The sequence below is a fragment of the Heterodontus francisci genome, chromosome 34 (genome assembly GCF_036365525.1).
Source record: "Heterodontus francisci isolate sHetFra1 chromosome 34, sHetFra1.hap1, whole genome shotgun sequence".
In the NCBI taxonomy this organism is placed as follows: Eukaryota; Metazoa; Chordata; class Chondrichthyes; order Heterodontiformes; family Heterodontidae; genus Heterodontus; species Heterodontus francisci.
Window position 1 is genome coordinate 38,763,349 of NC_090404.1, and position 128,169 is coordinate 38,891,517.

General features: G+C 47.4%; 2 protein-coding genes, 1 long non-coding RNA gene, 1 other non-coding gene and 2 pseudogenes across 8 annotated transcripts in view; 2 read left to right on the forward strand and 4 right to left on the reverse strand.

The window, feature by feature from the left end:
* Positions 1-13,913: 13,913 nt before the first annotated feature.
* Positions 13,914-14,360, reverse strand: LOC137348837 (gastrula zinc finger protein XlCGF8.2DB-like). The gene has a single exon (XM_068014075.1). It carries the CDS (start codon positions 14,358-14,360, stop codon positions 13,914-13,916), a length of 447 nt encoding a protein of 148 aa, XP_067870176.1.
* Positions 14,361-18,825: 4,465 nt separating this feature from the next.
* On the forward strand, positions 18,826-18,908 carry trnas-uga (transfer RNA serine (anticodon UGA)). The gene has a single exon. It is a non-coding gene; the product is annotated as a tRNA-Ser (tRNA).
* A 6,057-nt stretch (positions 18,909-24,965) lies between these two features.
* On the reverse strand, positions 24,966-25,072 carry LOC137349450 (U2 spliceosomal RNA; annotated as a pseudogene).
* Positions 25,073-49,230: 24,158 nt separating this feature from the next.
* Positions 49,231-118,789, reverse strand: LOC137349390 (zinc finger protein 229-like). 5 transcript variants are annotated; one of them, XM_068014912.1, is made up of 3 exons: positions 118,731-118,789; positions 111,803-113,093; positions 49,231-51,052 (listed from the first exon to the last, which is right to left on the reverse strand). In XM_068014912.1, the coding sequence occupies exons 2-3, from the start codon at positions 112,990-112,992 to the stop codon at positions 49,873-49,875; spliced, it is 2,370 nt and encodes a 789-aa protein (XP_067871013.1). In that variant the 5' UTR covers positions 112,993-113,093; positions 118,731-118,789; the 3' UTR covers positions 49,231-49,872. The 5 variants fall into 5 exon arrangements, with proteins under 5 accessions (XP_067871013.1, XP_067871009.1, XP_067871010.1 ...); XM_068014908.1 differs by lacking the exons at positions 111,803-113,093; positions 118,731-118,789 and adding exons at positions 51,762-51,882; positions 59,336-59,423 and having other exon boundaries at positions 49,231-51,334; XM_068014909.1 differs by lacking the exons at positions 111,803-113,093; positions 118,731-118,789 and adding exons at positions 51,762-51,882; positions 59,301-59,423 and having other exon boundaries at positions 49,231-51,334.
* Positions 98,420-101,271, forward strand: LOC137348445 (zinc finger protein 229-like; annotated as a pseudogene).
* A 3,773-nt stretch (positions 118,790-122,562) lies between the features above and the next one.
* The window catches only part of LOC137349393 (uncharacterized), a 16,516-nt gene continuing 10,909 nt past the window's right edge, over positions 122,563-128,169 (reverse strand). The window contains exons 3-4 of the long non-coding RNA XR_010969373.1: positions 125,382-125,908; positions 122,563-123,453 (exon numbers count right to left, since the gene is read on the reverse strand). This is a non-coding gene — a long non-coding RNA (uncharacterized lncRNA). The remainder of the gene's footprint in view (positions 123,454-125,381; positions 125,909-128,169) is intronic.

Below are 128,169 nucleotides of genomic sequence, written 5' to 3' on the forward strand. Positions count from 1 at the left end.
CTTCCAAAACAAAGACCTCGATTCACAGGATAGTCCTGCAGAAAATAAAGGTCAAATAAATCAGCTTTTGTTTAAACACATTGTTGGAGATTTGTTGTCTTTCCCACCTGAGTGTTTAACATCACCTGGCTGGAGTTCAGAAAGGACAATCTGGGGGAGGATCGTACAGCAGGAACAGAACTTCAGCCTGAACACAGTCCTTCAGGATCACGGCACTTTGGTCTTTCTCATGTCTCTTCACTGACAGCAAAGTCCCCATGTGGGTTAATCCTGAGCCTGTAAGAAATGTGTCCCAGCCGCTCTCTTTCCATGTTCAGAACTCTTGGGCACGGAACAGAAGGCTCCTTTACAACTGTGTTTAGAGTCAGGAAGAACAACAGTGAATGCTGGAAATGTGCTGTCAAATCAGAGATTGGTGTAAAACTGTGACCTGTTCCTGACTGAAAGTGAAACGGCAGGTATAAGTTTCCAGTCTGAAAATTAATATCGTATTACTCTGTGGAGATTTAATGTGTTTGTGTGACAAGTCCTGAGTCTCCAATTTTAACACAGGTGTTAACTCATTTAAAATAAACCTTTTGAAATGAAATAAATCTCAGTCTGCATTAAAATAGCAGAAGCAGGAAGTCACTTCTGGGACAATTATACAACAGATATTTAATCTCCAGATAAAGAAGGATCTGCAGCGTGTTTCCAGGAATTACATGTTTTATTGATGTGTGAGTGTTAGACACCAGGATAACTAAAAATACACAGAACATCCACAGGAGTGCTATCACGTCAGTTACTCTGGGATCACTCCCACAGTGAAACTCCACCACTGACCCTGCTGAAGGTTGTAGGCTGAGGGAGTGGAGCCTCCAGGAGTGGGCTGTGGTGTGAGAAAGCTGGGTTTCAGTATCCTGACAGATACATGGTGAGGAACCAGAGGAATCCTTACTAAGGAACCATCTGGGGTTTTACCTGCCAATGTTGGTCTATGGGTAAATGATGCCTGACTCCCTCAACTGTCTTAAATTTAACGCAGTTTGGAACAAGTTGAATTCAGTTTCTAGAAGAATATGGACAAATATCACCTGCAGTGAGATCACGGCACAGTGGTACAGTAGTTAGCACTGCAACCTCACAGCTCCAGGGACCTGGGTTCGATTCTGACTGCAGCCCGTGACCATGTGGGTTTTCTCTGGGTGCTCCGGTTTCCTCCCACTGCCAGAAACGTGCAGGTGATCGGTAGGTTGTCTGTTGTAAATTGCCCCTCGTGTAGATAGGTGGTAGGGAATATGGGATTGCTGTAGGGTTAGTATAAATGGGTGGTTGTTGCTTGGCACAGACTCGCTGTTTCAGTGCTGTATCTCTAAATCATAATAAAATGAAATTGAGTGAGATGGAATCAGCCATTAGAGAAACTGAGAGATCTTTGGAAAAGAATATGATGCACAATGATGGTAATAGTGGCAAAAGCTTTTCCAGCTACATCAGGAGTGAGAAGATGGATACAGATTGTTTCGAGCCACTGAGAGACAGTTCAGGACAGATTGAAACAGATTACCAGGCTATGACAGAACTGTTAAATGACTATTTCACATCAGTCTGCACTCCTGTGGATGATGCTCAGATTCCAGCTGTGGGATGTGCTGCTGACAATTCTTTTGGGCCTCCTTATCTCGAGAGACAATGGATACGCGCCTGGAGGTGGTCAGTGGTTTGTGAAGCAGCGCCTGGAGTGGCTATAAAGGCCAATTCTGGAGTGACAGGCTCTTCCACAGGTGCTGCAGAGAAATTTGTTTGTTGGGGCTGTTGCACAGTTGGCTCTCCCCTTGCGCCTCTGTCTTTTTTCCTGCCAACTACTAAGTCTCTTCGACTCGCCACAATTTAGCCCTGTCTTTATGGCTGCCCGCCAGCTCTGGCGAATGCTGGCAACTGACTCCCACGACTTGTGATCAATGTCACACGATTTCATGTCGCGTTTGCAGACGTCTTTATAACGGAGACATGGACGGCCGGTGGGTCTGATACCAGTGGCGAGCTCACTGTACAATGTGTCTTTGGGGATCCTGCCATCTTCCATGCGGCTCACATGGCCAAGCCATCTCAAGCGCCGCTGACTCAGTAGTGTGTATAAGCTGGGGATGTTGGCCGCTTCAAGGACTTCTGTGTTGGAGATATAGTCCTGCCACCTGATGCCAAGTATTCTCCGAAGGCAGCGAAGATGGAATGAATTGAGACGTCGCTCTTGGCTGGCATACGTTGTCCAGGCCTCGCTGCCGTAGAGCAAGGTACTGAGGACACAGGCCTGATACACTCGGACTTTTGTGTTCCGTGTCAGTGCGCCATTTTCCCACACTCTCTTGGCCAGTCTGAACATAGCAGTGGAAGCCTTACCCATGCGCTTGTTGATTTCTGCATCTAGAGACAGGTTACTGGTGATAGTTGAGCCTAGGTAGGTGAACTCTTGAACCACTTCCAGAGCGTGGTCGCCAATATTGATGGATGGAGCATTTCTGACATCCTGCCCCATGATGTTCGTTTTCTTGAGGCTGATGGTTAGGCCAAATTCATTGCAGGCAGACGCAAACCTGTCGATGAGACTCTGCAGGCATTCTTCAGTGTGAGATGTTAAAGCAGCATCGTCAGCAAAGAGGAGTTCTCTGATGAGGACTTTCCGTACTTTGGACTTCGCTCTTAGACGGGCAAGGTTGAACAACCTGCCCCCTGATCTTGTGTGGAGGAAAATTCCTTCTTCAGAGGATTTGAACGCATGTGAAAGCAGCAGGGAGAAGAAAATCCCAAAAAGTGTGGGTGCGAGAACACAGCCCTGTTTCACACCACTCAGGATAGGAAAGGGCTCTGATGAGGAGCCACCATGTTGAATTGTGCCTTTCATATTGTCATGGAATGAGGTGATGATACTTAGTAGCTTTGGTGGACATCCGATCTTTTCTAGTAGTCTGAAGAGACCACGTCTGCTGACGAGGTCAAAGGCTTTGGTGAGATCAATGAAAGCAATGTAGAGGGGCATCTGTTGTTCACGGCATTTCTCCTGTATCTGACGAAGGGAGAACAGCATGTCAATAGTCGATCTCTCTGCACGAAAGCCACACTGTGCCTCAGGGTAGACGCGCTCGGCCAGCTTCTGGAGCCTGTTCAGAGCGACTCGAGCAAAGACTTTCCCCACTATGCTGAGCAGGGAGATTCCACGGTAGTTGTTGCAGTCACCGCGGTCACCTTTGTTTTTATAGAGGGTGATGATGTTGGCATCGCGCATGTCCTGGGGTACTGCTCCCTCGTCCCAGCACAGGCATAGCAGTTCATGTAGTGCTGAGAGTATAGCAGGCTTGGCACTCTTGATTATTTCAGGGGTAATGCTGTCCTTCCCAGGGGCTTTTCCGCTGGCTAGGGAATCAATGGCATCACTGAGTTCCGATTTGGTTGGCTGTATGTCCAGCTCATCCATGACTGGTAGAGGCTGGGCTGCATTGAGGGCAGTCTCAGTGACAGCATTCTCCCTGGAGTACAGTTCTAGGTAGTGCTCAACCCAGCGGTCCATCTGTTTGCGTTGGTCAGTGATTATGTCCCCCGATTTAGATTTGAGGGCAATACAATAACATCATAAATATTAAATTAGAAAGGGATTGTCATCCTGGATAAAATAGGAAATCTCAAACCTGATGGTGTTCCAGGTCCAGATGATATCTACCCAAGGGTGTTTAAAGAGATGGGACGGGTGATCTGTGAGCCCCTTGTCTGTATCTTCAACAGCTCAGTCGAGTCAGGGATTGTTCCCTGAGATTGGAAGGTTGCTCACGTAGTTCCCATTTTCCAAATCAGAGCCAGGGAACTACAGACCCATCAGTGTGAGCTCGATCACAGGGAAGATGTTTGCAGGGATCCTAAGAGATGCTGTTTCTGATCACTGGGGAAGAGAAGGAGTCATTAGAGATACTCAACACGGCTTCAGAAAAGATGATCATGTCTTCTAAACTTGTTTGTGTTTTGTTTAGAAGTTGCTGTGTTGGTGGGTGAGGGGAATCCGTTTACATTGTCTATCTCAGGGTGTAATCCAACAACATAGAGGTTGTGGGGCTGAAGGAGGTGAGCTGTGGTCTAACTAGTGTTTTGTTCCAACATAACCACTCTCCCATTTTCCATTAACTTCAATGTAATGAAAACTGGCAGTTTGAACCTGTCAGCATTTGAACGATATTTTCAAATGACTCGAGGGTTTCTTACAGTTGGGATCATTCTTTATTCTGTCCCCTCGAGGTGTTAGAGAACAGACATTCTCCTGCATATAGCAATCTCGTGTGCTGGGGCAATGGTGACATAGTGGTAATGTGATTGGATGCTGTCCTGTTGGTATGGGTACAAACCACACCATGGCAACTGGTGGAATTTAATTTCAATGAATTTTTAAAAATTCTGCACTTGAAAGCTAGTCTTAGTAATGATGTTATAAAACTATCAGTGATTGTTGTAAAAGTCCATCTGATTCACCAATATTCCTTATGGATTGAAATAATGCTGTCCTTATTTAATGTGGTGCATATGTGATTCCAGACCCACAGCAATATTGTAACAGAGTTCACTGTTTGGTGTAGTGTCTTGCAAAGTTTCAGCTTAATTACAAGTGATTATAAGTAATAATGCTTTCAAATATTGTTATAGTAACCATAATATGTGTAAGCTCAGTTAAACATGGTCTGAGGCTGAGAAGCAAAGCCTGATGCTGAACCAAGGTTATGTTAAAAGAAAACTGGCAGAGCAGCGAAAAAGAAACCTTGAGTTAAATGTGAAAAGAATGTCCTGATATGTTTGAAACTAACAGATAGTGAAAGACAGAATATTAATTAAGTTACAATAAAAACAGAAGATTTAAAGCTTCGAAGATCTGTTATCACTCGAGTAAAAGACATTGCTGTACCTCATGTAACAACTGTATGAATTTCTAGATAGGAAATAACAAAGGTGCAAGAAAATGGAACAAAGAGATACCAGAAAACTAAGCATAAATTTCATTTTAAAGATTTGAAAAATGATGATGGAACAGAATGAGTGAGATAGTCCAGGCGTGTGTCAGCTGCTACAGAGGCTCAAAGGCAAAAAAGGGTATAAAAGAATAGCTATTGAACATGAGAAGCAGAACTAGAAACCCAGAGGAAGAAAGAAGAGAATCTTCAGAGAACAGAACCCAGCAAGAGAAAGAGAGACCGGACCACAGTCACTCGGAGGGCTACCGCCGAGGTTCTGAGTATCAGCCTGTGATTATTGTCTTTGTTAAGTATTACTTCTTTGCACTGAATGTAAACTGCTGAATAAATCGACAACACTTATAACCAATATATACCTGTACCCATAGTGATTTGTTGTAGTCACGAACAAGTCACCCTTGTTGGATTAAATTGAACCCTGAATCCAGGAAAGCTACAACTGGCACCCCAGATATCAATGAAGGACGTCTTCCCACTTGGGTAACAAATAGACATTTATCAGGATGATCCTGTTATCAGGACGATGCAGAATTCTGTAAAATTAGGAGTCTGATTGAGGTTCACCTGGTCAAGCACAAATGTCACAAGGTGGGGAACCAGAAGCTATTGGGACTAGTAGTACACATGCCCAGTCTTATGAATGGAACCATGTCTAATCCTCTGTTTAGAACAGAAAACATAGGGGTTATGAGGGAAAGTGTCATTAATCGATTCCTGACATCACTTCAATGGTTGATCCAGTTGGAAGAACTAACTTGGATAGAGCGAAACCTACAGGGATACAGAACAAGCATGGATATCCTCATTTGCCCATATAATTTATATGATCATTAAAGAGACACATGTGTTTTTAATTGGAATGGGAAGGGGCTGAACTGTACTGTGGAAGTTACAGGTTCATCAGATGTGAGAACTAGAACGGCCTATGTACGAGAAGGGAAGTCTTGTTTTATCACCTGAGAAGACTATTACCATCACGGGGACTTAAATGTTCAAACCTGGGACCGACTGTATTACACCAGCCAAAACCACAGTGATGGGGGAAAACCCACCTCACCATTGAGATGCCTGACCAATAGGTCTTACTAGTAAAAGATGGCTTGAACATAAACCTAGAGGTTTATGTCACTAAACTTGGGTACCACATCCCTGAACTACCTATCACCTTAACAACATTAATAAGTCAAGTGAACACCTCCCAACACCGTTATTACACACTACAGCAAGGAAATAAAACTATAGCTAAAGATATTCCAGGGGTAGGGGATTCATCACATTGGTGGGAAACAGGGTTAAACATGGAAATTCCCCTCTGGATTAGAATAATTTCACATGTATTGATTATAACCCAGTTATTGGCACTAATATACTTACTGTTCCACACTTGCTACTTGAAGCACCTGGTGTGCCAGACAAGATCACAATTAAACATGATCACTGCACAAAATGTCTTGGAAATGAGTAAATATGTAAGTTCAAAGTACACAAGAATTGCCCTTGAGGTGGGGATATTGTAAGATAATTCACTGCTTGGTGTATTGTTTCAAACCCACTAAGATCACCCAGATAGGGAATGATATCATGTTCCCTGTACCTACTCATAACATCACTGAAATCAGAGTCGACTTTGGAATGCATGAGGAAGTATTGAAGACAATGATTCAGTGGAGACACCCCATACCCCCTCTATCCTTCGATTTATTATCCATAATTAAAATATTGTAACATCCCAAAAGCACTGGTTTATGATGTGACAAGAACATGAACAAAGAGAGGAAGGAATTGGAAATCTGGGGGAAATAGACATAGGTGGGAAACAGTTGTGAATACAAGTCAACATCCCTGACTCAGAACTATTTCTCTTCTGTTCATGTTGATACAAATGATGGTCACAATTGGAATAATAGTCGTCCTCTGTTACTTGAAAAATCTTACCTCATGACAGCTGAAGCACACTGAATTGAGCTGGAACCCAGCTCTTGTGTCTAAAAGAAAGTAACAGTCAATGAAGAGTAGTGAGGGGTAAATATGTTGTCATATATTTCACCCTCACACTTGGGAGTTGTAAGTAGGTTGGGTAGCTAGACTTTAGCTTAACTTGACCATTTTCACACTGTATCCTCTGTAACAACTAACAAGGTTAAGTAAGCCATTGTAATACTAACACATGAGTAAAAAAGTTATTTTTGTGTCTTGTATCAGCAGCTACATTAATCAAATGAATGTATTAAGCAGTAACCCATCAAGAAACAATGATTACAAAGCAATGGACCTTGGTTGGTTTGTAATTAATGAATTAAGAATCATGCTGGAACGAATGGGCTTTAATTTAGATGAGATTAGATTAGAGATACAGCACTGAAACAGGCCCTTCGGCCCACCGAGTCTGTGCCGAACATCAACCACCCATTTATACTAATCCGACACCAATCCCATATTCCTACCAAACATCCCCACCTGTCCCTATATTTCCCTACCACCCACCTATACTAGTGACAATTTATAATGGCCAATTTACCTATCAACCTGCAAGTCCCTTGGCTTGTGGGAGGAAACCGGAGCACCCGGAGAAAACCCATGCAGACACATGGAGAACTTGCAAACTCCACACAGGTAGTACCCGGAATCGAACCCGGGTCCCTGGAGCTGTGAGGCTGCGGTGCTAACCACTGCACGCCAATGTGCCGCCCAATTTAAAAGTATTAACTTTAAAAACTAAGTCTTAAGCTTGTAAGAAATTCAGTAGCAGTAGGACTTCGTAAGTCACTGTGACACAAATTCAGCAGAACAAGTTTTGTGACCCTGATCACATTCATTAACTTTGCTAAAAAGAATCAATTTCTGTACAAATTCAAAAATAAAAACAAGAAATGCTGGAACCACTCAGCAGGTCTGGCAGCATCTGTGAAAATGGAAGCAGAGTTAACATTTCGGGTCAGTGACCCTTCTTCGGAACTGACAAATATTAGAAAAGTCACAGGTTATAAGCAAGTGAGGTGGGGGTGGGGCAAGAGATAACAAAGGAGGTCTAGATTGGACCAGGCCACATAGCTGACCAAAAGGTCACGGAGCAAAGGCAAACAATATGTTAATCGTGTGTTGAAAGACAAAGCATTAGGATAGATTAGGTGTTAATACACTGACTATAGAACAGCAGCAAGTGCAAACCTGAAAAAAAAACAGTGGGTAAGCAAACTGAACAAACTAAGATGAAATGAAATAAATGCAAAACAAAATTCTAAAAATAGTAAAAAAGAATATAAAAAAAAAGGAAGAAAAAATAACTAAAAATGAACGTAAAATGGGGGGCTGTCATGCTCTGAAATTATTGAACTCAATGTTCAGTCCGGTAGGCTGTAGTGTGCCTAATCGGTAGATGAGATGCTGTTTCTCGCGCTTACGTTGATGTTCACTGGAACACTGCAGCAATCCCAGGACAGAGATGTGAGCATGAGAGCAGGGGGGAGTGTTGAAATGGCAAGTAAACGGAAGCTCAGGGTCCTGCTTGCGGACTGAGCGGAGATGTTCCGCCAAGCGTTCACCCTGTCTGCCCTTGGTCTCCCCAATGTAGAGGAGACCACACTGTGAGCAGCAAATACAGTATACTACATTGAAAGAAGTACAAATAAATCGCCGCTTCACCTGGAAGGAGTGTTTGGGACCTGGGATAGTCAGGAGAGAGGAGGTAAATGGGCAGGTATTACACATCCTGCGATTGCAGGGGAAGGTGCCATGGGACGGGGACGAGGTGGTGGGGGTAATGGAGGAGTGGAGCAGGGTGTCGCAGAGGGAATGATCCCTTCAGAATGCTGACAGGGGAAGGGAGGGGAAGATGCGACTGGTAGTGGCATCACGCTGGAGGTGGCAGAAATGGCGGAGGATGATCCTTTGGAAATGGAGGCTGATGGGGTGAAAAGTGAGGACAAGGGGAACCCTGTCACAGTTCTGGGAGGGAGGGGAAGGGGTGAGGGTAGAGGTTCGGGGAATGGGCTGGACGCGGTTGAGGGCCCTGTCAACCACAGTGGGGGGAAATCCTTGGTTGAGGAAAAAGGAGGTCATATCAGAAGCACCGTCATGGAAGGTAGCATCATCAGAGCAGATGCGTCAGAGATGGAGAAACTGGGAGAATGGAATGGAGTCCTTACAGGAGGTATGGTGTGAAGAAGTGTAGTCGAGGTAGCTGTGGGAGTCGGTGAGCTTATAATGGATATTAGTAGACAACCTATCCCCTGAGATGGCGACAGAGAAGTGGAGGAAGGGAAGGGAAGTGTCAGAGATGGACCATGTAAAGGTGAGAGAAGGGTGGAAATTGGAAGCAAAGTTGATAAAGATTTCCAGTCCGGGGTGGGAGCAGGAAACGGCACCGATACAGTCATCAATGTACCAGAAAAAGAGTTGGGGGAGGGGGCCTGACTAGGAGTGGAACAAAGAATGCTCGACATATCCCACAAAAAGACAGGCATAACTAGGTCCCATGCGGGTACCCATAGCAACACCTTTTACTTGAAGGAAGTGCGTGGAGTTGAAGGAGAAGTTGTTCAATGTGAGAACAAGTTCAGCCAGGCGGAGGAGGGTGGTGGTGGATGGGGACTGGTTGGGCCTCTGTTCCAGGAAGAAGTGGAGAGCCCTCAAACCATCCTGGTGGGGGATGGAGGTGCAGAGCGATTGGACGTTCATCGTGAAGAGGAGGTGGTTGGGACCAGGAAACTGGAAATTGTCAAAATGAAGTAGGGCGTCAGAAGAGTCACGGATGTAGGTGGGAAGAGACTGGATCAGCGGAGAAAAGATAGAGTCTAGACAGGAAGAAATGAGTTCAGTGGGGCAGGAGCTGTACAAATTCATACTGTCCAAGGAGATAACAACCATAATGAATAGAACTCTTCATAGGTTTTTATCTCAATTACTGGCAAAATGCTTTATCAATTAAGCCTCAATTAGAGTTGGGTAGGAACTGACATTACAGGACCTGGACCAACCATCGGGCAAACTAGAAAGGTGGTCTGATGGCCAAACAGGGGATAAAAGAACAGCTATTGAACATGAGAAGCAACATGTAAAAAATCCAGAGGAAGAAAGAAGAAAACCTTCAGTCAACATAACACAGCAAGAGAAAGAAAGACTGTGCCACAGTCACTCGGAGGGCAAACGCCAAGGATCTGAGGTTCAGACTGTGACTATTGTTGTTGTTAAGTATTACTTCATTACACTAAATATAAATTACTTAATAAATCGTCTACACTTCATACCAACATATACCTGCACCCATAGAGGGTGGTTGTGGTCAGGGACAAGTCACCCTTGTTGGATTAAATGGAATCCTGAAAGTGGCAGGAAAGCTACACTTTTTTGACAAATCACCAAGATAGCAGACTACAAGTCATGGTCAAAACATCATTCATTAGTTACAAATCACAACTTAATTAAATCTGGGCACACAGACACTTTATTGACATGTATAAATACATATAAATGTAATCAGTTATCCAGCAGTTGAGCTGGAGAGGAATCGTATTTCACAAAACAAGTAACAAATACTTGTGAGAGTGGCAAAAGGTCAAAAGGTCTGAAAATTAGTGGCTGAACACGAAAAAATACTGATTTTTTTGACAATGAATCATGTAATTATAACACTGTTATTCAAGTAAACTAGTTGCGTAATGGTAATTTTGTACAATTTTGCATATGTAATGAATAAACTTGCAGTGTACTCAGAATACAATTTCATGAAACTTACCTGACAGCTGATAATTGGTTTTACAGAGCTCCATGTTCTCATCAGGTGGCAGGACCGTATCTCCAACACAGAAGTCCTCGAGGCGGCCAACATCCCCAGCTTATACACACTACTGAGTCAGCGGCGCTTGAGATGGCTTGGCCATGTGAGCCGTATGGAAGATGGCAGGATCCCCAAAGACACATTGTACAGCGAGTTCACCACTGGTATCAGACCCACCGGCCGTCCATGTCTCCATTTTAAAGACATCCGCAAACGCGACATGAAGTCCTGTGACATTGATCACAAGTCGTGGGAGTCAGTTGCCAGCGTTCGCCAGTGCTGGCGGGCAGCCATAAAGGCGGAGCTAATGTGTGGTGAGTCGAAGAGACTTAGTAGTTGGCAGGAAAAAAGACAGAAGCGCAAGGGGAGAGCCAACTGTGTAACAGCCCCGACAAACAAATTTTTCTGCAGCACCTGTGGAAGAGCCTGTCACTCTAGAATTGGCCTTAATAGTCCCTCCGGGCGCTGCTCCACACACCACTGACTACCTCCAGGCGCTTACCCATTGTCTCTCGAGATAAGGAGGCCAAAGAAGAAGAATGTTCTCAATGTCCTGCTTCTGCCTATTTATAGCTTTCTCACGTAAAAGGTGTTCTGTGAAAATGTGTCAGCTTTAATGGAAAGCAATATATATAAGCATACCAGATGGCACGTTCTGGTACCTTGGTAAGCGATGTGGACAAATCAGTAGGTATATAAATTAATAAAAAAGCAAACATTTATGAGACATTTACAATCCAGAAACATGAACATAAGCAGGGTAATTTTGTTATTTTGTACTGTGACATAATCACCTGAACGATGCAGAAAGTAAAACCAGGTAGGGAGGATTGTTTACCAGTTATACAGCCTGTCCAATTTACTGTCTATTAACTTAAATGGACAGGAATATCACATACATTCTGTTAGGAGCATGTGATACTCCTGATCCAATTTTCTTTACGACAATTATTTACCTCCCAGCACAAAAGAGGAAAATAACCTTATTAACTTTTGCAAATGCAATGCCTCTATAGATAGAATTGCTTGTTTTTAAATATCATCACTTATGGTAGATTTTATCATTTAAAATAATTAGTCATATTATAATGATTGTAAATTTAAATAATCTTGTTTGCAGTGCAGATCTCATTATAATCTTAATGAAAACTAATGAAAAATGTGGTTTTCCTCTTCAAAGGGTCCAAATATTATGCAACATAAAAATTTTCCCAGATCTTGCGAGTGACAGTGGAAAAGTAATGAGACTAGTGTTGTACCTCGAGGAAGCAAATCCTGCACTCCGGGTCCCAGTACTTTGTGGGACGTCCTGCCCCATGTGTCTAAAGATCTGCAGGTCGAGAATCAGCCTGTTCAGTGACCTGAAGACCCATGGAAGAAACTCGCAACCTTGAGTAGACGTCATCCTCGAATTGAGGGATAGCCGACGACAACCTCAACAGTAACAAGTTTGAGGTTCTGTTGCATCATCCCCAAATCAGGCTCAAAAGTTTGGTAAAGGCCCTGTGACAATGCAGCAGGTCTAATAGACAGCTGTATATCCCAACAGTGATCAATACTTCTGGCTCCTGTTCTCCAGCACCAATTGGTCTGGTGACAGCTGCATTTAACTGCAAGGTGAGCTGAAAATCATAACTATTGTGTTGGCTTGGAGAAAGGCAGCATTCTGTATATACTGAAGATTTACTACATTGGTCTCTGGGATGAGGGGGTTGTCCTATGATGACGGGCTGAGTAAATTGGGCCTATATTCTCTGGAGTTTAGAAGAATGAGAGACGAACTAATTGAGACACACTAGATTCTGAAAGAGCTTGATAAGGTAGAAGCTGAGAGATTGTTTCCACTGGTCAGGGAATCGAGAACGCGGGGGCACAATCTCAGGATAAGGGGCCAATCATTCAGGACTCAGATGAGGAGAAATTACTGCAGTCAAAGCATCGTGAATCTTTGGAATTCTCTACCCAAGACAGTTGTGGATGCTCCATTGTTGAATATATTTAAGGCTGGGATTGATAGATTTTTGGTCTCTCAGAGAATCAAGTGATATGGGCTGCGGGCAGGAAAGTGGAATTGAAACCCAAGATCAGCCATGATCATATTGAATAGTGGAGCAGGCTCAATGGGCCATATGGTCTACTTCTGCTCATATTTCTTGTGTTCTTGTATATACATGTTCATACATGTACAGAGTATTGTGCCATCAGCCTGAGAAACCCAGTGACCATTTATAGTGACTGCAGAGAGCTCACAGTTTCACTGTAACCAATACACAGCACTTGTGGTGCAGGACAGTCTTTTCCAGATAATCTTCAGCAATGCCAAAACACACATTGAAGAAAGATGGCCAGAGTTATACTCCTTGCCCTGCATCACTGTGGTGTAAAAGACAGCTTCACACTGACTCCAGGTTTACAGTGTGACTGGGGCAGTAGACAGTGAAAATGGAGGTGAACAATGAATGGAATTCAGCCAAACACCTGAAAAAACCGATAAGTGGAAATTCCAGATCACTTCAGTTGCTCCAAAGCACAGGACATATTCAGTTTATACAGTTCATGCTCACTGCAGGATATTCACATTCAGTAACCAGTTTGTGCAGAGTTTTCAGAAATTATTTCAGACACACACTGCTGTGTAAATGGAAGCAAGTTTCAAATTCCTATTGACAGACCAATGTTTTTGCTGCAGACCAGGGACTTGCCAGCTACTGATCCTGCACCATTAATTTTAAACCATGTCAAATGAGCTGTGTCAGGTCTCAGGTGGTCTCTGCTAAGATATCCCATGAAGGCAAAAACAAACATTGGGAATTGGTCTGTGTATAAACACGCCTTCTTTTTGGAAATTTACAGAAGACAGACACACTGAAGTTGTGAAGGAGTGTGCAGTTCCACCCACTTGCTTTCCTGTTTGAAATTCATTTCCACCAAGGTGGAAGACTATAAAAAATAAAGATGACTTAAAAAAGGTAAAACAGATCGCCGAGCAGCTTTGTGGTTGGCCGACTTTTAAAAAATCATAACTGACAGTTGCAATTTCTCTCAAAGCCGGTCTTGTGGTTAAGGTGGGAATGGGAGAAGCCAATGGTGGATTTCCGAAACCCCAATGTCGGAAATCTGCCATTTGGTGGAAATTTCTCATCCCTGAGTTACTTGTGAACTCGCTGGTGTGTCAGCACATGGGATGAAGCAGGAAGTTTCTTCCCCTGGTCAGAGCAAGTGAATGGCCTCTTCCTTGTGTGAACTTGCTGGTGTTTCAGCAGGTGGGGTGAAGTAGTGAATTCCTTCCCACACTCGAAGCAGGTGACTGGCCTCTCTCCAGTGTGAACTCGCTGGTGTGTCAGCAGGACGGATAAATGATTGAATCCCTTCTCACATTCTGTGCAGGTGAATGGCCTCTCCCCAGTGTGAGTGTGCTGGTGTGTCAGCAGGGCGGATAACTGAGTGAATCCCTTCCCATCTACTTTGCAGGTGAATGGCCTCTCCCCAGTGTGAATGTGCTGTTGTGTAGTGAGGTTGCCTAATCGCCTGAACCCAGTCCCGCAGTGAGAGCACCTGAACAGTCTCTTGTCAGTGTGAATACGTTGATGGGACATCACTTCAGCAGAACGTTTATAGCAATTCCCACAGAATGGACATTTAAAAGGTCTCTCCCCAGTGTGAACTCACTGATGTGTCAGCAGGTAGGATGATTTAGTGAATCCCTTCCCACATTCACAGCAGGTGAACGGCCTCTCCAGGGTGTGACTGCATGGATGAGTTTCCAGCTCAACTGGATAATTCAATCTCTTTCCACAGTCCCCATATTTACATTGTTTCTTCCCAATGTGACCGCAGTTGTGTTTCGACAGAGCAGATGATTGGTTGAAACCTCATCCACACACAGAATATGTGTACAGTTTCTCCACACTGTGATCGGTACTTTTTCCTTCCACGTTCAAAATCCGGTGATATTCGGGTTACGATAAGTTGGGCGACTCCTTCAGATCCTGATCTGACATTTGCTTTGCATTTCACAGCTGCAATTCCTCCCCTTCTAAAACCCTGTGAAATTGATTTAAAACTGAAAAAAAGAGTGTGTGAGAGAACCCACAAAAACACAAAGGCAGGTTGTGAAACGGAGCTGAATGAATCTGGTAATTTATGGTGCCATCACGAGGAAAAAGTGACCATGAAAGCTACTGGATTAATGTACAACCGCAACTGGTTCATTAATGTCCTTCAGTGAAGGGAACCTGCCACCCAGTCTGGACCTACACAAGACTCTGCCCTCTATGGGAGGAAAAAGAGAGAGAGAGAGGGAGAGGGGCAGGGAGAGGAGAGGGAGTTTATATATCGACAACTCGACCAGAACTTTGACAGAACCTCCAAAAACCTCAACTTCCATCATCTGGAAGGACCAGGGTAGCCCGTGTATATGAACACCATCATCTCTAAGTTCCCCTCCAAGCCACGCACCATCCTGACTTGTCTGACTGACATCCAGTACTCGATGAACAGAAATTTCATCCACTTAAATATTGGGAAGTCTGAAACCATTGTCTTCAGTCCCTGCTACAATCTCCACTCCCTAGCCACCAGCTCAATCCCTCTCCCTGGCAATTGTCTGAGGCTAAACCAGACAATTCATAACCTGGATGTCATATTTGACCCTGAGATGATCTTCCGACTGCATATCAACACCATCACTCAGACCACCTATTTCCACCTCAGTAACATCGCCAGACTTCACCACTGTCTCAGCTCATCTGCCTCTGAAACTTACATCCATGTAATTGTTACCTCTCCACTTGACTATCCTGGATGGCCTCCCACATTCCACCCTCTGTAAACTTGAGATCATCCAAAACTCTGCTGCCTGCGTCCTTACTCTAACCAAGTCCTGTTCACCCATCACCACTGAGCTCACTGGTCTACACAGACTCCCAGTTAAGCATCACCTCAATTTTAAAATCCTCATCCTTGCTTTCAAATCTCTCCATACCCTCACACCTCACTATCTCTATAATCTTCTCCAGCCCTACAACACTCTGAGAAATCAGAGCTCATCTAATTCCGGAATCTTGAGCATCCCTGATTTTCATTCCTCCATCGCTGGTCGCCGTGCCTTCAGCTGCCAAGGCATTAAGCTTTGGAAATCCCTCCCTAATCCTCTCCGCCTCGCAACATTGCCTTCCGTGCTTCAGACACTTCTTAAAACCCAGCTTTTTAATCCATCTTTTGGTCATCTGCCCTAATATCTCCTTATGTGGCTCAGTGTCAAATGTTGCTTTATAACACTCCTGTGAAATGCCTTGGAACATTTTATTACATTAAAGATGCCGTATAAATACAAGTTGATGTTAAGTTGGACATTTATCACCGTTCCTTCATCATCACTGGGTGAAAATCCTGTAACTCCTTCCCTAACACCATTGTGGGAGCACCTTCAACACAAGGACTGCAGTGGTTCAAGATGAAGGCCCACCATCAGCTTCTCAATGGGCAACTGCGAATTGGCAATATACGCTGGTCTGGCTAGTGACGCCCATATCACAGGAATGAAGTAATAACGTGTGTATATGTAAACTGGATTGAAAGCATCCACAGAAATACTTGTTACTGAAACAATACTCTTTTACATCGAGTGGTTGGTGTCTGTTTAGCAACCTCATCTCCCCTGGATTCTACCTCTCTTGACAGCCTCACTATGAAAATTGTTGCACCCGACTGGGCTCAAAAGTACTCGGAATTAAAGCCAGCGGTTGCTCCCCCATCCCCACTCCAGCTCAAACTGATGGAACAAAAAAGACCAACACAGGACATCAGGGACTGACTTCCACATCCAACACCCACCCTGATACAAACTGGCTCTTAATTCGTCCGTCTGTGTTTCTCGACTCAGTTCTGTGAGAAATGCCTGCAATAAAACAAAAGCAATATACTGCAGATGCTGGAAATCTGAAATAAAAGGAGAAAATACTGGAAATATTCAGCAGGTCGGGCTGCATCTGTGCAGAGAGAAACAGAGTTAACGCTTCAGGCACATCAAACCACCGCCGGTGCCTACAGCCCGGAACTCAGAATGGGAGGAGGAAAAATAAGGAGAGGCAATATATTCCAACACTCAGCAACCGACAGTCCACCTCCATCACCGGGATAGGGAGACAAAGTTTAGAAATGGTCAGCAACACGACTCCAGTAAAACATCCCAGGAGCAAAAGGGAGAGCAGTGTGTGTACCTGCCCTGATATCCCCCTCCCTCGGCCTGTCAGTCTAACCCCCCACTCCACTGCTCAGCCGAGCAGCTTGCAGCTTCCTGCACCTTGAACTAGCCGTGTCCAGGTGTGGCCCAGTCCAAGGGGAGTCTTTGTGGAAGCAGGGAGGGGGGACCTCCTACCCTGTGCTGTGTCCCTGTGTTGTGTCCCCCAGGCCCCTTTATAACCGAGATAAGTTTCCTTCAAAGTTTTGGGCTGTGATGTTAAAGTTTAGTAATCCTTAGTTCCTGCAAAAGAGCAGGAAATCTGGCGGCCATTACCGTCACCAAGAGAAGCCCGGCAGCTGCCCTGCCCCACCGCGCCGCCGGTCGTGTGCAAACGCGGGACCGGGAGCTTCTTATTGGGGGTATTGAGGCTGCAACAGCTGTCTCTGAAACCATCACTGGGACTGCGCCTGCTCAAACACTGTTCGGCATTGCGCATCCTCAAGCACTGTTCGGTACCGCGTTTGCGCGAAACGCTGTATTGCGCCTGCGTACTGCTCTCCTGCGTTCTCAGTAGGGAATATTCTTAACCGCGGAGAATCTTGGGTAGAAACCGCGCCATTGAACGGTCCAATTCGAGCGGCGGAGCAAACCGGAAGGGAGAAGCGAGGAATCGACGCGGCGATCGCGGGATGGAGGGAGGAGGGACCTGAATGCGGCGACTGATGCGGCGATTGCACTATTGTGGAGGTGATGTTGGGTTTAATTTGCTTTTTGTGTCCAGTTCAGCAGCGCCATCTTTATACAGCTGCCTGTGACGTCGCAGACAACAGCGTTTTGGACGATGATGGTGCATTTGCGCACCTGCAGCAAAGGAGTCCGAAAATTAAAATCGTTCCCAAAAGAAGCTTTTTAAAAACATTGATTCATCGGATGTGGGCGTCGCTGGGCAGGCCAGCATTTATTGCTCATCCCATATTGCCCTTGAGAAGGTGGTGGGGAGCTGCCTTCTTGAACCGCTGCAGTCCATGTGGGCTAGGTACACCAACAGTGCTGTTAGGAAGGGAGTTCCAGGATTTTGACCCAGAAGTAGAAGAATATTGAGGGAAATTTCTCCAGACTGAGGGTTGTTAAGATCTAGAATGTACCGTCTGAATGGATGTTGCAATCAGATTGCACAGCAACATTCTTGAAGAGGACAAATTTCCAGGGTGATGGAGAAAAGATGGATTATGGGATTAAACTGCCTGTTCTTTAGGGCCCCTGCTGAGGAATACGAGCGAACAACCCCACTGCCCTGTGGTTGTCTCAGGAGAGACTCAGGCCAGGAGAGTAAACCCTCACAGAAAATCATGAGAGGAACCCCTAATGCGGTCATGTGTCACCTTTGTCATGTTTCCAGCAGTTCCTGCAGCCAAACTGCTGCCAAACGTTGAGCTCTGCACTCCTTTGGATCCCTCTAGGAAGGCTGAGAGGGGTGTTTTGATGCTTGAGCAACTCACAACCTCCATACATTCTGTCCAGGAATGCGCCATGGGCAGGTCACTCCATAGTCACCTCACAGCGACCAAAACAACACGGAAGGCAGCAGTTATGGGGACGTCGCTTCTCTTTCAGAGAGCCAGCACAGGCTCGGTGGGTCAACAGGCTTCCTTCTGTGCTCTAAAATTCACTGACTCCATCATGTTCATTATCACATCAACTGGGAGATACAACACAACTCAAGGCTCACAGACAATGATGCCCAGAATATGTTTAGGGATGGGCAACAAATGCTGGCCTAGCCAGCGACACCCCATCTCATGAACGAACACACAAAAAAGGGCAGTTCTCTAATGCTTTGTATGGATAATTTAATTACAGAGCAGGCAGCATTTTAAGCTGTGATGGCCGAGTGGTTAAGGCATTGGATTTGAAATTTAATGGGGTTTTCCTTGTGAAGGTTCAAGACCTGTTCACAGCAAACTTTACATCTGTTCTCTTGAGTTACCTGCCTGGTGAGGTCACAGACTTGTTTCCCAATCAAATCTGCATCTGCTATAATCTATCAAATCAATTGATGCAAAGCTCATTTTTCCAATTTTAAACATTGAAATGTATTAATTACATATTGTAGTTTTGTTAGATGACAAATGTAAAATTGGGTGAGAAATAAATACTGAAAACAACCAGAAAAAAGTGTTTTCCTAAACATCCTTGCAAAATTTAGAGGAAAAATAGCACCTTCAGCGAATGAGTGGGAATACTGTTTGGTTTCAATAAGTTGAACCAGATTTCTTTGTGTAAAATGATAGTGGCAGAACTCAAATCTTCTTCAAATCATAGATGTTTCCGGCTGAAAGTGAAATAGGAAAAGCAGCTAACCTGAGGAGCATTGCAGAGCTTCCCAAGTCGTCCAGTGGTTTAGATTCAATCCTCTTAATACCATCCTCTGGTTTCCATTCTTGATTAGGTAAATCAGAACTTCTTGCTGCTGTGGCAACTTTCAATTACTTGTTGCATGAAAACAGCGGAGTTAAGAACGCTCTTAAAGCTCACGGTTGGTGATTGTTGACCAGAGCTGGAGAATCAGTGATGTAACTTGACAAGAACAATTACAGATACAGTTGGTGAGTGAAAAAAAGCAAGTTAAGGGCTGTGGAAAAGTTGCAACATGGAGTGATACACTGACTCAAGGGATGATAGTGCAAGGCAAAATGTTGCTGGTAACGGGATAGCTTTTTCTGCTTGCTATACAAACTGGCACAAATATCACTCCTGAGCAACCAAACACAACTGCTCTGTCAAAAAGCATGCTGGGCTGAATTTTTTTTTTTTCCAAAATATACTTTACTCATAAAAATCTGTAAAAATTACATTGCCAAACAGTTTCCAAACAGCACCAAAAAATACAAACATTGCAAGGGAGATCAGTTTCCTTCAATACTGTCATGAGTTTCTTCCCAACCCTTCCGTTTCACAATTGTCATGTCAATTACAGTTTTACATTGACAGCAATTGAGAATATTAACGATACAGTTCGAGGGGTTTCCCATGGATCCAGCCCCTCAGTCCAGCTTGGTGGGGGAACCTTACACTGTGCTCTTTCCCCATTGAGCCTTTGCTGCGGCTGCCCCAAGCTTTAGTGCGTCCCTCAGCACGTAGTCCTGGACCTTGGAATGTGCCAGTCTGCAACATTCGGTGGTGGACAACTCTTTGCGCTGGAAGACCAGCAAGTTTCGGGCAGACCAAAGGGCGTCTTTCACCGAATTGATAGTCCTCCAGCAGCAGTTGATGTTTGTCTCGGTGTGCGTCCCTGGGAACAGCCCGTAGAGCACAGACTCCTGTGTTACAGAGCTGCTTGGGATGAACCTTGACAAAACCCACTGCATCTCTTTCCACACCTGCTTTGCAAAGGCACATTCCAGGTGGAGGAGTGTGACCATCTCTTCCCCACCACAGCCAACGTGGGGGCACTGTGCGGAGGGGGCGAGACTTCGGGTGTGCATGAAGGATCTGACGGGGAGGGCCCTTCTCACCACCAGCCAAGCTACGTCTTGGTGCTTGTTTGAAAGTTCTGGTGATGAGGCATTCCGCCAAATGACTTTGACGGTCTGCTCGGGGAACCATCCAACAGGATCCACCGTTTCCTTTTCCCGTAGGGCCTTGAGGACATTCCGTGCAGACCACTGCCTGATGGACTGGTGGTCAAAGGTGTTTTCCCGCAGAAACTGCTCCACGAAGGATAGGTGGTACGGCACCGCCCAACTGCACGGAGCGTTCCGCGGCAATGTGACCAGGCCCATCCTTCGCAACACCGGGGACAGATAGAACCTCAGCACGTAGTGACACTTGGAATTTGCGTACTGGGGATCTACACACAGCTTGATGCAGCCGCACACGAAGGTGGTCATCAGGATGAGGGCCACGTTGGGTACATTTTTCCCGCCCTTGTCCAGAGATTTGAACATCGTGTCCCTCCGGACCCGGTCCATTTTAGATCCCCAGACGAAGCGGAAAATGGCTCGGGTGACTGCCACGGCGCAGGAGTGGGGTATGGGCCAGACCTGCGCCACGTAGAGCAACAACGTGAGCGCCTCGCACCTGATGACCAGGTTCTTACCCACAATGGAGAGAGAACGCTGCCCCCACATGCCCAACTTTTGTCGTACCTTGGCTACTCGCTCCTCCCATATTTTGGTGCACGCCCCGGCCCTTCCGAACCATATCCCCAGCACCTTCAGGTAATCTGACCTGACGGTGAAGGGGACAAAGGATCGGTCAGCCCAGTTGCCAAAGAACATGGCCTCGCTCTTGCCGTGGTTAACTTTGGCTCCCGAGGCCAGTTCGAACTGGTCGCAGATGCTCATCAGTCTGCGCACGGACAGCGGATCCGAGCAGAAAACGGCGACGTCATCCATGTACAGGGAGGTTTTGACCTGAGTGCCTCCGCTGCCTGGGATTGTCACCCCTCTTATGCTCGCATCCTTCCTAATAGACTCAGCAAAGGGTTCAATACAGCAAACAAACAAGACCGGGGACAGAGGACAGCCCTGTCTGACTCCAGATTTGATCGGGAAACTTTCAGATTCCCACCCGTTGATTGAGACTGCGCTACTGATGTTTGTGTAGAGCAGTTGGATCCAATTGCAGATTCCCTCCCCAAACCCCATTTTGGAAAGCACGTCCATCATGTAGGTGTGCGATATCCTGTCAAAAGCCTTCTCCTGGTCCAGGCTGATGAGGCAGGTGTCCACCCTCCTGTCCCGTACGTAGGCGATCGTATCCCTGAGTAGCGCGAGACTATCAGAGATCTTCCTGCCGGGTACAGTACAGGTCTGATCGGGGTGAATCACCAACTCCAGAGCAGACTTGACTCGACTGGCTATGACTTTGGACAGAATCTTGTAATCAACATTAAGTAGTGAGATGGGCCGCCAATTTCTGATTTCTGCCCTCTCCCCCTTCTGCTTTTAAATGAGGGTGATGATGCCTTTTCTCATGGATTCTGACATGCTGCCGGCCAGGAGCATACTCTCGTATACTTCCAGCAGGTCCAGGCCGACCCAGTCCCACAGGGCCGAGTACAACTCGACCGGTAAGCCGTCGCTCCCGGGAGTTTTACTCGTCTCGAAAGACTCGACGGCCTTTGTCAGCTCGTCCAGAGTTAGCGGCTTGTCCAGTCCCTCCCTCCTGCTGTCATCTAAGACCTCTGTGATAGATGACAGGAAGGACTGGGAGGCTCTGCTGTCTGTGGGCTTCGCGTCATACAGCCCAGCATAAAAGGATTTGCTGATCCTGAGTATGTCGGGCTGCGAAGACGTTACCGAGCCATCTTCTTCCTTCAGGCTGCTGATAACAGAGCTCTCTCTGTGTACCTTTTGGAAGAAGTAACGCGAGCACGTCTCATCCTGCTCGATGGAGCGGACTCTGGACCGGAAGATGTTCTTGGAGGCCTCCTTGGCAAAGAGCGAGGCCTGCTGGCTCTTCACCTCTTGGAGGTACTCCTTGACCTCGACCCCCATTGACTGCAACCGGAGTAGATTTTGCATAATTTTCTGGAGTCGGGACAGTTCCCTCTGTCTCTCTCTCGCCTTCTGAACACCTTTGTGGATGAAGAACCTCTTGATGTTCTCCTTAATCGCTTCCCACCAGTGAACTGGAGACTCAAAGAGGGGTTTCACGGTCCTCCAACCTTTGTAATCCCTTTTGAGTTCCTCAACGTTCTCTGGGGTCAGCAGTGTCGCATTGAGCTTCCACGTCCCTCTGCCAACCCGCTGGTCGTCCTGTAAGTGACAGTCGGCCAGGAAGAGGCAGTGGTCGGTGAAGAACACCGGCTTGACGTCGGTGGATCCGACCGTGACAGCACTGGACACAAACAGGAAGTCAATCCTGGAACGGGCAGACCCGTCCGATCTTGACCATGTGTATCTGCGCTGCGCTCCGTCTGCAGGTTTGCTGAAGATGTCGTGCAGTTTGGCATCTTTAACTATTTCTATTAGGAATCTGGACGTAGCGTCCAGTTTGCTGTCGTCACTGCCGGATCGTCCAGCCGCATCGATGATGCAGTTGAAGTCACCGCCTAGGATGACCGGCCTGGACGTCGCCAGCAGCAGTGGGAGCTGCTGGAAGACGGTCAGCCGCTCGCTGCGTTGTACCGGGGCGGACACGTTGATCAACCGGAGCGGAGCGTTGTTGTACATCACGTCTGCTACGAGGAGGCGGCCGCCCACCACCTCCTTAACTTCGGAGATGGTGAAGTTACCTCCCCGCAGCAGAATACCCAGGCCGGAGGAACGGCAGTCATTACCCCCCGACCAGATCGATGGCCCGTGGGACCACCATCGCGACCACTGCCTGTAGGTGCTGAGGTGTGGTATTCCACACTCCTGCAGAAACAGTAGGTCAGCTTTGACCTTGGCAAGGTAATCCAAGGTTGAAACACATCGCGTAGTAGATTTAATGCTACGCACATTAATGGAAGCAATTCTTACACCCATTTTTTACTAAAAATTAGTTGTTGCTTCCCATACCATTTGACCTCGTTAGTCCCAGTCCTTCGGGATGTTCCTGCATACCCATCGTATGCGCAAGCAGTTTCACGTTGGTTGGGCTCAGAAACTCCTCCTAATTTTTCATGCAGAGGTTGTGCCGCTCGGGTGACATCGGGGGGGTCTTGTAGGCAGAGAGCATTGGGTTGTCCTCAGCTGCTTCCATCTGTTCCTCCTCAAAAACGTCACAGCTCCCGGTCTCCCGGAGCTCAGGTGCGCCAGGCTTGTCTTTGCTCCCGGTGTCCCGGAGCTGAGATGCGTTGGCCACGTCGTTACGTGTGGGGCATTGGGGTTGGGGCACGCCGGGCCCATCACAGCTTCCAGTGCCCGGGGGCTGGGATGCCTTATCATCCATCTCGGAGTTCTGCTGCCTATTTTGAAGGGGCTGTCGTTCCAGCATTTCCCCGTCCACTGAAGAGGAATTGTTGCAGTCTGATTCAGAAGAGAGCCTTCTCTTGCCACTGGTTTGGGTGGTGGCTTTGGGATGTTTTTTCTTTGTGGTTTTCCTCTGGACCACTTGCCACTGACCTGTTTGTCTATCTGCTGCCTCCTCCTCCATTGATTCTGTCTGTGGAGGAGGGGTTTCCGGGCGCTGGGTAGGTGCTGGGTCGTTGGTTTCAGCTGCCTCCCCTTCCTTCTCAGGTTGAAGTTCCTCACTGCGGAGAAGGTTGCTGGTTTCCTTTCGAACAGCGGACGCCTTCATCGAACCTTCTCCCGGCCTTTCCTTGGACCTTGCCGCCTGAGCATAGCTGAGGCAACGTTTTGGGCAGGTCTTGTAGAGATGGCCTGCCGCACCGCACAAGTTGCAACACTTAGTCTGCTTACAGTCCTTGGTCTGATGGCCTTCCTCCTTGCAGTTCTTGCAAACAACCGTGCTGCAGTTGGCTGCCATGTGACCAGATTTGCCACAGATGTGGCAAACTCTGGGCTGCCCAGCGTAGACCAAGAAGCCTCGACTTCCCCCGATAGCGAAGCTGGAGGGAGGGTGGATGATGGCTCCACTGGGATCTACCTTCAAGGTCACCTTGACCTGCCGCTTGCTGGTCCAGATCCCAAAGGGGTCCTTGACATCAGTGCTGCTGCCGGCCACCTCGACGTACCTGGCGAGAAAGGTGAGTACATCCACCACCGGAACATGGGGGTTGTAGAGGTGAATCGTCACCACCCGGTCCCGTTGTGACGGAAGCGTGAAGAGCGGCTCCGCTGTGAGGATCGACAGTGGCGCCCGGTCCCCTTTCTCCTTGAACGCCTTCAGGAACTTGATGCATCCCGCCACATTCCGGAAAGTCACGTCGAAGTATCCACTGCTGGGGAAATCCTGCAGGCAGAAGACGTCCGTCGCTTGAAATCCGCAGCAATCGAAGAGAATTTTCTTGATGAAGAAGGTGCGATCGACTGGTGCATCTCCTTCCTTGTCCTTCACGACCACCCGAACGGTGTTGCGCACTCCCTGGCCCGAAGCTCGAAAATTGGTTGCAGCCATTTTACTCAAAGCTTCCCCAGGATCAAAAGGCAATGATCATGGTCTCTTCTCAATCAAATAAGCACTGATAAGAACAGATACTACTTGATCTTAGCCAAAAGGCCGAGAAGCTTAAAATGGTTTTGATCTTGGTAAACTCCAATTGCACAAGTTCTGCCATCTCACAACCCATTACAGCCAAATATACTTTCTTGCCTTGTGCCCTTTCCTTTTGATCTCATGACAATGAGGAAATTCAGTGAGAAGTTTTCTTGTCATTTCTATCACCAGATTTGGAACCTGTTGAATGACATTTTAAATGGTGCCAACCCTTTACTGCAGCTCAGCTCATCAAACATTCACTGTTATCATTGGCCTATTCGGTATCTTCTTGCACTACATCTGCTGAACAACATTACTTTCTTGTAGCTCCACTTTCATCACATTGAAAACCTGTCAGAAATATGCAGTTTCAAAGCTAAGCAACTTGTAAAAGATTGGAGGAGGGTGACAGTGTCTAATTACGAATGGGAACAACTCTTGTATATTCATGCGTTAAGTATCTGGAAGAAGCAGGAAGATGAGATCCTGGTGCTTATTTATCCTGTTATCTGTGAAACCCATCGTTTCTCAATGTCCTGCATCTTTCATTCCCACTCCCTGCTTTCCAGGTCAGGCTGGCTTTCACGAATTTGGTCTGTTTGCATCAAGCAGCTCATTCACCTGCAAGCTGGAGGAGCAGAGGGAGCTGGAGGAAAAGCAGTGATAGAAGCAGAAGGAGATGCCACATGAAACTAACAGGATTTGATGTGTGTCAGTTGTTTCTGCTGATATATGACAGCCCATGTGTTTCCTTGCACATTTCACAGGAGCCGCATTGATTCTGTTGTTGCGTTTTGGAAATTGAAACTTGTACATCCGCAGCTTGTGCTTCTGTTTCATGTTACTGTCCATTTAATGCTTATGCCTTCATCACTCAGTGCTGTCATTACCTGGATAAATCATTTCTGTTCAAACTAAACACTCCATTTTGTATGAGAAACATCTCTGTGGTGAAAGTAGACTGAAGTGAAGGAACAGGAATAGCAGCGCATGTCAGTTAACTTGCCGGGTAGCGCAGTCAATTCCCTGGTGGTCTTGCTGTGTTTATTGCTTTTATATAGCAATAAGGAACCAAACAATCTTCAGTTGAGTTGTCATAAACTGTGAGTTCTTTATTGGTATAGTAACACATTTACAGGAGAGCTTGTCTCACTCATGTGACCAGGTGTCACGTTCAACGCCAGTGAACTGATCACGTGTTGTTGTGACATCACCTCCTCTGATGGTGTATAGCATTTAAACTGTAAAAACCATATCACAACATCCCCTTTCCTAAAATGGAGACACATAAAAGACAACTATGTAAATAATGGAGTGAAATGACTTTTAAAAATATTTACACACACATTGACGATGATGTTCTTCAGTCTCTGAATCATACAGGCGGTCTGCTGACTCAAACTGATCTTGTGAAAATGTAGTTTCATGGAGAACTGGACTTCTCAGCCTTCTTGACTTGACTTTCATGTGTGGTGGGGCAGGCCACCTCGACAAAACCTGCCTCAGTTAGGCTCAGGCGGCAAGGCCCAAGGAAAGGCTTTCCATTAAAATTGACACATCTTCACAGAACACCTTTTACATGAACAAGCTATAAATAGGCAGAAGCAGGACATTGAGAACATGAAGCTCTGTAAAACCAATTATCAGCTGTCAGGGAAGTCTCATGAAATTGTATTCTGAGTACAGTGCAATTTTATTCATTGCATATGCAAAATTGTACAAAATTACCATTACACAACTAGTTTGCTTGAATTACATGTTTTTACATAATTACATAATTACATGATTCATTGTAAAAAAAAAAATCAGTCATTTTTAGTCTTCAGCCACTAATTTTCAGACCTTTTGATCTTTTGCCACTCTCACCCCGGTATTTGTCACTTATTTTTGTGAAATACTCTCCCTATTAGTGCTCAACTGCTGATTACATTTATATGTATTTATACATGTCTATAAAATGTCTGTGTGCCCAGATTTAACTAAGTTGTGATTTGTAACCAATAAATGATGTTTTGGCCATGACTTGTAGTCTGGTATCTTGGTGATTTGTCAAGAAAGTGTACTTTCCTGCTTCTTTCAGGATTCCATTTAATCCAACAAGGGTGACTTGTCCCTGACCACAACAAACTACTATGGGTGCTGGTATATGTTGGGTTTAAGTGTAGCAGATTTCTTAAGTAATTTATATTCAGTGTAAAGAAGTAATACTTAACAACGACAATAGTGGCTTTCTGTTCCTCAGATCCTCGGTGGTTGCCCTCTGAGTGACTGTGACGCAGTCTCTCTCTTGCTGTGTTCTGTTGACTGAAGATACTCTTCTTCCTTGCCCTGGACTTTCTGTGTTGCTTCTCATGTTCAATAGCTGTTCTTTTATACCCTTTTTGGCCATCAGACCACCTTTCTCGTTTGCCCGATGGTTGGTCCAGGTCCTGCGAAGTCAGTGACTACCCTACTCTAATTGAGGCTTAATCGATAAAACATGTTGACAATAATTGCGATAAAAACCTATGAAGAGTTCTATTCATTACGGTTGTTATCTCCTTGGATGGTATGAATTTGTACAGAAATTGGTTCTTTTTTAGCAAAGTGAATGAATGTTATTGGGTCACAAAACTTTTTCTGCTGACTGTGTTACAGTGAGTTACAAAGTCCTACTGATACTGAATTTCTTACAAGCTTCAGACTTAGTTTTTAAACTTAATACTTTTAAATTAAAGCCCATTCTTTCTAACATGATTCTTAATTCATTAATTATAACTCAGTCAAGGTCCATTGCTTTGTAATCATTGTTTCTTGATGGGTTGCTGCTTAATATATACATGTAGTTGCTGATACAAGACACAAAATTAACTTCTTTGTTCATATGTTAGTATTAAGATGATTTCCTTGATATTGTTAGTTATTACAGAGGATACAGTGTGAAAATAGTCAAGTTAAGCTAAAAATCTAGCTACCCAACCTACTTACAACTCCCCAGTTTGAGGGTGAAATATATGACAATATATTGACCCCTCACTACTTTTCATTGACTGTTACTTTCTTTTAGACATAAGAGATGGGTTCCAGCTCAATTCAGTGTTCTTCAGCTGTCTTGAGGTAAGATTTCTCAAGTAACAGAGGACGGCTATTATTACAATTGTGACCATCGTTTGTATCAAAGTGAACAGAATAGAAATAGTTCTGAGCCAGGGATGTTGACTTGTATTCACAACTGTTTCCCACCTATATCTATTTCCCAAATTTCCAATTCCTCTCTCTCAATGTTCATGTTCTTGTCACATCTTAAACCAGTGCATTTGGGATGTTGCAATATTCTAATTATGGATTATAAATCTAAGGATAGAGGGGGTATGGGGTATCTCCACTGAATTATTGTCTTTAATGCTTCCTCCTGCATTCCAAAGTCGACTCTGATTTCAGTGATGTTTTAAGTAGGTACAGGGAACATGATATCATTCCCTATCTGGGTGATCTTAGTGGGTTAGAAACAATACACCAAGCAGTGAATTATCTTACAATATCCCCACCTCGAGGGCAAGGCATTTATGCCGACCCCTCAAATTAAATTCTTGTATACTCTGAACTTACATATTTGTTCTGTGATCATGTTTAATTGTGATCTTGTTTGGCACACCAGGTGCTTCAAGTAGCAAGTGTGGAGCAGTAAGCATATAAGGACCAATAACTGGGTTATATTCCAGGGGCGGCACAATGGTGCAGTGGTTAGCACCGCAGCCTCAGCTCCAGTGACCAGGGTTCAATTCTGAGTACTGCCTGTGTGGAGTTTGCATGTTCTCCCTGTGTCTGCGTGGGTTTCCTCCGGGTGCTCTGGTTTCCTTCCACAGCCAAAAAGACTTGCAGGTTGATAGGTAAATTGGCCATTATAAATTGCCCCTAGTGTAGGTAGGGGAATATAGGGACAGGTGAGGATGTGGTAGGAATATGGGATTAGTGTAGGATTAGTATAAATGGGTGGTTAATGGTCAGCACAGACTTGGTGGGCTGAAGGGCCTGTTTCAGTGCTGTATATCTAAATCTAAAAATCTAAATCTAATCAATTCATGTGAAATTATTCTAATCCAGAGGGGAATTTCCATGTTTAACCCTGTTTCCCACCAATGTGATGAATCCCCTACCCCTGGAATATCCTTAGCTATAGTTTTATTTCCTTGCTGTACTGTGTAATAACGGCGTTGGGAGGTGTTCACTTGACTTATTAATGTTGTTGAGGTTATTGGTAGTTCAGGGATGTGGTACCCAAATTTCGTGACATAAACCCCTGGGTTTATGTTCAAGCCATCTTTTACTTGTGAGACCTGTTGGTCAGGCATCTCAATGGCGAGGAAGGTTTTCCCCCTAGGACTGTGGTTTTGATCGGTGTAATACAGTCGGTCCCAATTTGAACATTGAAGTTCCTGTGATGGTAATAGTCTTCTCAGGTGATAAAACAGGACTTCCCTTCTCGTACATAGGCCGTTCTAGTTCTCACATCTGATGAACCTGGAACTTCCACAGTGCAGTTCATCCCCTTCCCATTCCAATTAAAAGCACATGTGGCTCTTCAATGATCATATAAATCATATGGGCAAATGAGGATATCCATGCTTGTTCTGTATCCCTGTAGGTTTCATTCTATCCAAGTTAGTTCTTCTAACCTGATCAACTATTGGAGTGATGTCAGGAATCGATTAATGACACTTTCCCTCATAACCCCTATGTTTTCTGTTCTAAACAGAGGATTAGGCATGGTTCCATTCATAAGACTGGGCATGTGTACTACTAGTCCCAATAGCTTCTGGTTCCCCACCTTGTAACATTTGTGCTTGACCGGGCGAACCTCAATCAGACTCCTAATTTTACAGCATTCTGCATCGTCCTGATAACAGGATCATCCTGATAAATGTCTATTTGTTACCCAAGTGGGAAGATGTCCTTCATTGATAACTTCTCGGTTGTCTCTGAACCGTTCTACCAACCAATTCCCATATATGACACATACATCATTATGAGTTGCTTGGTCAGCGGCCTTTCTGTCCTCTCGGGTAATGTTATTAATCTTTCTCACATGATTTTCTGTCTCGTGTATAATGTCTCGTAAGTGCACGCCCATTGTCTGATCCTCTCCCAGCTCTTCATGTTCTATGCTATTTTCTTCACTGAGTATATTTATCAATTTCTCCTGTACCGTCCGTAACTGTATCTGTGAAACTGCCAAGTCCAGAGAGTTAATCATTGAGGTGACTGTATTAAACCAGTAAATCCAGCATTTATCAAGCCTCTCTTTCGCCTACTTCTTGTTTGATTCATTTCATTTCTAGTATTGTTCTCATGGAGGAATGCATTCTGTACATCCTCTACACTTGGGACAAGGTAGTCTTTTCCCAATCCCCGTCAAAAACCGCTGTATCATCCCTTGAGTTAACTGTATTGTTTTATTGGGACACCATTTGGGCAATACTAAATCAGTTAAGTTTAAAATGACAGGGACCACTTCTGGTATTACCTAGTGATATACTGCTTTGTGGGTGGGGATAACTACAAGTCCATTTCCAGGTCCTGCTTCTAATTGAGGACATTTCCTCTCTTGGCCCTGACCCAAAACATCTGAACTATCCTCCTTCTCATACAGTGTGAGCATTACACTGTTGAGCTACCCATTGGTCTTGTGCATGCAGTTATTGTATCCTTGAATCTTATCCTGACTCTAGCTATTCCACCTCCCCTACCCCCGCCCCCCCCCCCACCCCCCACCCCATCAATGTTAGGGTAGTTATATTCTCCCCATTGCTTCAAAGTTACTAAAAAGGTTTGTTGTCCAATTTCTGTTATTGGACCATACATTAGACCCAATACAAGAGCACTGCCCTTTGTGTCTCTTCCACCATCATGGCCAACACATTGGATGTATCCTTCACTCTCTGAAACCACTGGGCCTTGGTTTGATTCTTTTATCTGCTCCCAAGTCCCTTTATTCTTTCCCAGAAATTTCCACACGCTCGGGCCTCCTTTACCTTGCAGCAAAAACCCACTCCATATCCCTCTTTTATTTCTCACATGGAAACTCTTCCTGGGAGAAGACCACAAACTATTATGTGGTTACACTATCTCTTTTACTATTTCTTGTCCAAACCGGGAGATCCCCCTCATATGTTTTATATGAGTCATTGTCGTTCATTGATCTTTTGTGTTCACCAAGAATCTGAGGTTCTGATCCATAAATTGCAAATGCGATGCATTCAGCTTCTTTGTCCAAAGATCCCCTTCAGGCATCTTGGTGTACTGAACAGATCGTGTCTCGCTGTTTTAAAAAAATGTGAAGATGAAAACCCTGGTGTCTGCTGCCTTATACTCAACAAAAACTGGTTTCAGTTGTCAGTCAGAGTCCCATTTCTGGGGTGCCAATTGTGGCTTTCCTGCTACTTTCAGGATTCAATTTAAGCCAACAAGGGCGACTTGTTCGTGACTACAACAAATCACTATGGGTACAGATATATAATGGTTATCAGTGTTGTAGATTTATTCAGCAGTTTACAGTCAGTGCAGAGAAGTAACACTTAACAAAGACAATAATCACAGGCTGATACTCAGAACCTCGGCGGTAGCCCTCCAAGTAACTGTGGTCTGGTCTCTCTTTCTCTTGCTGGGTTCTGTTCTCTGAAGATTCTCTTCTTTCTTCCTCTGGGTTTCTCGTTCTGCTTCTCATATTCAATAGCTGTTCTTTTATACCCTTTTTTGCCTTTGAGCCTCTGTGGCAGCTGACCAGATCCTGGACTATCTCATTCATTCTGTTTAATCATCATTTTTAAAAAACTTTAAGATTACATTTATGCTTAATTTTCTGGTATCTCTTGGTTCCATTTTCTTGCACCTTTGTTATTCCTTATCTCGAAATTCATACAGTTGTTACATGAGGTCCAGCAATGTCTTTTAATCGAGTGATAACAGATCTTAGAAGCTTTAATCTTCTGTTTTTATTGTAATTTAATGAATATTCTGTCTTTCACTATCTGTTAGTTTCAAACATACCAGGACATTCTTTTCACATTTAACTCAAGGTTTCTTTCTTGCTGTCCTGCCAGTTTTTAACACAGCCGTGGCTCAGCATCAGGCTTTGCTTCTCAGCCTCAGACCATGTTTATCTCAGCTTGCACATAGTATAGTTACTTTAATGATATCTGGAAAGAATTATTACAAATAATCACTGCTTATTAAGCTTAAACTCTTCAAGACGCGACACCAAGCAGTGCTGTGAGTCTGGAGTCACATGTAGACCAGGTCAAGTAAGGACAGCATTATTTGATTCCTAAGGAACATTGGTGAAGCAGATGGGTTTTTATAATAATCAATGACAGTTTTATAACATCATAACTAAGAGTTGCTTTTGATTCCAGATTTTTCAGTTAATTGAAGTTTTAATTAATTCAAATTAAATTCCACCAGCTGCCATGGTTTAAACCCATGCCCCCAGACTGAAATCCCATTACATTACCACTATTCCACCATCACCATAACACTGCAGCTCCTTGTGTCCAGGAGAATGTCTGTTCTCTAACACCTCGAGGGGACAGAATAAAGAAAGATCCCAACTGCGAGAGATCCTCGTATCATTTGCAAATATCGTTCAAATGCTGACAGGTTCAAACTGCCAGTTTCCATCACATTGAAGTCAATGGAAAATGGGAGAGTGGTTATGTTGGAACAAAACACTAGTTAGACCACAGCTCACCTCCTTCAGCCCCACAACCCTCTATGTTGTTGGATTACACCCTGAGATAGACAATGTAAACAGATTCCCCTCACCCACCAACACAGCAACTTCTTCACAAAACACAAACACGTTTTTAAGACATGATCTTCTTTTCTGAAGCTGTGTTGAGTATCTGTAATGACTTCTCTTCCCCAGTGATCAGAAATAGCATCTCTTAGGATCCATACAAACATCTTCCCTGTGATCGAGCTCACACTGATGGGTCTGTAGTTCCCTGGCTCTGATTTGTCTCTGATTTGGAAAATGGGAACTATGTGAGCTACCTTCCAATCTCAGGGAACAATCCCTGACTCTACTAAGCTGTTGAAGATACAGACAAGGGGCTCACAGATCACCCATCCCATCTCTTTAAACACCCTTGGGTAGATATCATCTGGACTTGGAAAACCATCAGGTTGGAGATTTCCTATTTTATCCAGGATGACAATCCCTTTCTAATTTAATATTTATGATGTTATTGTTGACAGCACATCCCACAGCTGGAATCTGAGCATCATCCACAGGAGTGCAGACTGATGTGAAATAGTCATTTAACAGTTCTGTCATAGCCTGGTAATCTGTTTCAATCTGTCCTGAACTGTCTCTCAGTGGCTCAAAACCATCTGTATCCATCTTCTCACTCCTGATGTAGCTGGAAAAGCTTTTGCCACTATTACCATCATTGTGCACCATATTCTTTTCCAAAGATCTCTCAGCTTCTCTAATGGCTGTTTTTGTCTCCCTCAATTGTGGGTGAAATTTGTCCCTATTCTCCTGGAAACAGAATTCAACTTGTTCCAAACTGGGTTCAATGTCAGACAGTTCGGGGAGTCAGGCATCATTCACCCTAGACCTACTTTTGGGCCTCCTTATCTCGAGAGACAATGGATACGCGCCTGGAGGTGGTCAGTGGTTTGTGAAGCAGCGCCTGGAGTGGCTATAAAGGCCAATTCTGGAGTGACAGGCTCTTCCACAGGTGCTGCAGAGAAATTTGTTTGTTGGGGCTGTTGCACAGTTGGCTCTCCCCTTGCGCCTCTGTCTTTTTTCCTGCCAACTACTAAGTCTCTTCGACTCGCCACAATTTAGCCCTGTCTTTATGGCTGCCCGCCAGCTCTGGCGAATGCTGGCAACTGACTCCCACGACTTGTGATCAATGTCACACGATTTCATGTCACGTTTGCAGACGTCTTTATAACGGAGACATGGACGGCCGGACACCCTAGACCTACACTACAGGTAAAACCCCAGACAGATCCTTAGTAAGGATTCCTCTGGTACCTCACCTTATATTTGAAAGGATACTGAAACCCAGCTTTCTCACAGTCCACTCCTGGAGGCTCCACTCCCTCAGCCTACAACCTTCAGCAGAGGCAGTGGTGGAGTTTCACAGTGGGAGTGATCCCAGAGTAACTGACGTGATAGCACTCCTGTGGATGTTCTGTGGATTTTTAAAACATGGAATTCCTGGCAACACACTGCAGTTCCTTCTTTATCTGGAGATTAGATATCTGTTGCATAATTGTACCAGAAGTGAACTCCTCCTTCTGCTACTTTAATGCAGACTTGAATTTATTTCATTTCAAAAGTTTTGTTTGAAATGAAGTAACACCTGTTTTAAAATTGTAAACTCAGGACTGTCACACAAACATATTAAATCTCCACAGAGTAATACAATATTAATTTTCAGACTGGAAACTTAAACCTGCCGTTTCACTTTCAGTCAGGAACAAATCCCAGTTTTACACCAATCCCTGATTTGACAGCACGTTTCCAGCATTCACTGTTGTTCTTCCTGACTCTAAACACAGTTGTAAAGGAGCCTTCTGTTCCGTGCCCAGGAGCTCTGAACATGGAAGAGAGCGGCTGGGACACATTTCTTACAGGCCTCAGGATGAACCCACACGGGGACTTTGCTGTCAGTGAAGAGAGATGAGAAAGACCAAAGTGCCGTTTGTCCCTCTCAGTGTGATCCTGAAGGACTGTGTTCAGGCTGAAGTTCTGTTCCTTCTGTCCGATCCTCCCCCAGATTGTCCTTTCTGAGCTCCAGCCTGGTGATGTTAAACACTCAGGTGGGAAAGAGAAAAATCTACAACAATGTGTTTAAAACAAAGATGATTTATTTGACATTTATTTTCTTCAGGATTATCCTGTGAATCGAAGTCTTTGCTTTGGAAGATGGAAGTGAGACGAATTTCCAAGCACAATTCATTCAAATTGCAGGCCGAGTGGTTGCATTGTTGAGTTGGTAATCCAGGGTTTCTGGATAGATCGACTTTCTCAAAGACATTTGAAAATAGAAATAAAAGCAACATTCTGTACATGTTGGAAATCAAAACAGTAACTGCTGGAAATACTCAGCATCTGCTGAGAGAGAAACAGAGTTCTGATGAAAGGTCACAGACCTGAAACATTAACATTAACATCACAATTATACAGCAAGACCTGGTAGCTCAGGTGGGTAGAGCACTGCGGTAATAACACAATGATCATGGGTTTAATTCCCATACAGGCCAAGGCTTTAGCCCAGGGTGCTGTCAGTGCCTTGTTTGGATACACGATGCTGTTGTGTTGTCATTGCACTTATCATCCACAGGCCATGGGTTGTTGTCAGAGGCTGAGAGTTCAATCCCACCATGACAGCCCGTGCTGTATTCTGGACTTCATTATCTCAGGCAAATCTGGTCTTTTTTTCAACTCAGCTCACTGAAGGTGGCAGAAATTATCATTGATTACTGGATAAATCCTTAGCGTTCTCCAATGTTATTTAAAACTATAGAAAAATTATGGCACTGAAGGAGGTCATTCAGCCTGTTGTGTCCGTGCTTGCTGGAAAAACTACCTGCTCGATCTAATCCCCTCTTCCAGCACCTGGTCTGCAGCCTTGCTGGTTATATCAGTTCAGGTGCACTTCCCGGTACATTTTGAAAGAGTTTTTTGAGAGTTTTTGCCTCCACCACTGTTCCTGGCAGTGAATTCCAGACACCCACCACCCTCTGGGTGAAAACGGTTTTTCTCATATCCCCTTTAATCCTTCTACCAATCACCTTAAATCAGTGTCCCCTGGTAATTGACCTCTCCACTAGGGGAGACAGGTCCTTCCTGTTTATTCTATCTCGGCCCCTCATAATTTTGTACACCTCAATTAATTCACCCCTCAGACTCCTCTGTTCTGAGGAAAACAACCCTAGCCGATCCAATATTTCTGCTTTGCTGTAACTTTCAAACCCTGGCAACATTCTTGTAAATCTCCTCCGTACTCTCTCCCCAGCAATAATGTCCTTTCTGTAATGTGGTGACCAGACGTGTACGCAGTACTCCAACTGTGGCCTAAACAGTTCCAGCATACATCTCTGCTTTTGTCTTAGAGTCATACAGTTACACAGCACAGACACAGGCCCTCGGCCCATCGTGTCCGTGCCGACCATCAAGCACCTACCTGTCTACTTCAATACCAGGAGCATCCGGAATCAGGTGGGTGAGCTTACAGCATGGGTTGGTACCTGGGATCTCGATGTAGTGGCCATTTCGGAGACATGGGTAGAGCAGGGGCAGGAATGGATGTTGCAGGTTCCGGGATTTAGATGTTTCAGTAAGAACAGAGAAGATGGTAAAAGAGGGGGGGGGGGGTGCGGCATTGTTAATCAAGGAGAGTATTACAGCGACAGAAAGGACGTTTGAGGACTCGTCTACTGAGGTAGTATGGGCCGAGGTTAGAAACAGGAGAGGTGAGGTCACCCTGTTGGGAGTCTTTTATAGACCTCCAAATAGTTCCAGAGATGTAGAGGAAAGGATAGCGAAGATGATTCTCGACAGGGGCGAGAGTAACAGGGTAGTTGTTATGGGGGACTTTAACTTTCCAAATATCGAATGGAAATACTATAGTTCGAGTACTTTAGATGGGTCAGTTTTTGTCCAGTGTGTGCAGGAGGGTTTTCTGACACAGTATGTAGACAGGCCAACCAGGGGCGATGCCACATTGGATTTGGTACTGGGTAATGAACCCGGCCAGGTGTTAGATTTAGATGTAGGTGAGCACTTTGGTGATAGTGATCACAATTCGGTTAGGTTTACCTTAGCGATGGGCAGGGACAGGTATATACCACAGGGCAAGAATTATAGCTGGGTGAAAGGAAATTATGATGCGATTAGGCAAGATTTAGGATGCGTAGGAAACTGCAGGGGATGGGAACAATCGAAATGTGGAGCTTATTCAAAGAGCAGCTACTGCGTGTCCTTGATAAGTATGTACCTGTGAGGCAGGGAGGAAGTTGTCGAGCGAGGGAGCTGTGGTTTACTAAAGAAGTTGAAGCACTTGTCAAGAGGAAGAAGAAGGCTTATGTTAGGATGAGACGTGAAGGTTCAGTTAGGGCGCTTGAGAGTTACAAGCTAGCCAGGAAGGATCTAGAGGGAGGGCTAAGAAGAGCAAGGAGAGGACACGAGAAGTCATTGGCGGATAGGATCAGGGGAAACCCTAAGGCTTTCTATAAGTATATCAGGAATAAAAGAATGACTAGAGTTAGATTTGGGCCAATCAAGGATAGTAGTGGGAAGTTGTGTGTGGAATCAGAGGAGATAGGGGAAGTGTTAAATGAATATTTTGCGTCAGTATTTACAGTAGAGAAAGAAAATGTTGTCGAGGAGAATACTGAGATTCAGGCTACTAGGCTAGATGGGATTGAGGTTCACAAGGAGGAGGTGTTAGCAATTTTGGAAAGTGTGAAAATAGATAAGTCCCCTGGGTCAGATGGGATTTATCCTAGGATTCTCTGGGAAGCTAGGGAGGAGATTGCAGAGCCTTTGTCCTTGATCTTTATGTCGTCATTGTCGACAGGAATAGTGCCGGAAGACTGGAGGATAGCAAATGTTGTCCCCTTGTTCAAGAAGGGGAGTAGAGACAGCCCTGGTAATTATAGACCTGTGAGCCTTACTTCGGTTGTGGGTAAAATGTTGGAAAAGGTTATAAGAGATAGGATGTATAATCATCTTGAGAAGAATAAGTTCATTTGCGATAGTCAGCACGGTTTTGTGACGGGTAGGTCGTGCCTCACAAACCTTATTGAGTTTTTCGAGAAGGTGACCAAACAGGTGGATGAGGGTAAAGCAGTGGATGTGGTGTATATGGATTTCAGTAAGGCGTTTGATAAGGTTCCCCATGGTTGGCTATTGCAGAAAATACGGAAGTATGGGGTTGAAGGTGATTTAGAGCTTTGGATCAGAAACTGGCTCGCTGAAAGAAGACAGAGGGTGGTGGTTGATGGCAAATGTTCATCCTGGAGTTTAGTTACTCGTGGTGTACCGCAGGGATCTGTTTTTGGGCCACTGCTGTTTGTCATTTTTATAAATGACCTGGATGAGGGTGTAGAAGGGTGGGTTAGTAAATTTGCGGATGACACTCAGGTCGGTAGAGTTGTGGATAGTGCCGAAGGATGTTGTCGGGTACAGAGGGACATAGATACGCTGCAGAGCTGGGCTGAGAGATGGCAAATGGAGTTTAATGCGGAAAAGTGCGAGGTGATTCACTTTGGAAGGAGTAACAGGAATGCAGAGTACTGGGCTAATGGGAAGATTCTTGGTAGTGTAGATGAACAGAGAGATCTTGGTGTCCAGGTGCATAAATCCCTGAAGGTTGCTACCCAGGTTAATAGGGCTGTTAAGAAGGCATATGGTGTGTTAGCTTTTATTAGTAGGGGGATCGAGTTTAGGAGCCACGATGTCATGCTGCAGCTGTACAAAACTCTGGTGAGACCGCACCTGGAGTATTGCGTGCAGTTCTGGTCACCGCATTATAGGAAGGATGTGGAAGCTATGGAAAGGGTGCAGAGGAGATTTACTAGGATGTTGCCTGGTATGGAGGGAAGGTCTTACGAGGAAAGGCTGAGGGACTTGAGGTTGTTTTTGTTGGAGAGAAGGAGGAGGAGAGGTGACTTAATAGAGACATATAAGATAATCAGAGGGCTGGACAGGGTGGATAGTGAGAGTCTTTTTCCTCGGATGGTGATGGCAAACACGAGGGGACATAGCTTTAAGTTGAGGGGTGATAGATATAGGACAGATGTCAGAGGTAGTTTCTTTACTCAGAGAGTAGTAGGGGCGTGGAACGCCCTGCCTGCAACAGTAGTAGACTCACCAACTTTAAGGGCATTTAAGTGGTCATTGGATAGACATATGGATGAAAATTGAATAGTGTAGGTCAGATGGTTTCACAGGTCGGCGCAACATCGAGGGCCGAAGGGCCTGTACTGCGCTGTAATGTTCTAATTCTAATTCGAATACCTACCGATCCCATTTTCCAGCACTTGATCCATAGCCTTGTCTGCTGTGGCATTTCAAGTGCTCACCTAAATACGACTTAAAAATAGTGAGGGTTCCTGCCTCCACCAACTCTTCAGGCACTGAGTTCCAGATTGCAACCACCCTCTGGGAGAATTTTATTTTCCTCAAATCCCCTCTAAACCTCCTACTCATTTACCTTAAATCTATGCCCCCTAGTTATTGACACCTCCGCTAAGGGAAAAAGTTTCTTCCTATCTGCCTTATCTATGCCCCTCATAATTTTGTACACCTCAATCAGGTCCCCCCTCAGCCTTCTCTGCTCGAAGGAAAATGACCATAGCCTATCCAGTCTCTCTTCATACCTGAAATGCTCCAGCCCAGGCAACATCCTGGTGAATCTCCTCTGCACCCTCTCCAGTGTAATCACATCCTTCCTATAGTGTGGTGCCCAGAACTGTACACAGTACTCCAGCTGTGGCCTAACTAGCATTTTGTACAGCTCCATCATAACCTCCCTGCTCTTATATTCCATGCCTCAGCTAATGAATGCAACTATCCCAAATATCTTCCTAACCACCTGATCTCCCTGCGCTGCTTCCTTCAGTGATCTTTGGACAAGTACACCAAGGTCCCTATGTATTTCCTAGGGTCTGACCATCCATTATATATTCCCTTGCCTTGTTAGTCCTCCCAAAATGCAACACCTCACACTTCTCAGGATTAAATTCCATTTGCCACTGCTCTGCCCATTTTACCAGCCCATCTATGTGCTGTCGGGGAGGCGGTGGCATACTGGTATTGTCACTGGACTAGTAACCCAGAGACCCAGGTATTGCTCTGGGGACATGGGTTCGAATCCCACCAAAGCAGAAGGTGGAATTTGAATTCAATGAATAAATCTGGAATTTAAAGCTAGTCTAATGAAGGCCAATGAAGCCATTGTAAAAACCCATCTGATTCACTAATGTGCTTCAGGGAAGGAAATCTGCTGTCCTTACCTGGTCTGGCCTACATGTGACTCCAGATCCACAGCAATGTGGTTGACTCTTGCATGCCCTCGAAATGGCCTAGCAAGCCACTCAGTTCAAGGGCAATTAGGGATGGGCAATAAATGCTGGCCTGGCCAGTGACGCCCACATCCCATGAAGGAATATTTAAAAAAAATATCATCCTGCAATCTAAGGATTTCTTTCTCACTATTTACAAAACCACCCATTTTTGTGTCATCTGCAAACTTACTGATCATACCTCCTATATTCACGTCTAAACCATTAATGTACACTACAAACAGTAAGGGTCCCAGCACCGATCCCTGCGGTACACCACTGGTCACAGGCTTCCAATCACAAAAACAACCCTCGACCATCACCCTCTGCCTCCTGCCACTAAGCCAACTTTAGATCCAATTTGCCAAATTGCCCTGGATCCCATGGGCTCTTACCTTCTTGACCAATCTCCTATGCGGGACCTTATCAAAAGCCTTACTGAAGTCCATGGAGACTACATCAACTGATTTACCGTCATCTACACATCTAGCCACCTCCTCAAAAAATTCAATCAAGTTTGTTAAACGTGATCTCCCCCTGACAAAGCCATGCTGACTATCCTTGATTAATCCCTGCCTCTCCAAGTGGAGATTAATCCTGTCCCTCAGAATTTTTTCCAATAGTTTCTCTATCACTGATGTTAGACTCACCAGCCTGTAATTACCTGGTCTATCCCTGCTACTCTTCTTAAATAATGGTTCCACATTTGCTGTCCTCCAGTCCTCTGGCACCTCTCCTGTGGCCAGAGAGGATTTGAAAATTTGTGTCAGAGCCCCTGCTATCTCCTCCTTTGCCTCACAGAACAGTCTGGGATACAGCTCATCTGGGTCTGGGGATTTATTCACTTTTAAGCCCATTAAAACCGCTAATACCTCCTCCCTTTCAATACTAATTTGTTTAAGTATATCACAATCCCCCTCCCTGAGCTCTACACTGACATCATCCTTCTCCATAGTGAACACAGATGAAAAGTAATGATTTCAAACCTCACCTACGTCCTCCAGCTCCACACACAGATTGCCACTTTGGTCCCTAATGGGCCCTACTCGTTCCCTGGTTATCCTCTTGACCTTAATATACTTATAAAATGCCGTGGGATGTTCCTTTCACTTGTCCACCAGTGATTTTTCATGCCCCCTCTTCACTCTTCTGATTACTTTTCCAAGTACCCCCCCACCCTACACTTTCTATACTCCATGAGCACCTGCACTGTTTTCAGCCCTCTGAATCTGCCATAAGCCTCCTTTTTTCCCCAAGATCCAATCCTCTATATCCCTTGACATCAAGGGTTCCCTGGATTTGTTGGTCCTACCCTTCACCTTTCGGTAACATGTTGGCCCTGAACTCTCACTATTTCCTTTTTGGATGACTCCCACTGGTCTGATGTACTTTCTCACAAGTAGCTGCTCCCAGTCCACTTTGGCCAAATCCTGTTTTATCATATTGAAATCGGCGTTCCCCCAATTCAGTACCTTTATTTCTGGTCCTTCTTTGTCCTTTTGTTTGTTATAATTCCTGAATAATGCTTGTGTTTTAGGCAGTGAGATGCATTTTGATTTTGAAATCCAATGTGCAGCAGCCATTTTAATTCATTTTCGAGTCATAGAGTCATTTACAGCATAGGAGGAGGTCATTCGTTGAGTTTCTCATTGTGGATTTCTCTCTGTGTGTCTCTCTCTTTCTCCCTATCTTTCTCTCTGAATGAGAGAAGTGGGAGAGAGAGAAAGGAGAGAGCGAGGGAAACAGTGGGTTGTCATCCTTTCATCTACGAAAGATGATCGACATGAAGCAAACAAGCCATTTGGGGGGTGGAGGGGGGCGTATCTTCTCTTGGTTCACCTTTGCTGATGGCTGTAAAAGCCAATCGTTGAGACGCAGGCTCTGCCACAAGTGCTGCACATGAAGCTGCCAAGTGATGCTGTGAGTTGTTGTGTTTGACATTGGCGTCTGTTGCCAAGCTGCTGCAGCAACTGGTCATCGTGGTATTGCACACCAGTCCACAGGATGTGTTGCCATTTCCCTCATTCATCAGTTAGTGACTCCCAAGTGCGATAGTCGACATTTAGGGCCTTCAGGTCACGCTTGCAAGCAACCTTGAAGCGGAGCTTTGGGCGCCCACTGGTCGCCTGGCCCCTGCTACCTTGGTCCTTGGGTTTGCAACCATCCTCTATCTTGTGGACTTGTCTGATCCACCAAAGCCACCTCTGTTTGATTAATGCCAACACACTTGGGAGCTCTGCCTTTGAGAGGACTGCCACATTTGTGATTTTGTGCTGCCAGGATATACCCATAATGGGCCACAGACAGCAAAGATGGAAATTATTGAGCTACTTTCCCTGGTAGCTGTCATGTTTCATTGCCATACAGCAAGGTGTTGAGATCACAGGCCTTATAAACCATTAGCTTGGTCCTAATGGTCAGCATGATGTTGTCCCATGCATTGACATGTTACAGCTGCGAAAAAATCTCCTGGAGAGAGAAATGAAACATTGATGAGAACAAAGCAAAGACTTTTTAAAATAAAAGACACATCAATAGCCCAGAGCTCCTTTTCTCTGTCACTCACTAACATTGACAATCTCTGCATCATTTACCCATCCCTCACAATAAACCCAGAGACTGTAAAGTGGGAACAGATGTAAAATGTGAGAGGGACTATTAGGTGCTGAGATCTTGTCCATTGTCATGTTAATCCAGGTACCAGGGCTGTTTTGAACAGAGACATTCCTGGGAGCTGCTTTTTGATGATCTGTGAACTTATTCCTACAAGGTCATTGTTGAGAACATTTGCTGCATCTTTCAGCTAATCAACAGAGGAACAGTGACATGACCAGGCCCCAGTCTGTCCAGAAGCTGAGAAACTCTCTTTAAAACTGCCATTAAGGTGCTCATTCCTTATCATTGTCCCAGGATTTATCTTCACATCAGGCCTTTGGGAAGGGTGTGAGAAAGGGGTTGGGAGAGTGGTTTTCGACACAGGCTGGGAGCTGGGTAGTCACTAAACACTGGAGAGCCCCAGAGCCTGTCTCTCTCCCTCTGTGTTTAACCTGTCATTTCAATCTCTTTCTCTCCCTCTATTTCTCTCTGTGTCTCACCATCTGTTTATGCCTCATTGTAAAAACACAAACACTGCTGATTCCCCATCCCTCTTCTGTTCACTGTCCCCATACCCACTCAGCCCAGGATTGGTGTTTTGTACACTCAGTGTCACAGTGTGAAGAAGCTGATGATTCCTTCGGGAGATCTTTTAAACCTCACTGTCCCAGGATTTACTTTTTTGCAAATCAGATCTTCTGGAAGGTGAAATAAAAACAGAAAGTGCTGGAAATACTCATAAATAAATACATATAAATTGAAAGTCCATGTACCCCACATCAACAACATTACCCTCACCAAGCCTCTTTGTTAGGTCTTCAAAAACTCCAGCAAGTTAGTTGAACACGATTTTCCCTGAACAAATCCATGCTGGCTTTCCTTAATCAATCCACATGCTGAGTTAGGTGACAAATTGAGTATTGTGGAAGGGAGCAAAAAATTGCAAAGGGTCATTGATAGATTTAGCGAGTGGAGATGACAGAGACAGCAGGAGGTCAATGTGGGGAAGTGTGAGGTCATTAACATTAGAGTCATGTATGGAACAGAGGAGACCATTCAGCCCATCAAGTCCATGACAGTTCTCCACACAGTAATCCAGTCAGTCCTACTCCCCTGCTTGACCCCTGTAGTCCTGCAAGTTTATTTCCTTCAAGTGACCATCCAATTTCCTCTTGAAATCACTGATTGTCTCTGCTTCCACCACCCTCATGGGCAGCGAGTTCCAGATCATTACTACCCACTGTGTAAAAAAGTGCTTCCTTATATTCCCTCTGCATCTCTTGCCCAAAACTTTCAATCTGTGTCCACTAATCCTTGTACCATTAGTTAATGGGAACAGTTTTCCTTGTCTAACTTATCCATGCCTGTCATAATCTTTTACACTTTGATTAAATCTCCCCTCAATCTCCTTTGTGCTCAGGAGAACAACCCCAGCTTTTACAACCTCACCTTGTAACTAAAATCTCCCATCCCTGAAACCATTCTGGTAACTTAGATCTAAGGAAGATGAATCAGAATATTTTCGAAATGATTAAAAGTTAGGAACTGTGAAGGGACAGAGAGATTTCGGGTTTCATGCACAGAAATCACTAAAAACTACTGGACTGGGAGAAAAGGGAATTAAAATGTCTAATGGAATGTCCGCCTTTATCTGAAGGGTGAAAGTAATGCTGCAGTTATATGCAACTCTGGATACACATCATCTGAAGTGAGGTGTTTAATTCAGGGCAGCACATCTCAGGAAGGATATATCAGCTGTGCAGGAGGTACACTGCCCATTCACCAGAATGATATCAGGAGTAAAAAGGTCAAATTGTGAGGACAGGTCATATAGACTGGGCTTGTATTTCATTGACTATGAAGATTAAGGGGTGATGTAATCCATGTAATAAAGAAGATTAAAGGTTTTAAGGGGGTCGATAAAGAAAAATGATTTCCTCTGTTGGTGGAATGCAGAATAAGATGACACAACATTAAAATTAGAGCTGGGCCATTCAGGGGTGCTGTCAGGGATAGTGAAATCTGGAACACTGTCCCCCCAAAAAGCTGCTATGGATGGGGAGAAAAGGAAAATGTCAAAACTTGAGAGTTACCTATTGGGTAAGGTGACAGGGATATGTAATCAACACTGGTAAAGGTAGTTGCAATATGGATCAGTCATGATATAACTGAATAGAGGAACAGGCTCGAGGGGTTGAATGGCCTCCTCCAACTCATGTGTTCCTCTGTTTTACAGGATCACTGAGACTGATTCCCTGAGGCTCCTCTCACAATACCGGGAGCTTCTACTCCTGACCATTATGGAGCAAGGGTTTTCAGGGTGGTCTAGACAGGACAACAATCTCCCCTTCATAGACACATGATCCTGACTGTGAGGTGACAGTGCGTCTGGGAGAACGATGGGTGGACACAGTGTGTGTTGTTATTTTAATGATAATCTGAACCTCAAGAAACAAACTACCCTGAGGAGTGAAATAAGGTTCGTTGGCTCCTGTTATCTGGGCTGTTTGAGGTGGACAATGGCCTGACCCAGCACTGACAGGACAAGCCCACTAGGAGATGGCACAAGGCCAAATTAAGACTCAAATGCTTCACTTTCCTGAAATAATTAGTTGAGAAAGGGTTCATTAATAACCTTGTAGTAAAGAGAGAAAATGGGGAGCTGTTGTCCAATTAGCCTCACATTAGTTGTAGGCAAAATGCTAGAATGTATTATTCGGGGAAATGGTAACAGGGCAGTTACAAAATCATAATATAATTAAGTAGAGTCAACATGGACTTGTGAAGAAGAAATCATGTTTAACAAATCTGTTAGAGTTTCTTGAGGATGTAACTAGTCAGGTGAATAAGGGGGAAGCAGTAGTTTAATTGGATTTTCAAGAAGCAAGAAGCATTTGATAAGGTGCCACACCAGAGGTTATTACACACAATTCTTCCTTCAATCATAAGGTCAGAAGTGGGGATGTTTGCTGCTGATTGTACAATGTTCCGCACCATTCGCAACTCCTCAGATACTGAAGCAGTCCGTGTAGAAATGCAGCAAGACCTGGACAATCTCCAGGCTTGGGCTGATAAGTGGCAAGTAACATTCATGCCACACAAGTGCCAGGCAGTGACCATCTCCAACAAGAAAGAATCTAACCATCTCCCCTTGACATTCAATTGCAGTACCATCGCTGAATCCCCCATTATCAACATCCTTGGGGCTACCATTGACCAGAAACTGAACTGGGAGTAGCCATATAAATACCGTGGCTGCAAGAGCCGGTCAGAGGCTAGGAATCCTGCGGCGAGTAACTCATCTCCTGACTCCCCAAAGCCTGTCCACCATCTATAAGGCACAAGTCAGGAGTGTGATGGAATACTTGCCTGGATGGTGCAGCTCCAACAACACTCAAGAGGCTCGACACCATCCAGGACAAAGCAACCCACTTGATTGGCATCCTATCTACAAACATTCACTCCCTCCACAGTGGCAGCAGTGTGTCCCATCTACAAGATGCACTGCAGCAACACACCAAGGCCCCTTGGACAGCACCTTCCAAACCCACGACCTCTACCAACTAGAAGGACAAGGGCAGAAAATGCATGGGCACACCGCCACCTGCAAGTTCCCCTCCAAGTCACACACCATCCTGACTTGGAACTATATCACCATTCCTTCACTGTTGCTGGGTCAAAACCTTGGAATTCCCATTCCTAACAGCACTGTGGGTGTACCTACCTCACATGGACTGCAGCGGTTCAAGAAGGCAGCTCACCACCACCTTCTCAAGGGCAATTAGGGATGGGTAATAAATGCTGGCCTCGCCAGCGGCGCCCATACTCCATGAATGAATTTTAAAAAAAATTAGGACTCATGGGATTGCGGTAATATATGAGCATGGATTGAGGTTTGGTTAATGGACAGAAAGCAGAGAGTAGGAATAAATGGGCTATTTTCAGGTTGGCATGCTGTAACTAGCAGGGTGTCGCAAGGATCAGTACTTGGGCCTCAGCTATTTACAATCTATAGAAATGACTCAGATGAGGGGATTGCAATAATATATCCAGGTTTGCTGATGATACAAAGTTAGGTGGGAAAGCAAGAAATGAGAAAGACAGAAAGAGGCTTCAGAGGGATACAGACAGGTTGGGTGGGTGAGTGGGTAAGAACATGGCAGATGGAATACAATATGGTTAAGTGTGAAGTTATCCACTTTGATAAGAAAAATTTATTAAAAACTTTTTATTATGAATGTTGAGAAACTGAGAAATGTTTGCATTCAGAGGGACCTGGGTGTTGTTACGACCAAGGTGGCAGTAATGCACTGTTAATTCAGTCCCACTGCGTATTAGTAAAGTTTCCCACCTACTGGAAATTAGCCAAATTAAACATTTTATTTATCCCCTAGAATTAAGCACACAAAACCAGATTTCTTCGAACAACAACAAAATTAACTATTTATTAATAAACTAAATCTTAAACAATAATGGGATGAATCTGTATATATAAAAAGATTTTATAACTTCTTATTCTTCCTAAGCTTCCTGAACACGCACATACATTGAAAAACTGATTAACTGGGGAAAAAGGGTTTTTGGTGTTCAGCTGTTTCTTAGGAATAATAAAATCATTGGTGGTCATGGTCTGTTCGGTTATTTATGAATCGGTGAGGTGTCCCAGAGACAAATCGTCAGATGCCACTCAAAGTCTCTCCAGACAAGTTTGATGAGCAGTCTGTGATGGGTAGACTATCAAGGCAATTTGTCTGCAGCAGGCATCACACAGATCTTTCAGCAAAAGATGTAGCAACAGGTCTACTTAAATTTTAAAGTAGCAGTCCAGTAATGGAATCCTTTTTGAGATTTCAGGATCTCCCCCCGCAAAAGAACAGGACTAACAGGAATCACTCTTGAGGCAGAGATTTTTCAGAGACTGGAGGCAATAGGAATTTCCAACTTTAACAATGCAGGGCTTCCTCCACAGAGAGCAGCAACTCCTCTTTCTCTGGGTCTTTCCCACTCCTGGCAGAACTCAGACACAACTCAAATGTGGAATTTCGTTCTGCAAGAGATGCCTTCTTTTCAGGGAGAGGTCTTTTTCTAGTCTGCCAAAAAACACAAGTCCCAGCCAGTTTGTTCTGCCTCCTGCCTGCCCAGCACTGGTCTTTCACAAAGCAAAGTGAAACTGAACTCTTAACAATGTCATGTGACCTATCATTTTCACTGCTGTTGCTTGGAAATAAGTTGCCTCGGAGACTGTTCCCCATCCAGTTCAGCATTCAATTTTCTCAGTCTTGCAAAACACAGAACTCCAAGTTTTTTTCTTTTTTAAAAGCAAGGCACATGTAACGGTGTCCTTGTACGTGAATCACAGAAAGTTAACATGGACGTACAGCAAGCAATTCGGAAGGCAAATGGTATGTTAGCTTTTGTTACAAAGGGATTGGGGTATAAGGGTAAAGAAGTCTTACTACAATTATACAGGACATTGGTGAGGCCCCACCTGGAGTAGTGTGTGCAGTTTTGGTCTCCTTACCTAAGGAAGGACATAACACCATTGAGGGAATGCAATGAAGGTTCACTCGTCTGGTTCCTGGGATTGTTCTATTTATTCATGGACTGTGGGTGTTCCTGAAATGGCCAGCATTTATTGCCCATCCCTAATTGCCCCTGAGAAAGTGGTGGTGAGCTACCTCCTTGAATATAACTGAGTGTCTTGCTAGGCCATTTCATAGGGTAGTTAAGAGTCAACTATATTTCTGTGCATCTGGAGTCACATATAGGCCAGATCGGGTAAGGACGGCAAATTTCCTTCCCTGAAGGAAATTAGTGAACCAGGTGGGTTTTTAGGACAATCCGTAGTTTCATGGTCACCAATATTGATCCTAGTGTTTTAATTGCAGTGGTGGGATTTGAATTCATGTCTTGGCATCATTAGTCCAGGCCTCTGGATTACTAGTTCAGTAACAGAACCACTATTGTACAGCATCCCCACTCTGCTCCATCTCCTCCTATGAGGAGAGATTGAGTAAACTAGGTCTATATTCCCTGAGGATTAGAAGAATGAGACGTGATCTGACTGAAACATAAATTGTTAAGAGACTTGACCGGGTCGATGCTGAGAAAATGTTTCCCCTGTCTGGGCAATCTAGAACACCGGGTCACAGTCTCAGGATAAGGGATCAGACATTTAGGACTGAAATGAGGAGAAATTTCTTCACTGAAAGGGTTGTGAATCTTTGGAATTCTCTTCCCCAGGGAGCAGTGGATGCTCAGTCATTGAGTATATTTAAGACAGAGATTGACAGATTTTTGGGTATTACGGTAATTAAGGGAGATGGGGATAGTGCGGGAAGGTGGAGTTGAGAAGATCAGCCATGATCTGGGTGAATGGCAGAGCAGGCTCGAAGGGCCGAATGGCCTCCTCCAGCTTCTATTTCTTATGTTCATTAAACCTCAGTCTGGTTCCTCTCGAGCTGCTGAGTGAGTGAATTAAATCTTTCTTGACAAATCACCAAGATACCAGATGACAAGTCACACCCGAAACATCATTTATTGGTTACAAATCACAACTTAGTTAAATCTGGACACACAGACACTTTATAAACAGGTATAAACACATTTAAATGTAATCAGAGTTATCCAGCAGTTCAGCACTAATAGGGAGAGTATTTCACAAAACAAGTAACAAAGATTAACCAGACGATTCAGTGATTGACTGTAAATCAACACTAATGGATGCTGAGTATTAATTACAGCAGGGACCGGAGTCTGAGCTTATAAATTGGTGAGTTTACTTCACTATCACTATCTGACATGTTAACAGTTGTGAACAGCCTGTCTATCCAACAATTCCAGTCTACGAGTGCTTAGAAACACACACAGCTTAAACAGCCTCATTCTTGAGCTAAAGAACAGACTTTTTCGTGTCAATATAGAGTTACAGGATTGGCCTGTGATCTGTTTATTGTTCATCTTTTGTTCAGTACATTGACTGAGTGGATTTAAATTGAAAATGAGGTTTGAAGACACGATGGTCTATTCACACATGAACGAGAGATGCTGTGGGGCAGACGCTCAGTCCAAGAGGAGCAACTGACATCAGAAATAAACCCCAACTGTCAGAATGAACATGGTTCAGTCTGGATGTGATTAACAGCAGCAACAGCAGAATCCAACCCCTGTAGTTATCTGTGAACCCGCTGGTGTCTCAGCAGACAGGATGGCTGAGTGAATCCCTTCCTACACACGGAGCAGATGAATGACCTCTCCCCAGTGTGAATGAACTGGTGTGACACCAGGTGGGATGACTGAGTAAATCTCTTCCCACATACGGAGCAGGTGAATGGCCGCTCCCCAGTGTGAACTCGCTGGTGCCTCAGAAGAGCGGTTGAATCAGCAAATCCCTTCCCACACTCAGAGCAAGTGAATGGCCTTTCACCAGTGTGAACTCGCTTGTGGTTCACCAGCTTGGGTGAAGTCGTGAATCCCTTCCCACAATCAGAGCAGGTGAACGGCCTCTCCCCAGTGTGAACTCGCTGGTGTATCAGCAGGGTGGATGAATGAGTAAAACCCTCCCCACAATCAGAGCAGGTGAATGGCCTCTCCCCAGTGTGAATTCGTTGATGTGCCAGCAGGTTCCATGACAGAGAGAATCTCTTCCCACACTCAGAGCAGGTGAACGGCCTCTCCCCAGTGTGAACTCGCTGGTGCATCAGTAGGGCGGATGAACGAATGAATCCCTTCCCACACTCAGAGCAGGTGAACGGCCTCTCCCCAGTGTGAACTCGCTGGTGTTTTAGTAGGGCAGATGAATGAATGAATCCCTTCCCACAATCAGAGCAGGTGAACGGCCTCTCCCCAGTGTGAACTTGTTGGTGTCTCAGAAGGTTGGATGACCGAGTAAATCCCTTCCCACACTCTGAGCAGGTGAACGGCCTCTCCCCAGTGTGAACTCGCTGGTGTTTTAGTCGGGCGGATGAATGAATGAATCCCTTCCCACACTCAGAGCAGGTGAACGGCCTCTCCCCAGTGTGAACTTGCTGGTGTTGTAGTAGGGCGGATGAATGAATGAATCCCTTCCCACAATCAGAGCAGGTGAACGGCCTCTCCTCAGTGTGAACTCGCTGGTGTGTCAGTAAGGCGCATAAATGAACGTATCCCTTCCCACACTCGGAGCAGGTGAACGGCTTCTCCCCAGTGTGAAGTCGCTGGTGTGTCTGCAGGTTTGATAACTGAGTGAATCCCTTCCCACACTCAGTGCAGGTGAATGGCCTCTCCCCAGTGTGAACTCGCTGGTGTGTGAGTAGGGAGGATGACTGAGTGAATCCCTTCCCACACTCAGTGCAGATGAACGGCCTCTCCTCAGTTTGACTGTTTCGATGAGTTTCCAGCTCAGACGTAAAATTGAATTCTTTCTCACGGTCCCCACATTTCCACAGCTTCTCCCCAATGTGACTCCACTTGTGTGTCGACAGGCCAGCTGATCGGCTGAAGCCTCGTCCACACACAGAACACTTGTATGGTTTCTCCATACTTTTTGCTTCCATGATCAAAGGCCGATGATATTCAGATCCTGATGAATCGAGTGACTGTCACATCTTGAGGTGGTTTGATTTTCCTGTCCGCAAATCCTCCCTTTCTAATACCCTGTAACATGAAGTTACAACAGGAAAAAGGGAGTGAGAGAGAACCCACAAAAACACAAAGACAAGTTGTGAAATTGAGCTGAATGAATCTGGTAATTTGTGGGACCAGAACAGAGAGTGGGCGGGGCTTCATGGCCCCAGTGAGCAGGAGAGAAAATCATTGACTCATTAATTTTATTCTCACTCTGCACACAGGGGCTGGAGAACTGAACCCAGCCACAGTAGAGGGAGGGAGAAAACTGGCAGAGGAGGAAAGAAATGGTGCCGATGGTGTCATGGGTTTGGATTTCAGCACAGGGAGGAGGGAGAGTGTGTGGGACTTCGATTTACAGCTTTGGGGGAACAAGAGAGGAATAAAATGTTCCATAGGATCTCGAATTGTCTGTTCTGAATTTCTATCCTGTACTGACAGTGATGACTTTTATTACCTCCTTTTACAGGGGATTAGGAGAGGATTTCCACACATTGATTTGATGCTCACTCTGCACACAGGGGCTTTCACACCATCTCTCCTGAAGGTGCTGGGGTTACTGTTTACATCCCACTGAACTGTAAGAAAGAATATCTTATTAGATGATATTAAAGATAGTATTATATTATAATAATATAACGAGAGGCCGTTCACCTGCTCCATCTGTGGGAAGGAATTTAATCGATATCCAAAATGCTGAGACACCAGTGAGTTCACAAGTGACTGTAGCTGTTGCATTCTGTAATTATTGCTGCTGTTAATCACATCCAGGACTGAACCATATTCATTCTGACAGTGGGGTTTATATCTGCTGTGTTAATATTCTTTATAGCTGGGGTGGAGTTTAATATTCCAGCAATTGGTTTGCTTTACTTTGTAACTTTTACTCTTCAAATAAAGTAGCTCCCTTTGGGCTATTCTCAGGGTTTTGTGGGATGAAACCAAACAGTGATTTACTTGTACTTTTTACAATTTTGTATATTATATTCACTGCTCACAATGAGATCTGTTCTACATTGGGAAGAGCAAACACAGATCGGGTGATCACTTTGAGAACCATCTCCATTCAGTCTGCAAGCATGTTCCTGAGTTTCCAGTCACTTCCCATTTTAATTCTCCGTCCCACTCCCACTCTGACCTCTCTGTCCTCGGCCTCCTGCCCTGTTCCAATGAAGCTCAATGGGAGCTGGAGGACTTAACAACCTTCCGGACTCAACATTGAGTTCAGCAGTTGTTGTAACAACAGAGACTTGTCAGGATCTGGAACGCTGCACCTGAAAAAGGTGGTTGAACCTGATTCAGTCATTTTAAAAGGGAGTTGACAGGTATTTGAGAATGAGGAACTTACAGGCTTACAAACAACAAGTGGGTGTGTGGGACTAAGCACAACTGTTCTTTCAAAGGGCCAGCACAAGCACAAAGGGTTGAATGGCCTCCTCCTGTGCTGTAAGTTTCTATGATTCTAGGAGTTGGCCATTTAGCCCCTCGAGCCTGTTCCACCAGGAAATGAGATCATGGCTGATCTGTGATCTAACTCTATATACCTGACTTTGTCCCATATCCATTAATACCTTTGGTTAACAAAGATCTATCAATGTCAGATTTAACATGAAGATTGATCTCGCATCAACTGCTGTTTGTGGAAGAGAGTTTCAAACTTCCACCATCTTTTGTGTGTAGAAATGTTTCCTAACTTCACTCCTTAAAGGTCTGGCTCTAACTTTTACTCTACACCTCCTCGTTCGACACTCCAGAACATCCAGCCCATGGGCCAGAATCCAGCCTGTCAATGGTATCCATCGGACCTGCCAAAACATTCAGTGACTGACAATGGTTACAGCTCCTTTACCAAGATGGCGGATACGCCTCATTGCACATGTCCTCCTGTACCAAGATGGTGGGCAAGCTTCAGTACCCGATATTTTGGCTCCTGTACTAAGATGGCGGTGCCCGGGCGGAGCTGCTTCTCTGCCGGCACTTCCCGCCCAAACAGCCTTGGCAGCCGTGAGCTCAGGACCAAGGTCAAGCACTGGCTCTGCCTGCGTACAGACTCGGCCTGGGCCTCATGCTCTTCATCACCGTCTGATGAGGTGCAGGCCCAGCAGCAAGGTGCAGTGGTAACCGGGCCCTGGGAGCAGGCTGCCGTGGAGATCGGGCCCTGGGAGCGGAACAGAGAGACAGAGGCCGGCAGAGAGAGAGAGAGTGAGGGAGGGGGCGGGAGAGCGAGAAAGAGAGAGAGAGAGCACGGGGGAGTGAGAGAGAGAACAGGGGGGAGCGAGAGAGAGAGCGAGAGCAGGGGGGAGCGAGAGAGAGAGAAAGAGCAGGGGGGAGCGAGAGAGAGAGCAGGGGGGAGCGAGAGAGAGAGAGAGAGCAGGGGGGAGCGAGAGAGAGAGAGAGAGAGCAGGGGGGAGCGAGAGAGAGAGAGAGAGAGCAGGGGGGAGCGAGAGAGAGAGAGAGAGAGCAGGGGGGAGCGAGAGAGAGAGAGAGAGAGCAGGGGGGAGCGAGAGAGAGAGAGAGAGCAGGGGGGAGCGAGAGAGAGAGCAGGGGGGAGCGAGAGAGAGAGCAGGGGGGAGCGAGAGAGAGAGCAGGGGGGAGCGAGAGAGAGAGCAGGGGGGAGCGAGAAAGAGAGCAGGGGGGAGCGAGAAAGAGAGCAGGGGGGAGCGAGAATGAGAGCAGGGGGGAGCGAGAAAGAGAGCAGGGGGGAGCGAGAAAGAGAGCAGGGGGGAGCGAGAAAGAGAGCAGGGGGGAGCGAGAAAGAGAGCAGGGGGGAGCGAGAAAGAGAGAGCAGGGGGAGCGAGAAAGAGAGAGCAGGGGGGAGCGAGAGAGAGAGAGCAGGGGGGAGCGAGAGAGAGAGAGCAGGGGGGAGCGAGAGAGAGAGAGCAGGGGGGAGCGAGAGAAAGAGAGCAGGGGGGAGCGAGAGAAAGAGCAGGGTGGAGCGAGAGAGAGAGCAGGGGGGAGCGAGAGAGAGAGAGCAGGGGGGAGCGAGAGAGAGAGCAGGGGGGAGCGAGAGAGAGAGCAGGGGGGAGCGAGAGAGAGAGCAGGGGGGAGCGAGAGAGAGAGCAGGGGGGAGCGAGAGAGAGAGCAGGGGGGAGCGAGAGAGAGAGCAGGGGGGAGCGAGAGAGAGAGCAGGGGGGAGCGAGAGAGAGAGCAGGGGGGAGCGAGAGAGAGAGCAGGGGGGAGCGAGAGAGAGAGCAGGGGGGAGCGAGAGAGAGAGCAGGGGGGAGCGAGAGAGAGAGAGCAGGGGTGAGCGAGAGAGAGAGAGCAGGGGTGAGCGAGAGAGAGAGCAGGGGTGAGCGAGAGAGAGAGCAGGGGGGAGCGAGAGAGAGAGCAGGGGGGAGCGAGAGAGAAAGCAGGGGGGAGCGAGAGAGAAAGCAGGGGGGAGCGAGAGAGAAAGCAGGGGGGAGCGAGAGAGAGAGCAGGGGGGAGCGAGAGAGAGCAGGGGGGAGCGAGAGAGAGAGCAGGGGGGAGCGAGAGAGAGAGCAGGGGGGAGCGAGAGCGAGAGCAGGGGGGAGCGAGAGCGAGAGCAGGGGGGAGCGAGAGAGAGAGCAGGGGGGAGCGAGAGAGAGAGCAGGGGGGAGCGAGATAGAGAGCAGGGGGGAGCGAGAGAGAGAGCAGGGGGGAGCGAGAGAGAGAGCAGGGGGGAGCGAGAGAGAGAGCAGGGGGGAGCGAGAGAGAGAGCAGGGGGGAGCGAGAGAGAGAGCAGGGGGGAGCGAGAGAGAGAGCAGGGGGGAGCGAGAGAGAGAGCAGGGGGGAGCGAGAGAGAGAGCAGGGGGGAGCGAGAGAGAGAGCAGGGGGGAGCGAGAGAGAGAGCAGGGGGGAGCGAGAGAGAGAGCAGGGGGGAGCGAGAGAGAGAGCAGGGGGGAGCGAGAGAGAGAGCAGGGGGGAGCGAGAGAGAGAGCAGGGGGGAGCGAGAGAGAGAGCAGGGGGGAGCGAGAGAGAGAGCAGGGGGGAGCGAGAGAGAGAGCAGGGGGGAGCGAGAGAGAGAGCAGGGGGGAGCGAGAGAGAGAGCAGGGGGGAGCGAGAGAGAGAGCAGGGGGGAGCGAGAGAGAGAGCAGGGGGGAGCGAGAGAGAGAGCAGGGGGGAGCGAGAGAGAGAGCAGGGGGGAGCGAGAGAGAGAGCAGGGGGAGCGAGAGAGAGAGCAGGGGTGAGCGAGAGAGAGAGCAGGGGTGAGCGAGAGAGAGAGCAGGGGTGAGCGAGAGAGAGAGCAGGGGTGAGCGAGAGAGAGAGCAGGGGGTGAGCGAGAGAGAGAGCAGGGGTGAGCGAGAGAGAGAGCAGGGGTGAGCGAGAGAGAGAGAGCAGGGGTGAGCGAGAGAGAGAGAGCAAGGGGGAGCGAGAGAGAGAGAGCAGGGGGGAGCGAGAGAGAGAGAGCAGGGGGGAGCGAGAGAGAGAGAGCAGGGGGGAGCGAGAGAGAGAGAGCAGGGGGGAGCGAGAGAGAGAGAGCAGGGGGGAGCGAGAGAGAGAGAGCAGGGGGGAGCGAGAGAGAGAGAGCAGGGGGGAGCGAGAGAGAGAGAGCAGGGGGGAGCGAGAGAGAGAGAGCAGGGGGGAGCGAGAGAGAGAGAGCAGGGGGGAGCGAGAGAGAGAGAGCAGGGGGGAGCGAGAGAGAGAGAGCAGGGGGGAGCGAGAGAGAGAGAGCAGGGGGGAGCGAGAGAGAGAGAGCAGGGGGGAGCGAGAGAGAGAGAGCAGGGGGGAGCGAGAGAGAGAGAGCAGGGGGGAGCGAGAGAGAGAGAGCAGGGGGGAGCGAGAGAGAGAGAGCAGGGGGGAGCGAGAGAGAGAGAGCAGGGGGGAGCGAGAGAGAGAGAGCAGGGGGGAGCGAGAGAGAGAGAGCAGGGGGGAGCGAGAGAGAGAGAGCAGGGGGGAGCGAGAGAGAGAGAGCAGGGGGGAGCGAGAGAGAGAGAGCAGGGGGGAGCGAGAGAGAGAGAGCAGGGGGGAGCGAGAAAGAGAGCAGGGGGGAGCGAGAAAGAGAGCAGGGGGGAGCGAGAAAGAGAGCAGGGGGGAGCGAGAAAGAGAGCAGGGGGGAGCGAGAAAGAGAGCAGGGGGGAGCGAGAAAGAGAGCAGGGGGGAGCGAGAAAGAGAGCAGGGGGGAGCGAGAAAGAGAGCAGGGGGGAGCGAGAAAGAGAGCAGGGGGGAGCGAGAAAGAGAGCAGGGGGGAGCGAGAAAGAGAGCAGGGGGGAGCGAGAAAGAGAGCAGGGGGGAGCGAGAAAGAGAGCAGGGGGGAGCGAGAAAGAGAGCAGGGGGGAGCGAGAAAGAGAGCAGGGGGGAGCGAGAAAGAGAGCAGGGGGGAGCGAGAAAGAGAGCAGGGGGGAGCGAGAAAGAGAGCAGGGGGGAGCGAGAAAGAGAGCAGGGGGGAGCGAGAAAGAGAGCAGGGGGGAGCGAGAAAGAGAGCAGGGGGGAGCGAGAAAGAGAGCAGGGGGGAGCGAGAAAGAGAGCAGGGGGGAGCGAGAAAGAGAGCAGGGGGGAGCGAGAAAGAGAGAGCAGGGGGGAGCGAGAAAGAGAGAGCAGGGGGAGCGAGAAAGAGAGAGCAGGGGGGAGCGAGAAAGAGAGAGCAGGGGGGAGCGAGAGAGAGAGAGCAGGGGGGAGCGAGAGAGAGAGAGCAGGGGGGAGCGAGAGAGAGAGAGCAGGGGGGAGCGAGAGAAAGAGAGCAGGGGGGAGCGAGAGAAAGAGAGCAGGGGGGAGCGAGAGAAAGAGCAGGGTGGAGCGAGAGAGTGGGGGAGAGAGAGCGGGGGGAGGGGCGGGGGGGGGGAAGAGGAGAGAGAGAGAGACGCAGTGGTTGGCACCGCAGCCTCACAGCTCCAGGTCCCGGCTTCGATTCTGGGTACTGCCTGTGCGCAGTTTGCAAGTTCTCCCTGTGACCGCGTGGGTTTTCGCTGGGTGCTCCGGTTTCCTCCCACAGCCAAAAACTTGCAGGTTGATAAGTAAATTGGCCATTGGAAATTGCCCCGAGTGCAGGTAGGTGGTAGGGAATATGGGGTTACTGTAGGGTGAGTATAAATGGGTGGTTGTTGGTTGGCACAGACTCGGTGGGCCCAAGGGCCTGTTTCAGTGCTGTATCTCTAAATAAAATAAATAGAGAGAGCAGGAGACAGGGAGAGTGCGAGATCAACATCTCTCCTCACAAATGGAATCTATCTGGAATTCTCTGCATCGCTACATCAAGTGTGCAGGTAGACAATGTCTACGACTGCAAGCAAAAACCATGCCAGGTAACTCACTAAATCAGTGTTCAACATAGTGTTGGGAAAGTAAGTTAATACATTAGTTTCCTCCTTTAAAGCTTATTCACAAAAATGCACATTTTTGTTATTCTGATGAACAGTCAAATAAATTTCTAATACCTTTACCTTTCCGAAAGTTGCTCACCTCCGGCCCCCTATGTAGTACAAAATTTTGAAAGTAGCCCCTCATGCAAAATGGCTGGACACTCCTGATCTATACTATCAGTTCTAACATCCTGAAAATTTCCAGGTTGTCAGAAGGGATAGAGAGAGACAATATATGCTTAATGGCACAGATCTAAAGAATGTGCAGGACAGAGGGACCTGCTGGTTTATATGTATAGATCATTGAAGGTGGCAGGACATATTGAGAACAGTTAGCAAAGAATATGGGATCTTTGACTTGATAAATAGAGGTATTGAGTGCAAAAGCAGGGAAGTTAAGGGAAACTTTTTATAAAACTCTGGTTCAGCCACAACTAGAGTATTACATCCAGTTCTGATCACCACACTTTAGGAAGGATGAGAAGGTCCTTGAGAGGGTGCAGAGGAGATTTACCAGAATGGTTCCAGGGATGAGGGAATTTAGCTACAAGGTTAGGTTGGAGAAGGTGGGATTGTTCTCCTTGGAACGCGAGACTGGGAGTTTCTTATTGGGGGTGTTGAGGCCTACACCGGATATTTCTGAAGCCTCCCTGCACATCCGCCAGCTTCATTCCTCCCCTGCACTCGGCGATTTCTCACCCACTGAGGATCTGACACGACTGCTTCCGTCCAGCTCGAGCACCTTCACTGACTTTGATTCTGTGAGCAACTCGTGCAATAAAACAAAAGCAAAGTCCTGCAGATGCTGGAAATCTGAAATAAAAGGAGAAAATGCTGGAAATACTCAGCAGGTCTCTGTGAAGAGAGAAACATATTTAATGTTTCAGGCACATCAAACAGCCGGTGCCTGCAGCCTGGAACTCAGAGTGGGAGAGGGAGGAAGAATGAGGAGAGACAATATAGTCCAACACTCACAGCAACCTACAATCCACCGACATTACCGGGATAGGCAGACAGAGTTTAGAAACACTCAGCAACACGACTCCAGTAAAAGATCCCAGGAGGAAAAGGGGGATCAGTGTGTGTAGATTAGATTAGATTAGAGATACAGCACTGAAACAGGCCCCTCGGCCCACCGAGTCTGTGCCGAACATCAACCACCCATTTATACTAATCCTACACTAATCCCATATTCCTACCAAACATCCCCACCTGTCCCTATATTTCCCTACCACCTACACTAGCGACAATTTATAATGGCCAATTTACCTATCAACCTGCAAGTCTTTTGGCTTGTGGGAGGAAACCGGAGCTGGAGCTGTGAGGCTGCGGTGCTAACCACTGCGCCACTGTTCCTGCCCTGATATTCCCCCTCCCCAGGCCTGTCAGTCAAACCCCCCACTCCTCCCAGTCTACAGCTCAGCCTAGCAGCTTCCTGCACCTTGAGCCAGCCCTGCCCAGGTGTGGCCCAGTCCAAGGGGAGTCTTAGTGGAACCAGGGAGTGGAGGAGGGGGAACCTCCTGCCCTGTGCTGTGTCCCAAATGGTTCCTCCCTCCCCTCCCCCAGGCCCCTTTATAACTGAGCTCAGTTTCCTTTCAAGTTTTCTCCTTTGATGTTACACTTTATTAATCTTTAATTCCTCCAAAAGAGCTGGAAATCTGGCGGTCATTAACCCCGGGCCTGTCACCGGGAGAAGCCCCGCAGCTGCCGGGTGTTTCTGAAGCCTCCCCGCCACTCACCGTTACAACAGCGAAACTCTCCCGCCATTACTCACATTGTATCCACACTAAATACTGTGACTTGAAGCTCTCGCCAGTGACCTCTGACCTGACAGCTCACAATGTGCGGGTGATTGATGGAAGCGCGTCATCAACAGTGAGAGGAGCGGAGAGTCTCTGCGTGCCACAAGCCCCGCCCCTCACCTGCTCCGACTGATTGGAGGACCCAACGCCCGCTCGGTCCTCCAGACCCGCCCCCTTTGCACTTATTGGTCCGTCAATCACTCAGGTGGGCGGTATGAACTGAGCATGCGCGGCCGGCAGGCTCTGAGACAGAGAGCGCGGTTCCAGCAGGTGAGAGGAAGGCGGGTTCATAAAGCCCGGGGCTCGCAGGCTGCAAACAATCTAAACAGTGAGAATACACGGTGTTTGTTGGGTTGTGATGGCCGAGTGTTTAAAGTGTTGGATTTTGAAGTTTGCTGAGTTTGTCCTGAACCGTTTTAAATCCTGCTCGCAGTGAATTGCATTTTGCTTTCTTTACTTGTCTGTCTGGGGGAGATCACTGACTTGGAAACTGATCACAGTCACATCTGCTGTGTCCTTTTAAACCGCTTGACGCTCAGCTCCTCTTTCTAATTGGAAACATTAAACTTTGATGGTATGAATTAGATGCTGTGGGTTTGTTAGAAACTAAACAAAATGTAAAAATGAGTGAGAAATAAACACTAAAAAAAGTAAGAAAATGTATTTTAATAAAGATCCTTGCAGTTTTTCAAAGGAAAATTGCACCATCAGCAAATGAATGGGAATGCCATTTGGTTTGATGAATTTGAACCAGTTTTCTCTGTGTAAAATGACTGTGGCAGAACTCGAATCTTCAGGGAATCCTGGAAATTTCCTGCTGAAAGTGAAATGGGAAAAGCAGCTAACCTGAAGGGACATTGCAGAGCTTTCCTGGTGGTCTAGTGGTTAGAATTTGGCACTTTCACTGCTGCAGCTTGGGTTGGATTCCTGGTCAGGGAATGAAAAATTCCTGTTTTTATGCAGACATTCACAGTCAAAATGCCTTATTTGCTGAATGAAAGCAGAAAACGCACAGCACCTCTGGCAGTATCTGTGGAGTGAGGAACATTGGAGCAGCAATAGGCCATTCAGCCCATCGCGCCTGTTCCACCATTCAATTAGATCATGGCTGAGCATCTACCTCAAAGCCGCTTCCTCGCACTATCCCCACATCCGTTGATGTTATTAGTATCCAGATATCTATCGATTTCTGTCTTGAACATGCTCGATTATTGAGCTTCCACAGCCCTCTGGGGTAAAGATTCATCATCCTCTGAGTGAACAAATTCCTTCTTATCTCAGTCTTAAATGCCTTACCCCTTATTCTGAGACTATGTCTCCTGGATGTAGACTCACCAGCCAGGGTGAGCTATCTACATCCACCCTGTCATATGCTGTAAGAATTTTGTAAGTTTCAATGAGATCACCTCTCATTCTTCAAAACTCTAGAGAATACAGGCTCCGTTTCCTCAATCTCTCCTCATAAAACAATCCACCATTCCTGGGATTAGTCTGGTGATCCTCCATTGCTCTCCATCTATGACAACGATATCCTTTGTTAAATAAGGAGACCAGAACTGTACACAATACTCTAGGTACAGTCTCACAAAAGCTCTATACAGTTGCACTTCTTTACTCCTGTATTCAAAACCCCTTGTGATGAAGGTCAACATACCATTTGCCTTCCGAATTGCTTGCTGCATCTGCATGCCATCTTTTAGTGACTCATGAACAAGGACACCCAGGTCCCTTTGGACATCAACACTTCCCAACCACTCTTCTTTTTCTTTTGGGCCTCCTTATCTCGAGAGACAATGGATACGCGCCTGGAGGTGGTCAGTGGTTTGTGAAGCAGCGCCTGGAGTGGCTATAAAGGCCAATTCTGGAGTGACAGGCTCTTCCACAGGTGCTGCAGAGAAATTTGTTTGTTGAGGCTGTTGCACAGTTGGCTCTCCCCTTGCGCCTCTGTCTTTTTTCCTGCCAACTACTAAGTCTCTTCGACTCGCCACAATTTAGCCCTGTCTTTATGGCTGCCCGCCAGCTCTGGCGAATGCTGGCAACTGACTCCCACGACTTGTGATCAATGTCACACGATTTCATGTCGCGTTTGCAGACGTCTTTATAACGGAGACATGGACGGCCGGTGGGTCTGATACCAGTGGCGAGCTCGCTGTACAATGTGTCTTTGGGGATCCTGCCATCTTCCATGCGGCTCACATGGCCAACCACTCACCATTTAAGAAATACTCTGTCTTTCTGTCTTTTTTCAATCAAAGTTGATAGCTTCACACTTAATCACATTATATTCCATCTCATGTTCTTGCCCATTCGCTTAGCCTGTCCAAGTCCCCTTGAACCCTCCTTGCATCCTCCTGACAACTCACATTCCCACCTAGGTTTATGTCATCAGCAAATTTGGAATTATTACATTCAGTCCCCACATCCAAATCATTTCTATAGATTGTGAACAGCTGCAACCCCAGCACTAATCCTATGGTACCCCACTGGTAACAGCCTGCTATCCTGAGAATGACCCATTTATTCCTACTCTCTGTTTTCTATCTGTTAACCAATTCTCAATCCATAGCAGTATATTACCCCGGATCTCATGAGTTCTAATTTTGGTTACTAAGCTCCTGTGTGAGACCTGAGCAAAAGCCTTCTGAAAATCCAAATATATCACATCCACTGGTTCTCCTTTACCTGTGCGACAAGTAACAGCCTCAAAAAAACCAAGCAGGTTTGTCAAACATGATTACTGTTTCATAAATCCATGTTGGCTCTGCCTGATTACGTCATTATTTTCTAAGTGTCTACTTATCACATCCTTTATAATAAATTCTAACCTTTTCCCTACTAGTGACATCAAACTAACAGGTCTGTAGTTCACCATTTGTTCTTTCCCTCCTTTCTTAAATAGTGGGCTTACATTTTCTACTTTCCAGTCTGCAGGAACCTTTCCAGAATCTATAGAATTGTGAAAGATAACCACCAATCATCCACTATCTCTATAACCACCTCCTTCAAAACTCTTGGATGTAGCTCATCTAGGCCAAGGGTTGTTCAACCTTCATTCCAGTTAATTTTTCTGGTGCTACCTCTTTATTAATACTAATTTCTTTCAGTTCCTCATTTTCACAAGTCCAGTCGGCTTTGTGCCCTTGTGTCTGACATTAGCGGTTTACTTTAGATTTTTTTTTAGATTAGAGATACAGCACTGAAACAGGCCCTTTGGCCCACCGAGTCTGTGCCGACCATCAACCACCATTTTATACTAATCCTACACTAATTCCATATTCCTACCACATCTCTACCTGTCCCTATGTTTCCCTACCACCTGCCTGTACTAGGGGCAATTTATAATGGCCAATTAACCTATCAACCTGCAAGTCTTTGGCATGTGGGAGGAAACCGGAGCACCCGGAAGAAACCCACGCAGGCACAGGGAGAAGTTGCAAACTCCACACAGGCAGTACCCAGAATTGAACCCGGGTCGCTGGAGCTGTGAGGCTGCGGTGCTAACCACTGTGCCACCGTGCCACTGGAACTCTGCTGCACAAGGAAGGGCAACAGTGGAATGGATGGTTGGCTAAAGGCTCAGGACCAGCAAGGGTGAATCGGGAGTGAAAAGGGGGGAGGGGAGGGAACGTTCAAAGGGTGGGGTTCAGCTTCATGGAGGGACAGAGGAGGAGGGATGTAAGGGAGGACGGAGGGAAAGGCCTAACATCCTGGGTATGGTGGTGGGAGTTAGAGTCAGTGAAGGGGAGGTGAATGAGGGGCCTATGTTCAGGTCATTATTGTCCACATTGGGGTCCTGTGGGTTGAAGTCAGGCTACTGGCTGGTGGAGGGAACGGTCATAGTCATGGGGCAGTTCAATTCGATAGGAGGGCAGGTCCAGTGTCATGTTCAGGTATTGAAGGGCTGGGAGGGTGGGACACAGGATCGGGTGAAAACAGTAAGGCCGATGACAGGAGGATGCTGAACCTTGATAAAGTTTTGGTTAGACCCCAACTAGAGGATTGTGTCCAGTTCTGGTCACCACACTTCAGGAAGAATGTGAGGGTCCAGGGGAGGCTGCAGAGGAAATTTCCCAGAATGGTTCCAGTGATGGGGGATTTTAGTTACAAGGGTAGGTTGGAGAAGTTGGGGTTGTTCTCATTGGAGCAAAGGAGATTGAGGGGAAATTTCATCGAAATGTACAAGATTCTGACAGACTTTGATAAATTAGACAAAGAAAAACTGTTCCCATGAACTAATGGTACAAGAACCAGGGAACACAGATTGAAGGTTTTGAGGAAGAGTTGCAGCAGGAATGTGAGGAAGAACTTCTTATGCAGCAAGTGGTTCTGACCTGGAACTCACTGCCAATGTGTGTGGTGGAAGTGGAAATAATCAATGATTTTCAAAGGAAACTGGATGGTCACTTGAAGGAAATAAACTTGCAGGGCCATGGGCTGATGTGGGGCAGTGGGACTGAGTGGATTGCTCCCTGGAGAGCTGACATGGAATTGATGGGCCGAATGGCCTTGTTCTGTGCGATAAATGATTCTATGTTTTGAGACAGGATGTCCCAACTCTCCACCATGGAATTCTCAGCATGAACAGAGTGGGATGTGTTTTGAGACAGAATGTCCCTGCTCTCAACTCTGGGATTCTCAGTATGAACAGGGTGTGATGTGTTTTGAGACAGGATGTCCCAGCTCTCCACTCTGGGATTCTCAGTATGAACAGGGTGTGATGTGTTTTGAGACAGGATGTCCCAGCTCTCCACCCTGGGATTCTCAGTATGAACAGGGTGGGATGTGTTTTGAGACAGGATGTCCCTGCTCTCCACCCTGGGATTCTCGGTATGAACAGGGTAGGATGTGTTTTGAGACAGGATGTCCCAGCTCTCCACCCTGGGATTCTCAGTATGAACAGAGTGGGATGTGTTTTGAGACAAGATGTCCCAGCTCTCCACTCTGGGATTCTCAGTATGAACAGAGTGGGATGTGTTTTGAGACAGGATTCGCAGCTCGCCAGCCTTAGATTCTCAGTTTGAACAGGGTGGGATGTGCTTTGAGACAGGATGTCCCAGCTCTCCACCCTGGGATTCTCAGTATGAACACGGTGGGATGTGTTTTGAGACAGGATGTCCCAGCTCTCCACCCTGGGATTCTCAGTATGAACAGGATAGGATGTGTTTTGAGACAGGATGTCCCAGCTCTCCACTCTGGGATTCTCAGTATGAACAGGGTGTGATGTGTTTTGAGACAGGATGTCCCAGCTCTCCACCCTGGGATTCTCAGTATGAACAGTGTGGGATGTGTTTTGAGACAGGATGTCCCAGCTCTCCGCCCTGGGATTCTCTGTGTGAACAGGGTGGGATGTGTTTTGAGACAGGATTTTCCAGCTCTCCACCCTGTGATTCTCAGTATGAACAGTGTGGGATGTGTTTTGAGACAGGGTGTCCCAGCTCTCCGCCCTGGGATTCTCAGTGTAAACAGGGTGGGATGTGTTTTGAGACAGGATTTTCCAGCTCTCCACCCTGGGATTCTCAGTATGAACAGTGTGGGATGTGTTTTGAGACAGGATGTCCCAGCTCTCCGCCCTGGGATTCTCAGTGTGAACAGGCTGGGATGTGTTTTGAGACAGGATTTTCCAGCTCTCCACCCTCGGATTCTCAGTATGAACAGGCTGGGATGTGTTTTGAGACGGGATGTCTCTCAGCTCTCCACTCTGGGATTCTCAGTGTGAACTGGGTGGGATGTGTTTTCAGACGGGATGACACAGCTCTCCACCCTGGGATTCTCAGTATGAACTAGGTGGGATGTGTTTTGAGACAGGATGTCCCAGCTCTCCACCCTGGGATTCTCAGTATGAACAGGATAGGATGTGTTTTGAGACAGGATGTCCCAGCTCTCCACTCTGGGATTCTCAGTATGAACAGGGTGAGATGTGTTTTGAGACAGGATGTCCCAGCTCTCCACCCTGGGATTCTCAGTATGAACAGTGTGGGATGTGTTTTGAGACAGGATGTCCCAGCTCTCCGCCCTGGGATTCTCAGTGTGAACAGGGTGGGATGTGTTTTGAGACAGGATTTTCCAGCTCTCCACCCTGTGATTCTCAGTATGAACAGTGTGGGATGTGTTTTGAGACAGGGTGTCCCAGCTCTCCGCCCTGGGATTCTCAGTGTGAACAGGGTGGGATGTGTTTTGAGACAGGATTTTCCAGCTCTCCACCCTGGGATTCTCAGTATGAACAGTGTGGGATGTGTTTTGAGACAGGATGTCCCAGCTCTCCGCCCTGGGATTCTCAGTGTGAACAGAGTGGGATGTGTTTTGAGACAGGATTTTCCAGCTCTCCATCCTGGGATTCTCAGTGTGAACAGGGCTGGATGTGTTTTGAGACAGGATGTCCCAGCTCTCCACTCTGGGATTCTCAGTATGAAAAGGGTGGGATGTGTTTTGAGACAGGATGTCCCAGCTCTCCACCCTGGGATTCTCAGTATGAACAGGGTGGGATGTGTTTTGAGACAGGATTTTCCAGCTCTCCACCCTCGGATTCTCAGTATGAACAGGCTGGGATGTGTTTTGAGACGGGATGTCTCTCAGCTCTCCACTCTGGGATTCTCAGTGTGAACTGGGTGGGATGTGTTTTCAGACGGGATGACACAGCTCTCCACCCTGGGATTCTCAGTATGAACTAGGTGGGATGTGTTTTGAGACAGGATGTCCCAGCTCTCCACCCTGGGATTCCCAGTATGAACAGAGTGGGATGTGTTTTGAGACAAGATGTCCCAGCTCTCCAGCCTGGGATTCTCAGTATGAACAGGGTGGGATGTGTTTTGAGACAGGATGTCCCAGCTCTCCAGCCTGGGATTCTCAGTATGAACAGGGTGGGATGTGTTTTGAGACAGGATGTCCCAGCTCTCTACCCTGGGATTCTCAGTATGAACAGGGTGGGATGTGTTTTGAGACAGGATGTCCCAGCTCTCCACCCTGGGATTCTCGGTATGAACAGGGTGGGATGTGTTTTGAGACAGGATGTCCCAGCTCTCCACCCTGGGATTCTCAGTGTGATCAGGGTGGGATGTGTTTTGTGACAGTATGTCCCAGCTCTCCACTCTGGGATTCTCAGTATGAACAGGGCAGGATGTGTTTTGAGACGGGATGTCCCAGCTCTCCACTCTGGGATTCTCAGTATGAACAGAGTGGGATGTGTTTTGAGACAAGATGTCCCAGCTCTCCACTCTGGGATTCTCAGTATGAACAGAGTGGGATGTGTTTTGTGACAGTATGTCCCAGCTCTCCACTCTGGGATTCTCAGTATGAACAGGGCAGGATGTGTTTTGAGACGGATGTCCCAGCTCTCCACTCTGGGATTCTCAGTATGAACAGAGTGGGATGTGTTTTGAGACAAGATGTCCCAGCTCTCCATCCTGGGATTCTCAGTATGAACTGAGTGGGATGTGTTTTCAGACAGGATGTCCCAGCTCTCCACCCTGGGATTCCCAGTATGAACAGAGTGGGATGTGTTTTGAGACAGGATGTCCCAGATCGCCAGCCTTGGATTCTCAGTTTGAACAGGGTGGGATGTGTTTAGAGACAAGATGTCCCAGCTCTCCACCCTGGGATTCTCAGTGTGAACAGGGTAGGATGTTTTTTGAGACAGGATGTCCCAGCTCTCCACCCTGGGATTCCCAGTATGAACAGAGTGGGATGTGTTTTGAGACAGGATGTCCCAGCTCTCCACCCTGGGATTCCCAGTATGAACAGAGTGGGATGTGTTTTGAGACAGGATGTCCCAGCTCTCCACCCTGGGATTCTCAGTTTGAACAGGGTGGGATGTGTTTTGAGACAAGATGTCCCAGCTCTCCACTCTGGGATTCTCAGGATGAACAGAGTGGGATGTGTTTTGAGACAGGATGTCGCAGCTCGCCAGCCTTAGATTCTCAGTTTGAACAGGGTGGGATGTGCTTTGAGACAGGATGTCCCAGCTCTCCACCCTGAGATTCTCAGTATGAACACGGTGGGATGTGTTTTGAGACAGGAAGTCCCAGCTCTCCAGCCTGGGATTCTCAGTATGAACAGGGTAGGATGTGTTTTGAGACAGGATGTCCCAGCTCTCCACCCTGGGATTCTCAGTCTGAACAGTGTGGGATGTGTTTTGAGACATGATGTTCCAGCTCTCCACCCTGGGATTCTCAGTATGAACAGAGTGGGATGTGTTTTGAGACAGGATGTCCCAGCTCTCCACCCTGGGATTCTCAGTGTGAACAGGGTAGGATGTGTTTTGAGACAGGATGTCCCAGCTCTCCACCCTGGGATTCTCAGTGTGAACAGGCTGGGATGTGTTTTGAGACGGGATGTCTCTCAGCTCTCCACTCTGGGATTCTCAGTGTGAACTGGGTGGGATGTGTTTTCAGACGGGATGACACAGCTCTCCACCCTGGGATTCTCAGTGTGAACTAGGTGGGATGTGTTTTGAGACAGGATCTCCCAGCTCTCCACCCTGGGATTCTCAGTATGAACAGTGTGGGATGTGTTTTGAGACGGGATGTCCCAGCTCTCCACCCTGGGATTCTCGGAATGAACAGGGTGGGATGTGTTTTGAGACAGGATGTCCCAGCTCTCCAGCCTGGGATTCTCAGTATAAACAGGGTGGGATGTGTTTTGAGACGGGTAGTCCCAGCTCTCCAGCCTGGGATTCTCAGTATGAACAGAGTGGGATGTGTTTTGAGACAGGATGTCCCAGCTCTCCACCCTGGGATTCTCAGTATGATCAGGGTGGGATGTGTTTTGAGACAGGATGTCCCAGCTCTCCAGCCTGGGATTCTCAGTATGAACAAGGTGGGATGTGTTTTGAGACAGGATGTCCCAGCTTTCCACCCTGGGATTCTCAGTATGAAAAGGGTGGGATGTGTTTTGAGACAGGATGTTACAGCTCTCGACTCTGGGATTCTCAGTATGAACAGGGTGGGATGTGTTTTGAGACAGGATGTTACAGCTCTCCACCCTGGGATTCTCAATATGAACAGGGTGGGATGTGTTTTGAGACAGGATGTCCCAGCTCTCCACCCTGGGATTCTCAGTATGAACAGAGTGGAATGTGTTTTGAGACAGGATGTCCCAGCTCTCCACCCTGGGATTCTCAGTATGAACAGGCAGGGATGTGTTTTGAGTTGGGATGTCTCTCAGCTCTCCACCCTGGGATTCTCAGTGTGAACAGGGCAGGATGTGTTTTGAGACAGGATTTTCCAGCTCTCCACCCTGGGATTCTCAGTATGAACAGGCACGGATGTGTTTTGAGTTGGGATGTCTCTCAGCTCTCCACTCTGGGATTCTCAGTATGAACAGGATGGGATGTGTTTTGAGACAGGATGTCCCAGCTCTCCAGCCTGGGATTCTCAGTTTGAACAGGGTGGGATGTGTTTTGAGACAGGATGTCCCAGCTCTCCATCCTGGGATTCTCAGTATGAACAGGGTGGGATGTGTTTTGAGACAGGATGTCCCAGCTCTCCAGCCTGGGATTCTCAGTTTGAACAGGGTGGGATGTGTTTTGAGACAGGATGTCCCAGCTCTCCACCCTGGGATTCTCAGTATGAACAGGGTGGGATGTGTTTTGAGACAGGATGTCCCAGCTCTCCACCCTGGGATTCTCAGTCTGAACAGGGGAGGATGTGTTTTGAGACAGGATGTCCCAGCTCTCCACCCTGGGATTCTCAGTCTGAACAGGGGAGGATGTGTTTTGAGACAGGATGTCCCAGCTCTCCACCCTGGGATTCTCAGTATGAACAGGGTGGGATGTGTTTTGAGACAGGATCTCCCAGCTCTCCACCCTGGGATTCTCAGTGTGAACAGGGTGGGATGTGTTTTGAGACAGGATGTCCCAGCTCTCCACCCTGGGATTCTCAGTATGAACAAGGTGGGATGTGTTTTGAGACAGGATGTCCCAGCTTTCCACCCTGGGATTCTCAGTATGAAAAGGGTGGGATGTGTTTTGAGACAGGATGTTACAGCTCTCGACTCTGGGATTCTCAGTATGAACAGGGTGGGATGTGTTTTGAGACAGGATGTTACAGCTCTCCACCCTGGGATTCTCAATATGAACAGGGTGGGATGTGTTTTGAGACAGGATGTCCCAGCTCTCCACCCTGGGATTCTCAGTATGAACAGAGTGGAATGTGTTTTGAGACAGGATGTCCCAGCTCTCCACCCTGGGATTCTCAGTATGAACAGGCAGGGATGTGTTTTGAGTTGGGATGTCTCTCAGCTCTCCACCCTGGGATTCTCAGTGTGAACAGGGCAGGATGTGTTTTGAGACAGGATTTTCCAGCTCTCCACCCTGGGATTCTCAGTATGAACAGGCACGGATGTGTTTTGAGTTGGGATGTCTCTCAGCTCTCCACTCTGGGATTCTCAGTATGAACAGGATGGGATGTGTTTTGAGACAGGATGTCCCAGCTCTCCAGCCTGGGATTCTCAGTTTGAACAGGGTGGGATGTGTTTTGAGACAGGATGTCCCAGCTCTCCATCCTGGGATTCTCAGTATGAACAGGGTGGGATGTGTTTTGAGACAGGATGTCCCAGCTCTCCAGCCTGGGATTCTCAGTTTGAACAGGGTGGGATGTGTTTTGAGACAGGATGTCCCAGCTCTCCACCCTGGGATTCTCAGTATGAACAGGGTGGGATGTGTTTTGAGACAGGATGTCCCAGCTCTCCACCCTGGGATTCTCAGTCTGAACAGGGGAGGATGTGTTTTGAGACAGGATGTCCCAGCTCTCCACCCTGGGATTCTCAGTCTGAACAGGGGAGGATGTGTTTTGAGACAGGATGTCCCAGCTCTCCACCCTGGGATTCTCAGTATGAACAGGGTGGGATGTGTTTTGAGACAGGATCTCCCAGCTCTCCACCCTGGGATTCTCAGTGTGAACAGGGTGGGATGTGTTTTGAGACAGGATGTCCCAGCTCTCCACCCTGGGATTCTCAGTGTGAACAGGGCTGGATGTGTTTTGAGACAGGATGTCCCAGCTCTCCACCCTGGGATTCTCAGTATGAACAGGGTGGGATGTGTTTTGAGACAGGATTTTCCAGCTCTCCACCCTGGGATTCTCAGTATGAACAGGCTGGGATGTGTTTTGAGATAGGATGTCCCAGCTCTCCAGCCTGGGATTCTCAGTATAAACAGGGTGGGATGTGTTTTGAGAAGGGTAGTCCCAGCTCTCCACCCTGGGATTCTCAGTATGATCAGGGTGGGATGTGTTTTGAGACAGGATGTCCCAGCTCTCCAGCCTGGGATTCTCAGTATGAACAGGGTGGGATGTGTTTTGAGACAGGATGTCACAGCTCTCGACTCTGGGATTCTCAGTATGAACAAGGTGGGATGTGTTTTGAGACAGGATGTCCCAGCTCTCCACTCTGGGATTCTCAGTATGAACAGGGTGGGATGTGTTTTGAGACATGATGTCCCAGCTCTCCACCCTGGGATTCTCAGTATGAACAGGGTGGGATGTGTTTTGAGACAGGATTTTCCAGCTCTCCACCCTGGGATTCTCGGTATGATCAGGGTGGGATGTGTTTTGAGACAGGATGTCCCAGCTCTCCACCCTGGGATTCTCAGTCTGAACAATGTGGGATGTGTTTTGAGACAGGATGTCCCAGCTCTACACCCTGGGATTCTCAGTATGATCAGGGTGGGATGTGTTTTGAGACAGGATGTCCCTGCTCTCCACCCTGGGATTCCCAGTATGAGCAGAGTGGGATGTGTTTTGAGACAAGATGTCCCAGCTCTCCAGCCTGGGATTCTCAGTATGAACAGGGTGGGATGTGTTTTGAGACAGGATGTCCCAGCTCTCCAGCCTGGGATTCTCAGTATGAACAGGGTGGGATGTGTTTTGAGACAGGATGTCCCAGCTCTCTACCCTGGGATTCTCAGTATGAACAGGGTGGGATATGTTTTGAGACAGGATGTCCCAGCTCTCCACCCTGGGATTCTCGGTATGAACAGGGTGGGATGTGTTTTGAGACAAGATGTCCCAGCTCTCCACCCTGGGATTCTCAGTGTGATCAGTGTGGGATGTGTTTTGTGACAGTATGTCCCAGCTCTCCACTCTGGGATTCTCAGTATGAACAGGGCAGGATGTGTTTTGAGACGGGATGTCCCAGCTCTCCACTCTGGGATTCTCAGTATGAACAGAGTGGGATGTGTTTTGAGACAAGATGTCCCAGCTCTCCACTCTGGGATTCTCAGGATGAACAGAGTGGGATGTGTTTTGTGACAGTATGTCCCAGCTCTCCACTCTGGGATTCTCAGTATGAACAGGGCAGGATGTGTTTTGAGACGGATGTCCCAGTTCTCCTCTCTGGGATTCTCAGTATGAACAGAGTGGGATGTGTTTTGAGACAAGATGTCCCAGCTCTCCACCCTGGGATTCTCAGTATGAACTGAGTGGGATGTGTTTTCAGACAGGATGTCCCAGCTCTCCACCCTGGGATTCCCAGTATGAACAGGGTGTGATGTGTTTTGAGACAGGATGTCCCAGCTCTCCACCCTGGGATTCTCAGTATGAACAGTGTGGGATGTGTTTTGAGACAGGATGTCCCAGCTCTCCGCCCTGCGATTCTCAGTGTGAACAGGGTGGGATGTGTTTTGAGACAGGATTTTCCAGCTCTGCACCCTGTGATTCTCAGTATGAACAGTGTGGGATGTGTTTTGAGATGGATGTCCCAGCTCTCCACTCTGGGATTCTCAGTATGAACAGAGTGGGATGTGTTTTGAGACAAGATGTCCCAGCTCTCCATCCTGGGATTCTCAGTATGAACAGTGTGGGATGTGTTTTGAGACGGATGTCCCAGCTCTCCACTCTGGGATTCTCAGGATGAACAGAGTGGGATGTGTTTTCAGACAGGATGTCCCAGCTCACCACCCTGGGATTCCCAGTATGAACAGAGTGGGATGTGTTTTGAGACAGGATGTCCCAGATCGCCAGCCTTGGATTCTCAGTTTGAACAGGGTGGGATGTGTTTTGAGACAAGATGTCCCAGCTCTCCACCCTGGGATTCTCAGTGTGAACAGGGTAGGATGTTTTTTGAGACAGGATGTCCCAGCTCTCCACCCTGGGATTCCCAGGATGAACAGAGTGGGATGTGTTTTGAGACAGGATGTCCCAGCTCTCCACCCTGGGATTCCCAGTATGAATAGAGTGGGATGTGTTTTGAGACAGGCTGTCCCAGCTCTCCACCCTGGGATTCTCAGTTTGAACAGGGTGGGATGTGTTTTGAGACAAGATGTCCCAGCTCTCCACTCTGGGATTCTCAGGATGAACAGAGTGGGATGTGTTTTGAGACAGGATGTCGCAGCTCGCCAGCCTTAGATTCTCAGTTTGAACAGGGTGGGATGTGCTTTGAGACAGGATGTCCCAGCTCTCCACCCTGAGATTCTCAGTATGAACAGGGTGGGATGTGTTTTGAGACAGGAAGTCCCAGCTCTCCAGCCTGGGATTCTCAGTCTGAACAGTGTGGGATGTGTTTTGAGACATGATGTCCCAGCTCTCCACCCTGGGATTCTCAGTATGAACAGAGTGGGATGTGTTTTGAGACATGATGTTCCAGCTCTCCACCCTGGGATTCTCAGTATGAACAGAGTGGGATGTGTTTTGAGACAGGATGTCCCAGCTCTCCACCCTGGGATTCTCAGTGTGAACAGGGTGGGATGTGTTTTGAGACAGGATGTCCCAGCTCTCCACCCTGGGATTCTCAGTGTGAACAGGCTGGGATGTGTTTTGAGACGGGATGTCTCTCAGCTCTCCACTCTGGGATTCTCAGTGTGAACTGGGTGGGATGTGTTTTCAGACGGGATGACACAGCTCTCCACCCTGGGATTCTCAGTGTGAACTAGGTGGGATGTGTTTTGAGACAGGATGTCCCAGCTCTCCACCCTGGGATTCTCAGTGTGAACAGGGCTGGATGTGTTTTGAGACAGGATGTCCCAGCTCTCCACCCTGGGATTCTCAGTGTGAACAGGGTGGGATGTGTTTTGAGACAGGATTTTCCAGCTCTCCACCCTGGGATTCTCAGTATGAACAGGCTGGGATGTGTTTTGAGATAGGATGTCCCAGCTCTCCAGCCTGGGATTCTCAGTATAAACAGGGTGGGATGTGTTTTGAGAAGGGTAGTCCCAGCTCTCCACCCTGGGATTCTCAGTATGATCAGGGTGGGATGTGTTTTGAGACAGGATGTCCCAGCTCTCCAGCCTGGGATTCTCAGTATGAACAGGGTGGGATGTGTTTTGAGACAGGATGTTACAGCTCTCGACTCTGGGATTCTCAGTATGAACAAGGTGGGATGTGTTTTGAGACAGGATGTCCCAGCTCTCCACTCTGGGATTCTCAGTATGAACAGGGTGGGATGTGTTTTGAGACATGATGTCCCAGCTCTCCACCCTGGGATTCTCAGTATGGACAGGGTGGGATGTGTTTTGAGACAGGATTTTCCAGCTCTCCACCCTGGGATTCTCGGTATGATCAGGGTGGGATGTGTTTTGAGACAGGATGTCCCAGCTCTCCACCCTGGGATTCTCAGTCTGAACAATGTGGGATGTGTTTTGAGACAGGATGTCCCAGCTCTACACCCTGGGATTCTCAGTATGATCAGGGTGGGATGTGTTTTGAGACAGGATGTCCCAGCTCTCCACCCTGGGATTCCCAGTATGAGCAGAGTGGGATGTGTTTTGAGACAAGATGTCCCAGCTCTCCAGCCTGGGATTCTCAGTATGAACAGGGTGGGATGTGTTTTGAGACAGGATGTCCCAGCTCTCCAGCCTGGGATTCTCAGTATGAACAGGGTGGGATGTGTTTTGAGACAGGATGTCCCAGCTCTCTACCCTGGGATTCTCAGTATGAACAGGGTGGGATATGTTTTGAGACAGGATGTCCCAGCTCTCCACCCTGGGATTCTCGGTATGAACAGGGTGGGATGTGTTTTGAGACAAGATGTCCCAGCTCTCCACCCTGGGATTCTCAGTGTGATCAGGGTGGGATGTGTTTTGTGACAGTATGTCCCAGCTCTCCACTCTGGGATTCTCAGTATGAACAGGGCAGGATGTGTTTTGAGACGGGATGTCCCAGCTCTCCACTCTGGGATTCTCAGTATGAACAGAGTGGGATGTGTTTTGAGACAAGATGTCCCAGCTCTCCACTCTGGGATTCTCAGGATGAACAGAGTGGGATGTGTTTTGTGACAGTATGTCCCAGCTCTCCACTCTGGGATTCTCAGTATGAACAGGGCAGGATGTGTTTTGAGACGGATGTCCCAGTTCTCCACTCTGGGATTCTCAGTATGAACAGAGTGGGATGTGTTTTGAGACAAGATGTCCCAGCTCTCCACCCTGGGATTCTCAGTATGAACTGAGTGGGATGTGTTTTCAGACAGGATGTCCCAGCTCTCCACCCTGGGATTCCCAGTATGAACAGGGTGTGATGTGTTTTGAGACAGGATGTCCCAGCTCTCCACCCTGGGATTCTCAGTATGAACAGTGTGGGATGTGTTTTGAGACAGGATGTCCCAGCTCTCCGCCCTGCGATTCTCAGTGTGAACAGGGTGGGATGTGTTTTGAGACAGGATTTTCCAGCTCTCCACCCTGTGATTCTCAGTATGAACAGTGTGGGATGTGTTTTGAGACGGATGTCCCAGCTCTCCACTCTGGGATTCTCAGTATGAACAGAGTGGGATGTGTTTTGAGACAAGATGTCCCAGCTCTCCATCCTGGGATTCTCAGTATGAACAGTGTGGGATGTGTTTTGAGACGGATGTCCCAGCTCTCCACTCTGGGATTCTCAGTATGAACAGAGTGGGATGTGTTTTCAGACAGGATGTCCCAGCTCTCCACCCTGGGATTCCCAGTATGAACAGAGTGGGATGTGTTTTGAGACAGGATGTCCCAGCTCTCCACCCTGGGATTCCCAGTATGAATAGAGTGGGATGTGTTTTGAGACAGGATGTCCCAGATCGCCAGCCTTGGATTCTCAGTTTGAACAGGGTGGGATGTGTTTTGAGACAAGATGTCCCAGCTCTCCACCCTGGGATTCTCAGTGTGAACAGGGTAGGATGTTTTTTGAGACAGGATGTCCCAGCTCTCCACCCTGGGATTCCCAGGATGAACAGAGTGGGATGTGTTTTGAGACAGGATGTCCCAGCTCTCCACCCTGGGATTCCCAGTATGAATAGAGTGGGATGTGTTTTGAGACAGGCTGTCCCAGCTCTCCACCCTGGGATTCTCAGTTTGAACAGGGTGGGATGTGTTTTGAGACAAGATGTCCCAGCTCTCCACTCTGGGATTCTCAGGATGAACAGAGTGGGATGTGTTTTGAGACAGGATGTCGCAGCTCGCCAGCCTTAGATTCTCAGTTTGAACAGGGTGGGATGTGCTTTGAGACAGGATGTCCCAGCTCTCCACCCTGAGATTCTCAGTATGAACAGGGTGGGATGTGTTTTGAGACAGGAAGTCCCAGCTCTCCAGCCTGGGATTCTCAGTCTGAACAGTGTGGGATGTGTTTTGAGACATGATGTCCCAGCTCTCCACCCTGGGATTCTCAGTATGAACAGAGTGGGATGTGTTTTGAGACATGATGTTCCAGCTCTCCACCCTGGGATTCTCAGTATGAACAGAGTGGGATGTGTTTTGAGACAGGATGTCCCAGCTCTCCACCCTGGGATTCTCAGTGTGAACAGGGTGGGATGTGTTTTGAGACAGGATGTCCCAGCTCTCCACCCTGGGATTCTCAGTGTGAACAGGCTGGGATGTGTTTTGAGACGGGATGTCTCTCAGCTCTCCACTCAGGGATTCTCAGTGTGAACTGGGTGGGATGTGTTTTCAGACGGGATGACACAGCTCTCCACCCTGGGATTCTCAGTGTGAACTAGGTGGGATGTGTTTTGAGACAGGATGTCCCAGCTCTCCACCCTGGGATTCTCAGTATGAACAGTGTGGGATGTGTTTTGAGACAGGATCTCCCAGCTCTCCACCCTGGGATTCTCAGTGTGAACAGGGTGGGATGTGTTTTGAGACAGGATGTCCCAGCTCTCCACCCTGGGATTCTCAGTGTGAACAGGGCTGGATGTGTTTTGAGACAGGATGTCCCAGCTCTCCACCCTGGGATTCTCAGTATGAACAGGGTGGGATGTGTTTTGAGACAGGATTTTCCAGCTCTCCACCCTGGGATTCTCAGTATGAACAGGCTGGGATGTGTTTTGAGATAGGATGTCCCAGCTCTCCAGCCTGGGATTCTCAGTATAAACAGGGTGGGATGTGTTTTGAGAAGGGTAGTCCCAGCTCTCCACCCTGGGATTCTCAGTATGATCAGGGTGGGATGTGTTTTGAGACAGGATGTCCCAGCTCTCCAGCCTGGGATTCTCAGTATGAACAGGGTGGGATGTGTTTTGAGACAGGATGTCACAGCTCTCGACTCTGGGATTCTCAGTATGAACAAGGTGGGATGTGTTTTGAGACAGGATGTCCCAGCTCTCCACTCTGGGATTCTCAGTATGAACAGGGTGGGATGTGTTTTGAGACATGATGTCCCAGCTCTCCACCCTGGGATTCTCAGTATGAACAGGGTGGGATGTGTTTTGAGACAGGATTTTCCAGCTCTCCACCCTGGGATTCTCGGTATGATCAGGGTGGGATGTGTTTTGAGACAGGATGTCCCAGCTCTCCACCCTGGGATTCTCAGTCTGAACAATGTGGGATGTGTTTTGAGACAGGATGTCCCAGCTCTACACCCTGGGATTCTCAGTATGATCAGGGTGGGATGTGTTTTGAGACAGGATGTCCCAGCTCTCCACCCTGGGATTCCCAGTATGAGCAGAGTGGGATGTGTTTTGAGACAAGATGTCCCAGCTCTCCAGCCTGGGATTCTCAGTATGAACAGGGTGGGATGTGTTTTGAGACAGGATGTCCCAGCTCTCCAGCCTGGGATTCTCAGTATGAACAGGGTGGGATGTGTTTTGAGACAGGATGTCCCAGCTCTCTACCCTGGGATTCTCAGTATGAACAGGGTGGGATATGTTTTGAGACAGGATGTCCCAGCTCTCCACCCTGGGATTCTCGGTATGAACAGGGTGGGATGTGTTTTGAGACAAGATGTCCCAGCTCTCCACCCTGGGATTCTCAGTGTGATCAGGGTGGGATCTGTTTTGTGACAGTATGTCCCAGCTCTCCACTCTGGGATTCTCAGTATGAACAGGGCAGGATGTGTTTTGAGACGGGATGTCCCAGCTCTCCACTCTGGGATTCTCAGTATGAACAGAGTGGGATGTGTTTTGAGACAAGATGTCCCAGCTCTCCACTCTGGGATTCTCAGGATGAACAGAGTGGGATGTGTTTTGTGACAGTATGTCCCAGCTCTCCACTCTGGGATTCTCAGTATGAACAGGGCAGGATGTGTTTTGAGACGGATGTCCCAGCTCTCCACTCTGGGATTCTCAGTATGAACAGAGTGGGATGTGTTTTGAGACAAGATGTCCCAGCTCTCCACCCTGGGATTCTCAGTATGAACTGAGTGGGATGTGTTTTCAGACAGGATGTCCCAGCTCTCCACCCTGGGATTCCCAGTATGAACAGGGTGTGATGTGTTTTGAGACAGGATGTCCCAGCTCTCCACCCTGGGATTCTCAGTATGAACAGTGTGGGATGTGTTTTGAGACAGGATGTCCCAGCTCTCCGCCCTGCGATTCTCAGTGTGAACAGGGTGGGATGTGTTTTGAGACAGGATTTTCCAGCTCTCCACCCTGTGATTCTCAGTATGAACAGTGTGGGATGTGTTTTGAGACGGATGTCCCAGCTCTCCACTCTGGGATTCTCAGTATGAACAGAGTGGGATGTGTTTTCAGACAGGATGTCCCAGCTCTCCACCCTGGGATTCCCAGTATGAACAGAGTGGGATGTGTTTTGAGACAGGATGTCCCAGATCGCCAGCCTTGGATTCTCAGTTTGAACAGGGTGGGATGTGTTTTGAGACAAGATGTCCCAGCTCTCCACCCTGGGATTCTCAGTGTGAACAGGGTAGGATGTTTTTTGAGACAGGATGTCCCAGCTCTCCACCCTGGGATTCCCAGGATGAACAGAGTGGGATGTGTTTTGAGACAGGATGTCCCAGCTCTCCACCCTGGGATTCCCAGTATGAACAGAGTGGGATGTGTTTTGAGACAGGCTGTCCCAGCTCTCCACCCTGGGATTCTCAGTTTGAACAGGGTGGGATGTGTTTTGAGACAAGATGTCCCAGCTCTCCACTCTGGGATTCTCAGGATGAACAGAGTGGGATGTGCTTTGAGACAGGATGTCCCAGCTCTCCACACTGAGATTCTCAGTATGAACAGGGTGGGATGTGTTTTGAGACAGGAAGTCCCAGCTCTCCAGCCTGGGATTCTCAGTATGAACAGGGTAGGATGTGTTTTGAGACAGGATGTCCCAGCTCTCCACCCTGGGATTCTCAGTCTGAACAGTGTGGGATGTGTTTTGAGACATGATGTCCCAGCTCTCCACCCTGGGATTCTCAGTATGAACAGAGTGGGATGTGTTTTGAGACATGATGTTCCAGCTCTCCACCCTGGGATTCTCAGTATGAACAGAGTGGCATGTGTTTTGAGACAGGATGTCCCAGCTCTCCACCCTGGGATTCTCAGTGTGAACAGGGTGGGATGTGTTTTGAGACAGGATGTCCCAGCTCTCCACCCTGGGATTCTCAGTGTGAACAGGCTGGGATGTGTTTTGAGACGGGATGTCACAGCTCTCGACTCTGGGATTCTCAGTGTGAACTAGGTGGGATGTGTTTTGAGACAGGATCTCCCAGCTCTCCACCCTGGGATTCTCAGTATGAACAGTGTGGGATGTGTTTTGAGACGGGATGTCCCAGCTCTCCACCCTGGGATTCTCGGAATGAACAGGGTGGGATGTGTTTTGAGACAGGATGTCCCAGCTCTCCAGCCTGGGATTCTCAGTATAAACAGGGTGGGATGTGTTTTGAGACGGGTAGTCCCAGCTCTCCACCCTGGGATTCTCAGTATGAACAGAGTGGGATGTGTTTTGAGACAGGATGTCCCAGCTCTCCAGCCTGGGATTCTCAGTATAAACGGGGTGGGATGTGTTTTGAGAAGGGTAGTCCCAGCTCTCCACCCTGGGATTCTCAGTATGATCAGGGTGGGATGTGTTTTGAGACAGGATGTCCCAGCTCTCCAGCCTGGGATTCTCAGTATGAACAGGGTGGGATGTGTTTTGAGACAGGATGTCACAGCTCTCGACTCTGGGATTCTCAGTATGAACAAGGTGGGATGTGTTTTGAGACAGGATGTCCCAGCTTAGGGCGGCACAGTGGCGCAGTGGTTAGCACCGCAGCCTCACAGCTCCAGGGACCCGGGTTCGATTCCGGACACTGCCTGTGTGGAGTTTGCAAGTTCTCCCTGTGTCTGCGTGGGTTTTCTCCGGGTGCTCCGGTTTCCTCCCACAAGCCAAAAAGACTTGCAGGTTGATAGGTAAATTGGCCATTATAAATTGTCACTAGTATAGGTAGGTGGTAGGGAAATATAGGGACAGTTGGGGATGTTTGGTAGGAATATGGGATTAGTGTAGGATTAGTATAAATGGGTGGTTGATGTTCGGCACAGACTCGGTGGGCCGAAGGGCCTGTTTCAGTGTTGTATCTCTAATCTAATCTAATCTCTCCACTCTGGGATTCTCAGTATGAACAGGGTGGGATGTGTTTTGAGACATGATGTCCCAGCTCTCCACCCTGGGATTCTCAGTATGAACAGGGTGGGATGTGTTTTGAGACAGGATTTTCCAGCTCTCCACCCTGGGATTCTCGGTATGATCAGGGTGGGATGTGTTTTGAGACAGGATGTCCCAGCTCTCCACCCTGGGATTCTCAGTCTGAACAATGTGGGATGTGTTTTGAGACAGGATGTCCCAGCTCTACACCCTGGGATTCTCAGTATGATCAGGGTGGGATGTGTTTTGAGACAGGATGTCCCAGCTCTCCACCCTGGGATTCCCAGTATGAGCAGAGTGGGATGTGTTTTGAGACAAGATGTCCCAGCTCTCCAGCCTGGGATTCTCAGTATGAACAGGGTGGGATGTGTTTTGAGACAGGATGTCCCAGCTCTCCAGCCTGGGATTCTCAGTATGAACAGGGTGGGATGTGTTTTGAGACAGGATGTCCCAGCTCTCTACCCTGGGATTCTCAGTATGAACAGGGTGGGATATGTTTTGAGACAGGATGTCCCAGCTCTCCACCCTGGGATTCTCGGTATGAACAGGGTGGGATGTGTTTTGAGACAAGATGTCCCAGCTCTCCACCCTGGGATTCTCAGTATGAACAGGGCAGGATGTGTTTTGAGACGGGATGTCCCAGCTCTCCACTCTGGGATTCTCAATATGAACAGGGTGGGATGTGTTTTGAGACAGGATGTCCCAGCTCTCCACCCTGGGATTCTCAGTATGAACAGAGTGGGATGTGTTTTGAGACAAGATGTCCCAGCTCTCCACTCTGGGATTCTCAGGATGAACAGAGTGGGATGTGTTTTGTGACAGTATGTCCCAGCTCTCCACTCTGGGAATCTCAGTCTGAACAGGGCAGGATGTGTTTTGAGACGGATGTCCCAGCTCTCCACTCTGGGATTCTCAGTATGAACAGAGTGGGATGTGTTTTGAGACAAGATGTCCCAGCTCTCCACCCTGGGATTCTCAGTATGAACTGAGTGGGATGTGTTTTCAGACAGGATGTCCCAGCTCTCCACCCTGGGATTCCCAGTATGAACAGGGTGTGATGTGTTTTGAGACAGGATGTCCCAGCTCTCCACCCTGGGATTCTCGGTATGAACAGTGTGGGATGTGTTTTGAGACAGGATGTCCCAGCTCTCCGCCCTGCGATTCTCAGTGTGAACAGGGTGGGATGTGTTTTGAGACAGGATTTTCCAGCTCTCCACCCTGTGATTCTCAGTATGAACAGTGTGGGATGTGTTTTGAGACGGATGTCCCAGCTCTCCACTCTGGGATTCTCAGTATGAACAGAGTGGGATGTGTTTTGAGACAAGATGTCCCAGCTCTCCATCCTGGGATTCTCAGTATGAACAGTGTGGGATGTGTTTTGAGACGGATGTCCCAGCTCTCCACTCTGGGATTCTCAGTATGAACAGAGTGGGATGTGTTTTCAGACAGGATGTCCCAGCTCTCCACCCTGGGATTCCCAGTATGAACAGAGTGGGATGTGTTTTGAGACAGGATGTCCCAGATCGCCAGCCTTGGATTCTCAGTTTGAACAGGGTGGGATGTGTTTTGAGACAAGATGTCCCAGCTCTCCACCCTGGGATTCTCAGTGTGAACAGGGTAGGATGTTTTTTGAGACAGGATGTCCCAGCTCTCCACCCTGGGATTCCCAGGATGAACAGAGTGGGATGTGTTTTGAGACAGGATGTCCCAGCTCTCCACCCTGGGATTCCCAGTATGAACAGAGTGGGATGTGTTTTGAGACAGGCTGTCCCAGCTCTCCACCCTGGGATTCTCAGTTTGAACAGGGTGGGATGTGTTTTGAGACAAGATGTCCCAGCTCTCCACTCTGGGATTCTCAGGATGAACAGAGTGGGATGTGTTTTGAGACAGGATGTCGCAGCTCGCCAGCCTTAGATTCTCAGTCTGAACAGGGTGGGATGTGCTTTGAGACAGGATGTCCCAGCTCTCCACCCTGAGATTCTCAGTATGAACAGGGTGGGATGTGTTTTGAGACAGGAAGTCCCAGCTCTCCAGCCTGGGATTCTCAGTATGAACAGGGTAGGATGTGTTTTGAGACAGGATGTCCCAGCTCTCCACCCTGGGATTCTCAGTCTGAACAGTGTGGGATGTGTTTTGAGACATGATGTTCCAGCTCTCCACCCTGGGATTCTCAGTATGAACAGAGTGGGATGTGTTTTGAGACAGGATGTCCCAGCTCTCCACCCTGGGATTCTCAGTGTGAACAGGGTGGGATGTGTTTTGAGACAGGATGTCCCAGCTCTCCACCCTGGGATTCTCAGTGTGAACAGGCTGGGATGTGTTTTGAGACGGGATGTCTCTCAGCTCTCCACTCTGGGATTCTCAGTGTGAACTGGGTGGGATGTGTTTTCAGACGGGATGACACAGCTCTCCACCCTGGGATTCTCAGTGTGAACTAGGTGGGATGTGTTTTGAGACAGGATCTCCCAGCTCTCCACCCTGGGATTCTCAGTATGAACAGTGTGGGATGTGTTTTGAGACGGGATGTCCCAGCTCTCCACCCTGGGATTCTCGGAATGAACAGGGTGGGATGTGTTTTGAGACAGGATGTCCCAGCTCTCCAGCCTGGGATTCTCAGTATAAACAGGGTGGGATGTGTTTTGAGACGGGTAGTCCCAGCTCTCCACCCTGGGATTCTCAGTATGAACAGAGTGGGATGTGTTTTGAGACAGGATGTCCCAGCTCTCCACCCTGGGATTCTCAGTATGATCAGGGTGGGATGTGTTTTGAGACAGGATGTCCCAGCTCTCCAGCCTGGGATTCTCAGTATGAACAAGGTGGGATGTGTTTTGAGACAGGATGTCCCAGCTTTCCACCCTGGGATTCTCAGTATGAACAGGGTGGGATGTGTTTTGAGACAGGATGTTACAGCTCTCCACCCTGGGATTCTCAATATGAACAGGGTGGGATGTGTTTTGAGACAGGATGTCCCAGCTCTCCACCCTGGGATTCTCAGTATGAACAGAGTGGAATGTGTTTTGAGACAGGATGTCCCAGCTCTCCACCCTGGGATTCTCAGTATGAACAGGCAGGGATGTGTTTTGAGTTGGGATGTCTCTCAGCTCTCCACCCTGGGATTCTCAGTGTGAACAGGGCAGGATGTGTTTTGAGACAGGATTTTCCAGCTCTCCACCCTGGGATTCTCAGTATGAACAGGCAGGGATGTGTTTTGAGTTGGGATGTCTCTCAGCTCTCCACTCTGGGATTCTCAGTATGAACAGGATGGGATGTGTTTTGAGACAGGATGTCCCAGCTCTCCAGCCTGGGATTCTCAGTTTGAACAGGGTGGGATGTGTTTTGAGACAGGATGTCCCAGCTCTCCATCCTGGGATTCTCAGTATGAACAGGGTGGGATGTGTTTTGAGACAGGATGTCCCAGCTCTCCAGCCTGGGATTCTCAGTTTGAACAGGGTGGGATGTGTTTTGAGACAGGATGTCCCAGCTCTCCACCCTGGGATTCTCAGTATGAACAGGGTGGGATGTGTTTTGAGACAGGATGTCCCAGCTCTCCACCCTGGGATTCTCAGTCTGAACAGGGGAGGATGTGTTTTGAGACAGGATGTCCCAGCTCTCCACCCTGGGATTCTCAGTCTGAACAGGGGAGGATGTGTTTTGAGACAGGATGTCCCAGCTCTCCACCCTGGGATTCTCAGTATGAACAGGGTGGGATGTGTTTTGAGACAGGATCTCCCAGCTCTCCACCCTGGGATTCTCAGTGTGAACAGGGTGGGATGTGTTTTGAGACAGGATGTCCCAGCTCTCCACCCTGGGATTCTCAGTGTGAACAGGGCTGGATGTGTTTTGAGACAGGATGTCCCAGCTCTCCACCCTGGGATTCTCAGTATGAACAGTGTGGGATGTGTTTTGAGACAGGATTTTCCAGCTCTCCACCCTGGGATTCTCAGTATGAACAGGCTGGGATGTGTTTTGAGATAGGATGTCCCAGCTCTCCAGCCTGGGATTCTCAGGATAAACAGGGTGGGATGTGTTTTGAGAAGGGTAGTCCCAGCTCTCCACCCTGGGATTCTCAGGATGAACAGAGTGGGATGTGTTTTGTGACAGTATGTCCCAGCTCTCCACTCTAGGTATCTCAGTATCAACAGCGCAGGATGTGTTTTGAGACGGATGTCCCAGCTCTCCACTCTGGGATTCTCAGTATGAACAGAGTGGGATGTGTTTTGAGACAAGATGTCCCAGCTCTCCACCCTGGGATTCTCAGTGTGAACAGGGTGGGATGTGTTTTGAGACAGGATTTTCCAGCTCTCCACCCTGGGATTCTCAGTATGAACAGTGTGGGATGTGTTTTGAGACAGGATGTCCCAGCTCTCCGCCCTGGGATTCTCAGTGTGAACAGGGTGGGATGTGTTTTGAGACAGGATTTTCCAGCTCTCCACCCTGGGATTCTCACTATGAACAGTGTGGGATGTGTTTTGAGACAGGGTGTCCCAGCTCTCCGCCCTGGGATTCTCAGTGTGAACAGGGTGGGATGTGTTTTGAGACAGGATTTTCCAGCTCTCCACCCTGGGATTCTCAGTATGAACAGTGTGGGATGTGTTTTGAGACAGGATGTCCCAGCTCTCCGCCCTGGGATTCTCAGTGTGAACAGGGTGGGATGTGTTTTGAGACAGAATTTTCCAGCTCTCCACCCTGGGATTCTCAGTGTGAACAGGGCAGGATGTGTTTTGAGACAGGATGTCCCAGCTCTCCACTCTGGGATTCTCAGTATGAAAAGGGTGGGATGTGTTTTGAGACAGGGTGTCCCAGCTCTCCGCCCTGGGATTCTCAGTGTGAACTGGGTGGGATGTGTTTTGAGACAGGATTTTCCAGCTCTCCACCCTGGGATTCTCAGTATGAACAGTGTGGGATGTGTTTTGAGACAGGATGTCCCAGCTCTCCGCCCTGGGATTCTCAGTGTGAACAGGGTGGGATGTGTTTTGAGACAGGATTTTCCAGCTCTCCACCCTGGGATTCTCAGTGTGAACAGGGCAGGATGTGTTTTGAGACAGGATGTCCCAGCTCTCCACTCTGGGATTCTCAGTATGAAAAGGGTGGGATGTGTTTTGAGACAGGATGTCCCAGCTCTCCACCCTGGGATTCTCAGTATGAACAGGGTGGGATGTGTTTTGAGACAGGATTTTCCAGCTCTCCACCCTCGGATTCTCAGTATGAACAGGCTGGGATGTGTTTTGAGACGGGATGTCTCTCAGCTCTCCACTCTGGGATTCTCAGTGTGAACTGGGTGGGATGTGTTTTCAGACGGGATGACACAGCTCTCCACCCTGGGATTCTCAGTATGAACTAGGTGGGATGTGTTTTGAGACAGGATGTCCCAGCTCTCCACCCTGGGATTCTCAGTCTGAACAATGTGGGATGTGTTTTGAGACAGGATGTCCCAGCTCTCCACCCTGGGATTCTCGGTATGATCAGGGTGGGATGTGTTTTGAGACAGGATGTCCCAGCTCTCCACCCTGGGATTCCCAGTATGAACAGAGTGGGATGTGTTTTGAGACAAGATGTCCCAGCTCTCCAGCCTGGGATTCTCGGTATGAACAGGGTGGGATGTGTTTTGAGACAGGATGTCCCAGCTCTCCACCCTGGGATTCTCAGTGTGATCAGGGTGGGATGTGTTTTGTGACAGTATGTCCCAGCTCTCCACTCTGGGATTCTCAGTATGAACAGGGCAGGATGTGTTTTGAGACGGATGTCCCAGCTCTCCACTCTGGGATTCTCAGTATGAACAGAGTGGGATGTGTTTTGAGACAAGATGTCCCAGCTCTCCACCCTGGGATTCTCAGTATGAACTGAGTGGGATGTGTTTTCAGACAGGATGTCCCAGCTCTCCACCCTGGGATTCCCAGTATGAACAGAGTGGGATGTGTTTTGAGACAGGATGTCCCAGATTGCCAGCCTTGGATTCTCAGTTTGAACAGGGTGGGATGTGTTTTGAGACAAGATGTCCCAGCTCTCCACCCTGGGATTCTCAGTGTGAACAGGGTAGGATGTTTTTTGAGACAGGATGTCCCAGCTCTCCACCCTGGGATTCCCAGTATGAACAGAGTGGGATGTGTTTTGAGACAGGATGTCCCAGCTCTCCACCCTGGGATTCTCAGTTTGAACAGGGTGGGATGTGTTTTGAGACAAGATGTCCCAGCTCTCCTCTCTGGGATTCTCAGGATGAACAGAGTGGGATGTGTTTTGAGACAGGGTGTCGCAGCTCGCCAGCCTTAGATTCTCAGTTTGAACAGGGTGGGATGTGCTTTGAGACAGGATGTCCCAGCTCTCCACCCTGAGATTCTCAGTGTGAACAGGGTGGGATGTGTTTTGAGACAGGATTTTCCAGCTCTCCACCCTGGGATTCTCAGTATGAACAGTGTGGGATGTGTTTTGAGACAGGATGTCCCAGCTCTCCGCCCTGGGATTCTCAGTGTGAACAGGGTGGGATGTGTTTTGAGACAGAATTTTCCAGCTCTCCACCCTGGGATTCTCAGTGTGAACAGGGCAGGATGTGTTTTGAGACAGGATGTCCCAGCTCTCCACTCTGGGATTCTCAGTATGAAAAGGGTGGGATGTGTTTTGAGACAGGGTGTCCCAGCTCTCCGCCCTGGGATTCTCAGTGTGAACAGGGTGGGATGTGTTTTGAGACAGGATTTTCCAGCTCTCCACCCTGGGATTCTCAGTATGAACAGTGTGGGATGTGTTTTGAGACAGGATGTCCCAGCTCTCCGCCCTGGGATTCTCAGTGTGAACAGGGTGGGATGTGTTTTGAGACAGGATTTTCCAGCTCTCCACCCTGGGATTCTCAGTGTGAACAGGGCAGGATGTGTTTTGAGACAGGATGTCCCAGCTCTCCACTCTGGGATTCTCAGTATGAAAAGGGTGGGATGTGTTTTGAGACAGGATGTCCCAGCTCTCCACCCTGGGATTCTCAGTATGAACAGGGTGGGATGTGTTTTGAGACAGGATTTTCCAGCTCTCCACCCTCGGATTCTCAGTATGAACAGGCTGGGATGTGTTTTGAGACGGGATGTCTCTCAGCTCTCCACTCTGGGATTCTCAGTGTGAACTGGGTGGGATGTGTTTTGAGACAGGATGTTACAGCTCTCCACCCTGGGATTCTCAGTATGAACAGGGTGGGATGTGTTTTGAGACAGGATGTCCCAGCTCTCCACCCTGGGATTCCCAGTATGAACAGAGTGGGATGTGTTTTGAGACAGGATGTCCCAGCTCTCCACTCTGGGATTCTCAGTATGAACATGGTGGGATGTGTTTTGAGACAGGATATCCCAGCTCTCCAGCCTGGGATTCTCAGTATGATCAGGGTGGGATGTGTTTTGAGACAGGATGTCCCAGCTCTCCACCCTGGGATTCTCAGGATGAACAGAGTGGGATGTGTTTTGAGACAGGATGTTACAGCTCTCGACTCTGGGATTCTCAGTATGAACAGGGTGGGATGTGTTTTGAGACAGGATGTTACAGCTCTCCACCCTGGGATTCTCAGTATGAACAGGGTGGGATGTGTTTTGAGACAGGATGTCCCAGCTCTCCACCCTGGGATTCCCAGTATGAACAGAGTGGGATGTGTTTTGAGACAGGATGTCCCAGCTCTCCACTCTGGGATTCTCAGTATGAACATGGTGGGATGTGTTTTGAGACAGGATATCCCAGCTCTCCAGCCTGGGATTCTCAGTATGATCAGGGTGGGATGTGTTTTGAGACAGGATGTCCCAGCTCTCCACCCTGGGATTCTCAGGATGAACAGAGTGGGATGTGTTTTGAGACAGGATATCCCAGCTCGCCAGCCTTGGTTTCTCAGTTTGAACAGGGTGGGATGTGTTTTGAGACAGGATGTCCCAGCTCTCCACCCTGGGATTCTCAGTATGAACATGGTGGGATGTGTTTTGAGGCAGGATATCCCAGCTCTCCAGCCTGGGATTCTCAGTATGATCAGGGTGGGATGTGTTTTGAGACAGGATGTCCCAGCTCTCCACCCTGGGATTCTCAGGATGAACAGAGTGGGATGTGTTTTGAGACAGGATGTCCCAGCTCGCCAGCCTTGGATTCTCAGTTTGAACAGGGCAGGATGTGTTTTGAGACAGGATGTCCCAGTTCTCCAGCCTGGGATTCTCAGTATGAACAGGGTGGGATGTGTTTTGAGACAGGATGTCCCAGATCTTCAGCCTTGGATCCTCAGTATGAACAGGGTGGGATGTGTTTTGAGACAGGATGTCCCAGCTCTCCATCCTGGGATTCTCAGTATGAACAGGGTGGGATGTGTTTTCAGACGGGATGACGCAGCTCTCCACCCTGGGATTCTCAGTATGAACTAGGTGGTATGTGTTTTGAGACAGGATCTCCCAGCTCTCCAACCTGGGATTCTCAGTATGAATGGAGTGGTATGTGTTTTGAGACAGGATGTCCCAGCTCTCCACCCTGGGATTCTCAGTCTGAACAATGTGGGATGTGTTTTGAGACAGGATGTCCCAGCTCTCCACCCTGGGATTCTCAGTATGATCAGGGTGGGATGTGTTTTGAGACAGGATGTCCCAGCTCTCCACCCTGGGATTCTCAGTATAAACAGGGTGGGATGTGTTTTGAGACGGGTAGTCCCAGCTCTCCACCCTGGGATTCTCAGTATGAACAGAGTGGGATGTGTTTTGAGACAGGATGTCCCAGCTCTCCAGCCTGGGATTCTCAGTATAAACAGGGTGGGATGTGTTTTCAGACGGGTAGTCCCAGCTCTCCACCCTGGGATTCTCAGTATGAACAGAGTGGGATGTGTTTTGAGACAGGATGTCCCAGCTCTCCACCCTGGGATTCTCAGTATGATCAGGGTGGGATGTGTTTTGAGACAGGATGTCCCAGCTCTCCAGCCTGGGATTCTCAGTATGAACAAGGTGGGATGTGTTTTGAGACAGGATGTCCCAGCTCTCCACCCTGGGATTCTCAGTATGAACAGGGTGGGATGTGTTTTGAGACAGGATGTTACAGCTCTCGACTCTGGGATTCTCAGGATGAACAAGGTGGGATGTGTTTTGAGACAGGATGTCTCAGCTCTCCACCCTGGGATTCTCCGTATGAACAGGGTGGGATGTGTTTTGAGACAGGATGTCCCAGCTTTCCACCCTGGGATTCTCAGTATGAACAGGGTGGGATGTGTTTTGAGACAGGATGTCCCAGCTCTCCACTCTGGGATTCCCAGTATGAGCAGAGTGGGATGTTTTTTGAGACAGGATGTCCCAGCTCTCCACCCTGGGATTCCCAGTATGAACAGAGTGGAATGTGTTTTGAGACAGGATGTCCCAGCTCTCCACCCTGGGATTCTCAGTATGAACAGGCAGGGATGTGTTTTGAGTTGGGATGTCTCTCAGCTCTCCACCCTGGGATTCTCAGTGTGAACAGGGCAGGATGTGTTTTGAGACAGGATTTTCCAGCTCTCCACCCTGGGATTCTCAGTATGAACAGGCAGGGATGTGTTTTGAGTTGGGATGTCTCTCAGCTCTCCACTCTGGGATTCTCAGTATGAACAGGATGGGATGTGTTTTGAGACAGGATGTCCCAGCTCTCCAGCCTGGGATTCTCAGTTTGAACAGGGTGGGATGTGTTTTGAGACAGGATGTCCCAGCTCTCCACCCTGGGATTCTCAGTATGAACAGGGTGGGATGTGTTTTGAGACAGGATGTCCCAGCTCTCCACCCTGGGATTCTCAGTCTGAACAGGGGAGGATGTGTTTTGAGACAGGATGTCCCAGCTCTCCACCCTGGGATTCTCAGTCTGAACAGGGGAGGATGTGTTTTGAGACAGGATGTCCCAGCTCTCCACCCTGGGATTCTCAGTATGAACAGGGTGGGATGTGTTTTGAGACAGGATCTCCCAGCTCTCCACCCTGGGATTCTCAGTGTGAACAGGGTGGGATGTGTTTTGAGACAGGATGTCCCAGCTCTCCACCCTGGGATTCTCAGTGTGAACAGGGCTGGATGTGTTTTGAGACAGGATGTCCCAGCTCTCCACCCTGGGATTCTCAGTATGAACAGGGTGGGATGTGTTTTGAGACAGGATTTTCCAGCTCTCCACCCTGGGATTCTCAGTATGAACAGGCTGGGATGTGTTTTGAGATAGGATGTCCCAGCTCTCCAGCCTGGGATTCTCAGTATAAACAGGGTGGGATGTGTTTTGAGAAGGGTAGTCCCAGCTCTCCACCCTGGGATTCTCAGTATGATCAGGGTGGGATGTGTTTTGAGACAGGATGTCCCAGCTCTCCACCCTGGGATTCTCAGGATGAACAGAGTGGGATGTGTTTTGAGACAGGATGTCCCAGCTCGCCAGCCTTGGATTCTCAGTTTGAACAGGGTGGGATGTGTTTTGAGACAGGATGTCCCAGCTCTCCAGCCTGGGATTCTCAGTATGAACAGGGTGGGATGTGTTTTGAGACATGATGTCCCAGCTCTCCACCCTGGGATTCTCAGTATGAACAGGCAGGGATGTGTTTTGAGTCAGGATGTCTCTCAGCTCTCCACTCTGGGATTCTCAGTATGAACAGTGTGGGATGTGTTTTGAGACAGGATGTCCCAGCTCTCCAGCCTGGGATTCTCAGTGTGAACAGGGTGGGATGTGTTTTGAGACAGGATGTCCCAGCTCTCCACCCTGGGATTCTCAGTGTGAACAGGGTGGGATGTGTTTTGAGACAGGATTTTCCAGCTCTCCACCCTGGGATTCTCAGTATGAACAGGCTGGGATGTGGTTTGAGACGTGATGTCTCTCAGCTCTCCACTCTGGGATTCTCAGTGTGAACTGGGTGGGATGTGTTTTCAGACGGGATGACACAGCTGTCCACCCTGGGATTCTCTGTATGAACTAGGTGGTATGTGTTTTGAGACAGGATCTCCCAGCTCTCCACCCTGGGATTCTCAGTCTGAACAATGTGGGATGTGTTTTGAGACAGGATGTCCCAGCTCTCCACCCTGGGATTCTCAGTATGAACAGGCTGGGATGTGTTTTGAGACAGGATGTCCCAGCTCTCCAGCCTGGGATTCTCAGTATAAACAGGGTGGGATGTGTTTTGAGAAGGGTAGTCCCAGCTCTCCATCCTGTGATTCTCAGTATGAACAGGGTGGGATGTGTTTTGAGACAGGATTTTCCAGCTCTCCATCCTGGGATTCTCAGTATGAACAGGCAGGGCTGTGTTTTGAGTCGGGATGTCTCTCAGCTCTCCACTCTGGGATTCTCAGTGTGAACTGGATGGGATGTGTTTTGAGACAGGATGTCCTGGCTCTCCACTCTGGGATTCTCAGTATGAACAGAGTAGGATGCGTTTTGAGACAGGATGTCCCAGCTCTCCACCCTGGGATTCTCAGTATGAACAGGGTGGGATGCGTTTTGAGACAGGATGTCCCAGCTCTCCACCCTGGGATTCTCAGTATGAACAGGGTGGGATGTGTTTTGAGACAGGATGTCCCAGCTCTCCACTCTGGGATTCTCAGTATGAACAGAGTGGGATGTGTTTTGAGACAGGATTTTCCAGTTCTCCACTCTGGGATTCTCAGTATGAACAGGGTAGGATGTGTTTTGAGACAGGATGTCCCAGCTCTCCACCCTGGGATTCTCAGTATAAACAGGGTGGGATGTGTTTTGAGACAGGATGTCCCAGCTCTCCACTCTGGGATTCTCAGAATGTACAGGGTTCGGAGAGGGGAGGACCCACTATCCATGGTTTCCTGAGAAAGTTAAAGATAGTCTGAAAATTAACGGAAAAGCAAATAATTGCACAGGTCAGAATGTTTGACAGAATATAAAAAACAGGAAAGAGTAACTGAAAGATTGATAAGGAGTGCAGATTTCAAACAGAGTATGGTGGTATGTGTTTGCTGAGTGGTGAGTTCAGTGAAGGGGATAGGATGTACTCCTTTTTTCTACTTCATCCCTCCTCCAGTATTTGGTTCTTGCTTCTGTGCAGTGGAAAGAGCTGGTTGGTGAGTAACTGGTCAGATATTCTACTCATTATAAATAGTCTGTTAAGTTAAGGTTTGGCAGTGCAGCTTGGCCGAGAGCAAAGCACAGCTTGTGACATGTGGGATGTCGTGGACGCACCATGTGTCCTGGACAAACACGTCTGCAGGCAGTGTCACTGGCTGCACAAGCTTGAGCTCTAGGTTTTGGATCTCGAGCAGTGGCTGGAGTCACTGTGGTGCATCCACAATGCAGAGAACTACATGGATAGCAGGTTTAGCGAGGTGGTCACACCACAGGTTAGGAGCATGCAGGTCGAGAGGGAATGGGTGACCGCCAGACAGTCTAAGGTAGGTAGTGCAGGAGTCCCCTGAGTTGATCTCACTCGCTAATCGGTTTTCGATTTTGGATACTGGTGAGGGTGATGGTTCCTCAGAGGAGTGCAGACAGAGCCATGATTGTGGCACCACAGGTGGCTCAGCTGCACAGGAGGAGAGGAGGAAGAGTGTAAGAGCAGTAATGATAGGGGATTCATTAGTCAGGGGAACAGACAGGTGTTTCTGTGACCGTAGATTAGACTCCAGGATCGTGTGTTGCCTTCCTGGGGGAAGGTGAACAGCCAGAGGTCGTGGTCCACATTGGCACCAATAAAATAGGTAGGAAGGGGGAATACATAGGATTACTCCCAGTCCCATGTGCAAGTAAACATAGGAATAGGAGAATTGAGTGATTGAACATGTGGCTGGAGAACTGGTGCAGGAGGGAGGACATCAGATTTCTGAGGCACTGAGACCAGTTCGGGGGCAGGTGGAACCTGTACAAGGTGGACGGGTTGCATCTTAACAGGACTGGGACTAATATCCTCGCAGAAGATTTGCTAGTGCTGTTGGGAAGGGTTTAAACTAGATTGGCAGGGGGATGGGAGCCTTAGAGGGATCTCAGATTGGAGGATAGCAAAACTGGTAACTTGTCAGGGGTGTGGGAACCAGGAGGAAATATCAGAGAGGGACACCAAGGTGCACAGAATACTGGGAGAGATAGATAGCACTCGAGTAGGGAATAGTAAGTTATTAGGTGGGGTCAGAGTCAGGGAGAAAGTAATAAAGTCTAAATCAGGGTTAATGTGCATGTATGTGAATGCACAGAGTGTGGTTAATAAGATTGATGAGGTACAGGCACAGATTGCCATGTGGAAATATTATGCTGTATCTATAACAGAGACCTGGCTCAAAGAAGGGCAGGACTGGGTGTTAAATCTTCCTGGATACAAGATGCTTAGGAAAGATAAGAAAGGGAAAAGGCGGGAGGGATGGCAGTATCGATTAAGGAGAGCATTGCAGTGTTGGAGGAAAAAGATGTCCCGTAGGGGTCGAGGACAGATTCAATTTGGCTCGAGCTAAGGAACAAAAAAGGTGCATTTACATTGCTCGGTGTTGTCTTTAGGCCACCAGCAAGTGGGAAGGACGTGGAGGAACAAATTTGCAAGGACATTACAGAGAGGTGCAAAAATTATAGGTTAGTTATAATGGGGGACTTTAATTATCCAAACATGGCTGGGATAGTAGTAGTGTAAAGGGAATTGAGGGGCAAGAGTTCCGAGAGTGTGTTCAGGAAACTTTTTTACAGCAGTATGTTGCTCATCAAATGAGAAAGGAGGCACTGCTAGACCTGGTTCTGAGGAATGAGAAGGGCCAAGTGGATCAAGTATCAATAGGACAGCATGTAGGGGAGAGTGATCATTGTATCATAATATTTCGGCTGACTATGGAAAAGGACAAAGAACAATCCAGAGTAAGAATAATTCACTGGGGGAAAGACAACTTCAATGGGGTAAGAATGGAGCTGGGGTGAATCAACTGGATTCAAACGTTGGCAGGAAAACTGGTAGCAAAACAGTGGGCTACCTTCAAAGAACAGATATTTTGGGCACAGTCAACATATGTTCCCTCAAAGGGGAAAAGTAGGGTAAATAAATCCAGAGCTCCCTGCATGACAAAAGAGGCAGAGATAATGATACAGAAGAAAAAGTGTGCTTTTGACAGAAGCCAGGTAGAAAATATTATTGAGAAACAGGCTGAATATAATGTCCAGAGGGGAAGTGAAAAAACAAATCAGAGAATCAAAGAGAGAGCATATAAAGAGATCAACAGCTGGCATTAAAGGGAATCCCAAAGTTTTTGACAAACATATAAACAGTAAAAGGGTGGGTAAAGAAGTGTGGGACTGATTCGGGAAGCAATAAGGGAACTTACACGTGGAGGCAGGGGACATAGCTGAGGTATTAAATGAATACTTTGCATCTGTCTTCAGCAAGGAAGAAGATGCAATCCAGGCAATAATGAAAGAGGAGGTAATTCAAACACCAGAAGGGTTTAAAATTCATTTAAAAAAGGACGTATTAGATCGCTGTCTGTACTTCAAAGTGGATAAAGCATCAGGACCAGATGAGATGCAACCAAGGATACTGAGGGAAGTGAGGCTGGAAATTGCAGAGACACTGGCCATCATCTTTCAGTCTCTCTTAGACTTGGGGGTGGTGCCAGAGGACTGGACAATTGCAAATGTTACACCCTTGTTCAAAAAAGGGTGTAAAGGTAAGCCCAGCAAGTACAGCCCAGTCAGTTTAACTTCAGTGGTGGGGAAACTTCTAGAAAGAATAATTTGGGAGAAAATTAACAGTCACATGGGCAAATGTGGGTTAATTAAAGAAAGCCAACACAGATTTCTTTTGGGAAAATCATGTTTGTTTAATGCTGGAGTTATTGAGGAGATAACAAAGTGTTGATGTGGTGTACATGGACTTTCAAAATGCCTTTGATACCAGTGCCACACAACAGACTTGTGAGCAATCTTCTAGCTCATGGAATAAAAGGGAAAGTAGCAACATGGATAATTGGCTGCATGTCAGGAAATAAAGAGTAGTGTTTGAAGGGTTTTTCAGGCTGGAGGAAGGTTTGTAGTGGAGTTCCCCAGGGATCAGTGTTGGAACCCTTGCTTTCCAGATATATATTAATGACCTAGACCTTGGTGTACAGGGCACAATTTCAAAGTTTGCAGATGACATGAAACTTGGAAGCATTGTGAACTGTGAGGAGGATAGTGTAGAACTCGAAAAGGACATAGACAAGTTGGTGGAATGGGCAGACAGGTGGCAGATGAAGCTCAATGCAGAGAAGTGCGAAGTGCTTCATTTAGGTAGGAAGAACACAGAGAGAGAATATAGAATAAAGGTTACAATTCTAAAGGGCTGCAGGAGCAGAGGGACCTGGGTGTATATGTGCGTAAGTCATTGAAGGTGGAAGGACAGGTTGAGAGAGCAGTTAATAATGCATACAGTATCCTGGGCTTTATTAATAGAGGCATAGAGTACAAGTGCAAGGAGGTTATGTTCAAAAAGAAACATGAAATGCTGGAAATACTCAGCAGGTCTGGCAACATCTGTGGAGAGAGAAGCAGAGTTAACGTTTCAGGTCAGTGACCCTTCATCAGAACCCTGTTCTGAGTTCTGATGAAGGGTCACTGACCTGAAACATGAACTCTGCTTCTGTCGCCACAGATGCTGCCAGTCCTGCTGAGTATTTCCAGCATTTCTTGATTTTATTTCAGATTTCCAGCATCTGCAGTATTTTGCTTATGTTGAACTTGTTTAAGATACTAGTTTGCCCTCAGCTGGTGTATTGTGTCCAGTTCTGGGTGCGGCACTTTCGGAAAGATGTGCGGGCATTGGAGAGAGTAGGGAAAAATATCACAAAAATGGTTGCAAGGATGAGGAACTTCAGTTGTGAAGATACATTGAAGGGAAGGCTGAGAGGTAATTTGTTAGAGCTCAAAAACAAGAGGAGTCTGGACAGAGTAGATAGGGAGAAACTGTTCCCACTAGTGAAAGAATCAAGAACCAGAGTGCACAGTTTTAAAGTATTTGGTCAGAGAAGCAAAAGTGACATGAGGAAAAACTTCACTTGGTAAATGGTTAAGGTCTGGAATGTGCTGCCTGACAGTGTGGTGGAGGCAGGTTCAATTGAAGCATTCAAAAGAGAATTAGACAGGAAGATGAAAAGAAGAATGTGCAAGGTTATGGGGAGAAGGCGAGGGAATGGAATTGACTGAATTGCTCTTTCAAAGAGCCGGTGCGGACACGATGGGCCGAATGGTCTCCTTCACTGCAACAATTCTGAGATTGTGTGAACCGCACGCTCTGCCTCTGCTCGCGCTGGCCGCGCATGCTCATCTCACACCGCCCGCCCGGCTGATGGACATCAGCTGCGGGCCAATAAGGAGAGCGGGAGCGGCCTGGAGGAATGTACGGGCTGCGGGTCCTCCAACAATCCACGCGCGTGAGGGCGGGGCTTGCTCAAAGGGGGCGGGGCTGCGTTACACTTCTGTCCCGCCCTCTCCTACTATTGGCCCCGAGCAGCCGTCAATCAAGGTGGCTTCTTCGGTCAGAGGTCATGAACCGAGCGCGCAGGCGCATTCTGGTTTAGTTTGTTTGTAGCATTTGCCGTGTGAAGCTCCTCTGTTGCCGGTAAACGGCGGCGGATTTCAGAAACCCCCGGTGTCGGCCGCAACACCCCCAATAAGGAGCTCCCAGTGCCGCGTCTGTACCGAGTGGGGCGGCAGCTGCGAGGCTTCTCCCGGTGACAGACCCGGGGTTAACGGCCGCCAGATTTCCATCTCTTTTGGATGAATTAAAGATTAATAAAGTGTAACATCAAAGGAGAAAACTTTAAAGGAAACTGAGCTCAGTTATAAAGGGGCCTGGGGGAGGGAGGGAGGAACCATTTGGGACACAGCACAGGGCAGGAGGTCCCCCCTCCCCCCTCCCGGGTTCCACAAAGACTCCCCTTGGACTGGGCCACACCTGGGCAGGGCTGGCTCAAGGTGCAGGAAGCTGTTAGGCTGAGCTGTGGACTGGGAGGAGTGGGGGGTTTGACTGACAGGCCTGGGGAGGGGGATATCAGGGCAGGTACACACACCCTTTTCCTCCTGGGATCTTTTACTGGAGTCGTGTTGCTGAGTGTTTCTAAACTCTGTCTCCCTATCCCGGTAATGTCGGTGGATTGTAGGTTGCTGTGAGTGTTGGACTATATTGTCTCTCCTCATTCTTCCTCCTTCTCCCACTCCGAGTTCCAGGCTGCAGGCAGCAGTGGCTCGATGCGCCTGAAATGTTAACTCTGTTTCTCTCTTCACAGATGCTGCCTGACCTGCTGAATATTTCCAGTATTTTCTCCTTTTATTTCAGATTTCCAGCATCCACAGTATTTTGCTTTTGTTTTACTGCAAGCATTGCTCACAGAACTGAGTCAAGAAACACAGACGGACCAATTAAGATCCTGTTTGTATCGCTGTGGGTGTTGGATGTGGAAGTTAGTTCCGAATGTCTCTATTGGTCTTTTTTGTTCCATTAGTTTGAGCTGGAGTGGGGATGGAGGAGCAACTGCTGGCTTTACACCTGAGTACTTTTGAGCCCAGTGGAGTCCAACAATTTTCATAGTGAGGTTGTCAAGGGAAATCGATTCCAGGGGAGATGAGGTTGCTGAACAGACACCAACCACTCATTGTAAAAGAGTATTATTTCGGTAACAAGTATTTCTGTAGAGGTTTTTAATCCAGTTTACATATACACATGTTGTTACTTCATTCCTGGGATATGGGCATCAGTAGCCAGAATGCGTATATTACCAATCTCCAGTTGCCCATTGAGAAGGTGATGGTGGGCCTTCATCTTGAACCACTGTAGTCTGTGTGGTGAAGGTGCTTCCACAATGGTGTTAGGGAAGGAGTTACAGGATTTTCACCCAGTGATGATGAAGGAATGGTGATAAATGTCCAAGTTAACATCAACTTTGTATTTATGTCACGCCTTTAATGCAATAAAATGTTTCAAGGTGTTTCACAGGAGTGCTTATAAAGTAACAGGGTGGCGCAGTGGTTAGCACCGCAGATCTCACAGCTCAAGGGATCTGGGTTCAATTATGGGTACTGCCTGTGCGGAGTTTGCAAGTTCTCCCTGTGACTGCGTGGGTTTTCGCTGGGTACTCCCGTTTCCTCCCACAGCCAAAGACTTGCAAGTGATAGGTAAATTGGCCATTGTCAATTGCCCCTCATGTAGGTAGGTGACAGGGAATATGGGATTACTGTAGTGTTAGTATAAATGGGTGGTTGTTGGTCAGCACAGACTCCGTGGGCCGAAGGGCCTGTTTCAGTGCTGTATCTCTAAATAAAATAAATAACATTTGACACTGAGCCACATGAGGATATATTAGGGCAGATGACCAAAAGTTTTAAGAAGTGTCTGGAGCATGGAAGGTGAGGTAAAGAGGCGGAGAGGATCAGGGAGGGATTTCCAAAGCTTATGGCCTTGGCAGCTGAAGGCATGGCCACCAGTGATGGAGCAATGAAAATCGGGGATGCTCAAGATGCCAGAATTAGGTGAGCTCTGAGCGTTGTGGGGCTGGAGGAGATTATAGAGATGGTGAGGGGTGAGGATATGGAGGGATTTGAAAGCAAGGATGAGGATTTTAAAATTGAGGTGCTGCTTAACTGGGAGTCTGTGTAGGTCAGTGAGCACAGTGGTGATGGGTGAACAGGACTGGGTTCGAGGTAGGACACAGGCAGCAGAGTTTTGGATGATCTCAAGTTTACAGAGGGTAGAATGTGGGAGGCCGGCCAGGAGTGTGTTAGAATAGTCAAGGTGAGAGGTAACAAATACATGGATGTAAGTTTCAGAGGCAGATGAGCTGAGACAGTGGTGAAGTCTGGTGATGTTACTGAGGTGGAAATAGGTGGTCTGAGTGATGGTGCTGATATGCAGTCGGAGGCTCATCTCGGAGTCAAATATGACACCAAAATTATGAATGGTCTGGTTTAGCCTCTGACAGTTGCCAGGGAGGGTGATTGAGAGTTGGTGGCTAGGGAGTGGAGTTTGTAGCAGAAACTGAAGACAATAGCTTCAGACTTCCCAATATTTAATTGGATGAAATTTCTGTTCTTCCAGTACTGGATGTCAGACAAGTCAGGATGGTGTGTGACTTGGAGGGGAACTTGGTGTTCACATACACCTGCTCCGCTGGTCCGTCTAGATGATGGAAGTTGAGGGTGTGGGAGGTTCTGTCAAAGTTCTGGTCGAGTTGTAGATATATAAAATCCCTCTCCTCTCCCTCTCCCTCCCACCTCTCTCTCTCTCTCTCCTCCCATAGAGAGCCGAGTCTTGTGTAGGTCCAGACTGGGTGGCAGGGGTTCCTTTCCCTGAAGGACATTAGTGAACCAGTTGGGGTTGTACGTCAAAACAGCAGCTTTCATGGTCACTTTTTCCTCGTACCGTCCCCAAAATGTTCCAGATTCATTCAGCTCCATTTCCCAACCTGCCTTTGTGTTTTTGTGGGTTCTCTCACACTTTTTTTTTTCTTTTTAAAATCCATTTCACAGGGTTTTGGAAGGAGAGGAATTGCAGTCGTGAAATGCAAAAAAACATCAGATCAGGATCTGGAGGAGTCACCCAATTTATCGTAACCTGAATATCACCAGATTTTGAACGTGGAAAGAAAAAGCAGCGATCAGAGTGGAGAGAAACTGAACACATGTTCTGTGTGTGGACGAGGTTTCAGCTGATTATCGGACCTGTTGAAGCACAAGTGCAGTCACACTGGGAAGAAACTGAACACATGTTCTGTGTGTGGACGAGATTTCAGCCGATTATCGGACCTGCTGAAACACAAGTGCAGTCACACTGGGAAGAAACTGTACACATGTTCTGTGTGTGGACGAGGTTTTAGCTGATTATCGGACCTGTTGAAACACAAGTGCAGTCACACTGGGAAGAAACTGTACACATGTTCTGTGTGTGGACGAGGTTTTAGCTGATTATCGGACCTGTTGAAACACAAGTGCAGTCACACTGGGAAGAAACTGTACACATGTTCTGTGTGTGGACGAGGTTTCAGCCGATTATCGGACCTGTTGAAACACAAGTGCAGTCACACTGGGAAGAAACTGTACACATGTTCTGTGTGTGGACGAGGTTTCAGCCGATTATCGGACCTGTTGAAACACAAGTGCAGTCACACTGGGAAGAAACCATGTAAATATGGGGATTGTGGAAAGGGATTCAATTATTTAGTTGAGCTGGAAGCTCATCCACGCAGTCACACTCTGGAGAGGCTGTTCACCTGCACCGAGTGTGAGCAGGGATTCACTCAAGCATCCTACCTGCTGACACATCAGCGAGTTCACACTGGGGAGAGACTTTTAAATGTCCATTCTGTGGGAATTGCTATAAATGTTCTACTGAACTGATGTCCCATCAATGTGTTCACACTGACAGGAAACCGTTCAGGTGCTCTCACTGCGGGACTGGGTTCAGACGATTCCACACTCTCACTGTACACCAGCGCATTCACACTGGGGAGAGGCCGTTCACCTGCACGGAATGTGGGAAGGGATTCACTCAGTTACCCATGCTGTTGACACACCAGCGAGTTCACACTGGGGAGAGGCCATTCACTTGCTTTGAGTGTGGGAAGGGATTCACTCAGTCATCCCAGCTACTGGCACACCAGCGAGTTCACACTGGGGAGAGGCCATTCACCTGCACAGAGTGTGGGAAGGGATTCGCTACTTCTTCTGATCTGCTGAAACACCAGCGAATTCACACAGCGGAGAAACCATTCAACTGCACAGAATGTGGCAAAGGATTCACTACTACTTCTGACCTTCTGACACACCAGCGAGTTCACACTGGGAAGAAGCTGTTCACCTGCTCAGAGTGTTGGAAGGGATTCACTCAGTCCTCCAACCTTCAGAAACACCAGGGAGTTCACACTGGGGAGCGGCCATTCACCTGCACAGAGTGTGGGAAGGGATTCACTCAGTCCTCCAACCTTCAGAAACGCCAGGGAGTTCACACAAGGGATCGGTCATTCACTTGTTCTGACTGTGTGAAGGGATTTACTACTTCATCCTATCTGTTGAGACACCAGCGAGTTCACAAGTAACTCGGGGATGAGAAATTTTCATCAAATATCAGATTTCCGACATTGATGTTTCGGAAATCCACCATTGGCTTCTCCCCTTCTGACCTGAACTAAAAGACCGGCTTTGAAAGAAATTGCAGCTGCTCGGCGATTTTATTTTTACCTTTTTATGTCACCTTTATTTTTTATAGTCTTCCACCTTGGTGGAAATGAATTTCAAACAGGAAAGCAAGTGGGTGGAACTGCAAACTCCTTCACAACTTCAGTGTGTCAGTCTTCTGTAAATAGACAAAAAGGAGATGTGTGTATACACAGACCAATTCCCAATGTTTATTTTTGCCTTCATGGGATATCTTAGCAGAGACCACCTGAGAACTGACACAGCTCATTTGACATGGTTTAAAATTAATGGTGCAGGATCAGTAGCTGGCAAGTCGCTGGTCTGCAGCAAAAACATTGGTCTGTCAATAGGAATTTGAAACTTGCTTCCATTTACACAGCAGTGTGTGTCTGAAATAATTTCTGAAAACTCTGCACATACTGGTTACTGAATGTGAATATCCTGCAGTGAACATGAACTGTATAAACTTAATATGTCCTGTGCTTTGCAGCAACTGAAGTGATCTGGAATTTCCACTTATCGGTTTGCTCAGGTGTATGGCTGAATTCCATTCATTGTTCACCTCCATTTTCACTGTCTACTGACCCAGTCACACTGTAAACCTTGAGTCAGTGTGAAGCTGTCTTTTACACCATAGTGATGGAACACAAGGAATATAACTCTGGCCATCTTTCTTCAATGTGTGTTTTGGCATTGCTTAAGATTATCTGGAAAAGAGTGTCTTGCACCACTAGTGCTGTGCATTGGTTACAGTGAAACTATCCTGTGAGCTCTCTGCAGTCACTATAAATGGTCACTGGGTTTCTCAGGCTGATGGCACAGTACTCTGTACATGCTGTCTTTCTCCAAGCCAACACAATAGTTATGATTTTCAGCTCACCTTGCTGTTAAATGCAGCTGTCACTGAACCAATTGATGCAGTAGAACAGGAGCCAGAAGTGTTCATCACTGTTGGGATATACAGCTGTCTATTGGACCTGCTGCATTGTCACAGGGCCTTTACCAAACATTTGAGCTTGATTTGGGGATGATGCAACAGAACCTCAAACTTGTTACTGTTGAGGTTGTTGTCGGCTGTCCCTCGATTTGAGGATGACATCCACTCAAAGTTTCTGCCATGGGTCTTCAGGTCACTGAATAGGCCGATTCATGACCTGCAGATCTTTGGGCACATGGGGCAGGATGTCCCACCAGGTATTGGGACCTGGAGTGCAGGGATTGCTTCCTGGAGGTACAACACTAGTCTCATTACTTCTCCACTGTCACCAGCAAGATCTGGGACACTTTTTACATTGCATAATATTTGGACCATTTGAAAAGGAAAATCACATTTTTCATTCGTTTTCATTATTATAATCAGATCTGCATGGCAAACAAGATTATTTTAGTTTCGAATCATTATAATGTGACTAATTATGTTATAAAATCTACCATGAGTCATGATATTTAAAAACAAGCAATTCTATCTATAGAGGCACCACATTTGCTAAAGTTAATAAGGTTATTTGCCTCTTTTGTGCTTGAAGGTATATAATTGTCTAAAAGAAAATTGGATCAGGAGTATCACATGCTCCTAACAGAATGTTTAGTTTAGTTTAGAGATACAGCACTGAAACAGGCCATTCGGTCCACCGAGTCTGTGCTGACCATCAACCACCCATTTATACTAATCCTACACTAATCCCCCTCCCTGTGTTCTACACTGACATCATCCTTCTCCATAGTGAACACAGATGAAAAGTAATCATTTCAAACCTCACCTACATCCTCCGGCTCCACACACAGATTGTCACTTTGGTCCCGAATGGGCCCTACTCTTTCCCTGGTTATCCTCTTGACCTTAATATACTTATAAAACGCCATGGGATGTTCCTTTAGCTTGGCCACCAGTGATTTTTCATGCCCCCTCTTCACTCTTCGAATTACTTTTTTAAGTACCCCACCCCCTACACTTTCTATACTCCACAAGCACCTGCACTGTTTTCAGCCCTCTGAATCTGCCATAAGCCTCCTTTTTTCCCCCATTATCCAATCCTCTATATCCCTTGACATCTAGGGTTCCCTGGACTTGTTGGTCCTACCCTTCACCTTTTGGGAACATGTTGGCCCTGATCTTTCACTATTTCATTTTTTATTGACTCACACTGGTCTGATTTAGACTTTCCCACAAGTAGCTGCTCCCAGTCCACTTTGGCCAGATCCTGTTTTATCATATTGAAATCGGCCTTCCCCCAATTCAGTACCTTTATTTCTGGTCCTTCTTTGTCCGTTTGTTTGTTATAATTCCTGAATAATGTTTGTGTTTTAGGCAGTGAGATGTATTTTGATGTTTAAATGCAATGTACAGCAGCCATTTTAACTCATTTTAGAGTCAAAGAGTCATTTACAGCATAGAAGGAGGTCATTTGTTTAGTTTCTGATTGTGGATTTCTCTCTGTGTGTCTCTCTCTTTCTCCCTATCTTTCTCTCTCAATGAGAGAAGTGGGAGAGAGAGAGAAATAGAGAAATAGAGAAAGGAGAGAGTGAGGGAAACAGTGGACTGTCATCCTTTCACCTGTAAAAGATGATGGACATGCAGCAAACAATCTATTTAGGTGATTTATCTTCTCTTGGTTCACCTTTGCTGATGGCTGTAAAAGCCAACCGTTGAGACGCAGGCTCTGCCACAAGTGCTGCACATGAAGCTGCCAAGTGATGCTGTGAGTTGTTGTGTTTGACATTGGCGTCTGTTGCCAAGCTGCTGCAGCAACTGGTCATCGTGGTATTGCACACCAGTCCACAGGATGTGTTGCCATTTCCCTCTTTCATCAGCGAGGGACTCCCAACTGTGATAGTCGACATTTAGGGCTTTCTGGTCACACTTGCAAATTCCTTGAAGCGGAGCTTTGGGCGCCCACTGGTCGCCTGGCCCCTGCTACCTTGGTTCTTGGGTAAGAAACCATCTTCCATCTTGTGGACTTGTCTGATACACCAAAGCCACCTCTGTTTGATTAGTGCCAACACACTTGGGAGCTCTGCCTTTGAGAGGACTGCCACATTTGTGATTTTGTCCTGCCAGGATATACCCATAATGGGCCACAGACAGCAAAGATGGAAATTATTGAGCTACTTTTCCTGGTAGCTGTCAATCACCCATGTTTTTTAGCCATACAGCAAGGTGTTGAGAACACAGGTCTTATAAACCATTAGCTTGGTCCTAATGGTCAGCATGATGTTATCCCATGCATTGACATGTTACAGCTGCTAAAAATCTCCTGGATAGAGAAATGAAACATTGATGAGAACAAAGCAAAGACTTTTTAAAATAAAAGACACATCAATAGCCCAGGGCTCCTTTTCTCTGTCACTCACTAACATTGACGATCTCTGCATCATTTACACATCCCCCACTATAAACCCAGAGACTGTAAAGTGGGAACAGATTTAAAATGTGAGAGGGACGATTAGGTGCTGAGATCTTGTCCATTGTCATGTTAATCCAGGTACCAGGGCTGCTTTGAACAGAGACATTCCAGGGAGCTGCTTTTTGATGATCTGTGAACTTATTCCTACAAGGTCATTGTTGAGAACATTTGCTGCATCTTTCAGCTAATCTACAGGCGGACAGTGACATGACCAGGCCCCAGTCTGTCCAGAAGCTGAGAAACTCTCTTTAAAACTGCCATTAAGGTGTTAATTCCTTATCATTGTCCCAGGATTTATCTTTACACATTAGGCCTTTGGCAAGGGGGTGGGGAGAGTGGTTTTCGACACAGGCTGGGAGCTGGGTAGTCACTAAACACTGGAGAGCCCCAGAGCCTGTCTCTCTCCCTCTGTGTTTAACCTGTCATTTCAATCTCTTTCTCTCCCTCTATTTCTCTCTTTGTCTCACCATCTGTTTATGCCTCATTGTAAAAACACAAACACTGCTGATTCCCCATCCCTCTTCTGTTCACTGTCCCCATACCCACTCAGCCCAGGATTGGTGTTTTGTACATGCAATGTCACAGTGTGAAGAAGCTGATGATTCCTTCGGGAGATCTTTTAAACCTCACAGTCCCAGGATTTACTTTTGCAAATCAGATCTTCTGGAAGATGAAATAAAACCAGAAAGTGCTGGAAATACTCATAAATAAATACATATAAATTGTGTGGCACTGTATCAAATGCCTTTTGAAAGTCCATGTACCCCACATCAACAACATTGCCCCCACCAACCCTCTCTGTTATGTCTTCAAAAACTCCAGCAAGTTGAACACGATTTTCCCTGAACAAACCCACATACTGAGTTAGGTGACATATTGAGTATTCTGGAAGGGAGCAAAAAATTGCATTGTGTCATTGATAGATTTAGCGAGTGGAGATAACAGAGACAGCAGGAGGTCAATGTGGGGAAGTGTGAGGTCATTAACATTAGAGTCATGTATGGAACAGAGGAGACCATTCAGCCCATCAAGTCCATGACAGTTCTCCACACAGTAATCCAGTCAGTCCTACTCCCCTGCTTGACCCCTGTAGTCCTGCAAGTTTATTTCCTTCAAGTGACCATCCAATTTCCTCTTGAAATCACTGATTGTCTCTGCTTCCACCACCCTCATGGGCAGCGAATTCCAGATCATTTACTACCCACTGTGTAAAAAAGTGCTTCCTTATATTCCCTCTGCATCTCTTGCCCAAAACTTTCAATCTGCGTCTCCTAATCCTTGTACCATTAGTTAATGGGAACAGTTTTCCTTGTCTAACTTATCCATGCCTGTCATAATCTTTTACACTTTGATTAAATCTCCCCTCAATCTCCTTTGTGCAAAGGAGAACAACCCCAGCTTTTACAACCTCACCTTGTAGCTAAAATCTCCCATCCCTGGAACCATTCTGGTAACTTAGATCTAAGGAAGATGAATCAGAATATTTTCTAAATGATTAAAAGTTAGGAACTGTGAAGGGACAGAGAGATTTTGGGTTTCATGCACAGAAATCACGAAAAACTACTGGACTGGGAGAAAAGGGAATTAAAATGTCTAATGGAATGTTTGCCTTTATCTGAAGGGTGAAAGTAATGCTGCAGTTATATGCAACTCTGGTTACACATCATCTGAAGTGAGGTGTTTAATTCTGGGCAGCACATCTCAGGAAGGATATATCAGCTGTGCAGGAGGTACACTGCACATTCACCAGAATGATATCAGGGCTAAAAGGGTTAAATTGTGAGGACAGGTCATATAGACTGGGCTTGTATTTCATAGAGTATGAATATTAAGGGGTGATGTAATTCAGGTATTAAAGAAGATTAAAGGTTTTAAGAGGGTCGATAAAGAAAAATGATTTCCTCTGTTGGTGGAATGCAGAATAAGATGGCACAACATTAAAATTAGAGCTGGGCCATTCAGGGGTGCTGTCAGGAAGCACTTCTTCACACAAAGGATAGTGAAATCTGGAACACTGTCCCCCCAAAAAGCTGCTGTGGATGGGGAGAAAAGGAAAATGTCAAAACTTGTGAGTTACCTATTGGGTAAGGTTACAGGGATATGTAATCAACTCTGGTAAAGGTAGTTGCGATATGGATCAGTCATGATATAACTGAATAGAGGAACAGGCTCGAGGAGTTGAATGGCCTCTTCCCACTCATGTGTTCCTCTGTTTTACAGGATCACTGGGACTGATTCCCTGAGGCTCTTCTCACAATACTGGGACCTTCTACTCCTGACCATTATGAAGCAAGGGTATTCAGGGTGGTCTAGACAGGACAACAATCTCCCCTTCATAGACACATGATCCTGACTGTGAGGTGACGGTGCGTCTGGGAGAACAATGGGTGGACACAGTGCGTGTTGTTATTTTAATGATAATCTGAACCTCAAGAAACAAACCACCCTGAGGAGTGAAATAAGGTTCGTTGGCTCCTGTTATCTGGGCTGTTTGAGCTGGACAATGGCCTGACCCAGCACTGACAGGACAGGACAAGCCCACTAGGAGATGGCACAAGGCCAAATTAAGACTCAAGTACAGCACTTTATGAAATAATCAGTTGAGAAAGGGTTCAGTAATAACCTTGGAGAAAGAGAGAAAATGGGGAGCTATTGTCCAATTAGCCTCACATTAGTTGTAGGCAAAATGCTAGAATGTATTATCTGGGGAAATGGTAACAGGGCACTTAGAAAATCATAATATGATTCAGCAGAGTCAACATGGACTTGTGAAGAAGAAATCATGTTTAACAAATCTGTTAAGAGTTTCTTGAGGATGTAACTAGTCAGGTGAATAAGGAGGAAACAGTAGTTTATTTGGATTTTCAAGAAGCAAGAAGCATTTGATAAGGTGCCACACCAGAGGTTATTACACACAATTCTTTCTTCAATCATAAGTTCAGAAGTGGGGATGTTCGCTGATGATTGCACAATGTTCCGCACCATTTGCGACTCCTCAGATACTGAAGCAGTCCATGTAGAAATGCAGCAAGACCTGGACAATATCCAGGCTTGGGCTGATAAGTGGCAAGTAACATTCAAGTCACACAAATGCCAGGCAATGACCATCTCCAACAAGAAAGACTCCAACCATCTCCCCATGACATTCAATTGCAGTACCATCACTGAATCCCCCACTATCAACATCCTGGGGGCTACCATTGACCAGAAACTGAACTGGGAGTAGCCATATAAATACCGTGGCTACAAGAGCCGGTCAGAGGCTAGGAATCCTGCAGCGAGTAACTCATCTGACTCCCCAAAGCTTGTCCACCATCTATAAGGAACAAGTCAGGAGTGTGATGGAATACTTGCCTGGATGGTACAGCTCCAACAACACTCAAGAAGCCCGACACCATCCAGGACAAAGCAACCCACTTGATTGGCATCCTATCTACAAACATTCACTCCCTCCACCACTGACACACAGTGGCAGCAGTGTGTACCATCTACAAGATGCACTGGAGCAACGCACCAAGGCCCCTTAGACAGCACCTTCCTAACCCACAACCTCTACCAACTAAAAGGACAAGGGCAGAAAATGCATAGGCACACCGCCACCTGCAAGTTCCCCTCCAAGTCACACACATTCCTGACTTGGAACTATATCACCATTCCTTCACTGTCGCTGGGTCAAAACCGTAGAATTCCCATTCCTAAAAGCACTGTGGGTGTACCTACCTCACATGGACTGCAGCAGTTCAAGAAGGCAGCTCACCAACACCTTCTCAAGGGCAATTAGGGATGGGTAATAAATGCTGGCCTAGCCAGCGACGCCCACATCCCATGAATGAATAAAAAAAAAATTAGGACTCATGAGATTGAGGTAATATATGAGCATGGATTGAAGTTTGGTTAATGGACAGAAAGCAGAGAGTAGGAATAAATGGGCCATTTTCAGGTTGGCACGCTGTAACTAGCAGGGTATAGCAAGGATTAGTACTTGGGCCTCAGCTATTTACAATCTATAGAAATGACTCAAGTGAAGGGATTGAGTGTAAGTGTAATGTCTGCAGGTTTGCTGAAGATACAAAGTTAGGTGGGAAAGCAAGAAATGAGAAAGACAGAAAGAGGCTTCAGAGGGATACAGACAGGTTGGGTGGGTGAGTGGGTAAGAACATGGCAGTTGGAATTCAATATAGTGAAGTGTGAAGTTATCCACTTTGATAAGAAAAATGTTTAAAAAAACTTTTTGTTCTGAATGTTGAGAAACTGAGAAATATTTGCATTCAGAGGGACCTGGGTGTTGTTCCGACCAAGGTGGGAGTAATGCACTGTTAATTCAGTCCCACTGCATATTAGTAAAGTTTCCCACCTACTGGAAATTAGCCAAATTAAACATTTTATTTATCTCCTAGAATGAAGCACACAAAACCAGATTTCTTCAAACAACAATAAAATTAACTATTTATTAATAAACGAAATCTTAAACAATAATGGGATGAATCCATACATATAAAAAGATCTTATAACTTCTTATTCTTCCTAAGCTTCCTGAACACGCACATACATTGAAAAACTGGTTAACTGGGGCAAAAGGGTTTTTGGTGTTCAACTGTTTCTTCGGAATAATAAAATCATTGGTGGTCATGGTCTGGTGGGTTATTTGTGAATCGGTGAGGTGTCCCAGAGACAAATCGTCAGATGCCACTCAAAGTCTCTCCAGGCGAGTTTGATGAACATTCTGTGATGGGTAGACTAACAAGGCAATTTGTCTGCAGCAGGCATCACACAGATCTTTCAGCAAAAGATGCAGCAAAAGATGTAGCAACAAGTCTACTTAAATTTTAAAGTAGCAGTCCAGCAATGGAAGCCTTTTTGAGATTTCAGGATCTCCCACCCAAAAAAAACAGGAGGAACAGGAATCACTCTTGAGGCAGAGATTTTTCAGAGACTGGAGGCAATAGGAATTTGCTACCTTTAACAATGCAGGGTTTCCTCCACAGAGAGCAGCAACTCCTCTTTCTCTGGGTCCTTTCCTCTCCTGGCAGAACACAGACACAACTCAAATGTGGAATTTCGTTCTACAAGAGATGCCTTCTTTTCAGGGAGAGGTCTTTTTCTAGTCTGCCAAAAAACACAAGTCCCAGCCAGTTTGTTCTGCCTCCTGCCTGCCCAGCACTGGTCTTTCACAAAGCAAAGTGAAATTGAACTCTTAACAATGTCATGTGACCTATCATTTTCCTTGCTGTTGTTGCTTGGAAACAAGTTGCCTTGGAGACTGTGCCCCACTCAGTTCAGCTTTCAATTTTCTCAGTCTTGCAAAACACAGAACTCCAAGTATTTTTCTTTTTTAAAAGCAAAGTACACATAACAGTGTCCTTGTACGTGAATCACAGAAAGTTAACATGGACGGACAGCAAGCAATTCGGAAGGCAAATGGTATGTTAGCTTTTGTTACAAAGGGATTGGGGTATAAGGGTAAAGAAGTCTTACTACAATTATACAGGACATTGGTGAGGCCCCACCTGGAGCAGTGTGTGCAGTTTTGGTCTCCTTACCTAAGGAAGGACATACCACCATTGAGGGAATGCAATGAAGGTTCACTCGTCTGGTTCCTGGGATAAGGCGATTGTTCTATTTATTCATGGACTGTGAGTGTTACTGAAATGGCCAGCATTTATTGCCCATCCCTAATTGCCCGAGAAGGTGGTGGTGAGCTACCTCCTTGAATATAACTGAGTGTCTTGCTGGGCCATTTCATAGGGTAGTTAAGAGTCAACCACATTTCTGTGCATCTGGAGGACAGATCGGGTAAGGACGGCAAATTTCCTTCCCTGAAGGAAATTAGTGAACCAGGTGGGTTTTTAGGACAATCCGTAGTTTCATGGTCACCAATATTGATCCTCGCTTTTTCAAATCCCAGATTTATTTAATTAATTGAGTTTAAATCCCTGAATTGCAGTGGTGGGATTTGAATTCATGTCTTGGCATCATTAGTCCAGGCCTCTGGATTACTAGTTGAATAACATAACCACTATTGTACAGCACCCCCACTCTGCTCCATCTCCTCCTATGAGGAGAGGTTGAGTAAACTAGGTCGATATTCCCTGAGGTTTAGAAGAATAAGATGTGATCTGACTGAGACATAAATTGTTAAGGGACTTGACCGGGTCGATGCTGAGAAAATGTTTCCCCTGTCTGGGCAATCTAGAACACCGGGTCACAGTCTCAGGATAAGGGATCAGCCATTTAGGACTGAAATGAGGAGAAATTTCTTCACTGAAAGGGTTGTGAATCTTTGGAATTGCCTTCCCCAGGGAGCAGTGGATGCTCAGTCATTGAGTATATTTAAGACAGAGATTGATAGATTTTTGGGTACAAAGGGAATTAAGGGATATGGGGATAGTGCGGGAAGGTGGAGTTGAGAAGATCAGCCATGATCTGGGTGAATGGCAGAGCAGGGTCGAAGGGCCAAATGGCCTCCTCCAGCTCCTATTTCTTATGTTCATTAAACCTCAGTCTGGTTCCTCTCGAGCTGCTGAGTGAGTGAATTAAATCTTTCTTGACAAATCACCAAGATACCAGATGACAAGTCATGACCGAAACATCATTTATTGGTTACAAATCACAACTTAGTTAAATCTGGACACACAGACACTTTATAAACATGTATAAACACATTTAAATGTAATCAGAGTTATCCAGCAGTTCAGCACTAATAGGGAGAGTATTTCACAAAACAAGTAACAAAGATTAACCAGACGACTCAGTGATTGACTGTAAATCAACACTAATGGATGCTGAGTATTAATTACAGCACGAACCGGAGTCTGAGCTTATAAATTGGTGAGTTTACTTCACTATCACTATCTTCACTATCTGACATGTTAACAGTTGTGAACAGCCTGTCTGTCCAACAGCTCCAGTCTACGAGTGCTTAGAAACACACAGAGCTGAAACAGCCTCATTCTTGAGCTAAAGAACAGACTTTCTCCTGTCAATATAGAGTTACAGGATTTGCCTGTGATCTGTTTATTGTTCATCTTTTGTTCAGTACATTGACTGAGTGGATTTAAATTGAAAATGAGGTTTGAAGACACGATGGTCTGTTCACACATGAATGAGAGATGCTGTGGGCCAGACGCTCAGTCCAAGAGGAGCAACTGACATCAGAAATAAACCCCAACTGTCAGAATGAACATGGTTCAATCTGGATGTGATGAACAGCAGCAACAGCAGAATCCAACCCCTGTAATTATCTGTGAACTCGCTGGTGTGTCACCAGGTGGGATGACTGAGTAAATCTCTTCCGACACACGGAGCAGGTGAATGGCCTCTCCCCAGTGTAAACCCGCTGGTGCCTCAGCCGAGCGGATGAATTAGCAAATCCCTTCCCACACTCAGAGCAGGTGAATGGCCTCTCACCAGTGTGAACTCGCTGGTGTTTCACCAGCTTGGATGAAGTAGTGAATCCCTTCCCACACTCAGAGCAGGTGAATGGCCTCTCCCCAGTGTGAACTCGCTGGTGTACCAGCAGGGTGGATGAATGAGTAAAACCCTCCCCACAATCAGAGCAGGTGAATGGCCTCTCCCCAGTGTGAATTCGTTGATGTGCCAGCAGGTTCCATGACAGAGAGAATCTCTTCCCACACTCAGAGCAGGTGAATGGCCTCTCCCCAGTGTGAACTCGCTGGTGCATTAGTTGGGCGGATGAATGAATGAATCCCTTCCCACACTCAGTACAGGTGAACGGCCTCTCCCCAGTGTGAATTCGCTGGTGTGTCAGCAGGATTGATAACTGAGTAAATCCCTTCCCACACTCAGAGCAGGTGAACGGCCTCTCCCCAGTGTGAACTCGCTGGTGCATCAGCAGGGTGGATGAATGAGGAAAACCCTCCCCACAATCAGAGCAGGTGAATGGCCTCTCCCCAGTGTGAATTCGTTGATGTGCGAGCAGGTTCCATGACAGAGAGAATCTCTTCCCACACTCAGTGCAGGTGAACGGCCTCTCCCCAGTGTGAACTCGCTGGTGTTTTAGTAGGGCAGATGAACGAATGAATCCCTTACCACACTCAGTGCAGGTAAATGGCCTCTCCCCAGTGTGAACTCGCTTGTGCATCAGTAGGGAAGATGAATTAATGAATCCCTTCCCACACTCAGTGCAGGTAAATGGCCTCTCCCCAGTATGAACTCGCTGGTGGGCGAGTAGGGAGGATGAATGAGTGAATCCCTTCCCACACTCAGTGCAGATGAACGGCCTCTTCTCAGTTTGACTGTGTCGATGAGTTTCCAGCTCAGACGTGTAATTTAATTCTTTCTCACGGTCCCCACATTTCCACAGCTTCTCCCCAGTCTGACTACACTTATGTACCGACAGGCCAGCTGATCGGCTGAAGCCTCGTCCACACACAGAACACGTGTACGGTTTCTCCACACTTTTTGCTTCCATGATCAAAGGCCGATGATATTCAGATCCTGATGAATCGAGTGACTGTCACATCTTGAGGTGATGTTTGAGTTTCCTTCCGCAAATCCTCCCTTTCTAATATCCTGTAACATGAAGTTACAACAGGAAAAAGGGAGTGAGAGAGAACCCACAAAAACACAAAGACAAGTTGTGAAATTGAGCTGAATGAATCTGGTAATTTGTGGGACCAGAACAGAGAGTGGGCGGGGCTTCAGGGTCCTAGTGACCAGGACAGAAAATCATTGACTCATTAATTTTATTCTCACTCTGCACACAGGGGCTGGAGAACTGAACCCAGCCACAGTAGAGGGAGGGAGAAAACTGACAGAGGAGGAAAGAAATGGTGCAGATGGTGTCATGGGTTTGGATTTCAGCACAGGGAGGAGGGAGAGTGTGTGGGACTGCGATTGACAGCTTTGGGGAAACAAGAGAGGAATAAAATGTTCCATAGGATCTCGAATTGTCTGTTCTGAATTTCTATCCTGTACTGACAGTGATGACTTTTATTACCTCCTTTTACAGGGTATTAGGAGAGGATTTACACACATTGATTTGATGCTCACTCTGCACACAGGGGCTTTCGCACCATCTCTCCTGAAGGTGCTGGGGTCACTGTTTACATCCCACTGAACTGTAAGAAAGAATATCTTATTAGATGATATTAAAGATAGTATTATATTATAATAATATAACGAGAGGCCGTTCACCTGCTCCATCTGTGGGAAGGAATTTAATCGATATCCAAAATGCTGAGACACCAGTGAGTTCACAAGTGACTGTAGCTGTTGCATTCTGTAATTATTGCTGCTGTTAATCACATCCAGGACTGAACCATATTCATTCTGACAGTGGGGTTTATATCTGCTGTGTTAATATTCTTTATAGCTGGGGTGGAGTTTAATATTCCAGCAATTGGTTTGCTTTACTTTGTAACTTTTACTCTTCAAATAAAGTAGCTCCCTTTGGGCTATTCTCAGGGTTTTGTGGGATGAAACCAAACAGTGATTTACTTGTACTTTTGGCAATTTTGTATATTATATTCACTGCTCACAATGAGATCTGTTCTACATTGGGAAGACCAAACACAGATAGGGTGATCTCTTTGAGAAACATCTCCATTCAGTCTGAAAGCATGTTCCTGGGTTTCCAGTCACTTCCCATTTTAATTCTCCGTCCCACTCCCACTCTGACCTCTCTGTCCTCGGCCTCCTGCCCTGTTCCAATGAAGCTCAATGGGAGCTCGAGGAACAGGACTTGACAACCTTCCGGACTCAACATTGAGTTCAGCAGTTTCTGTAACAACAGACAGTTGTCAGGATCTGGAACGCTCCACCTGAAAAAGGTGGTTGAACCTGATTCTATCAGTCATTTTAAAAGGGAGTTGACAGGTATTTGAGAATGAGGAACTTACAGGCTTACAAACACCAAGTGGGTGTGTGGGACTAAGCACAACTGCTCTTTCAAAGGGCCAGCACAAGCACAAAGGGTTGAATGGCCTCCTTCTGTGCTGTAAATTTCTATGATTCTCGGAGTTGGCCATTTAGCCCCTCGAGCCTGTTCCACCAGGAAATGAGATCATGGTTGATCTGTGATCTAACTCTATATACCCGACTTTGTCCCATTTCCATTAATACCTTTGGTTAACAAAGATCTATCAATGTCAGATTTAACATTAACATTGATCTCGCATCAACTGCTGTTTGTGGAAGAGAGTTTCAAATTTCTACCACCTTTTGTGTGTAGAAATGTTTCCTAACTTCACTCCTGAAAGGTCTGGCTCTAACCTTTACTCTACGCCTCCTAGTTCGACACTCCAGAACATCCAGCCCATGGGCCAGAATCCAGCCTGTCAATGGTATCCATCGCACCTGACAATGGTTACAGCTCCTTTACCAACATGGCGGAGACACATCACTGCACACGTCCTCCTTTACCAAGATGACAGACAAGCTTCCGTACCTGATATTTTGGCTCCTTTAGTGAGATGGCGGTGCGCGGGCTGAGCTGCTTCTCTGCTGGCGCTTCCCGCCCAAACTCCATATCCAGTGCAGCCTTCCTGGACGTGAGCTCAGGACCCAGGCCAAGCACTGGCTCTGCCTGCGTATGTACTCAGCCTGGGCCTCAGGCTCTTCATCACCATCTAAGGAGGTGCAGGCCCAGCAGCAAGGTGCAGTGGTAACCAGGCCCTGGGAGCAGGCTGCCGGGGTGACCGGGCCCTGGGAGCGGAGCAGAGAGACAGAGGCCGGCAGACATGGAGCGAGAGAGAGAGAGCGGGGGAGGGAGGGAGAGAGGGCGGGGGAGGGAGAGGGAGAGGGGGCGGGGGAGGGAGAGGGAGAGGGAGTGGGGGAGGGAGAGGGAGAGGGAGAGGGAGAGGGAGAGGGGGAGGGAGCGGGGGAGGGAGCGGGGGAGGGAGAGGGGGAGGGAGAGGGGGAGGGAGAGGGGGAGGGGGAGGGAGAGGGGGAGGGAGAGGGGGAGGGAGAGGGGGAGGGAGAGGGGGAGGGAGAGGGGGAGGGAGAGGGAGCGGGGGAGGGAGCGGGGGAGGGAGCGGGGGAGGGAGCGGGGGAGGGAGAGGGAGCGGGGGAGGGAGAGGGAGAGGGAGCGGGGGAGGGAGAGGGAGAGGGGGAGGGAGAGGGAGCGGCAGAGGGAGCGGGAGAGAGAGTGGGAGAGGGAGAGAGAGCGGGAGAGGGAGAGAGAGCGGGAGAGGGAGAGAGAGCGGGAGAGGGAGAGGAAGAGAGAGCGGGAGAGGGAGAGAGAGCGGGAGAGGGAGAGGGAGAGAGAGCGGGAGAGGGAGAGAGAGCGGGAGAGGGAGAGGGAGAGGGAGAGGGAGCGGGAGAGGGAGAGGGAGAGGGAGCGGGAGAGGGAGAGGGAGAGGGAGCGGGAGAGGGAGAGGGAGAGAGAGCGGGAGAGGGAGAGGGAGAGAGAGCGGGAGAGGGAGAGGGAGAGAGAGCGGGAGAGGGAGAGGGAGAGAGAGCGGGAGAGGGAGAGAGAGCGGGAGAGGGAGAGAGAGCGGGAGAGGGAGAGGGAGAGAGAGCGGGAGAGGGAGAGGGAGAGAGAGCGGGAGAGGGAGAGAGAGCGGGAGAGGGAGAGAGCGCGGGAGAGGGAGAGAGCGCGGGAGAGGGAGAGAGCGCGGGAGAGGGAGAGAGCGCGGGAGAGGGAGAGAGCGCGGGAGAGGGAGAGAGCGCGGGAGAGGGAGAGAGCGCGGGAGAGGGAGAGAGCGCGGGAGAGGGAGAGAGCGCGGGAGAGGGAGAGAGCGCGGGAGAGGGAGAGAGCGCGGGAGAGGGAGAGAGCGCGGGAGAGGGAGAGAGCGCGGGAGAGGGAGAGAGCGCGGGAGAGGGAGAGAGCGCGGGAGAGGGAGAGAGCGCGGGAGAGGGAGAGAGCGCGGGAGAGGGAGAGAGCGCGGGAGAGGGAGAGAGCGCGGGAGAGGGAGAGAGCGCGGGAGAGGGAGAGAGCGCGGGAGAGGGAGAGAGCGCGGGAGAGGGAGAGAGCGCGGGAGAGGGAGAGAGAGCGGGAGAGGGAGAGAGAGAGAGCGGGAGAGGGAGAGAGAGAGAGCGGGAGAGGGAGAGAGAGAGAGAGCGGGAGAGGGAGAGAGAGAGAGCGGGAGAGGGAGAGAGAGAGAGCGGGAGAGGGAGAGGGAGAGAGCGGGAGAGGGAGAGAGAGCGGGAGAGGGAGAGAGAGCGGGAGAGGGAGAGAGAGAGAGAGAGCGGGAGAGAGAGAAAGCGCGGGGATATGGGGAAGAGAGAGAGAGCGGTGGGGGGGGGGGAAAGAGAGAGAACGGGGGAGAGCGCGCGGGGGGGGGAGAGAGAGAGAGAGAGCGAGAGAGAGACGCAGTGGTTAGAACTGCAGCCTCACAGCTCCAGGGTCCTGGCTTCGATTCTGGGTACTGCCTTTGCAGAGTTTGCAAGTTCTCCCTGTGACCGCGTGGGTTTTCGCTGGGTGCTCCGGTTTCCGCCCACAGCCAAAGACTTGCAGGTTGATAGGTAAGTTGGCCATTGTAAATTGCCGCTGGTGTAGGTAGGTGGTAGGGAATATGGGGTTACTGTAGGGTTAGTGTCAATGGGTGGTTGTTGCTTGGCACAGACTCGGTGGGCCAAAGGGCCCGTTTCAGTGCTGTATCTCTAAATAAAATAGAGAGAGCAGGAGACAGGGAGAGTGCGAGATCAAGATCTCTCCTCACAAATGGAATCTATCTGGAATTCTCTGCATCGCTACATCAAGTGTGCAGGCAGACAATGTCTGCTACTGCAAGCAAAAACCATGCCAGGTAACTCACTAAATCAGTGTTCAACATAGAGTTGGGAAAGTAAGTTAATACATTAGTTTCCTCATTTAAAGCTTATTGACAAAAATGCACATTATTGTTATTTTGATGAACAGTAAAATAAATTTCTAATACCTTTACCTTTCCGAAAGTTGTTCACCTCCAGCCCCCTATGTAGGACAACATTTAGAATGTTGCCCCTCATGGAAAAAGATTGGACACTCCTGATCTATACTATCAGTTCTAACATCCTGAAAATTTCCAGGTTGTCAGAAGGGATAGAGAGAGGCAATAAATGCTTAATGGCACAGATCTAAAGAGCGTGCAGGGACAGAGGGACCTGGGGGTTTATATGTATAGATCATTGAAGGTGGCAGGACATATTGAGAACAGTTAGCAAATAATATGGGATTTTGGGCTTGATAAATAGAGGTATTGAGTGCAAAAGCAGGGAAGTTAAGGGGAACTTTTATAAAACTCTGGTTCATCCAGTTCTGATCACCACACTTTAGGAAGGATGGGAAGGTCCTTGAGAGGGTGTCGAGGAGATTTACCAGAATGGTTCCAGGGATGAGGGAATTTAGCTACAAGGAGAAGCTGGGATTGTTCTCCTTGGAACGCGGGACTGGGAGCTACTTACTGGGGGTGTGGAGGCCAACACCGGATATTTCTGAAGCCTCCCTGCACATCCGCCAGCTTCATTCCTCCCCTGCACTCGGCGATTTCTCACCCACTGAGGATCTGACACGACTGCTTCCGTCCAGCTCGAGCACCTTCACTGCCTTTGATTCTGTGAGCAACTCGTGCAATAAAACAAAAGCAAAGTCCTGCAGATGCTGGAAATCTGAGAGAAAAGGAGAAAATGCTGGAAATACTCAGCAGGTCTCTGTGAAGAGAGAAACATATTTAATGTTTCAGGCACATCAAACAGCTGGTGCCTGCAGCCTGGAACTCGGAGTGGGAGAGGGAGGAAGAATGAGGAGAAACAATATAGTCCAACACTCACAGCAACCTACAATCCACCGACATTACCGGGATAGGGAGACAGAGTTTAGAAACACTCAGCAACACGACTCCAGTAAAAGATCCCAGGAGGAAAAGGGGGTGCAGTGTGTGTACCTGCCCTGATATCCCCCTCCCCAGGCCTGTCAGTCAAACCCCCCACTCCTCCCAGTCCACAGCTCAGCCTAGCAGCTTCCTGCACCTTGAGCCAGCCCTGCCCAGGTGTGGCCCAGTCCAAGGGGAGTCTTTGTGGAACCAGGGAGTGGGGGAGGGGGGACCTCCTGCCCTGTGCTGTGTCCCAAATGGTTCCTCCCTCCCTCAGGCCCCTTTATAACTGAGCTCAGTTTCCCGCAGCTGCCGCCCCCTCGGTGCAAACACAGGACCGGGAGTTTGTTATTGGGGGTGTTGAGGCCTACACCGGGTGTTTCTGAAGCCTCCCCGCCCACCAGCCGCCACTTACAGGCTGCAGAAGCGACTCACAAGCGTCTCTCCGGCGCCTTCACCCTCTGGCTTCAAACACTGGTCCACAATGCGCCTGCGCACCCGGGACTTAATCTCTGACCTCACAATGTCTGGGTAATTAACAACAGCTCCGGACCAATTGGAAAAGGGGGCGGGGCAGGAGGACAGATTCTGCGCAGTTCCTCCCTCATTTGCTTCTCTTTGAAAGCCCGAGGATGAATCCATCAGCATCCGGGACCTGTCAGCCCGCAGCTCCATTAGTTCCTTTTCATAAAACTGTCTCATTCCCTTTGAAATGTTTCAATTAAACCTGCCTCCACCACACTCTCAGACAGTGCATTCCACACATTAACCACTCGCTGGGTGGAAAAGTTTTTCCTCATGTTATTTTTGTTTCTCTTCCCAATTACTTTAAATCTGTTCCCTCTCGTCCTCGATTCTTTCACCAGTGGGAACAGTTTCTCTCCATCTACTCTCTTTGACCTGATGCCATGAGACATCATGGGGTCCGGAGCCCATGTTGAGGACGTCTTGGGCAACTCCCTCCTGACTGTATAACACTGTGCCGTCACCTCTGCTGGGTCTGTCCTGCTGGTGGGACACCTAGGGATGGTGATGTCAGTATCTGGGACATTGTCTGTAAGGTATGATTCTCTGTCCAGACCCCTCATGATTTTGAATACCTCGACCAAATCACCTCTCAGCCTTCTCTTCAAGGAAAACAGCACACTTTTTCTTGATCGTAATCTCTACCTCTTTTATAATCCAGGGAGCTCTGGATTTATTTGCCTTACGTTTCCACTTCGAGGTAACATATGTTAACTGTGCCCGAACTGTATTTTTTTTGAAGGTTACCCATTGTTCAGCTGTCAGGTTTCCTGGCAACTTTTGAATCTCACTTATTCAGCCAGCTCCATTCTTACGCCATTGAAGTTGTCTTTCCCCCAGTTAATTACTGTTTCTCTGGATTGTTCTTTGTCCTTTTCAATAGTCAGCCTACATCTTATGCCTTCTGGGGCAAAACAATGGCATGGTGATAATGTCACTGAACAAGTAATCCAGTGGCCCAGGCCAATGCCCTGGGGAGACAGGTTCAAATTCCACCACGGCAGCTGGTGGCATTTGAATTCAATTAAATAAGTTCAATTAATTAATAGAAAAAAATCTGGAATTAAGATATCTCGTCGCAGAAATAGTGCCGCGAAACTATCATCGATTGTCGTAAAAACCCATCTGGTTCACTAATGTCCTTACCAGGTCTGGAATACATGTGACTCCAGACCCACAGCAATGTGGTTGGCTCTTAACTGCCCTCTGAAATGGCCTAGCAAGCCACTCAGTTGTTAGGGGCAATTAGGGATGGGCAGCAAAGGCTGGCCTTGCCAGCGATGCCCACATCCCATGAAAGAATAAAAATACAATCTCAGGGAGTGGATGTCAGGGTGGCTGGAAATGAGTAATTATGAGATTGTCTGTTGCCTTCTTTAATCTTGACAAATATATGAATAGGAAGGGAATAGAGGGAATAAAAACAAGAAATGCTGCAACCACTCAGCAGGTCTGGCAGCACCTGTGAAAGGAGAAGCAGAGTGAACATTTCGGGTCAGTGACCCTTCTTCGGAACCTTCTCTTTTCACAGATGCTGCCAGACCTGCTGAGCTGTTCCAGCATTTCTTGTTTTTATTTCAGATTTCCAGCATCCACAGTATTTTGCTTTTATTTTCGGGAATAGAGGGATATGGGCCCCGGAAGTGCAGAAGGTTTTAGTTTAGGCAGGCATCAAGATCGGCGCAGGCTTGGAGGGCTGAATGGCCTGTTCCTGTGCTGTTCTCTGTTGATACAATGATCAATCTCCCCTACTGATACTTGATCCACTTGGACCACCTCATTCTCAAGAACCAGGTCTAGGAATGCCTCCTTTCTCATTAGACGAGCAACATACTGCTGTGTAAAATTTTCCTGAACAACTCGAGGAACACTTGTCCCTCACTGCCCTTTACACTACTACTATCCCACTATATGTTTGAATAATTAAAGTCCCCCATTATAACTACCCTATAATTTTTGCACCTCTCTGTAATTTCCTTGCATTATTTTTCCTCCACGTTCTTCCCACTAGCTGGTGGCCTATAGACAACACTGAGCAATGTAAATGCACCTTTTTTGTTCCTTCGTTCTAGCCAAATTGATTCTGTTCTGGACACCAATGGGACATCCTTTTTCTCCAACACAGCAATGTTCTCATTAATCAATACTCCGCCACCCCTTTCCCTTTCCTGAACACCTTGTATCCAGGAATATTTAACACCCAGTCCTGCCCTTCTTTGAGTCATGTCTCTGTTCTCGCCACAAGATCATATTTGCACATGGCAATCTGCACGTGGACCTCACCAATCTTATTAACCACACTCTGTGCATTCACATACATACACATTAACCCTGATTTAGACTTTATTACTTTCTCCCTGACTCTGATCCCACCTGAGAACTTGCTATTCCCACTCAAGTGCTATCTATCTCCCCCAGTATTCTGTGCACCTTGGTGTTCTGTCTGATATTTTCCCTGGTTGCCATACCCCTGACAAGTTACCAGTTTTGCTTCCCTCCAATCGGAACTCCCTCTCAGGTTTCCATCCCCTTACCAATCTAGTTTAAACCCTCCCCAACAGCACGAGTAATCTCCCTGTGAGGATATTAGTCCCAGTCCTACTAAGAAGCAACCCGTCCATCTTGTACGGGTCCCACCTGCCCCTGCACGAGTCCCAGTGCGTCAGAAATCTGATGTCGTCCCTCCCACACCAGTTCTCCAACCACCTGTTCAATCGGTCAATTCTTGTATTCCCATGCTCACTTGCACATGGGAGTAGGAGTAATCCTGAGATAACTGCTTTTGAGGCCCTGCTTTTTTAATCTCCTTCCTAGTTCCCTAAAATTTGTTGTCAGGACCTCATTTACCCTTTGCATCTATGTTAATGGTGCCAACGTGGACCACGACCTCTGGCTGTTGACCTTCCCCCAGATAAATGTCCTGTAGCTGTTCCGTGACATCCTTGATCCTGGCACCAGGGAGGCAACACACCATCCTGGAGTCCAACCTACGGCTGCAGAAAGACTTCTGTGTTCCCCTGACTAATGAATGCCCCATCACGACTGCTCTTCCACTCTTCCTCCTCCCCTCTTGTGCAGCTGAGCCACCTGTGGTGCCAAAAACATGGCTCTGTCTGCACTCCTCTGAGGAACCATCACCCTCACCAGTATCCAAAATGGAAAGCCGATTATCAAGTGAGATCATATCAGGGGACTCCTGCACTACCTGCCTGGTTCTCTTAGACTGTCTGTCGGTTACCCATTCCTTATCCTCTTTCATGCTTCTAACCTGTGGTGTGATCACCTCCCTAAACCTGCTATCCATGTCGTTCTCTGCACAGTGACTCCAGCCACTGCTCGAGATCCAAACCCTAGAGCTCAAGCTTGTGCAGCCGGTGACACTTCCTGCAGATGTGTTTGTCTAGGACACATGGTGCGTCCACGACATCCCACATGTCACAAGCTGTGCTTTGTACTCAGCCAAGCTGCCGTGCCAGACCTTAACTTAACCGACTATTTAGAAGGAGAATATTTGACCAGTTACTCACCAACCAGCTCCTTCCACTGCACAGAAACAAGAACCAAATACTGGAGGACTGAAAAAGTAGAAAAAAAAAGGAGCACCTCCTCTCCCCTTCACTGAACTCACCACTCAGCAAACACATACCTCCAGACTCTGTTTACAATCTGCACTCCTTATCAATCTTTTAGTCATTCTTTACTGTTTTTCTATATTCTGTCCAACATTCTGACCTGCCACCCATCTTTGTGCAATTCCATTCCTTTAATTTTGATATTAACTTTAACATTTACAGTAAACCATGGTTAGTGAGTCCTCCCCACTCCGAATCCTGTTCATACTGAGAATCCCAGGGTGGAGAGCTGGGATATCCTGTCTCAAAACACAGTCACAGAGACACAGCATCATTTACAGCACAGAACAAGGCCATTTGGCCCATCAATTCCATGTCAGCTCTCCAGGGAGCAATCCACTCAGTCCCACTGCCCCACATCAGCCCAAAGCCCTGCAAGTTTATTTCTATGATATTTTCCCTCAATCTCCTTTGCTCCAAGGAGAACAACCCCAACTTCTCCAACCTACCCTTGTGAACTCTCTGCTGTGTCAGCAGGTGTGATAACTGAGTGAATCCCTTCCCACACACTGAGCAGGTGAACGGCCTCTCCCCAGTGTGACTGAGTTAATGAATATCCAGCTTTGATGGAGAACCGAATCCCTTCCCACAGTCCCCACATTTCCACGGTTTCTCCATGGTGAGGGTGTCCTTGTGTCTCTCCAGGTTGGATGATCAGTTGAAGCCTCGTTCACACACAGAACACGTGTACAGTTTCTCCCCGCTGTGAATGGTGTGATGTTTTTTCAGGCTGTGTAACTGGTTAAAGCTCTTTCCACAGTCAGTCACTGGAACACTCTCACTCGGGTGTGTGTGTCTCGGTGCTTTTCCAGTCACACTGATGTTTGAAATCTTTTCCCACAGGCAGAACAGACAAACATTTCTCCTTCCACATTCTCAGTCCGATGATATTCAGGTCCTGATGAATCGAGTGTTTCTGTCAGATCTTGATGTGATGCTTGGTTTGAATTTCCCGTCAATAAATACTCCCATTCTAATACCCTGTAAAATGAGTTTACAAAAGTCAGCATTGTCAGTCCAGGGTAGAAATTCAGAATAGACAGTTCTAGTTTCTATGGAACATTCTTTCCTCTCTTGTTTCCCCCAAACATGTGGTCCATTCAAACTAAAAGAAGCCAAATTAAGCAACAAATTGTAACAGAAGCAAAGGGAACCTTCCCAACTAAACCAGAACATTGCTCCCAGTGTCCACGAGACACTCCGTATCCTGAGGTGTCCACCGGTTGCAGAAGGCCACCCTGGCACAGACAAGACCACGGAAGACAGGGCAGCAGCCAGAGTGACACCCCCACTCCCAACATGGTCCCTGTACATCCTGGACCTACACATTGTTTCTCAGCCTGAGCGAGAGAGAGATGGAGAAGGTGAGAACTGAGTGTTCAAATATACAAACCTGGGTGGGTTTGGGGTGGATGAGGTGAGGGAGAGGAGGGCATTGGGGGGACTGGGGGTTTTGGAAGGGCATGTGATCGAAAGGGCTGTGGGTGTGGGTGGAGTTTTAACCAGGCCCAAGAGCAGGTCCCAGAAAAGATCCTCCAACCTCCCCACCCCACCTCCACACCGAGTGGCCAGAGATTAGGAGAATGGGGCTAAACTGTAACCAAAGCCATTGATAAGGTCACACTAGGCAGACTGGTCATGAAAATAAAAGCAAAGCAGCAAGTTAGAGCCAAAATTGACTCAGAGGCAGGAAGCAAAGGGTAATGGTTGATGAGTGTTTGTGTGACTGGAAGGCTGTTTTCAGTGAGGTTCTGCAGGGATCAGTACTGGGTCCTTTGCTTTTTGTTCTATATATCAATGGTTTGGACTTGAATGTAGGGGGTTTGATTAAAAACTTTGCAGATGATACAAAAACTGACCATGTGGTTGATAATGAAGAAGAAAGCTGTAAACTGCAGGAAGATATCAATGGACTGGTCAGATGGGCAGAATAGTGACAAATGGAATTCAATCCGGACAAGTGTGAGGTAATGTATTTGGAGACAGCCAACAAGGCAAGGGAATACACAATAAATGGTAGGATATTGAGAAGTATAGAGGAACAGAGGGAACTTGGAGTGCATGTTCATAGATCCCTGAATATGGCTGGGCAGGTAGATAAGGCGGAAGGGATACTTGCCTTTATTGGCCAAGGCAGAGAACATAAGAGCATGGAGGTTACTCTGGAAATGTATAAACCACTGGTTAGAACACAGCTGGAGGACTGTGTACAGTTCTGGTCACTGCACTGCAGGAAAGATGTGGCTATATTAGAGAGGGTACAGAAGAGATTTACGAGGATGTTGTCTGGATTGGAGAATTTTCGTTCTGAGGAAATATTGGATAGGTGAGGGTTGTTTTTTTTTGGAACAGAGGAGGCTGAGGGGAGACCGAATTGAAGTGTAGAAAATGATGATGGGTCGAAATAGAGTGGTTAGGAAGGACCTATTCCCCTTGGTTGAGGGGCCCATAACCAGGGGCATCGATTTATGGTAAGAGGTAGGAAATTTAAAAGGGATTTGAGGGGAAATGTTTTCAACCAGAGGGCAGTGGGGATCTACAACTCACTGCCTGGGAGGGTGGTAGAGGCAGAAACCTTCAAAACAATTACTGCCCTAACCTACAAGTGTATTATTACGACCAACCGCTCAAGTCAAAGCCCCCCAATCAAAATATACAGTTTTGATAGTGGTGGGAGAAACACACTGTTGATTCAGTCCTGTCCCTCACAGATCGCCTGACATTTTAAACATTCCAAATTAAGGAAAGATCCAGCCAAATTGTACCATCTATTAACCCCCGAATAAGGCAAACCAAACCAGGTGTCTTTAGATCAACGAATTAAGTGTTTAATTCGAAAAACTAACTTCTTAAACACTACTAACATATAAACATTTTAAACAGAAAAAATAGTGTCTTTGCATATTTACGCTCCTGCTGAAGTGAAATCTTCCTAAGTGGAATAGTCCAAGGTTGCTTGAAGTCCTTACAGCCGTCTGATTGGGGGTGGGGGGGGGAGAAAATAAAACAGTAGAGCAGTTCATAGTCTAGTTCAGCAGTTGAATTGATGCTGTTCTTCTCCAGCGATAAATTTCAACAATTACAGTTCAGTAGTTAAAGGAATTGGTTATCTTCTTTTATGAAATTAATCTGACTTGATATAAAAAAAATTTTGAGAGTATAATAATTAGGGTCTAAATAAACCAAGAGAGAGCTCTCTTTTCCTTCAGTATATGCTGGATGATCATCTGTGTCTGTCTCTGTTAACGGTGTCTCAAATGCTAGTTTTTCAACCAGTTTCAAATGTCAATTGGAAACAATGTACCTCTCGATCTTCAGACTCTGAGTGGCTGTATCCCGGGGCAACGAGAATACATTCTTTGACTCAGTCTCTGGAGCTTGTTGCCTTAAAGCAGTACTGTTCCTTTTCCAGCCTTAAAGGCACACTGCATTCTTCCTAGAAAAAAAATACAGGATCATAACACGATGGACCAACAGCTGGAAAGAAGGATGTGGCTGGATGGCTCAGCCAGCGAGGGCACGCTGGGCCGAATGGCCTCCTTCCGTACTGTAAATTTCCAGGATTCTAAGTTGAGGAGCAGCCCATTCAGGTAATGATACAGGGGCTGTAACCTCTCACACTGAATATATACATGGCCCATGGACTCTTCAAGGCTGCAAACATCACATGCAGCCTGAGAGTGGGTGAAGCTGCTTAAAACCCTATTGTCCAGGATGCCCCATCTCCTGGGCACTCGGACCCAGTTGGAAACAGAATTTGTCAGGTCCTGTTTGCTCTCTGTGCCCTCACCAAGATGGCTGTGCTTGCACCCTGACCCCGCCCTGTCCAAGATAGCGGCCAGTGACCCCTCTCCCCCGGACCTGTCACCATGAGGTAAACACGGGGCCTCTTGGCCGACCAGTCCACCCAAGGCTCCAATTCCTCCCCTGTACCCACATCTCCTCTCACCTCCCGAGCCACCTGGTCCATCTCAGTCCATCTCCATTACCTACGCTGGACATGCTCAGTGCACAGTTCGATCCCACGCCAATGCACTCAGCCCCTGTGGTCATTGAAAAGGGACTGACCCTTATCACGGGAGTCCTGGGTAATGAATCCTGCACTGAAAGCTCCAAATATTGAATGGATGATTTTGTGTCATCCCATTGAGATCAGGGTCAGAGAGACAATGGAGAAAATTATTAAATAAATTATACAGAAACCAGAGTGCCCGGGACATCAACTATAGTGTGAAGTACACTGGGAATTCTGTTCTTCACCCACATTTGGACTCAGGAATTAGAGGGATGTTTTCATAACTTGTAGTTGACACCAAACTGGATGATAGAACTAATAATGAGGAGGAGTGCATTGAAATCCAGGAAGACAGAAACAGGCTGGCAGACTGGACAGATAAATGGGAAATGAAATTCAACATAGTGAAATGTGAACTGGTTCATTGTGGGAGGAGGAATAAGGAGGCCAGTTATTGGTTAGAATGTAAGAAATTAAATGGAGCAGAGGAACAAAGAGATCTGGGAACAGAGTCACATAAATCACTAAAAGGAGCAACACAAGTGGATAAAAGAGCAAAGAAAGAGTTGATGTTCTTTTCTAGAGGAATACAATGTAACAGCAGGGAGGGAATGTTAAATTTATAGAGAACCTCACTAAGAAGGACTGTGAGCAGTTCTGGTCTCCAGATTAAAAAAGGATATTGAAGACTGAAGAAAGTGCAGAATAGATTTACAAAGATGTCACCAGAGAGGATGTTACTATCCAGCAAGATTGAGCAGGCTGGGGATCCTTTCTCTGGAAAAGAGAAGACTAGGAGGAGATCTGATAGAGGTCTTTAAAATTATCAGTCAGTCAGAACAAGGGGGCAGCAATATAATACAGACATTAACAGGTCAAATAGAGAACTTAGGAGGAATTTCTCTACTCAGAGAGTGGTGAGAATGTGGAACTCACTGCCATGTGGAGTGGTTGAAGGTGATAACAATGATGTGTTTAAGGGGAGGCTCAATACATTTATGAGGGAGAAGGGAATAGAGGGATATGGGGACAGAGTGGGACAAGGTAATCAGATTGGGAGGAGGCTCATGTGGATTATAAACAGCAGCACAGACTAGTGGGGCTGAACGGCCTGTTTCTGGGCTGTAATTCTGTGTACATTCAGCCTGGGTGGATTAATGCTCAGGTTCACTGGGCCCAGGGGTGGATTAATGAAAGTTATGGCTCTAAGTTTTAGACGATGCTGCCGAGTATTGCAGGTGATGGAGAAGAGTTTCTCTCTATCTACCCTATCAGTTTCAATTAATATCTTGAAAACTTTGATTAAATCACCCCTTAATCTTCTGAATTCCAGGGACTACAACCCTCACAGTGAGGTGATTCATTCTGGCAGAAGGAATAGGGAGAGGCAACATACACTTAATGGTACAGTTCTAAAGAGTTTGCAGGGATAGAGGGACCTGAGGGTTCATGTGCAGAGATCACTGAAAGTGGAAGGATGTGTTGAGGGAACAGCTGGCAAAGCAAATGGGATCTTGGGCCTCATAAATAGAGGTATTGAACACAAAAGGAAGGAAGTGATGCTGAACATTTATAAAGCTCTGGTTAGGCCACAACTAGAGTATTGCATCCAGTTCTGGTCACCACACTTTCGGAAGGATGTGAAGGTCCTTGAGAGGGTGCAGAGATTTATCAGAATGGTT

What these genes read in the sequence shown, in the direction of transcription:
- LOC137348837 (XM_068014075.1), bottom strand. Translation starts at nt 14,360, where the DNA reads ATGTCCCATCAACGTATTCACACTGACAAGAGACTGTTCAGGTGCTCT.
- LOC137349390 (XM_068014912.1), bottom strand. Translation starts at nt 112,992, where the DNA reads ATGGAAGCAAAAAGTGTGGAGAAACCGTACACGTGTTCTGTGTGTGGA. An exon ending in ACACACCAGCGAGTTCACAG is followed by an intron (nt 51,053 to 111,802) that starts ATAATTACAGGG and finishes AAACAGTCAAAC; the next exon opens with TGAGGAGAGGCCGTTCATCT.